Raw genomic sequence first — 126607 nt, 5'->3', positions numbered from 1 at the left:
GAATAAGGCAATAAAAGTCACAAATGGTAAACGTCTTCTTAGAAAACAACAACAAATTTGTATATAAAAAATCAAAACACATAGTCATCATTATAAAGAGCCTAATATCAATTTTGGCTCTTTGTTAGTATTCACACACTGTGTTTAAAGACTCAGTGGTGGCGATAAGATTGTAGAACCTTTTACATACTTTCTATGAAAAAATTCTCATTTATAGAATAATATATATAGTAAAATGTGACTGGTTTTGATCATTTTCCCACTTGAAACCAGATGTTTTTAATGTTTAAATGCATTTTAGATTGAGATACATTTATTTTTTTTATTTCTTCTATCTCACACGTTTATATCTGAACTTATTTGGGAAATATTAGGTCAGCAACCAGTGGTATCTAATAATCAGTGATGTTTTGACACTTAAAAGATTAAAAGCCTTCCACAATATTTTCAAATCAAAGATTCATTTGTTTGTAGCTTGTGGCTTTTTCTATTATCCGTGACTGAATGTGTCACATATAATGAGTCTTGCAGTTTCCTGGAAATCCCTTTATCTGACATGATTTCAGTGTTCTGATTAAAACAGAAGCAATTGGTATTTTGTCTCGCAACATACTGTACATATTGATACCAAGACTTTTCTGTCCAATTAGCTTCTATTTCAGCATTTCTCAACACAACAATTCACAGGATCTATCAGCGTCTGTATCTACATATACAGATGTAAACAGCGAGTGGACTCATTAAGTCATAAAATACAGTGCAAAGCTCTTCGATAAGAAATGCAGGATTATCAGAATCCTCTTTAGGAGCTGAGGAATGTTCTCCTCTTAGAGTAAACAGTGTCAAAAGTCAGAAAGCAGACATGTCAGTGCACAATATCCAAACAGATGTTGTTTTGGACTTTAGATATACAGCGGCCCCGGTGTCAACGTCTCCCGCCGGACTGCTGACGACTCATTCATTTGTGCAGTAATGAGAAATAAAAGGGAAAAACTAGCTTGTGCTTGTTTGTGGTTTTTAGCTCGATGACATGAATCTGATATTGTTTCATCCTTCCGGACTAAATTAGCTGTGTTTCAAGGAATGGAAGGACAGGAGGGAGACATAAACAAAATACTTAATATCCCCAAAATAGAAGATTAAAAGTGGCAACATAAACAAACTATATGCTTCATAACCTGGTGAAGGTTGAAAAATACGTTGATGGTTGTTATATACACACTGCGGAGTGTCGTACTGAATATTTACTTCATGTGAATGTTATTATCAATCCTTTCCCTCATATTATCTATTGTTAACTCTCATCTATCACTGTCGCAATGCAGGAATTGTCCCATTGTGGATCAAATAGACTTGATTTTGTTTGCATATTATTACACATTGAGAACTTGACTGAGTCAAGCCTGGACATTCTCACTGAGGCTGGAGGCCGAACAGCAGCACCTTAGTTGATCTCTGAGAGATCCTTCTGTTTGAAACGAGCATGAACTGGTTTTCTCTGGGTACTGGAGTTTCCTCCTCCAGTCCTAAAACATGCCTTTCTGTGTGTGAATGACCTGTAGGTGCGAATATGTGTAACTCGTTCTCTCTTTAGTTTAGATGTCATATATAGATCTGAAATATGAGCAACTTTAACTAGAAATCTGAAAAATACCTTCAATAGATTCACAGCTTCTCTATCTATATATTCTTTCACTGGTGCGTCGTATTCGTCACCCCCCTTTTTTTTGCCAACTGGTCTCGTTTCCTCCTGAGTCATTATAATAATATTTTTAATAATCAGCATAATTGTGTGTTTTTTCTGCTGATAGTGTATCTGTTTTACACAACTCTACAGGCCATCCGTTGTGAAGGTTAAAATACTAGCGATAACCCAGGCTGAAGGTTCCTGGGGTCTCTATCAGGCACCTGGTGGACTTTGCTGCCGGGTCGCCTTCCTGCTGGCAAGAGAACCGACGACTCGTCAGCTTCACATGTTGCTGCTGTCAAGAGAAGGTGACAGATTTATGAGTGGCAGCATGAATGAGCAGTAATCTAAAGCAGCAATGTCCTTCACTTGTCAGAGCCGCGGAAGTGATCTTCCAAGTGATTTTCTATATTCTTTGAATTGTAGCAAATAATTAATCAAACAGGAATTATCTATGATTCATAGAATCAAATAATTCTGATCCAAAACCGAAAAACTGATGCATTAAAGGTGGCTGGCCTCTGTTGACCTGGGCTCAGAAAGCCAGTCAGGATCTGGGGCGACGACCTTTGGCCTCCTGCAGTGCAACACATCTCCGTCACATCCAGTTGGTCAGGTTGTTGATTGTAGGCTGGGGAATGTTGGTCCACTCCTCCTTTAATGGCTGCGGAACTGCAGCACGCGGATGCCGCTTGGATGTACGGCCAAATTCTCCGAAACGCCTTTGGAGACGGCTTATGGAAGAGAAATGAACTTTCAATTGACGGACAGCAGCTCTGGTGGACATTCCTCCAGTCAGCATGCCAATTGCACGCCTCTGTGGTGTTGTGTTGTGACAGAACTACATGTTTTTGAGTGTCCTTCCTTTTATTGTGGCCAGCTTGAGGCGCACCTGCGCAATAATCCTGCTGTCTAATCAGCATCTTGATATGAAACACCTGTGAAGTGGAGGGATTATCTCGACAAAGTGCTCACTAACACAGATTTAGACGAAAGTGTGAACAATATTTGAGAGAAACAGAACTTTTATGTACATTGAACAAGCCTCAGATGCAAAAAATAAACCCCTAAATGTTGCATCTACATTTCAGTGTGTTAATATATTAGAATATTACTACTATATACTATTTTAGAAGTAATCTTTACGTCACCTTGACGCTTCTTTTAATTGTGGGACCCCGCTCAACACATCTTCAAACGACAAGGCTGAAAAACCTGTCTGCCTCATAACTAATTATTTCTCTTCACAGCGCAGCTGACGGGTGGAACTGATTTTTTTTTTTCAGCAGATTAACGTGGCCCGCAGCATCCGTCACACCCGCCCACCAAAACAGTGTGCCTCTGGATAAACTGATGGATGAATGAAACTCACCTGCTTGCTAAACAAAGACGCCCAACTACCCAAAGCCCTGCCCAACGTTTAGCTTTTCAGACTGTTTGATTTCAGCTGATCACTGTTTGTTTTGGTAGCAGGAGCTTTGTGACGTGCCTCCTGCCGTTTCTTTGAGCTTTCAAAAAGGGTTAAACGTGTTTGTTCTGTAAAGCAGTTAAATTGCTTTTATTAAAATCTTCAACACATCAGGACAGTTCAGTATGACCAATGGACAGCCAGCAAAGCGTTTTATGTTACGATACAGCAGTTTCAATGAAGATTTAAGTTAAAAAAAACAAAAAAAAAACCCTTCCACAAAATTCTGGACTGAAAAAAAAAGCTACAACCACAAAGAAATATGACATACATACACATGAACAAACTCACAAACTTGAAAAATTGTCGACCACGGCTTATTCATCATACAAAATAATATAAATATATTTATGTACATGATCTTATAAAACAGGTTTGACCTACATAGCACATGAGGCGTCGTTTTAAAATGACATATGACAAAATATGTTACAATGTTAAAATACATCTCAAGTACGCTTTTTTTTATTATCAGAGAATCGTAATTTAAGTTCACACACACATATATGGACACAAAGGTGCCTGGATTTTAGTGAAACTGTGAGGAGGAAGGTTTAAAGTTTGTTTCCGCGGGACAAATCAATGATCCAGCTTCAGTTTCAGTCTCAACAGAAACTCTCCTAGTCAAATATTACACGGAAAAAACGCCGGCGCGCGCACACACACGCACACACACTGAACAATCACATAACCAAATCCATGTAAAATGAGAGCTGTCATTGTGAGAGAAGGACACACGATGTTTTAACTGCAAGTTTCAGTGGAACACGACACCGCGCAGCCGGCGAACAGCTAATGAACAGCGAAGGAACAGCCAACGGCAGAGCGAAGCAGTCAGGTGTTTTCAGAGTCACACTCCTGGGGAGGGCAGGTACACCAGGCCAACGACATTTCAAAAAAGAATATAGTTAGAATTTACAGTCTGTTTTCACAAGACGGGAGGAGGAAGATGAACATCTTAACCCCAAAGCAAAGCAGAAAGGTTAATATTTGCACACACACGCACACGCACACACGCACACACACACGCACACGCACACACACACACACGTACTTCATCTTGGAGTCTTTTAAAGGGCTTCGCCCTGTAGTTACAGACAATTGGAAAAAAAAAAAAGAAAGAACAAAAACATCCATGTGCAACATTTTTTTTTTTTTAAATCTTAATTTTTAAATCTGTTGGCCACAAACTTCAAACATAGTCTTTCCTGTCATACCCTCCCCCGCCACTGGTGCTGCGAGGGGCAGAGTAGGCCATCCGAGGCGGCTTGTACTTCTTCTCTTTGGGCGGGCAGCTGCTGCACAGCATGGCCCCTCCGATCAGGAGCAGGGCCGCCGCGCCCCAGCCGATGTACAGGGCAGCTCCCAGCTCCCTCCTCTGGGCACTGATCACGAGCGGGTTGTAGAAATCCCGGATGATGACGCTGGCGGTCCAGGAGACGGGGATGAGAACCAAAAGGCCAGCGAGGACGAAGAAGATCCCCGATATGATCATCACCTTGGCCTTGGACGGCTCGTCCTCGATGCAGTTGGTGCACTTGGCGCCCACGATGGAGATCATGACCCCCAGCACCCCGAGGATGATGGAGATGATGGTCATGGCCCTGGAGGCCTGCAGCTCTGGAGACAAGGCCAGCATTGAGTCGTAGATCTTGCACTGCATCTGTCCTGTGCTCTGGGTGACACAGTTCATCCACAGCCCCTCCCAGATGGTCTGAGCGGTGATGATGTTGGCTCCAATGAAGGCCGACACCTTCCACATGGGCAGGGCGCAGGTCACTATTGCAATGACGAATCCGATGAATCCCAGGGCAATGCCCACGATCTCCAAACCCATCGACATGTTGGCGCTCTGTCTGGAAACAGGGCAAGGTTTAAATGGCGGGGCCGCAGATCGCCCGGCAAACGAAGCCCGTCGGAGCGCGGGATAGAGGCGCCTGCTTGAGCTGCCGGGAAAAACTGCGAGCACCTGTGCGAGGGCGTGAGGTGGCTGTGGGATGCTGTCACGGAAACAAGAGATCCTTTATACCTCAGGGGAGCGAGGAGGAGTCCCCTGGTGATGATGTCAAGGGAAGGGTGTCTCCACGCACACACCCACACACACACACACACACTAGTAAGGACTGGATGGAGGCAGGGCAAGAGAGGAGAGATGTGAAAGAGGCAGGGTGTGTCCGTGTGGTTGCAAGGGGGGGTTGGGCTTCAGCAGATTAACTGGCTTATTACCATTTAAAAATGGACTCATTGAGGCCAACCATTGACTACCACATTGCTCTGCATTTATAAAAATGTGTTGAGGCTTTGAGTTGCAAAACGCAGAAAGCAAATACTGTGCACCAATATTTCCACTGAAATAGCTTCTAGTCTTCGGCGTACACATGATTGTGCTGCGTTCAGACGGTGAACTCGACGCATTCGTCGTTCTTGTTTTGGGGAAAATAAACCCTGATTGCTTCTTGACTGCGATCCATATATGAATGTGTGCACGCCGCCACCTGAGCCCTGTGAGCAAACCACTGAATCGGCTTCAAAGCAGTTCACTACTGCCTCATTCTCCACCTGCAAAACTGTTAACAAGTTGCTCCTCCCTGGACTCTGAAGGGAGTGCGAATCTGTGATGGACTGGTGACCTGTGCAGCGCTCGTCCTGCATTTTTCATGGTTCGATCGTTTCAGCTAAAAGCCCCCAGGTTGGATAAAGAAAGACATATGGAGGATAGATGGACGGTTGGAAGACAGGAAAGCAAACCTGAACAACCTAACCAGGTGCAATTTGGACAACACAATGTGTTAAGTGCATCTGTTATGTTCCACCTCCCTGAGTAATCGTCCGACTCAGTCCTCTTTTTTTTCCTTTTCAATCTTTCACCTTTAAGATGATCCAGCATTCCACAGATGGTGAGACACTTCCTGCTTAAACACGAAGCACTGTAATACTGCAATTCTGTGATACCAACATATAAATAATTTTTATTTATTTTTGCAAAGCTATTTTACTACAGAAACACATTGAAGGATCAATAGTGACATGTCGATAGCTGCAGATGATCCCGATGAGTTACTTCTACTTCACTGTTTCACAGCAGTAAACAGTAGTTTTGTAAGCCCTGGTCTAGAATTGGGAACTGAGTGAACTTGTTCAGGTCTGAGACCATTTAGTGCTTTTTAGACAAGTAAGTAGATTTTGAAGCTGATCCTTTGACCTAGAGGATCCATTGTAGAGCTACACAAAGCATTAAGAGTTACACAGTCCAGTTTTCTAAACAAATTGCCTCTTTAACTATTTCCTGTGTCTTATTTCTTTATGCACTGGCCTCAGATTGAGATGTTGTTCGTATCTGACTTTTCATGACCCAAGATTTTCATTGACCCCTACTTGGTCTGAATTCCCAGAAGAAGATCTAAATAACTCTGATCTGACCCTGGGTACTGGTTTAAAAAAATAAAAAGCGGATTAAATGAACACACACCTTAACACAGTCACTCTGGCTCCAAGCCAACTTCTTTATCACTTTTATCACTTCCTGCTTCCAGTAGTGTGGGACTTTTATTTTTTTGAAACAGTAATGATTTGGCGTCAAGAAAACAATCGAAAAGCTTTTAGTGAAACTGGAAGAACTGCACCAAGAGCAAATATGAGCAGAGCGAAAACACAACAGGCGAGTTCTCAGACACCTTGAGCATACAGACAAGATGATCTTCTTGGTTTCGGTGTAACTCTGACCAAACACCTCCGTGAGCTGACCAGATGATGAACTGAACAGGTATAAAAGAAAAAGAAAAAAGAAAGGTAATTAATTAAAAATTCTATTAAATCTCATAGTATTTGATAAAATGTGCAATTGTATTTGGGTGAAAATGTGGGAATTTTTAGCTGAATGGATATTTGTTGAATTAAAATGTGATCCAGTTATTTCATAACTCAATACAAATAAATGCATCGTTTTGTGCATTTTATCTCAATTGTCCTCACATCAGTGCACAGGACCTGTCACTTGAAAGTAGAAACACACACAAACAAACCTGGCAGGTGATCAACAAGGAGGCTGTTTGTTGTTTCATCAGGAGGATCTCCACCATACTTTCTCTTGTGTTTACGTCATAACATTAAATAGTGCAGCTCTTCTGAGATAAAGGCCAAAAAACCTGCTGGCAGCCTTCTCCTGTGTAATCATATCAAATGTCTTCTCTGTTAAAGAATGTACTTTACAAACTGATACACTAACAATTATAAAACATGCATGAAAAGGTCATAAAATGACAACAAAGAAACTATTCCGCATCATAAAAACTGCACAAAAATGTATGTTATTATTTGTAGCTTGACTCTTGTCAAGTATGTGAAAAGCATGTTCATTGTATCTGTGACGGAGTCAATAATCTTTGCTAAAAGATTTGATTAAAGAGACTAAAACCTCAAACATGAGGGAACAGTATTGTTGAAATGAACCTTTCTTGAACCTCATAAAACTACATCATGAAAGGTTGTACAATTGGTTTTTTTTCTTAATGATAACTTAAACATTATTACCTGCCGCTGAGGGCAGGCTTGACTTTTCGGAAGAACTAATACCAGTGAAGTGACGCTGCAGCGCAGGCTGACCGCTCAATATTTGACTATTCAAAATAGGAAAAAGTTGGTATCGGTCGTCGAGACTCTGGCTCAAAGGGAATTAAACCTCCCCCTCATGATGACAATCATAAATATTTTCCACTTGCCTCACGGCAGTTAGTGAACCTGCTCGATGCAGAAATACCACAAAAAAGACAAAACGTGCATTTCTGTACAGAACTATTTTAGTTAAGCTCATGTTCTCTCCTGCTCCTTTACAAACACGTTTTCTACTGCAATGCATTAGGGTTTTTTTGTGTTTTGTTTTTCAATTTTACTTATAAAATTCAAAATAAAACAAAAAATGAAAATGAATGAAATACATGAGAAATGTTTAGGGAAACTTAGGGGGACACTGAAGGTCAGTTAGATAATTCTTTAACAAGAAATGGTGAAACATATGTACAGTATGTTTGGGTTTTACACCACTTTGTAAAATTAACTTGTTTTTACGTTATTTTTATGCTGGATTTAAAGTAACTGTACTTTATTTTAGTGGGTGCCTTATGAGGGCTCAAAATGCATACCTTTTTTTTTTTACATGCATACAAAAATGAATGAAATGAGTTATTACTCATTTTCAACGACCATATGACTTCAAGTTTCTTCCTTTTTATTCCTAAAAGCTAACAAATCAAAGCCTGGCCCTGATGTTATGCACCAATAAAAGTAAAAAAAAATTTTTATGAAAGTATGACTTGTCATTTCACATAAGTGCTGAGAGATAACTCATATCATGTTTGAAAATCATTTATTTTCATTGTAATTTCTTTTTAAATCATCAGAAGATTTGTACACAAAAAACCAACCAAACAAACAATATAATAAAAACAAATGATATTTCACAGCAATAAAGTTAAACACAAAAGTTTGAAATACAGTAGAAAATGAATGGACACACAACATTCAGTGCTATGAAATGTGAACCAGATGAAAAGGTACAAAAAGAAAAAAGAAACATGTTCAGTTGAAACAAACCGACCTTACATGACTTTCTTTAGAGCTACATGTGAGCTCGATTGTTACTTTGCCCAATATATCTGAAATATTAACTTACAAAACTCCTTCAAGCGTCTCTGTTTACTTTTGTAGGAAATTTTATATTTGCAGACTGATCACAATGATGAACGTCCACAACAGACAGCAAATAAATATATAACACAGCATTGTTTTTCTGAGTTACATCTTCTCAATCCACACACATTCTTCTAATAACCATATTTTGCCCTTTGATAATATACTCCTCCTCGCTCCTGCAAATGCAAATGATGTGTAAACAATATCACAGAGTCTCTGTGAATATCTTCCAACTCTCCCTGGAAGAGTCAAAAACATCGAAACAAATTTATGGCATTTAAAATCTACAAAAAAATCTCTCTCTCTTTTTTTTTTAGCTGAACAAAAGGTTACCACCATTTTATCTGTACAAGGAAATCAATAATGAACAAATACCCAGGATGAGCATGAAAAGTCCTCACACGTAGTCTCTTCTGTTGTAGGAGCTCTGAGCCGCCGTCGACATCGGCGCCGCGGAGTACGCAAAGCGACTCTGGGGGTGTATGCTGTACCGTGTTGGTTTCTCCTCCCTTGGAGGGCAGCTGCAGCAGAGAATGGACCCCCCAGTTATCAGCAGCGCTGCAGCGGCCCAACCTAAATACAACGCCGCCCCGATCTCCATCTTCTGCCCCGATGGGATGAGCGGACTGTAGAACTCCATCACGATGGTGTGCGCCGACCAGGAAACGGGCACCAGCTGGGCCAGGGCCGCCGCGATGAACGCCGCCCCGGACGTGATCATCACCCTGGATTTGACCCCCTCTTCCTCAATGCAGTTGGTGCACTTTGCCGCCACCATGGAGAGGAGGAGCGCCACCACCCCCACGATGATGGTGACCACGGTGAGCGCCCGCGCGGCCTGCAGGTCCTGAGGCAGAGCCAGCATGGAGTCGTAGACTTTACACTGCATCTGTCCCGTGCTCTGAACCACGCAGGTCATCCACAGACCCTCCCAGTACACCTGAGCCGTGACGATGTTGGCGCCAATGAAGGCGGAGACCCTCCACATCGGCAGGGCGCAGCTGATGATGCTGAGCAACCAGCCCACCACGGAGAGCAAGATACCGGCCAGCTCCAGCCCAAACGACGCCATCGTGACCCAAGACTCTCCTCCCCGGCCCTCTTTCCCTCCTCTTGATTCAAATTCAAGTTAAGTTTCCTTTCCTCAGTTCGTCCTTTTGGTGGGTCAGATAATGTAGTGGTTTGTCCTTTTCAGCAGCTTCACGCCCTCCTGAGGTAGTTGCGACCACTTCTGGATCCACAGCTGCCGCTTCGTCACTCCTCGATCTCTCCGCTCGGTCTACGTGTCTGTCCAAATGTTTCCTTCCGGTGATCTGGCGCTCTTATGGAGTCCATGCTCCTTATCTGTTTTTATTAACCAGAGGTCTGTCCCTCCTGGGGGATGACATCACTCGCCAGTCCGAACCAATCAGATGAGCGTTTGCTTCATTTACCACCTGGGTGTGGAGCTGAGAATGTCTGACCCTTTCTTTCTTTTTTTTTCTTTTTTCAAATGACAACAGTTTTTATGGCTTAGCCTTTTGCCCATGGTAGCTCCAGGTGTGTCTGTTTTACTGCCCCCAGTAGGTAATGAGTGACCAGAGCAGGCCTTGTTATGTGGTTGATAGGTGACCACATGAGACCGTAACAGATATACAAACATGCTTTCTACTCCACACATGTGTGGACGTGTTTTGTGCATGTGTTTGCAAGGAGCGGGTGTTTGCCGGCAGAAACACTTGACGATAGGAGAGGAAATTCAGTTAAACTGTACCTGCTGTTTCAGATAAATATTGCTGGCTCCGTTTATGTTTACTTGAAATGTGCTGTGAATGTATAGCCAGACCCGTAACATGACGTGACGGTTTTTATAGGAAAAACATGAGCCATCTTTACTGGGTCACACACTAAAATGTGAGTTAATGACAAACCGCAAGAGCTAAAAACATATTTTTATAGATGTGTGACTGATCCTATAAACTATAGTCATCTACTGCCTCTTCGTTTTCTTATATCCATGCCATAACTGGAGATGAAACAATGTCTGTGCTCATTCAAAGACGCCCAAGAGAAAAGATTAGCAAGAGGAACCAAAATACGTGCAGAAAACCAATACAGGTTTTATACAGAGAAAACATTCGAACTCAATAAAGAAAAAAGCTCAGACAGGAAATGAACAGTGGTGTTTTCAAAATGTGAGGGCAGAGTATGCTAACCACTACATCAAGTCAGTTTGTTAGTAATCCTTCTGTATGCATAACCCTCACTTATTGGAGAAGTAAAGCTATTAAAAAGCGTAACAGATATACAAAACAGATTTATTGGATCAGAAATGTGACTTTACACTATCAAGCAGAGACGATGTTTGATATCCAGAGGAGGCTGCACGATGCAGTAGATGCCGTTTCCTGTGTATCACACTTATTGACACACTTATCTTAACCGCGCGTGTGTGTGTGTGTGTGTGTGTGTGCGTGCGTGCGTGTGTGTACGTGCACCCATTATCACCCTTTATCTTTCGTCACCAATGTTTCCGTTATAGAAAGGGCACAGCGATGACAGTGAGATATGAAATCATTCCATTTATCTTGAATTCAGGAAGTACATGTTCAGTCATTTAAATCTTTGCTCTAATTACTGCGTACCGGTGACCTTAAACAGGAAATACATATTCAAGTACATATCTATCTCTTGCCAGGTTTAACAGGAAACTACACATTTCTTCTTGGTCAGACGCCTAATTCTACATAACCCTCAGAGAGACACTGCAAACAGTCACAAAAAGCAAATCAGGTAAGAAGGGTCTGCAGTTTAATCATTCAGGAAACAAGTTGCTCATTAACTGACGTCCATGTCCTGCAAACCCCAGCCTGGAGAATATTAGGAGCGACTAATTAAGATACAAATGTGTGAACTATAAGAAGAGTGCATACTGTGTGTACTACTGAGGTTACTGAAATTCACTTAATTATTTTTTTCTCTTGAAATTTGATATATTAAACATCAGTAACTTTCATGTTGTTCAGCAGAAACAACCTTTATTGAGATTGTGTGTGGGACTAAGATATTATCGCCAAATATCTCATAATACCTGAATACAGAATACCTCTAAAATACAACTGGATGTATGACCCAAGGCAATTATAGTCCAGCATTATTCTGTAAAAATATGTTTTGTATTTGTGTTGTCATGAAAACAGCTGTTTGTCAGTAATGTCAGTGATATCATTGTCTGCATGCTGCACAGATACTGGGTTCATTTCAGGTTACTCATTGAGCTCAACAGACTTAACATGCAATGTAATTAACACAGTCTAAGTTACAAATATGTTAGTTTCATACATAGAGAGATATAGATATATACAGAGGTATTTAAAAAAACAAAACAAATAATGAATAATGCTGAGTCATCTATCTCTTTTTTCGTCATGTGACCCATTTGAAACGAATGGTAAAACTACAAATCTAGGCCACAAGGCTATTAGTTTCTAGTAAAAAGAAAAGTCAAGAGTTTTTGGATTACTGAGTTTGACAAATAGTTGACTTCACTGAAACAGCACTTCTTCTAAATATGGTTGCTGACATGCTTCCATGCATCTCAACTGGCTCAGCTCGGGGAGTTTTGCCGTCCAGTTTTATCTCTTAAAAGAGTTGATAAATGAGTCTGAGTTACCAGAAAGATTGGTGTTTCCTAGTTGTTTACCTCTCTGTGTGCCAGAGGATTTGTGGGAACACACAAACAGTCGATCTTTTATCACGGGAGGCTGGAAGAGTTGAGAGCTTCTTCGGAGGGCACGGCGCGGGAACAACAGCCTTATCTATTTGGTTGTCTGCCAAAGAAAGCTCAGATAGTGACTGCATCGGCCTGTGACAACTACCAACACACGGATCACCGTAACCTAAATCCCGGAACAGTGAGAAAATATCCTTCTGAGTGGAGGTACAAAGGAGGGTCTAGTGATACTGAAATAAACACACAATGCATGCGGGTCACATGACTCAGGTGTTGTCTTTCAGTGCAGAAACGTAAACTGGCTCTGACAGGTTGACTAATTTAGAAAATTTGCACAATAGATGCAAATGAAAACAACAATGGGTAAACACCTACAGGTCTGGAAGAGAAACAGGGGTTTCATTTCAGATCTGCATGAAGTATGAAGCAGTTAAAGACCCAAACTAAAGTTTGTGTGGTTGAGTAAGGCCCCGTTTACCTGACAATGATCGACTGGAAACTTCAGAAAACATTCACGTATACATAGAAATGCCAGAAATATTGTGAACACTTGAGTTTGCATGCCACGCCACTCGCTTGTGATACAACATGCAAACAGTAAACAGTAAACGTTCTTTGTCGTAAAGTCCCACTAGTGAATGAAAGAATAAAAACCCGGATGATGGTGTAGAAAATGTACATTTTGTTGAAGAAGCACTGTTCAAGCTGTTTTCAGAGACTCACAATGCTATTGCTTTTTTTCCCCATATTCGAATAATCCCACTTATAGTCAACAAAAAATGTGCAATGTGCAAAAACGTGCCTATTTTATTCTATTTTTTGTGTATATACTTACTTATTTATGTACGTCGGCTCCAGGGTAGACGGCAAAATAAGAATTTCATTCACTGTGAAACCTGGCTTTTACTGGTGATATGACAATAAAACACCTTGAACCTATGTGTAAAGGCAACCGTCGCTGCCCTATATTGTTCTTGGCCTTCTCTGTCCACTTTATCCAGACTTGTCTTACAGAGGACTGGCGCCTGTCACAGCAAACATGGATGAGTTACGTCGTAAACAGGTTGGTAGTTCATTGCAGGGCAATCACTGCCACACAAACAATCACTCACACAGAACGTCTTATACCAACAGCCAGAACAGAGTCAATCATTAAACCCGAAATCCTGAGAAAACTCACAACAGGCTCGAAAACAAACTGCCACCCTGCTGCCCAGCTGCTCCACCATCACCGACGTATTGATGCATTTGATTGTATTGCGGAAGTTGTGCCGCCCCCAGTGTGGACGGCCCAAATATGTCCCTTTCCTCACCTTAGTCCTCAGTGTCCTGCCATGTCTCCATATCACTAGGCATGTCTTCACCTATGGTGTGTGTCTGCATGTGTGCGTGTGTGTTCACCTGCTTTTTATTCATCTATTTTATCTTTGCACTGTTTTACATTTTTGTGGAAGCACTTTGTGTTGCTTAATGTATAAAAAGTGCTATAGAAATAAAGATTGATTGATTGATTGATTGATAAAGAGTTGTTCGGACGGCAATAAATGCCTGTATGTGAGAAAAATCACACTTCCTTACATTGTACACTGAAATCACATCTGTATATGACATCAACAATGATAAAAAAAAAAAACTGCTTTCAGATTAATTAATCAGTTAAAATGAGTGTCTTATTATATTGATATAACACTGGCACACAATGAAACATCTTGTGTTTGTGTGTCTTAAGCTGAGCTCAAACTGAAGTTAAGTTAAAGTAAGTTGCTAAAGGCTCGTACTTGTCCTTTAAATTGGTGCGTCCCTAGTAAAAACATATTTCTAGGATACATTTGAGGATCGGGACACTATTTGGCGTTTTGACAGAGGAGGATGCTAACTCAAAAGTTATAAATTGACAAGCGTGAAACTTGCGCACAGATACGACCGAAACTGAAACAACCCCCGTCAATCCTATTAAAGATAGCAGAGCTCTTAAACTGCTATCAAGATGAGTGAGCGGCAGTTAAATGTTATGGAAACTGTTCACCTGACTGAGCCTCATAAATATGCTACACCCCATGTTTAAACATTGCAAACTAAATGAAAATGCACACACATGCACGCAAGCTGACACATTGCAGTGACTTGCAATAATTTCCTGTAAACTCTCCCCAATAGAATAACTACTATTTGACTTCAATAGCTTTAATCTCACTCGAAGCGTGATGTAACCTAAAAACACCCCATTGTTTCAAAGTTTGATGATTAACACTCTGAGGGCTTGAGAGCCTTATATTGTGAGTGTGTTAACAGGTTTATATGCCCACAAAGTAGGTCAAACACACACATGCCAGCACACACGCACACACACACACCCGCGCACAAATTATTTTATTGTCTCGTTTCTGACTGGCTCAAGTCTGGATTTCCTCTGGCAGCCCGTCATTTAGTCACGGCCATGAGGCCAGTGAATGGCCATTCAGTCTCTTTGTCTCTTTGAAGTGCCTTGGATGTCATGGATTCTTTGAGATTCATGGCCAAATATGAACTGTAGTCAAAAGCCATTGGTCACCAGGTCAAGCCGCACTGTTCTGTTTGAACTTTGTGAGAAAAAAAATGGTTGTTTTTATGACTTTCTGTTGAAACGTACCAGCAATTTTCAGGGATGTAACACAAAAGCATGAACACAGTAGTGCTCAGCACTCTCACCTCACAACAAGCTCATTTGAATCCAGGCTTGAGGGAGCTCTGGGCAGTTTGTTTGTTATTAAACTCAACTGTGGAAAACGACAGAAATGCTCACGCTCCAGGAGGTGCTGCCTCCCATTGGACAGAGTGGGGAACTGCCGGCAGGGGGAGGACCAAACCTCCGAGGTCAATGATTTTCTTTCATGTCTCGATTACAGTTAAAAGCAGGAAAAGCCAGACATGTCAAAGACGTTGTTCGTCGTCTCACTCACTGCTCTTTGTCTGCCTTTCGTGCTGCACCCATCAGCAGCTTCACTTCAAGTCCAACGTCTTTTACTGTGATCTTCTGCTTCTGTGAACAACAAAGTCTCGTATGTCCACACTTACAATCAGTCCTAAGTGTGATTCTCAGAACCCCCCCCCCCCCCCCCCCCCAACACCAACACACACAGTCCGAACATGACAGAGCTTTGCTTTTAGTTCACAGACTTTTTCTTTCCATTTGTTAACATGTCAGTTATTTGTGTCTCTTTCAAGAAAAATTACATACCGGTAACTTAAATTTGAAAAACAAAATTGCTACATTTCATGATGTCTTTCATAATCTTATTTAGACATTCAGGAGATTATGTTTCTGTATGTATTTGGATTTTTATCTGTATTTGTAGTAGGAAAAAGTGGCTTTATGGCCGATCTAGTTTATAATAATAATCATCATCATCATCATCATCATCATCATCATCATCATCATCATCATCATCATCATCATAATAATAATAATATTGCTGTTGTATGTGAATATTTACTTTGTTGTCAGTAAGTTGGTTTAATAGTTTGTTGGGGAAATCAATTGGTTGTTTGTTCTTTAGAGATGCTCACTTTTATATCACTTGTGAAAACGTGTGAAAGTTTCCACTAATAATGTGCAGTATCTTTACTATTATAACCACAACATCTGGTTTGGAAAAAGTAAATCTGCTTGAATCAAGTCAAGTCAATAAAAGTCACAGTAATGTTACGGTCTACATTATGGTTTTTTTTCATCAGAATTTCACTGAAACCACAATCTTCCCCTCATGTGAAGTCCTGAGTTTTTTAATCAAACGTTATTCTCAGTATATTGTTTTGCTCACAGCCTATCATCACGTTGTAAAATGACAGTTTGATTTCCCTCATAATGTTCCTTAAAAGGGAATTACTGGAAGATGGTTGAGCAATAGCATTTTCCATTTACATACGTTTACTCCTGGAGCATTTCATCCATAGTTTGAGAAGGTGTAATACAACAACGTCACCGAGGACGTGACCATATTTGGGCAGTCCAACGCTGTTGTCACAGGCGACAGAGTCACTCACAACAATACTCCACCCACCTGCAGGTGAGCTGAATCTTGTGGGAGGGGATTGAGAGAGGACAGGTGGGCAATGATATACCCTTTAACATTAAGGTTTTTTTTTTAATCTGATAAAATGTGTATTTCCATTCAGCTTGTGCAGTAAGTTTTGCTTGTGGTGAAACACGTAAAAGAGAGTGATGATTGTTTTTGTTCAACTCGACACAGGGAGGGTAAACAGGTTGTGTGCTGGTGGAGTTGTCCATGAGACTTGAAGAACAGGAGTTGTTTTCCCTCCCTGGCTCCTCCTCTTTCAGCCTTATGTATCTGCTCCGCTTCAAACCCTCGGTCATTCAGCAAAGTGATTGACAGAGAGCTCACGTCCATCACAAAAGACAGACAACCTTCAGCCGCTCGAGGGGAAGAATCGCATCACAAAGGGACTGTTTCTGGAAAGAGGAAGACGTTTCATCTGAAGAAACTCCACAATGGTGTCTGCTGGGTTCCAGATTCTGGGCACTGCTCTGGGGATCCTGGGCTGGATTGGTGCCATCATCGTGTGCGCCATTCCCATGTGGAAGGTCACCGCTTTCATTGGCAGCAACATCGTCACGTCGCAGACCTCCTGGGAAGGCATCTGGATGAACTGTGTGCACCAGAGCACTGGCCAGATGCAGTGTAAAGTCTACGACTCCATGCTGGCCCTCAGCTCTGACTTGCAGGCCGCCCGGGCCCTGATGATCATCTCCATCATTGTGGGCGTCATGGCCATCCTGCTCGCCGTCGCCGGGGGGAAATGCACCAACTGTGTCGAGAACGAATCCTCAAAAACCAAGGTGGGCATTGCATCTGGGGTCCTCTTCATCATCGCTGGGATCCTCTGCCTCATCCCTGTCTGCTGGTCCGCCCACACCATCATCCGAGACTTCTACAACCCGCTCCTGGTCAGCGCCCAGAAGAGAGAGCTGGGAGCCGCGCTGTACATCGGGTGGGGAGCAGCTGCCCTGATGCTGATCGGTGGGGGGATGCTTTGCTGCAACTGCCCCCCTAAAGATGGGGAATCCTTCACTGCGAGGTACAAAGCCGGCCGGTCCGAGGCCTCCGCACCGTCGTCCGAAAAAGGCTACGTCTGAGACGGCTCCAGTGATAAAAGACCTCCACAAAGGAGCATTTATGGGACAGAAGCGCTGTTGGTACTGTTGGTTGAAACTTCAGGATCTGACTTGATGAAAAAGCTTCTCCTCATGAGAGGAACCACACCCAAAGGAGAAAACCAGTTGTAAAGGCTTATTCTGTGTGTTTACTGTATGTGTTGTATGAATATTAGTTAGCCTTTTCTTGTTACTACTCGTACTGTCTTTTTTTTAAAGCTTATGTATGGTTATGTGGATTGTCTTTATGAACTATGTGTATAAGATTCATTATGTGAATTTTACTGTAAATAAATGTTTTTTATCGTTTGTGAGCTACTTGTCTTTGCTCGTCATTTTCTCACAGTACAACTTATCTATTGGTCTCAAAATGATCCAAATCAAACAAATTAAGTTACCGGTACTGACCGTATTTATAGTTTTAAACATCCTATTCTAACTGACTGTCTGAAGCACAGGTGTAAATGATCTGCTCTATTACCCTCAAACCGGAATCCCTACGGTAGAAAAAAAACACCCCAACGGTGTTGAGAAGCAGCTATTGTCTGACTATCCTGTTAATCAGGTTTAGGTGCAGCAAAGGGGAAAAAAGAGGACAGCAAAATGGCTGGAAACCTGTTCTTTGTTCAAACTGTGAGCCTACAGGCAAAGGTATTTGCACTTTGTGGATTCAAAAGATAGAGCTGGAAGAGGAGTAAATATTATCTCCCCTCGTCTATGAGATACAAGACTGTCCTTCCAGTTTTCATCAAGGCTTTTTGTGTTTTTGCCCACTATTTGTTTTGTATGTCATACCAAACCAAGTTAACACAGCTCTGACAAAACTGATTAAGGCTGATGGCATAATCAGCTCTTCTCCTCAGTTGCATCACAATGCAAACTGTGGTCATGCAGATCTCGCGTTTCATCATGAATCCCCTTTAAAATCTTTTAAATACCACATCCAAAGTCTAATAGCGAGGCTGCTTTGGTTTGTCTCCTGTTATTTCTTCGATTTCGAAACTATTCAAGGTCGATTAAGTCATACTAGAAAGAACACATCAGAGGCCAGTTCTGTGTTGCTGGTCTTCTTGCGCTTCCTCTTAAAAGATTTTAGCTGAACATGCTGAAAAAAAACCTCAAGTTTCGAGTGCATGTTTGCTCAAGGTTTCGAGCTGACCTGTGTGTGTGCGTGTGTGTGTGTGTGTGTGTGTGTGTGTGTGTGTGTGTGTGTGTGTGTGTGTGTGTGTGTGTGTGTGTGTGAGGGCACAGCTGGGATCTACGACTATTGTTTCCTGTCTTAGAGCCTTGGCTCGAGGTAACAAAGCCTGTATGCATGGGAACAATGAAAAGAGAGAGAACAAGGTTCATGGACAGCACTTCTCAGTTTTCCCCCTTTGTCCAGTGAGGACAGAAACTCCACCCTGAGAGTTTGAACCACAACGGTAGGCATTTATCTTCTCACAGTCGGACCTCAGTGCCTCACAGCACAGTAAACCTCCTCGGCTCGGTATGGCAGCGTTATTTACCCAACAGTGTTTAATTTATGGACAGTTTGATCATCTTTAATGTGTGTTTCTTTCTTCTAGTATCTTGTGCAGACGTTTGCGGCTGCAGGGGCATAACCATGGCTTCACAGGGCCTTCAGATCATGGGTGTGCTGCTGGCCTTTGTCGGCTGGCTGGGAACAATCATCACCTGCGCCCTGCCCATGTGGAGAGTCACCGCTTTCGTCGGGGCGAACATCGTGACCGCTCAGGTGATCTGGGAGGGCCTGTGGATGACCTGCGTGGTCCAGAGCACGGGCCAGATGCAGTGTAAGGTGTACGACTCCATGTTGGCTCTGCCCCAAGACCTGCAGGCCGCCCGGGCCATGGTGATCATCTCTGTGATCGTCGGGGTGTTCGGCGTCCTCATGGCCATCGTCGGCGGGAAGTGCACGAACTGCATGGAGGACGAAGTAGCCAAGGCCAAAGCCTGCATCGTGTCTGGAGTGATCTTCATAATAGCTGCAATGCTGATCATGATCCCAGTGTCGTGGTCGGCTCACGCCGTCATCAGGGACTTTTACAACCCTCTGGTGACTGCGGCTCAAAGGCGGGAGCTCGGAGCTGCCCTTTACATCGGTTGGGGGGCCGCGGGGCTGCTGCTGCTGGGGGGAGGCCTGCTGTGCAACAACTGCCCCCCTAAAGACAGCAGACCCTACATACCTGCCAAATTCGGCCCCGCGCGAACCGCATCGTCAAACGTCGACTATGTGTGAGTCTTTTTTTCAACTCTCTGTGTAAAAGATCCAAAAGCAGATTTGTTCCTCAAAGCTGAGGAGCTTTATCTGTAAGGTCAAGTTCTATATTTTCTGTAACTGATGTATCTTCATGAACTGTTCCTGTCTTTGGCTTTTAATGTAAATCCTTGTTTTATTTCTTATTTTCACCGATCAGTGAACAGTCTGTCAACAATCCTGACATGGAGTAAAATGATACTTCTCATCTCAATACAAACAAGCTCTTAGATTTTTTTCCCCCCTTTAACATTTATAATCTATAATGATCCACAGTGATGCTGCTGTCACACATCCATCAAAAGAGAAAGGTTTGGTATAATAATACCACTATCCTCTTAAATGGGTCAAATCATTTTTAGAAGTTTTTAAAAGTATAAATAATAACAATAGAAAAAAAATAAAGCTTTGTCCTGTGATTTGGGCCAAATAAAACAGCTTAAATCACAACATAATCTCTTCAACTAAATATTTGTTTTTTTAATCAATGATAGCCAGTACATTGGGAATTAGCCTGAACAATTCAGTGTTGATCAGAAAAGGACTTTAGTTATTAGATTTATAAGCTGTCATTTTTAAAATGTGTTCCAGTGAGTTTGTTGCATGTCTCTAATTTTCCTTGCAGGAGAAAATGAAGTTTCCTGTGGTTTGTCAGTTTGTCACAAACACCATCTTGACTGATTGCATTTAAACTGAATTTAATAATAGAAAATACATGTGAAACTCTTTGTTTGACGTACTGATGACTGCCAGACTTCCTGTTGTCCTCAAATAAAGTTTCTCTGTTCATACTCCTGCTCACTTTTTCCTTCCTTCGCCTGCAGAAATGAAATAGAAACTCACTAACTTCTCATGATGAAGCATGCAGGCATCCACAGGCGGTTTACTCCTGAGACTTTGCTGTGTCTGGGGTAGATGTCGGCCATGCTGTAATCAACAGCTCCATTATCAGGACGCTGATTTACAGTTTCTTTTTCCTGGCAAAATAGATGTCTGTGTCAGAGGCAACACTGTGCTGTGTATGCTTGGAGTCATGTTGCTAAGGTGCTGTTTTATATCTGGAGAGAATGGATATTTACACTTTGCTCAGTAAGAGTACATCTGCCAACTCCTGTCAGCACGATTTATCCAGGCCCTCTTTAATGGTTTTCCTTTTGTGCACGGATTTTCAGTTGAACCCAGAACTGACAAGAGAAACAGTGCAGCCCTGTAATTATTAACCATCGTTCAGCTGAACTGGACACAATCAGACTTTTTTTCAAAAAAGGTCCTCAACAATTACAATATGGAGAATTTATCACAAGCATCTCAAGAAGCCAGGATAAAATTGTGAATGAATTGAGTTGCACTTTCATGTAAAATAGCTTAACCTGAATCAAATCTTATGCCTATAATTAAATTAACCTGATGTGTCTATAATGCACACTCTTCCTTTGAGGCTTAATCACCAATACATGATTTTACCAGTTAATTTCATGTTTTTTGTAAATAAGTGTATTCATACTTTCTTAAAGCAGGGTAATAAATGAAGATACTTTGTTCTATTCCTCTAAATAAACCACTTTAAATCATACAAACAGAACTGATGACAAAATATATTTTATTGTCACAATTAAAAACATATTGAAAATGAAAAATATTCATTACATCACAAACAAAAGTTCTTTTTGAAGCGCTTTCTGTTGCAAAATATATCACAAAAAATGAGAAGAATTCAAATTAATACAGAAATCATTATACAAAACAATAATAATAATTAAAAAAAACATAGCCAAACTCCATCCTCGCTGTATTATTTTAACATACCTTTGAGTTTCAGGTATCTTTCAGAAACAGGAGATCACATTGTGTTAGTCAAAAGTTGTTAGTTGGAATGCAAATCTAGACGTGATAAGCAGCTGAAGTCGGGTCCTGGATGAAGTGTGATGCCTCTAATGTGATGCAGCAGTTCAGACAAATTCCTTTCCGGGTGTTGTGGATTTCGGCGGGGAATATTTGGCCCCGTTGTAGTGATCTCTCCGTGCTGGGCACTGACAGCAGAGGAGAGCGCCGCCAATCAGAAGCAGTCCCGCTGCTCCCCAGCCCAGGTACAAGCAGGCGCCCAGCTCTCTCCTCTGAGCATCGGGCACCAACGGGTTGTAGAAGTCCTTGATGATGTTGTTAGCGGGCAGAGAAACTGTTACAAGACACAGAGCTCCACTCAGGATGAAGAACACGCCGGCGGAGATGGCCACCCGCGCTTTCGCCGCCTTGTCTCCAACACAGGTGGTGCATTTCCCCCCGACAACAGAGAGGAGCAGGCCGAACAGAGAGGAGAGGATGGCGATGACCACCATGGCTCGTGCCGCCTGGAGGTCCGGAGGCAGAGCCAGGAGGGAGTCGTAGACCTTGCACTGCATCTGACCCGTGCTCTGCACCACACAGGTCATCCACAGTCCTTCCCAGATCGTCTGAGCCACCACGATGTTGTTCCCAATGAAAGCAGACACTTTCCACAGGGGCAGCATGCAGATCAGTATGTTTCCAATCCATCCGAGCACCGCCAGCCCGACACCCAGAACCTGCAGTCCTAAAGATGCCATCACCGTTTGCTGTTGTTACTCTTTTTCTCTTGCTGTGGTTCTGCTCTTCTTATGAGCGCCAACTAAAAATGTCTCTTGCTGTGGAGACGTTTTATATGACTACAAATGCCCCCCCACGCCCCCATGTCACCCCCTTCCAGCCCTTCTCTTCCGACCTCTGGGTGGGCTTGGCTCCACTGGTAAGACATAAACATCTATCAAGCAGCCTTTGAGTTCAGTGGCGTCTCTCTCCCACAAAGAGGCCCTAGCAGAGCCCCAGCAGAGCCCCAGCAGAGCCCCAGCAGAGCCCCAGCAGAGCTCAGGGAAAGAAAGGGAGCTTTAATAGTGTGGTGACATCAAAGATGTCCATAACTCAAACATAGAAACTGCATGACATGACCATTTTTTAAAATTAATTCTACACCTCTGACTGTGCCAAGCTGTTGTAAAAATGAACCTTTTTCAATGGCGAGAGAGCAAATTTCAGATGTGCAGAAAGTCTCACAAATAAGAAATTATAGTAAGACATGCAATAAGCCAGTGCATACGGGGTAGTCGCTTCAGGTGAAATTAGGTGTCAGAAGGAATGAAAAGACATCCCAGCTTCCATCCTAACTGAATTTGGGAGAAGGCAGTTTACAACCCGGCCACCAGGGAAAACACTGAGAGACAAACAACAATACAGAGTCATAATCACACATATACTGTCATCCATTAATCTCAAACAAATATATATTTACTATGAAGGGAAGCTCGGTTACTTAGAGGAAAATGTGAAAACTTTGCACGGACACTTGGAATCAAACAGGGAATGATTTCACTGAGACAAGTCGAACCACTACACCACTATGCAGCCACCTGCTGGTGCAGTGCAGGCTAAATGCTGCACCAACACAAAAGAACACATGGCTGCATAATAATATCATTTAAAGGACTAAAACCATCCCTCCTAATTGATTGGAATAAAAGCTTTGACAGGTCTCTCTTTTATGTTCTTGTTTTGTGCATGGACGTTTGACACGTCCACATGAGGACATATGACAGTGAACAGGTCTGCTGAAGCTCACAATGGAGGTGGAGTCACTCAGCTTGACGTCTAAAACATGACGAAATGTGGTGGGAAAGCCGACTTTAAGTGGCTGTTACTTGTGTTCAGTAGGAATATTGAAAATATAGATGTATTCTGATAAAATGCAAATGCGGAGACAATCAAGTTTAACTCAAGTCATCACAAGCGCATAAAAGAAAATACACTGATAAGAATATAATGTGATCAAATGCAATATCTTAAAATCTAAAAAATAAAGAAACAAATAAGGCTTTCTCTTGTGATTTGGGCCAAATAAAACAGATTAAATCACAGCATAATGTCTTCAACTAAAGATATTTTTTTCTTTTTTTTTTTTAATCAATGACGTACCATTAAGATTTAGCATAAACAAATACGTTTTGATCAGAAACGGACTTTGATTATTAGATTTAAGCTGTAATTATTTTTTTAAATTTGTCCCAGTGAGTTTGTTGCATGTCTCTAGTTGTCCTGGGAGAAGAAAAGGCAGTTTCCTATGATTTGCCAAAGTGTGTCACAACCACCATCTTAGCTGATTGCAGTAAAACTGAATTTAATAATAGGAAATACATGTGAAGCTCAAAACCCAACTGCCAGCCTTCCTGTTGTCCTCAAATAAATCTTCCTTGTTCACGCTCCTACTTACTTTTTTCCTTCCTTCGCCTGCAGCCACACTGTAATAGAACAGAAACTCACTAACTTCTCATGGTATCTTCATATCTTCATGGTATAATTCAAGTTCAAGTTGGGTAGTTTACATATCTGTAGCTGCAATCACCCAAACACATTCAGGTTATGCAGCGTTCCGCCGGAGAGACTGCGCTGATGAGACTCACTAATTGACCACAGGTGTTTCTCATCAGGGGAACTCGAAATAACCAATCGCAAACCGAACCACCATGTGGATATAAAAGCTGCTTGAGCACACTGCCTTCAGTTTGTGAAGCACACTGGACTTCTCCTGCCCGCTGACCGAGACAACATGGCGTCTGCAGGTGTCCAGATTCTTGCCGTTGCTCTGGCGTGCATTGGCTTCATGGGTGACATCATCATCTGCGCCCTGCCCATGTGGAAGGTGACTGCCTTCATCGGGAGCAACATTGTGACGGCGCAGACTTTCTGGGAGGGCCTCTGGATGAACTGCGTGAAGCAGAGCACTGGACAGATGCAGTGCAAGGTCTACGACTCCATGCTGGCTCTGCCTCAGGACCTGCAGGCGGCCCGGGCCCTGGTCGTCATCTCCATCTTGGTGGTGTTCATGGGAATCCTGCTTGCCGTGGCCGGGGGAAACTGCACCAACTGCATCGAGGACGAGCTGGCCAAGAGGAAGGTGGCGGCCATCGCGGGGGTCTTCGTCGTCATTGGTGGGATCCTGTGCCTGATCCCTGTGTGCTGGACCGCTCATGAGATCATCCGGACCTTCTACAACCCCATTATGACCGACGCGCAGAGGAGGGAGCTGGGAGCGTCGCTCTTCATCGGCTGGGGGTCTGCAGGCCTTCTGGTGTTCGGAGGAGCACTTCTGATGTCTCACCTCTGCTCTCCGGACCAGAGAGGGAAGGACCGGTACCCCTACAGTGCCCACTATGTGAGGTCCGGGCCACCAACCACCTCCGGAGCAAGTGTGAACGCTTATGTTTAAATCTGCAACTTTTCTGGCTGCACAGCTGAAGCTTTCAGACACTGGACTTTAATCTTTTATGGTGAATGCAAAATATAATTTGTTTTTTTTTAATAAAAGTTCTTTTAAACTATATTTTTTGCCTTTGTCATTTCACGGAAGTCTAATTTGACTCATTTTTAAAACAAGATGATGGATTAATTCTAACATGCAACCTTGGCTCTGCTTCATGAGTACAAAACTGTTCAAATCTGGGGAAAAAGACTGACATAAAGGGTTTTCAGTAGACTATGATTGCCACAAATAAAGCAGAAAATGCCTTGACTTCGTACTTTCCACTATGGTAAGCAAAAGTCTTTGTCAATGAGACTGTAATTGTCAAAGAAGCGATAAACTTTTGGCTTTCATCCAGTAATTCACTGTCTAGTCTCTTGACCTGTATTGCATGTCTGGAAAGCACCAACTTAAAGTAATGAGACCGTTCTTTTTTTTGGGGGGGGGGGAAAACTAATTCTGCAGCCTGCTCCAAGTCTCAATCATGGCAGGAATATTGCAGTTGGGGCTTTTAAATGGCAGACTTGATTGTTGAAACGAGGGGTAAAGACTCAACTACATTCATGCCATACGTTACCTCCTCCTGCACTCTATAATTAACTATCAAGATTTTGTAACTTATGATTTTCTTTACATCCCATGGGGAAATCTCTGCATAAACCCATTTATCTACACACACTTGGGAATGGTGGACATAATTTTGGTAAAACCAACCATAATGTAAATTTAATGGACTCATAAAAAACACAATTTAACGAAGCAATTGTTCTAACATTTAGAAAAGCTTTGCTGCTGTTTTTGGTAGTGGAAAGAAGCTGGACTACTGGCACATAATTGGGAAGTTCAACTTAAAGGCCCTGGCTTGGAATCAAATGATTTCTTTAAGCCCTTTGTTAAAATGTTCCTTGCAAAAAAGTCAAATGATTTGCTAGAAATTCAGGAGAAGGTGAAGTCTAATGTGGCTTGTTCTTGACATAACTGGACGGGTACTTTAAACCTTTTTCCTTTCGTGCTGAATCACACAAGTGTTTGTTTACATGATCCCTTTTGTTAACTTCAATCTTGTTCAGAGCGTTTGCCGTGAACAGGAATCAGGTCGAGCAGGAAATCCACAAACCAAGTCTCCTCCCTGTTGCTTCACTAACACCTGCAGTGTAAAAGAAGACTCATACTGCAAAACAAGTCGAGTGAAAGCTTGTGCTAAAATGGTGTCAACCAAGGCCGAGTGTTGATTCCGTTGCGCCGGTCACTTTCAAACACTCGGGACTCTCTTCTGGACACCATGCAGACTCAGCTCGTCGGTGTGTCTTTGGCCGTCATTGGATTTCTCGGCACCATCCTCATCTGTGGGCTGCCGATGTGGAAGGTGACGGCTTTCGTAGGTTCAAACATCGTCACCTCCCAGATCTTCTGGGAAGGTCTGTGGATGAACTGCGTCGTCCAGAGCACGGGTCAGTCTCAGTGTAAAGCCTACGACTCCATTCTGGCTCTGCCGCGGGACCTGCAGGTCGGGAGAGCTCTGATCTGCAGCTCCATCGGCGTCGGCGTGGTGGCCATCGGGCTCGTCGTGGTCGGGGCCCACTGCACCAACTTCTTCCGCTACGACCGGCGGCACAAAGCCAACATTGGCCTGTCTGGAGGCGTGGTGTTCATCATCGCAGGACTGCTCTGCATTGTGCCTGTCAGTCTGACGGCTCACAACATCATCACAGGTTTCTTCAGCCCCGAGGCTATCGAGGAGAGGCGGGGCGAGCTGGGAGCCTCCATATACGTGGGCTGGGCGTCTGGAGCCCTGCTGGTCCTTGGAGGAGGGATCCTGTGCAGCACTTTTGGATGCTGAGGTCACGTTGGAAACAACACAACCGTGACTGATATGTTGACTGTGATCATTAGCCTGTGATGGCTTTTATTCTCCTTTCGAATTGCACTATGACATTTTCTAAATATCTGTGAAAACAATTGAGAATGTAACAAATCTATTCTTGTAGGTTTCAAAATGATTTGGTAAGAGTGCACCTGATATGTAAAGAGGGTTTTTTTGTTGTTTTTTTTAGGCAAACATCTGTGTTTATTTTACACTCCACAATGTTGACAAAAGATAAAGACCAATGCTGGTTTTTTAACAAGAATCACTAATATCCATGATTGTATGCCTGTGTATAAATAACTGCTTTTGTATTTTTTACCTTGACCTACTTCTTTCAGTAGCAGCACTCAGAATGTCTGAAATTAAAATAAATGAGAAATAACAAACATAGATTTATCATCCCAGTGTGATTGACCGTCTCAGGTCTCGTTTTATTTCTTCTGTCATTTTTATACCTTATCAATACATTTTGACTTTTCACTTTCGCAACAATGTCTGTAGGATCTGCAAATCAAATATTTATTCAACATATTTTATGTCTCAAAGACACTGAGGGTCAGGCAATGTTACTGTAAAATATGCAAGGCCCAACTTCAGCTGCGTCCTTAAAGGCCAGAGAAACTTACTTATGTTTAAGCTTAGGCATGTTTGAGTACTTTCTTTATTGACTGACCCTTTTAAAGTTGCCTCTCTCCACAATGCATTTGCATTTCTTTGTTGATCTTCGTGTCATCTGACTTTTTAAGTCTTTACGGAAAACAACTGTGGAGCATAGGTTCCTCTCTCTTCCGCCTGACAAGAGAAATGTTTTGCAGAGTTTCTTTTCACAGGAACTGTGTCGGGTTTTGTATTTTTCGTGGTGACGGAGAGTAGCTTTGCTGCTTTTTTTTTGGTTTTGCTGCAGCAGAAGTGTGTATTTAATTTTTTTTTTATAAATGGGGGGTCAGGGCAGGCTGATTGGAGGTCTGGCTTTCAGTCTCTTGGGTATTCTAGGAGTGTGTTTGACGTGTGGGCTTCCAATGTGGCGTGAGACATCTTTTGTAGGAGCAAATATTGTGACCGCACAAACGGTAAGGCCATGGTTTTTACATATTGACGGTTATGTTGGCAGGCAGATGTATTACTTTCATCATTCTGCAATTTTCATTCCAATATCCATTACATTGAGTGACCGTATCGTTGGCAGGATGAGGTCTACTCAGGATTAAAACGTTGATATACAACGTGTGAGCAGTTTTCCTTTCATACAGTTTGTCACTGATCCTTCGAAGGAACCTGTGTATTTTCCTAAGCTATTCAATAATAATGAAAGATTGAATTAAATATGGGGGCATATTCAATCTGATTGGCAGCCACCTCGGCCCTCCAAACCTTCCACATCATTGTTTTGAAGTGATGAATTACCATCTGATAAAGTATAATTTAAAGGAAATGTCTTTTATTTGAACAAGGATTATAGAACTAGACATTATTGCTTCAATTTATTGTTGAGGATATTTAAATGTAAGTAAATCTTACACTGTGTGCTATTTGACGGTGCTACATTAGTGTTTATTAATTATTTTGTTCTTAAATAAACTGTATAGAAATAGCAGATGTTGATGAGACTGCTATAACTGAGCAGATTTGTCCAAATGATCCATTTCCCCAAAGAGGTATAAATGACAAAAGCAAGATAATGAAATAAATACAAAAACTAAACAATTAAAGGGTTTGTTTCCATTCCGGTCTCTAAATGTTAAAGAGAACTGTCAGTAGTGGCTTTATCTTTCATATTAGTTTTCTGTGAACTGCCCAAGTATAACTCTTGATAACCCTCGTGTGTCCCCATGACTAAATGATCGACATTCATCTCTGCTCTCCTGTGTGACATCATATATTGTGTTTTGTCCAGCTTCCAAACTGTTAATGTCGGTCCTTGTCTGTCTCTGAGGTGTGGGATGGTCTGTGGCTGCACTGCATTTTCCAATCAACAGGCCAAATGCAGTGCAAGAGACACACAACGTCCATCACGCTGACCACTGACATCCAGGCAGGACGCGCCCTCACACTCATCTCCATCCTTGCCGGGATTCTGGGGTTCATCGTCACTCTCCTCGGAGGAGGAGTAGTCAACTGTAGCGGGGATCCCCCCGACCCCCTCCAGCCTCCTTCCACTTCTTCTTCCAAAAAGAAGGTGATGATGCTGAGGACATGTGCATCAGTTGCACAGACTTATTATAGATGCTACTTGTTCTTTTGTACTGCTTGTATTTTCTTAAGTTTTCAGTTTGTACATCAATCAGGGGTTCAGCCTCCCTTTTTTGTTCTCATTTCTCTGCAAAATCCTCCAGTTAGACACCAAAACACAGTACGTGTGAACAAGCTGACTTTCTTACACACGGAGGTAACGGCTCTCATTTTCGTATTATACTGACGTGGAAGACATGCATCACACTGACAGAAAAGTCCCAACAGGATTGAAATCAGGGATATTCTCGATGTGACGAAGGAGAGCTAAGACCGCAAGCCCAGACAAGGTTTCACAGTCGATCACATTTATTAACATCATTATTGTCATTTTCTGATGGATTTCACTGTGGTCTCTTGTGTGCTTTATATTTCCAGGTAAGCTTACTGGGTGGAGTTCTGTGCTTGTTGTCTGGCGTCTTGAGCCTGATTTCAGTCAGCTGGTCAGCAGCAGCCACCCTTTCCTTCTACAACGACCCGTTGGTGCCCGCCGCCTTAAAAAGAGAGGTGGGCTCCTCCATCTACATCGGCTGGGCCTCCTCGGCGCTGCTCCTGCTCAGCGGCGCTCTCCTCTGCTTCGTCTGTGGGCGAGAGCAGAGACCTCTTCCCTCGTACTACTACTTGCCGTACAACTCCAGCACTCAGTTCACTGACAGCTCGTCCCGCATGGCTAGCATGAGGGCGGATTTTCTAAGACCGAACAACCCTACAATGGTGAACCACACAGCTCAAGTGCATCAGCAGGACTCCCTGAACTCAAAGATGGCTGGAATTTATAATCAAACTCAGGGGAGATATTAAGATCTGAGCAAGAGACTTTTGGCTGCAATATAATAAAACACATCAGTGCCACCAGATAAGAGGACAGGACAAAATTACATACGAATAGCTTTGCTTAACATGAAACTCTTTCAAATGGTCTTTTATAATGGTTAGAATGTGTGTCATTTCCCCCTCTGCTGATGTTGTAGAATGACAAAATGGAAAGTCACATTCATTGTGTTTCTTTAATTATGTTACCGGTGCAGTGCTCATTGATTAACATGAGAAAAACTCATAATCATCCCGAACAGGCTCATCTGTTCATCTTACAGGGTCATCAGTAAAAATGTAATTGTAACCTAAAACCAATATTATATGAAAGTAAAAATCCGTCTCTCCATTTGACAGCAAACCACTAAATAGCCACAAATCCATTTTTAGACTGTGTGTGAAAAGTGGAGAACCTGGAATAAATGTATGCATGCACAGGGAAATCAAGTAAATCTAAGAGCACCAAGATACCTTAATATCCCAAATTAAAATTTTCTCACCAACAATGTCATACTTTGTTTATATGCAGAACTATTGGGAGCAGATTACAAAGTAAAAAAGTTTGAATTTAAAAATAAGTGCTCAGGTTAACACAAACAAGCCATATACTGTTTTGACTGATTACACTTGCATGTTTTTTTACCTCTATATTGTTTTATTTATAACTTGGATGACTTTACACACAATAACCTGGTCATATATTTCCTGATCATGTTGCTTGTTTATTTTCCATTTTCCTTGTGTCTAGTTTTCCAAGAGAAGCTGTACTTGGTCAGAGCAGTGCTAATAAAGACAAAGGGATTTGTGGTTTTAGTGTGAGCTCTTGTAATTCTTTGAAGATATTTACTCCATTTCCACTTCGCGGTGATATTTACCCTTCCTCATATCAAAACAACACACTGTATCTAGTTAACAACAACAATAACAACAACAAAAAGACTCCCTTCACTGTCAAATATGTGACTGAATAGATTTTCTGAGCGTTTGAGAGGAACTTAAGAATAGATAAACACTCCAGTAATATTGTAAAATGCTTGCAGCTTTGCTGGAGTTAGTTTTAAAAATCACTCGGATAAGTAAAAGACAAGATCATGTTTGTTATGTCGGGGATGCCAAGTATGCGATACACATTATAAACATCACAAACAGTGGTGAAGGTGAACTCCTCTTAATGTTCCGTTTGTTGACCACAATGCAGTGACACAAACTGAATGAATCAATGAATGAATGCTGAATATAGCCATGTAATGCCAACATGTGCCATGTTTGGTCCAGATGAATGAATCAAAACCAGTGATACAATTATACAACTATTGGACACCTCATTTCAAATAATTGCAAACACCGAGGGAATTAATCTAAATAACGTAGTCAAACAAACCCTTTACATTTATCACAGAAATAACACGGAAAAAAAACGTTGCATTCAATGTGAAAAGTACAAAAAACACTAAACAAACTTGTGGTTTGCACTGAAAAATAAATCAATCCCAGATCTGTTTATATTAGACAAATATTGACATGTTTCATTTACAGCTTCAGACCACATGATGCAAACTGCAATGGATTATCTGGTTTATGTGGTGGGATACCTGACACCTTCAAACAATTACACAAATATCGACCACATATTTCCACCAATGCTGTGTTGTACAAAAATAATGGGAATTTTCCCAAATAACTAATTTAACAGGCTGGATACTCCCCCTCCAGTTCCAGGTTTTAACACCTTTGAAATGCATTAGGGTTTGTCCTCCATATAGAATTGGTCTTGGAGCCTGCACTGGCCTGTGGACGGCTCTCTGCTCCAGCACACCTGACTGAAATGAATCATCCCTGATGAAGCCCTGAAAACACCTGAAGTCTTCAGCTTAATGCCTGTTCTGTGGTTTCCTGATCTCAACGCTGCACACTGAGGGAAAACACTAAAGAGTCTGTCGGCTGCTCGCTGGATATTTAACCCTTCTTACAGCACTGAAGGTATTCAAACAAGTTACTGGTATTGTCTGATGGAATACTTTGACTTTAGTATACTGTATTTTGACTTCATTGTCGTCTCACCCTGAGATACTGTGAGGAGGTCAAACTGCTCTGGCATTGAGCGGAATCCTAAACTCTGATCTGATTAACGACGGATTATTCTGGTTGCTGTTGTCATAAACATAAACTGGGTTAATTTAAGCAATGGATGAGATGGGTTGAGGTTCTATTTGGGGCGGCAGCCTTTTTCTCAAGTCGGCTAAACCTGCAATTCAGTGACATTTCTTGAATGTTTGTCCTTGAAGTCCATTTTTGCTCAAAGCCTTTATTTTTATATTTAAGATAATGATTCAGGACAGTGTGTGCATGGCTCTAAGCTTTTTGTGTGTTGTTCTTTCTTTAGGGGTTTTGAAATGTCCCGTTTCCTGCAGCTGAAGTGACTTGGTTTGGTGAGAGTTCTTGACAAACCAGTTTCGTATGACAGAAGAAAACTCCTCCTCTGCCTCCCCCCCCTGAGCGTCATACTTTTCAGACGAGGAAACTGGTCAGTTTCGAGTGGGTGAAATTTTAAATATCTCACTGAGCTTCTTCACATATCCCTTCAGCTCTCGGTAGTAGATAACTTTTCTCGTCCCAAGAGACCAGCGCAGCTTCAGGATGGTGTCTGCTTGTAGACAGATTCTGGCTTTGTCCCTGGCCGTCATCGGGTTTTTCGGGAGCATCATCATTTGTGCGCTCCCCACCTGGAAAGTCACAGCCTTCATCGGTGCCAACATCGTCACGTCTCAGGTGATCTGGGAGGGTTTATGGATGAACTGTGTAACCCAGAGTACCGGCCAGATGCAGTGCAAGGTCTACGATTCCCTGCTGGCCTTGCCTCAGGACCTGCAGGCTGCCAGAGCGCTGGTGGTCATCGCCATCATTGTCGGCGTGTTTGGCATCCTGCTCGGTGTGATTGGAGGCAAATGCACCAACTTCGTGGAAGACGAAGCTCAAAAGTGCAAAGTGGCCATTGCTTCTGGAATCGTCTTCATCGTCGCAGGTCTGATGGTGCTCGTGCCCGTCTGCTGGACCGCCAACACCATCATTCGGGATTTCTACAACCCGATCCTGACCAACGCTCAGAGGAGGGAGCTGGGGGCTTCGCTCTACATCGGCTGGGGGTCGGCGGGGCTGCTGTTCCTGGGGGGAGGCATCCTCTGCAGCTCCTGTCCTCCCCGCGATGAGACGGACTATGACGTCAAGTACTCCAAAGCTCGCTCCGTGGACAGCAGCAAGGCCTATGTTTAGGTCGAGGATTTTGTGCCAATTATTTCCTCCAAAGCCAAATTCAGTCAGAGGAACTCAACAATGTGAATTTTCTTTTGTCTTTCAGTATGAATGTGGAACTTTTGTTTAATTTCTGTCAAACCGCCAGATCACATCAATCGATCATGCTGTGAAATTGTACTTCTGTCTACATTGTTTATACCGTTTTATAGATTGTTGTTCAAATTGCCACTTTTCTGAAATGTGATATTGGGATGATTTTAATGTCTTAATGTTTAAACATTTTCTTTACCTCCACTATTATAGTTGAAACTGGCAGAATATTGATATAAAATTTGTTGTTTTTAATAAACATTTTATTCACAATCTGTTTCTTGTCATTTATGATGTGATATTTTACTTTCTAAAAGGTAGCTATACTTACAATGACAAATCCTGGAAAGATGTAGATCTGGTTTTACAAGCACTGAAAGAATCTCTCCAAACTGGTTGTGACGTCGCCGGTCTGCCCAAGAAATGAGGCCAAACATGTCGACACGACTCTACGTCTTTAGCATCCCCAATTTCTTATCTTGTTTTAGCCAATACAAACTTAATTTTGAATGCATATGTCAGTCTTAATCCCTATTATGGTAATGAATAAATTCGACTCCAGATTCTTTAGAACTCTGCAAGGATGAGATTAGATTACAGATTTTGAGCCTGATTAGTTTACTGTGCTTGCTCCCATGTTGCAGGTGTGAGGGGCTTTCTGCTCATTTCAAACTGGTTATTCAGCATCGCGGATGCTTCCTGTGTGAAACTGGTTTGTCTCCTTCTCAAATATTGGGTTCCCTCTCCTCTGGTTACAAAGGCTTTCTGTGTGCATACAGTTCACGTGCACTGTTAAGCCTGCACAAAAGCTGTGGTCCTCACTAATTACATTCACAAATCAGAATTTGCTTCGTCAAAGAGGCTGAATGATGTGAATGTTTCAAGCACAGAGGGCTTTTGTTCTCTTTCCAAAGCCTTTTACCCCCAAAATGTCATTTTGCATAAATGGCCAGAAAAGATTGTCACTGCCATTTCTCCCTTACTCTCTCTACCTTCACTTAAGCTCCTCCCCTTTTGGATCCCAGTAGAGTAGGTGTGGTACAGGCAGGTAGAGAAATAGAGATAGGATGGAAGAACAGGTGAGCAGCTAGTGACACAAAAGGGGAGGGACAGATGGAGAATAGGCTGTAAACAAATGAGAGGCTGAACGGAGACGCACCTGGAGTTGAGTAAAAGCTCCCAGTGGTTGGACGGAGAGAAAGCGACAGTCGGACGAGGCGTGAAGAAGAAAGAACAAGAAACTTTGTAACTTCCTGGAAAATGTTTCACACCGAAATGGAGCCGCGTGAAAAAAGGAGAAAGATCCTGCCAGAGAAGAGAAGCTTGTCGTGAGATACCAAAAGAAAGTAACCACAGAGACCAGGAGGGAAAGAAAGAGGCTGCACAGACGTCTAAAAGGGCACCAGGACACGACGCTACAAGCAGCTCTCCTCTCGACATCCCCACCATGGCCTCGCTGGGGATGCAGATGCTGGCCAGCGCCCTGTGCCTCCTCGGGTGGGCCGGGGTCGTCATCAGCTGCTTTCTGCCCATGTGGAGGGTCACGGCCTTTGTGGGCAGCACCATCGTCACCTCGCAGACCATCTGGGAGGGCATCTGGATGACCTGCGTGGTCCAAAGCACGGGGCAGATGCAGTGTAAGCCCTACGATTCCCTCCTCGCGCTCAGTGCTGACCTGCAGGCTGCCAGGGCTCTCACCGTCCTCGCCATCGCGACTGGTGGCATGGGTCTCATTCTGGCGTTCGTCGGGGGAAAGTGCACCCGCTTCTTGGATGAAGAAGGAGGCGGGGTGAAGGGCAAGGTGGCCGTAGCAGCGGGGGCAGTGTTGATCGTGGCGGGGGTGCTCTGCTTGATCCCTTCCTCCTGGGTGGCCGGGGCAGTGGTCCGGAAGTTCTACAGCGCCTCCATAGACGCTCAGCGGAGGGAGATCGGAGCCTCTCTGTACATCGGCTGGGGGGCGTCCATCCTGCTTATTCTGGGAGGCGGCTTGTTCATCCAGTCATCGTGTCCCCTCAAAGCCCACGAGCAAGACAAGAGCCCCTCCGTCCGCTACCTGGTGGTCCGCTCTTCTGACGGGTCCACCCAGATGGGTTCTCACCGGAGCCAGATACCACCGGCGAGGTCGCAGCCTGTCACAATGCTCCCCAGGGCCCAGAGCCACGAGGGATCCACTTCAAAGCCCCCGCAGTACACACGGCCTCCTTTGGAGGACGGACCTGAACATTACTCGGAAAGATCATGGGCGTCTTCCTCAAAATCACAAATGAAAAAACCAGAATCGATCCAATCTGACGCCAGCGAGGCATTATCCACAAAGTCTCAGCTGAAACGAGCAGAGATGGAAGAAAATTCATCCCACAAGAGCGATAATGAAGATGTATCCTCAAATCCAGCAAGAACATACATATGATATGAGAAAGACACATGAATATAATGCATGAAGTTATGTTTACACGCACTGTTTACTGTAAGAGGTATAAGAAGGAATACTGTTTGTTTTTGTGAATATTTGCTGTTGAGTAGTAGCTCAATTATAGTTATACTTTATTATTTTTGCTTTGATTTTGAAGTACAAATCGATATTTCTAATGTTTACTGGACAGAAGTACATTTTTTTATTTGTGAAATTTGTGAATTGTTGCAGTGAATCTCTTCTTTTGTAGAGTTTGATGTGGAACGTGAACAATTAAGATGCACTAATTAATAATGAATCCGTCTATACTTAGAATATTACCTCAAACCTTTTATCTTTTTGTTTATGCTAGACTTTCAATCAACGTGAGTGATAAAGTAGCTTCATTGCATTTTAACCTTGTCAATGAAAACACTCGAGTGTCGAATGTAAAAAATCTGACATTGTTAATATAACAGAGAAGTCTGCAAACATTGTGCTTGTTATCACTGTGAATTGTCGTTTATATACTTTACAATAAATGATTTTTAATTTTAATGATGAAATCCTTATTATACATGGTAGTATTGGAAGTACAAAACAAATGTGTGATGCTGATGAAGGGCCACCCAGCATCCCCCCGGACTTCCCAGGCTATTAAAATCCACAGGACAAACTGGTTTGACAGAGACTCGCAGGCGTGCCTCTGTGTTAGAGGCGGACACGCAATGCGCGTAGTGGATTCAACATTGAGTTTCAGTGAATCATGTTTGCAGAGCGTGTTGTTTGGTTTCATCAGTTCAGACAATCTGCGGCATCATCCTCTCATCATAATTCAATGTTGTGGTGATACAAAACAAAAAAAAACCCTCTTGAATCTTTCGGAGTGGTCATATGCATGTATATGAATGTTCATGCTCATAGTAACTTTTACTGGAATACTAAGATACTATGATACTGACTCGTATCATAGTTGAATCAGAAATAATAGTAAAAAAATAATTTAATGAATTCCATTCAATACTATACTACTTTAAAAAAAAAAAAAAATCTGATTTATCTTATTATACTACTTAATTGTTCAACTTATGCACCTTCAGCTGCAACTATAAATTACACAAATAATTTGTAGACGATAGATTGTGATTGAAATGGAAAACTGCTTAATGTGATATGAAAGATCATTCTGTGATTGCAGGAATATCAGTATGTAAATCTTATAACTTTAAACTAAAGCTCGTTATCAGTGAGTATATGCAAAGATTTCAAAGATGACTGAATTTAAATCTTATAGATTACGAAAAAAAATAGAATATATGCTCCCTGGCTGTATATCGTTTTGAAAAAAATGTGTTGGAAAGATAAAGATATTGTCTAATATCAGCAGGGTTTGACATTTGAGTTGTGTATTTGCAGATGTGGTGTGATGAAGCTTTGGTTGCATTGCATGGATCTTCATATTTTCTTGTACAAATACGCCGTGCCAGATATGAAGCCAATTCCTGATGTCGCCTCCTCCCAATTTTCCACTGGAGTAACTGCTACTTTTGTCCAGAGCTTCTCTTCTTCCATCTTCTTAATTTCAGACTCCAGCTCAGCTTTCTATTGAAGGTTGTCTTGACTATTTCTGGAAGTCATGCAAACGAAGCCACCTGGTGGACACAGAAGGAAAAAAAACATTTTGACTGGCAGTGCAGGGAGATTTAACAAAAGTTCCAATCCACTATAATTTAACCCGCATTTCTCCTTACAAAGCATTAATCCAAACATTTTCCCTCAGTACTACAGTTTACAGAGACTGTGTTGGTGAAGGAGAGTGTATCAGATGGCCAGATGACCACCAGTTTTTAATGTCTCTTCTAAGGACTGAAGTAAACCAGTGAATGTGTTAAACATTTTGTCATATCTGCCTACACGGAAGAAACGTGTTATAAATTGCACATTTCTCGTAATTAAGGGGTTTAAATACTAGTAAACCAATCACAACTCAAGTAAAAAAAAAAAAAAAAAAAAATTATAAGACATAAAATGAAGACAACCACTGATCCTGATATTTGAACCCAAACATTTTAACTCATTGAGGAAAAAAATTCAGCTTGAGATAACAAGGTTCATCACTGTTCATATAATTTGCAGGCAGGTAGGTGGTTGAGCGTTATTCTCTGTTGCCTCACAGGCTTGGGGCCTTTCTGTGTGGTGTTTTGTTCTCCCTGTGCTGGACTGACTGTAAATTCATCAAACAATGTGAGTGCATGTGTGCATGGATGATATTATGCCAACCTGTCCAGGGTGTCATCTTCCTTTCTCTCAACATTGACCGGAGCCTGCCTCAGCCACATGCAACTCCAACTCAAATAAAGTCAATATCAAATATGGATAGATCCTGTAGACCAGAGGGTTTTGCCACATAAACAAACTAACAAATAACTAGGGCTGGTGTTGGGACTGCGCCATTTAAGTCAAGATTTGTGCTTTTGTACTTTACAACATCTGCCTGTTATGACTGATACTTTCTTATGACATAGGGAAAGGTTCATTCAAGAGCTAGATAAAAAAAAAAAAAAGCTGCAAGGCTTCCACCCTATAACTGAAAGCAAAGAGTTCATCTAGCATTCATTATTTACACTTAATACAGCCAAGGGACCATCAAAGTGCTGCATAAGGCCTGTGGACTGCTCTACCGCCCAGGTCTGTTTTAGGTTAAAATCTGATCCAATAGTTTGTTTTACTAATTATAACCATATAGAGTCAATTCAGAAGATAAGTGCTGTTTAGTGAACCAGACCTTTCACCTGGCTTGCAGATGACACACAGCTCTCTGATAACCGGCACAGCAACGTAAGCGACACTGAGCGCTCCAGCCATCACCACCACGTCAAAGGAGTCTGTTGAAGAAAAACAAGTTAACTGAAAAAAAGCCTGGAGCTCGTACACAAATATTAGACTATTTTGTCTATTATATAGACCAAATAGATCTATTATATAGATCAAATAACACCCTGGAGCCCATATAAGGGCTCTTTGGGAGCTCAGTGGGAAAAAAAAACCCAGAATAATTCAGGTGAATAATTCATTAACTGAATAATTATGGTGTGAATTTGTAATTCATATAATACACTTTGCATGCGGTATGGATGGTTTTGTCTCTAAGACCTTACAAACCTGCATCTTGTTGTACATTACTTAATCAGAGATCGGGTTACTTGCTCTTCTTGCTCTCCCAGTTTGTGTCCTCATCATCCTTAACTTTAACATCTTCAAAGATCAACTTTCCTGAATCTGCAGCTTCTTTCTCTGCTCTTCAAAGCGCCAGGGGATTTTGTTGAAGTTCAGACTTCTAGTTAAAGTTGAGGGTCAGTGGAGGTAAACTAAGTTACCATCATGTGAAGTCCTGTCACTATAACATGCTTGTCTTTCACTGCTGGAGGAAACCGGACTGCAAGGAAACACACACAAACACAAGAGGAAAATGCAAACCCCATGTGTAAAATTAGGCTATTTTTATTTATTCTTTATTTGTGCATGAGGGTGAATCATCACTCTTTCACTTTAATTAAGTTGCCGGCCTGCACGCAGTTCTTGTCCTCACCATTGATGTGTGGGGGCGCTAGACTTCAACTTTAAATCATACAGCTGGTCAATTTCAAACAGTGAAACCTCGTAAATTTCGGATTTCCTAACAAAAACAAGCTGGGGGGACTCTTAGGAGCAGCAACAGGAAGCTGATCCAGGTCTGTGGTACTTCTGTCTGAAGGTAATGTCGATAAACTATTATTAATATTCAATGCTGTGTTGTAAATGATGGTGCTGAGGACTGGCCTTTTTTTGTTTGTTTGTTTGTTTGGTGTCAATTATTGGATTGTTAATGCGTGTTAATGTATTTCAGAGGTTATTTTGTGCATGGTAATGTGGATTTGATTGCCGGCGGAGTCGCCCTTTTTTCCATTGAAGTTCATATGACTTTCAGACAGGAACCTCCAGGAAATTCATACACAAAACTTTAATTGTGGCTTTTGGGTCAGTGGGGAAGACAAGTGGGCTTGTGTAGTGAAAAGGCTTCCATGAATAAAAATAAACTGTATTTTTGCTCAATGTCTACCAGCTCATATGACCTACTGGCTCCAGGTCTGTTGGATCCCATAACTATATAAGCTGATGAAGGTACAGCTCTTTCTATGAACGTTTAATGGTCGTTTTTTAATAACATTCACATATTTAAAAACATAAATAAACCACTTTAGTTAAGCTCAACAACTCCCAGGTAACAGATTCCAAATCCGTGTTGGATCACTGGTTAAGATGACTTTCTAATCAGTCCATATTCAATAAACAAAACCGTTTCATTTCAAAATGTCCTTTATTTTGGTGTTCAGCATGCCAAACCACGGGCTGAAGCAGTTGCAGGTTTTTTTTTGCACTTTATCAGTAAAAGTTGTTTTAATTGCAGATGTTTTAGCTGATGTTACCATTATTACTATTATCATTTTGTTATCATCAGCACGATGAGTTCCTGAGTTCATTCCTGCCACATTCCTGACATTGTTAATGTGACCTAATGCATCTGAATATAGTCTTTAAATGGGCCTGACATTCCTGGAACATCTTTGTGGCCAATAAATCTTCCAAGAATATCAAGAATCGCCTGTATTGGTGAAGTTTGTAACTGAGTGTGTGGATTAGTTGTGATGTGTGTTGATGCGTTCTACAGCGTGACAGCATTCGCTCCCTGCAGCTTCCTCCTCTCTGATCAACTCCATGGAATTTTCCCTGAATGCTGAGCGATCTGGAGTGTGTGAACTGTTCAGCGGCTGTTGGTAGAATAACTGGGGTCTGTGTGGAGTCACATATTTTTAAACCCAGTTGCGGACCTGACTTGTTTTACGGCGCCTCCACCAGACGCACCCGAGACGGCGATTCTCATTTCCTCTGCACGGTGCGCCCTGGACGCATCTCTTGTAGCAAAATCCACAACTGAATATAACAATTTATGGGGAGTCTGGACTCAGTCCTGTAGATTCTATACAAGACCAAAATGCATGCAATACAGGATGAAGTGACTAGTAGGAGTCTTTTTAGACAAAGCAAGTGCTCCACCACCATGGTTTTAATGTAATCTACAATGATGCATGAATATGAGCTAATAAATCAAGCAGCAGTCTGGTGGATGCAGTACAGTTACATAGCAGTATTTTGAATCAGGTCATTATAAAAATAACTGGAGAACTTCAAACGGTTGCTGCACGATGTGCAGAAGCCAGTTTAACTGTACAGCAGCAGGTAAGTGATGAGGGAGGCAGGGTTTTTTTTCTAGTTTTTTGCCGTGTACCATGAGGGAAGAAAGCGCTAAGATGATGCACCTGCAACACAAAATGAAGCATGATAATATAATATTGATAATATTTTTCACAATTTAATCACATTAATGGCAAGTTATTACACTGTTGGTTTGATTACCTTCAAAATGGCCAAAATGATTACATACCTGACATTTATATTGACCATTATGACATTAGTGGTTGTTACACATCTTCTTCTTGTCCCAAAATAATTTAGTAGCTGAAAGTTTAAGTTTTTGGGGGGTATTTTGCTCACAGTCACCTCCTCCAGTCGTTGAGGTGTTCACCGGTGGCAGCTGAATCAGCACATTAAACCAGGCAGTTATCAGGTGTTGGTCAAACATTATACAGTCAATCCTTCAGGCTTTCTTGGTTGTGAAATTGACACATTTTACCCTTCAAAGTTCACCGCATATTGTTGGTCCACGTGTCAAACTCATTGACGTGTCAAAGTTCGACAACTGACTGTAGCATTTTTATTGTCACGCCATTAGACGTTTTTACGTGTCTTGATACAAAATTCAGTTTCTGGGGCCAAGTCCATGTTCAAAACACAAATATCAAAGCATGAAATAGAATAAGAATAGATTCACGGCCATAATAAACACCGTCTGTCTCTGCCCTGGGTTTTTCTCTCTTCTTGTCCAACCAGTGCAAAATGTTGCTTGAGATATTTCCAATGCCGGCTCATACTGGAGTATTGTTTTATGTTATATGACTATGTCATAAGACATCTGATGTACATTTTTTTTATTATTTCCAGCATTTTGCATGTTTAAAAAGTTCCCAAAAATTTTTGTGGAAGAGTATGTGGAAGTGAACTGCTTTTCTGTCCCGTCTTCCCCTGTCCTTTTTCCTCCTCTGTCCCCCGTCTTCCCTTGTTCTTTCCCTGACCCTGCTGTCTATTTCCTTGTTGGTGTGACCCCAGGGTTCCATTTAAATGGGAAGTTAGTTTTTTTTTTTTTTAAATGATCCCTCTATTCCTTGTCTTGTACATCATTCTGTTGTAAATTGTTCTGCGACTCGCCTTGTCTTATTGTTACATGTGAAATTTTTTACATCAGCCTGTCACGGGACAACAGTTGGAAATTAGCCCATGGCTATAATTTGTCATATTTGCATTTGTTTTATGTTCAATAATATGTACTTTCCCTATTTAAATAAATGAAAAAAAGGCGGTTACCTCTCTTTCTTGATAAGACGAGAGGATTCAGATTGTAAGCTGGGAGGATAATTACAACTAAGTAAAAAAAATAATTAAAAGTTTAAACCAAGCTTCTTTTCTCAGAATAGAACTCAATCTTTGTGTTTGCTAAGATATAGGTGAAATAAACCAGCTGAATGAGAGCAGGTCTGAGAAAAACTCTGTTCTTCCTCAGTTTAAGCAGCAACACAGTTTTCCTTCATTTATTTATTCATTCACTGCTTCTTTCCCTTGCTAATAGAATAGTCTTGTTTTTATAGCCCCACAATGCACGAATGGATCACACTTTTTTGTAGAGGTACACTGAAGCAGAAAAGAAGCCGTCCTCAGACTTCGTCGCTGCTTTCATCCACTTTTCCACCACAGAGACGTTCACACAGCTCCAGAGCCCTTCCTCTTCCATCTGCTTCTGTGTGTCTTCCAGAGCAGCCCTGTACTCCTGATGGTCTCCGTCGTGTCTGCACGTCATGCACACGTAGCCACCTGCAGGCACAGAAAAACATTCATCTAAAGTTTGCATGTTCTCCCTGTGCAGACGTTGGATTTTGTTGGCTGCCAGCTGTGATGGACTGGTGATCTCATGGATGAGATCATAGTGTATTTGGTTTAAAATAAGTTATCCAAAGTGGATGATTGCACTCAGTATTTCACCTGGTTTGCAGGCACTCCACAGCTCTTTAATCACACGCACGGGAACATGACCCACACTCAAAGATCCACAGATGACAACCACATCAAATGATCCTGCAGGATGTGAAGAACCAGCAGAAAACAGTGAGAAAAGAAATGTAATGAAAGACAAGACACTGAAAATACCACACAGGTTTAGGTTGGAAGATTAGACTGAATTACATTGAAATTCATTGTGATCATACATGGGCGATGTTCAAAACTCAAGACATGGTTATATAGGTAGTGTCTGAAGCTCCATGGCTGCTCAATGTGTACAAATGCTCATTTTTAAAAGGGGAACAGGTGAGTTAAAACAACCTTTTTCTGCAGGAAGACGCTGCTCTCCCAAAAGGCAAAGCTTGAGGTCTTGGTACAGTCCTTTCTTTTGGGCCTGTTCCAGCATCGCCTTGCTTCCATCAATACCCACAAAGTTTCCAAAGCCATACTCCTTCATCTGCAAAACACACACATCGAGTTAAAGAATGGACAGACAATGAGATAACAAGAAGAAAACAACAACAAAAGAAATTACTGATAGAAAATTACTTGGAGTTTCTTCATCTTCTATTCTAATCTTCTACAGTATCTTCATTCACCGTGAACAAACAAAGCTTTTCTCTGACTTTTTAGTGACCATACCTGCTCGGCCACCAGTCCAGTACCACAGGCTACATCCAGGACAACAGCTGCTCCACGGTCACCAGTGTAATGGGAGGAAACTGTCTTTGCTACTTGAGTTGTTGCTTGGTAGTTCACCATTGCCACATCCTAATAAAATGTCAAAAACAGTCTGCAATTTAGTTAAATAATTGAAATTTTGATCAATCAGATGCACCAAAAAACATAAAGCTCTACATAATTATAAATATGGACAGTTGATGAGTCCTGTATTTGTCATCTGATTCTCTGAGCTCAGACCCAGAGAGACACTGAAAGAAGACAACAGTGGCAGTCACCTTGTGATTAAAAGGTGACACAGACACACACAAGGTCACTTTCCTGGCCTCAGACACACGAGGTCAGATAAGTGAGGTCATTCACAGTGTGATTTCAAGGAAAAGGCGTTCAACCCTCGATACTCATTTTATAGTTAAAGTTGTGGGTCATTGGAGGCAAACTTAGTTACCACCATGTCCTGTCACTATAACATGTCTTTCACTGCTGGAGGAAACCAGACTGCAAGGAAATAATTCTCACAAACACACGAGGAAAATGCAAACCCCACACATAAACTCTTTGACGCTAAACATCTTCAGTACAGTGACTGGAGCAGTTCCATTACGTGATCGTAGGTCTCAGCCCAGATGTTGTAGAAGTCCATTTTGTCTTGAACCGAAGTGCTCTTGTGAGCTGAGTGAAGCACTTCCTTTGCATTTTCAAACGTTCTTGGTATTGTTGCATCCATCTGTTGAGATAAGAGAACTATTCTTGGTTAAGCGTTCGCCAGCCAGTCAGGGAACAAGAGCCTCCCAAATGACCGTGGTACGACAAACCGCTGGATCATACACATGTGGACCTACAAACCTCTTCTCACGCGCGCGCGCGCACACACACACACACACACACACACACACACACACACACACACACACACACACACACACACACACACACACACACACACACACACACACACACACACACACACACACACACACACACACACACACACACACACACACACACACACACACACACACACACACACACGGTAAAACTAATGAGAGATTTCACTAACTGCATGTTGCAATCCAAACTAATAAAACGCGTTTAAATTATAAGTTTACACAAATTATAAGTTCGTATAAAAAAAAGTAAAATTCACCTGGTGCTCAGAACCAGGACTGTACGGCCTCGAGCAAACCTTATGGAGTTCTAAAGAGGGCGAGTCTCTTTGTTCAACAACAGATATACCTGGAGGGCGTCTCCCTCCGCACAGACGGGCGTCACACACTGCATGTCATCACATGATGCATCTTCTTGGGTGTGTTTGAATTGTCCCTCCTATCTCCTTATACATCGACTGGAGTGAAGGTGGTGCCTTGCCAATCTGGAGCACGCTCGGTGATCCACTCTCTTCCGCATCACGTTCTGACTTCCGCTCCTATACTAAACAAAACACGATACATGTGTACTCGTCAACACACTTCAATGACAAACACATACAGTATCTTAACTCTTTCGCTTATTAACAAAGAAGAACATAATGTATATTTAAACCTAAAGTACAAACGTGCAAAATAAAGTTTCAATCACGGGTCAACGCTAATAAAGAAATACATATCTACTGCTGTAACCCTCAGTTAGTTCACAAGTTCAAGGTAGACACAATTCCCTCCTGATCTGACACAATGACTCAGTTTCACACAAGTTCTGGCCACAAACTAATGTTTCTACAAAAATCATACACATCCGCCCGTCTGTACCTACACATCTAACGTACAAGAGTTCTTAAGTATTTTAATGTGACCGCGATGACATACAGTTCCGCCATTTTGGGTTTGCAACGTGGTAACTTTTATACATTCATAACTTTCTCCTTACATTCTTAAACTCGGCAACGATTACTGTCCAAGACACTAATAATCAAATATGGCTGTTGGCTATCACTATTATATAGTTTCTAACACCAGCTTACCTGTAAATCAGAAAGACATTGGTCAAACCGGAGCACGCTGGGTCATTCACTCTCTGCCGCGTCACGTTCTGACTTCCGCTCCAGCGGTCAGCCACTGATACGCACCGAGTGCCCTCTGCTGGTGAACCCTATATTAGCTAGTATTGACTCTATTGCCACAGATTAACTCTTGACATGATATTCCTAAACATAAAATGACCTTAAGAATAAAATCAAATGGGGGGGGGGGCAACTATTTTCAATCATGAACGTTCTCATAGTGCCACACAGGTTATCTAACGTTGGTCAAACATTATACAGTCAATCCTTCAGGCTTTCTTGGTTGTGAAATTGACACATTTTATCCTTCAAAGTTTACTGCATATCGTTGGTCTGGTTGTTTTTTTTAAAATTGTCTATTGTTTGTCAAACTCATTGATGTGTCAAAGTTCAACAACTGAAGGATTAATGGCATTTTTATTGTCACGGCATTAGACGTTTTTACGTGTCTTGATACACTATTCAGATTCTGGGGCCAAGTCCATGTTCAAAACCTTCTAGATCAGATGAGAGAGGATTTGGATTGTAACCTGGGAGGAAAATAAAAACCCAGTAAACAAGAATTTGATTACGTAAACGTTTAAACCAAGCTTCTTTTCTCGGAAAAGAACTCAATCTTTCTGTTTGCTGAAACGTAGGTGAAATATTCTCTATATATTGTCACAAGTGAACATGATCAGTGTACCTGGCATATTAAAAAAAGAAAAAAGATTATTTTGTTCTGTACTGCCTGTTTACAGTTTAAACTATTAAACTGGCAAATGAAATGAATGTGAGGACTGTGATTTCTAATGTTGGTTTGTTTTCCTTGTTGCAGCTGTGACAGACAAGTCCACACAGTGAAGCCTGAAGGTGGTGCCTTCACTCACCTCACCTCACTTCCTTGTTTGCTGACAGCCACACCCAAACATTTCATATTCACACCACACTTGATTTATGCCATTTATTTATAATTGACCTTTCTACTCTTCCACTGTTTAAATGAAGTGCACACATTTTCACACTGAAAGACTATCGTTTGCCACATTTCTGTTGTATTAATTATGTTTTTCTATTTTGAGGCGGGGCAACAGACCAGAGACTGGTACCAAGCAGTTGGCCCTACCATCTCTTGCCACAGCAGAGGGGGTTTCTTTTAGGTTCGGTAGTTTCCCCATTAATAGTTTGTGTATCGTCATTTGTTTCACCCTTGTGTCTTAGTTGGTTTTACCCGGTCACTATATATATACTCCCGAGTGGCTCATTTTGGGAGGTCAGTTTGTTGTGTGAATATCTCAGTTTGTTAGATATTTTGAGTTTGTTTTGTTGACCTCATTTGTTTGTCAAAGAAAACTAAATTTGTACTTTGTATTTTCTTTGGGTAAATAAAACCTGTTTGCCTGGTTGCCTAACTGCTCGGTCGCTGACAATTGGTGAAAGGCCATCACGTCAGTGTGGCAGTCTTTTTCACGCTGCAGGTCATGTTGTTTCTTTTTTGTGTGTTTTCGCGGGTCGTGAAATTTAAATCTGTGGGGGTGTACGTACGAGCGGAGCACACACCGATGTAATTACGTCGGCTTAGTTTTTTTTAATTGACTAACTGACGAAGCACATTTGACAAAGAATATCAGCAATAGCTGTTTGTTTTGGTCTTAAGTAGATTTGTCCAGTTAAACACAATATTATGTTAACTTTTAATGAGGCCTGATACGCTTTTATTCACAAAACAAAATTGATAAATATGACTGTAGGAAGACACATTTTGGCAGGTTTTTTTGTGAAATTTACATCAAAGCTGCTCCATACAAAAAACCCACTCATGATATCTGTGACACAGTTTTCCTTCATTTATTTATTCATTCACTGCTTCTTTTCCTTCCAAATAGAATAGTCTTGTTTTATAGCCCCACAATGCACGAATGAATTTGTTTCTCGTGATCACACTTTTTTGTAGAGGTACACTGAACCAGCAATGAAGCCTTCCTCAGAATCCAACGCTGATTTTGACCACTTTTCCTCCACAAAGACGTTCACGCAGCTCCAGAGCCCTTCCTCTTCCATCTGCTTCTGTGTGTCTTCCAGAGCAGCCCTGTACTCCTGATGGTCTCCGCCATGTCTGCACGTCATGCACACGTAGCCACCTGCAGGCACAGAAAAACGTTCATCTAAAGTTTGCATATTCTCCCTGTGCAGACGTTGGATTTTGTTGGCTGCCAGCTGTGATGGACTGGTGATCTCATGGATGAGATCATAGTGTATTTTGTTTAAAAAAAAGTTATCCAAAGTGGATGATTGCACTCAGTATTTCACCTGGTTTGCAGGCACTCCACAGCTCTTTAATCACACGCACGGGAACATGACCCACACTCAAAGATCCACAGATGACAACCACATCAAATGATCCTGCAGGATGTGAAGAACCAGCAGAAAACAGTGAGAAAAGAAATGTAATGAAAGACAAGACACTGAAAATACCACACAGGTTTAGATTGGAAGATTAGACTGAATTACATTGAAATTCATTGTGATCATACGTGGGCGATGTTCAAAACTCAAGACATGGTTACATAGGTAGTGTCTGAAGCTCCATGGCTGCTCAATGTGTACAAATGCTCATTTTTAAAAGGGGAACAGGTGAGTTAAAACAACCTTTTTCTGCAGGAAGACGCTGCTCTCCCAAAAGGCAAAGCTTGAGGTCTTGGTACAGTCCTTTCTTTTGGGCCTGTTCCAGCATCGCCTTGCTTCCATCAATACCCACAAAGTTTCCAAAGCCATACTCCTTCATCTGCAAAACACACACATTGAGTTAAAGAATGGACAGACAATGAGATAACAAGAAGAAAACCACAACAAAAGAAATTACTGATAGAAAATTACTTGGAGTTTCTTCATCTTCTATTCTAATCTTCTACAGTATCTTCATTCACCGTGAACAAACAAAGCTTTTCTCTGACTTTTTAGTGACCATACCTGCTCGGCCACCAGTCCAGTACCACAGGCTACATCCAGGACAACAGCTGCTCCACGGTCACCAGTGTAATGGGAGGAAACTGTCTTTGCTGCTAGAGTTGTAGCTTGGTAGTTCACACTTGCCGAATCCTAATAAAATGTCAAAAACAGGCTGTAATTTAGTTAAATAATTAAAATTTTGATAAATCGGATGCACAAAAAAAAGCATGAAGCTCTACATAATTATAAATATGGACAGTTGATGAGTCCTATATTTGTCATCTGATTCTCTGAGCTCAGACCCAGAGAGACACTGAAAGAAGACAACAGTGGAAGGCCCATAGGATCAAGCCATGGCTTAAGATATAAAACATTGGGCAAATAATTTGGTTTGAATTTCTGAAATAAAAACATTTCTGAATAAAACTGTACCTGATCATATTTTTCAGCCCAGGAGTCATAAAAAATCATCTTCTCTTCAAGAGTGGCAGTACTGCGACAAGACGCAAACATTGCTTTCACAGTATTCATGTTTCTTCGTGGCGTCACTCCTTCCATCTCTGGACATGTAGACACAAAGGAGAATATTAAAAGACCAACAAAACAAAAGGCAACATAAACACACACTCAACACACCAGTGTGGTCAGAATGTATAATGGCTCTGCTGTCTTTCATTTGGATAGTTTGCTTTGGAAGCAGACAGTAACCTTGCTGGTGACACTATTATTACATAGAGAGACATAAACCACACTCTGTATGTTTTCTATAACACATAAAGCAGGAGCTAAAGTTTCAACAGCCTTTCTCCTGTCCTTGTGGAAGCTGCAAGTGACAATTACTGAGGGGGAAACGCCAGGGGCCTGATAGTCACTGCAGGAGCGAGGCTCAAACCTTAACGGGATCTTTACGTAGACGTTTAAATGTCAGTGGTGCTCTGACCAAGAAACCTGAAGACTGAGTGAACATACATGAGCTGTTGTATCAGCTGAATTCTCCAAGAAAGACAGGTGTCCCTCCCTAACCCAACCCACCTGGTGTTCAGAACCAGGACTGTACGGCCTCGAGCAAACCTTATGGACTTCTAAAGAGGGCAAGTCTCTTTGTTCAACAACAGATATACCTGGAGGGCGTCTCCCTCCGCACAGACGGGCGTCACACACTATATGTCATCAAATCCTTGGACGACGTAAGGACGACGTAACGGGGTTAAGGAAAGGTGTTAGAAGTCTTCCTAAAGGAGTTGGTGAAAGGCCATCACATCAGTGTGGCAGTCTTTTTCACACTGCAGGTCATGTTGTTTCTTTCTTTTAATTTTGACTGGATGACGTGTGGTTTCGCGGGTCGTGAAATTTAAATCTGTGGGGTTGTATGTACGAGCGGAGCACGCACTGATGTAACTACGTCGGATGCACTCAGGCTCCGGCTCCGACTACATTGTGGGATGAGGATTGAAAAATTGGAGCAGCACATTTGTACTTTTTTACCCACAAATTCTGCTTTATTTCACGTTGATGTGCAGCTCATGGGCCGCCGTGGGCCAGACTGGTAGATCCCACGGGCCGGTTGTGGCCTGTGGGCCACCTATTGAGGACTCCTGCTCTAATGGAAGCAATGAGCCTCCTTTGCTTTGCTGATTGAGAATTCAGGCCCGTCCTCATCATGGCCGCCACACAAAATACTTTCGGAGTAAAGGAAGGTGTGGGACTGGTGTGAATTCATAATGGTTACTGTATTATTATTATTATCTTTATTATTATTATTATTATTATTATTATTATTATTATTGTTGGGATCTCACAGGACCACAGAAAGTTTGTTCATTTCTAGGAAAAGACAATTGTCATATGTCATGATACACAGTAATGACATATGAATTCTGACCCAGGAATGTGATTGTACTTCGCACCAAGTGCAAAGAGGGCTTCTGCAGGACCTTCCTCCCCCCTTTCTGCTCACAAGACTCTTCCCCCATGCAATCAGCCAGTCACTGATTGGTTGAAGCTCTCAGGATTCGACACCTCCAAATTCACACGTGGAACAAAAGCCTGCGAAGCCAGGCTTCTCGCTGTCTTGCACGACTACACTCCGAGGAGGTGAGTTGCTGGAGAGCAGCTCATCCAGTGTTAGCACACAGCTAACACCAGAGGCCTTCACTCCTCAACTCTGCTGACCCGACCACGAGGGTCAGACCTTCCCCTGATCCAGAGACCAGCGCCCAGAGTCTGCTCTCCAGGGAAACCAACCGGTTCCTCCAGGACGGAACCAGGGAAACGACGCCTCACAGAACTTCTTTGTGTTTTTCCTGAACAAGCAGGAAAACCATCACAGACCTGAGCGACCAGCTCCTCAGTCTGAACAAAGGGACAACCAGGAGCTGTAAAGAAGGACTCCTGAAACATCAACTTCATCTTCTTCTCCTCAGCCTGCAGAACCAGCAACCACAGTTAGCAGGAGGTGCTAACTACCAGATAAGACACCAACTCCCTTCAAGGAAGTGGTAACAACTGGGCATTACTCGAGATTAGTTCAACCTGATGCTATACATAGAACTGTTTAACTTTTATGAAGATGTGTCGATTCTGTTACAGTGATTGTGTTCTTTTGATAATGATATTAGGAGCCGTTATCAACTTTTAAACCACCGTTAGCTCTGCCACAGACACAGGGTCTGCATGCTAATCTTTGCTTTACTAACTTGTTAACTCACAATCCTACTACACATATCACATCAAAGACAACATCACACCGTAACCGAACACCATCTGATGACTCCTGACGTTTTACAAGACAAATCGCATTCACATAAACTCATTCTAGAAATGGTCCTTTAGCAGAGACACACCAGAAGCAGATGCTAAGGCTACCTTCCATTGATCCATTGCGATCAGCACATGGCCGAGACTCAGGACAGACCTCCTGCTCTCTGATAACCTCCATTTGGAATGTAGTGTCTTGTGACCCGCCATCTTGTTTTGTAGCTCCATCACACGTCTCACACATACACCCTCCCTCCAACTCTCTCTCTCTTTTCTCTCCACACACACACACACGCACGCACGCACGCACGCACACACACACACACACCTACACACACCAAGCTGTACATAGGTAGTTAGAATCTGTGTTTTATTTGTTTTCATTGTTAATAAACATAATTTTTGGAATCATACTTGCTGTTTTATTAATGTGCACAAAGGTGAATGAAATGTCGACCTCTTCTGTGTCAAGAACTTACTGTTAATCCTGGTAATTGTAATTAATTTGACTATTAATTCAAATTCCTGATTAACTGTTTAGTATATCTTATGAGACTGATATAACTGAATTGGCTATCATTTCCTGTTAAGACAGGTGGTGCTCCGAGGTATCTGATACAGATCAGATTAAATTTCAAAAACATTATTAAAACTATCTTTGATAATTATTAATCATTATCGATAGCCAACCATAACATAAATAGTGATCCATATGAGGTAATAAATCCCTACATTATTATTATTATTATTATTATTATTATTATTGGTATAATTGGCTAAATAACACATGGCTAAAAGCACAAGCTGACATAGATTAACACAAACTTTAATATTTAACTGTGTCACATTAACAGAGTATGTCTGTGTCTTACTGAGTCATTATTATTCAATAAAACATAATTCAGACTGGAATTCTGTTTCAGAGGCACATTCCATCCAACGACTTCCCATTACGTTCAACAAATAAAGAAATATTTGTTTCTGCTAGAGTTGTTTTGTGTTCAGCTTCATGCTTTAGCTCAACCATGTTTCTCCCCTGTCCTGCACTGCTCATGATTCAGTGGTAAAGCAGGACCACTCACCTCCCCTCACCTGACCATGCAACCCTGCAGCAATAAAGGATTACATACCCTCATAACATGAACTACCACTCCTCACTCTCTCTCATTACTGTAATAACATTTCATAATCATCTAACAAGTTATTACATAAAAGAGTGGCATTAAAAGAAACAACCCTTTCAAACCTGTAATTACTGTGGCCAATATTGCAGCAATACAAACTACAAACAGCATTACGTTTCCTGCAAATAGATTTTTTTGCAGGTTTTGTTCAATTTAATTATCAAAAATGAGTATTGTATGTGACATAGTAGTCATTAATTCATCAACACTCTCCTATTGTCGTAGTATTTTTTTTACAATATTTTTCACTATTTAATCACCTTAATGGCAAGCTATTACACAATTGGTTTTATTACCTTCAAAATGGCCAAAATGATTAACCTGACATTTATTTTGACCATTATGACATTAGTGGTTGTAACACATGTTCTTCTTGTCCCAGAATAATTTAGTAGCTGAAAGTTTAAGTTATTTTTTGGTATCTTGCTCACACTCACCTGCTGCAGTCGTTGAGGTGTTCGCCGCCGACATCTGAATCAGTTTGTGATGATTATCTTTTCTCTACGGCACATTAAAGCAGGCGGTTATCTAACGTTGGTCAAACATTATACAGTCAATCCTTCAGGCTTCCTTGGTTGTGAAATTGACACATTTTACCCTTCAAAGTTCACTGCATACTGTTGGTCTGGCTGGTTTTTTTTTTTTACTGTCTATTGTTTGTCAAACTCATTGATGTGTCAAAGTTCAACAACTGAATGATTAATAGCATTTTTATTGTCACGGCATTAGACGTTTTTACGTGTCTTGATACACCATTCAGATTCTGGGGCCAAGTCCATGTTCAAAACCTTCCAGATCAGATGAGAGAGGATTTGGATTGTAACCTGGGAGGAAAATAAAAACCCAGTAAACGAGAATTTGATTACGTAAAAGTTTCAACCAAGCTTCTTTTCTCGGAATAGAACTCAATCTTTCTGTTTGCTGAAACGTAGGTGAAATATTCTCTATATATTGTCACAAGTGAACATGATCAGTGTACCTGGCATATTAAAAAAAGAAAAAAGATTATTTTGTTCTGTACTGCCTGTTTACAGTTTAAACTATTAAACTGGCAAATGAAATGAATGTGAGGACTGTGATTTCTAATGTTGGTTTGTTTTCCTTGTTGCAGCTGTGACAGACAAGTCCACACAGTGAAGCCTGAAGGTGGTGCCTTCACTCACCTCACCTCACTTCCTTGTTTGCTGACAGCCACACCCAAACATTTCATATTCACACCACACTTGATTTATGCCATTTATTTATAATTGATCTTTCTACTCTTCCACTGTTTAAATGAAGTGCACACATTTTCACACTGAAAGACTATCGTTTGCCACATTTCTGTTGTATTAATTATGTTTTTCTATTTTGAGGCGGGGCAACAGACCAGAGACTGGTACCAAGCAGTTGGCCCTACCATCTCTTGCCACAGCAGAGGGGGTTTCTTTTAGGTTCGGTAGTTTCCCCATTAATAGTTTGTGTATCGTCATTTGTTTCACCCTTGTGTCTTAGTTGGTTTTACCCGGTCACTATATATATACTCCCGAGTGGCTCATTTTGGGAGGTCAGTTTGTTGTGTGAATATCTCAGTTTGTTAGATATTTTGAGTTTGTTTTGTTGACCTCATTTGTTTGTCAAAGAAAACTAAATTTGTACTTTGTATTTTCTTTGGGTAAATAAAACCGTTATACAGAAAAACCTGTTTGCCTGGTTGCCTAACTGCTCGGTCGCTGACAATTGGTGAAAGGCCATCACGTCAGTGTGGCAGTCTTTTTCACGCTGCAGGTCATGTTGTTTCTTTTTTGTGTGTTTTCGCGGGTCGTGAAATTTAAATCTGTGGGGGTGTACGTATGAGCGGTGCACACACCGATGTAATTACGTCGGCTTAGTTTTTTTTAATTGACTAACTGATGAAGCACATTTGACAAAGAATATCAGCAATAGCTGTTTGTTTTGGTCTTAAGTAGATTTGTCCAGTTAAACACAATATTTTGTTGACTTTTAATGAGGCCTGATACGCTTTTATTCACAAAACAAAATTGATAAATATGACTGTAGGAAGACACATTTTGGCAGGTTTTTTTGTGAAATTTATGTCAAAGCTGCTCCATACAAAAAAACCCACTCATGATATCTGTGACACAGTTTTCCTTCATTTATTTATTCATTCACTGCTTTTTTTACTTGGAAATAGAATAGTCATGTTTTATAGCCCCACAATGCACGAATGAATTTGTTTCTCGTGATCACACTTTTTTGTAGAGGTACACTGAACCAGCAATGAAGCCTTCCTCAGAATCCAACGCTGATTTTGACCACTTTTCCTCCACAAAGACGTTCACGCAGCTCCAGAGCCCTTCCTCTTCCATCTGCTTCTGTGTGTCTTCCAGAGCAGCCCTGTACTCCTGATGGTCTCCGCCATGTCTGCACGTCATGCACACGTAGCCACCTGCAGGCACAGAAAAACGTTCATCTAAAGTTTGCATATTCTCCCTGTGCAGACGTTGGATTTTGTTGGCTGCCAGCTGTGATGGACTGGTGATCTCATGGATGAGATCATAGTGTATTTGGTTTAAAAAAAAGTTATCCAAAGTGGATGATTGCACTCAGTATTTCACCTGGTTTGCAGGCACTCCACAGCTCTTTAATCACACGCACGGGAACATGACCCACACTCAAAGATCCACAGATGACAACCACATCAAATGATCCTGCAGGATGTGAAGAACCAGCAGAAAACAGTGAGAAAAGAAATGTAATGAAAGACAAGACACTGAAAATACCACACAGGTTTAGATTGGAAGATTAGACTGAATTACATTGAAATTCATTGTGATCATACGTGGGCGATGTTCAAAACTCAAGACATGGTTACATAGGTAGTGTCTGAAGCTCCATGGCTGCTCAATGTGTACAAATGCTCATTTTTAAAAGGGGAACAGGTGAGTTAAAACAACCTTTTTCTGCAGGAAGACGCTGCTCTCCCAAAAGGCAAAGCTTGAGGTCTTGGTACAGTCCTTTCTTTTGGGCCTGTTCCAGCATCGCCTTGCTTCCATCAATACCCACAAAGTTTCCAAAGCCATACTCCTTCATCTGCAAAACACACACATCGAGTTAAAGAATGGACAGACAATGAGATAACAAGAAGAAAACAACAACAAAAGAAATTACTGATAGAAAATTACTTGGAGTTTCTTCATCTTCTATTCTAATCTTCTACAGTATCTTCATTCACCGTGAACAAACAAAGCTTTTCTCTGACTTTTTAGTGACCATACCTGCTCGGCCACCAGTCCAGTACCACAGGCTACATCCAGGACAACAGCTGCTCCACGGTCACCAGTGTAATGGGAGGAAACTGTCTTTGCTGCTAGAGTTGTAGCTTGGTAGTTCACACTTGCCGAATCCTAATAAAATGTCAAAAACAGGCTGTAATTTAGTTAAATAATTAAAATTTTGATAAATCGGATGCACAAAAAAAAGCATGAAGCTCTACATAATTATAAATATGGACAGTTGATGAGTCCTATATTTGTCATCTGATTCTCTGAGCTCAGACCCAGAGAGACACTGAAAGAAGACAACAGTGGAAGGCCCATAGGATCAAGCCATGGCTTAAGATATAAAACATTGGGCAAATAATTTGGTTTGAATTTCTGAAATAAAAACAATATTTCTGAATAAAACTGTACCTGATCATATTTTTCAGCCCAGGAGTCATAAAAAATCATCTTCTCTTCAAGAGTGGCAGTACTGCGACAAGACGCAAACATTGCTTTCACAGTATTCATGTTTCTTCGTGGCGTCACTCCTTCCATCTCTGGACATGTAGACACAAAGGAGAATATTAAAAGACCAACAAAACAAAAGGCAACATAAACACACACTCAACACACCAGTGTGGTCAGAATGTATAATGGCTCTGCCGTCTTTCATTTGGATAGTTTGCTTTGGAAGCAGACAGTAACCTTGCTGGTGACACTATTATTACATAGAGAGACATAAACCACACTCTGTATGTTTTCTATAACACATAAAGCAGGAGCTAAAGTTTCAACAGCCTTTCTCCTGTCCTTGTGGAAGCTGCAAGTGACAATTACTGAGGGGGAAACGCCAGGGGCCTGATAGTCACTGCAGGAGCGAGGCTCAAACCTTAACGGGATCTTTACGTAGACGTTTAAATGTCAGTGGTGCTCTGACCAAGAAACCTGAAGACTGAGTGAACATACATGAGCTGTTGTATCAGCTGAATTCTCCAAGAAAGACAGGTGTCCCTCCCTAACCCAACCCACCTGGTGTTCAGAACCAGGACTGTACGGCCTCGAGCAAACCTTATGGACTTCTAAAGAGGGCAAGTCTCTTTGTTCAACAACAGATATACCTGGAGGGCGTCTCCCTCCGCACAGACGGGCGTCACACACTATATGTCATCAAATCCTTGGACGACGTAAGGACGACGTAACGGGGTTAAGGAAAGGTGTTAGAAGTCTTCCTAAAGGAGTTGGTGAAAGGCCATCACATCAGTGTGGCAGTCTTTTTCACACTGCAGGTCATGTTGTTTCTTTCTTTTAATTTTGACTGGATGACGTGTGGTTTCGCGGGTCGTGAAATTTAAATCTGTGGGGTTGTATGTACGAGTGGAGCACGCACTGATGTAACTACGTCGGATGCACTCAGGCTCCGGCTCCGACTACATTGTGGGATGAGGATTGAAAAATTGGAGCAGCACATTTGTACTTTTTTACCCACAAATTCTGCTTTATTTCACGTTGATGTGCAGCTCATGGGCCGCCGTGGGCCAGACTGGTAGATCCCACGGGCCGGTTGTGGCCTGTGGGCCACCTATTGAGGACTCCTGCTCTAATGGAAGCAATGAGCCTCCTTTGCTTTGCTGATTGAGAATTCAGGCCCGTCCTCATCATGGCCGCCACACTAAATACTTTCGGAGTAATGGAAGGTGTGGGACTGGTGTGAATTCATAATGGTTACTTTATTATTATTATTATTTTTATTATTATTGTTGGGATCTCACAGGACCACAGAAAGTTTGTTCATTTCTAGGAAAAGACAATTGTCATATGTCATGATACACAGTAATGACATATGAATTCTGACCCAGGAATGTGATTGTACTTCGCACCAAGTGCAAAGGGGGCTTCTGCAGGACCTTCCTCCCCCCTTTCTGCTCACAAGACTCTTCCCCCATGCAATCAGCCAGTCACTGATTGGTTGAAGCTCTCAGGATTCGACACCTCCAAATTCACACGTGGAACAAAAGCCTGCGAAGCCAGGCTTCTCGCTCTCTTGCACGACTACACTCCGAGGAGGTGAGTTGCTGGAGAGCAGCTCATCCAGTGTTAGCACACAGCTAACACCAGAGGCCTTCACTCCTCAACTCTGCTGACCCGACCACGAGGGTCAGACCTTCCCCTGATCCAGAGACCAGCGCCCAGAGTCTGCTCTCCAGGGAAACCAACCGGTTCCTCCAGGACGGAACCAGGGAAACGACGCCTCACAGAACTTCTTTGTGTTTTTCCTGAACAAGCAGGAAAACCATCACAGACCTGAGCGACCAGCTCCTCAGTCTGAACAAAGGGACAACCAGGAGCTGTAAAGAAGGACTCCTGAAACATCAACTTCATCTTCTTCTCCTCAGCCTGCAGAACCAGCAACCACAGTTAGCAGGAGGTGCTAACTACCAGAGACGACACCAACTCCCTTCAAGGAAGTGGTAACAACTGGGCATTACTCGAGATTAGTTAAACCTGATGCTATACATAGAACTGTTTAACTTTTATGAAGATGTGTCAATTCTGTTACAGTGATTGTGTTCTTTTGATTATGATATTAGGAGCCGTTATCAACTTTTAAACCACCGTTAGCTCTGCCACAGACACAGGGTCTGCATGCTAATCTTTGCTTTACTAACTTGTTAACTCACAATCCTACACATATCACATCAAAGACAACATCACAACTTAACCGAACACCATCTGACGACTCCTGACGTTTTACAAGACAAATCGCATTCACATAAACTCATTCTAGAAATGGTCCTTTAGCAGAAACACACCAGAAGCAGATGCTAAGGCTACCTTCCATTGATCCATTGCGATCAGCACATGGCCGAGACACAGGACAGACCTCCTGCTCTCTGATAACCTCCATTTGGAATGTAGTGTCTTGTGACCCGCCATCTTGTTTTGTAGCTCCATCACACGTCTCACACATACACCCTCCCTCCAACTCTCTCTCTCTTTTCTCTCCACACACACACACACACACACACACACACACACACACACACACACACACACACACACACACACACACACACACACACACACACACACACACACACACACACACACACACACACACCAAGCTGTATATAGGTAGTTAGAATCTGTGTTTTGTTTGTTTTCATTGTTAATAAATATAATTTTTGGAATCATACTTGCTGTTTTATTAATGTGCACAAAGGTGAATGAAATGTCGACCTCTTCTGTGTCAAGAACTTACTGTTAATCCTGGTAATTGTAATTAATTTGACTATTAATTCAAATTCCTGATTAACTGTTTAGTGTATCTTATGAGACTGATATAACTGAATTGGCTATCATTTCCTGTAAAGACAGGTGGTGCTCCGAGGTATCTGTTACAGATCAGATTAAATTTCAAAAACATTATTAAAACTATCTTTGATAATTATTAATCATTATCGACAGCCAACCATAACATAAATAGTGATCCATATGAGGTAATAAATCCCTACATTATTATTATTATTATTATTATTATTATTGGTATAAATGGCTAAATAACACATGGCTAAAAGCACAAGCTGACATAGATTAACACAAACTTTAATATTTAACTGTGTCACATTAACAGAGTATGTCTGTGTCTTACTGAGTTATTATTATTCAATAAAACATAATTCAGACTGGAATTCTGTTTCAGTGACACATTCCATCCAACGACTTCCCACTACGTTCAACAAATAAAGAAATATTTGTTTCTGCTAGAGTTGTTTTGTGTTCAGCTTCATGCTTTAGCTCAACCATGTGTTTCTCCCCTGTCCTGCACTGCTCATGATTCAGTGGTAAAGCAGGACCACTCACCTCCCCTCACCTGACCATGCAACCCTGCAGCAATAAAGGATTACATACCCTCATAACATGAACTACCACTCCTCACTCTCTCTCATTACTGTAATAACATTTCATAATCATCTAACAAGTTATTACATAAAAGAGTGGCATTAAAAGAAACAACCCTTTCAAACCTGTAGTTACTGTGGCCAATATTGCAGCAATACAAACTACAAACAGCATTACGTTTCCTGCAAATAGATTTTTTTGCAGGTTTTGTTCAATTTACTTATCAAAAATGAGTATTGTATGTGACATAGTAGTCATTAATTCATCAACACTCTCCTATTGTCGTAGTATTTTTTTTTACAATATTTTTCACTATTTAATCACCTTTATGGCAAGTTATTACACTGTTGGTTTTATTACCTTTAAAATGGCCAAAATGATTAACCTGACATTTATTTTGACCATTATGACATTAGTGGTTGTAACACATCTTCTTCTTGTCCCAGAATAATTTAGTAGCTGAAAGTTTAAGTTATTTTTTGGTATCTTGCTCACACTCACCTGCTGCAGTCGTTGAGGTGTTCGCCGCCGACATCTGAATCAGTTTGTGATGATTATCTTTTCTCTACGGCACATTAAAGCAGGCGGTTATCTAACGTTGGTCAAACATTATACAGTCAATCCTTCAGGCTTTCTTGGTTGTGAAATTGACACATTTTACCCTTCAAAGTTCACTGCATACTGTTGGTCTGGCTGTTTTGTTTTTTTTACTGTCTATTGTTTGTCAAACTCATTGACGTGTCAAAGTTCAACAACTGAATGATTAATAGCATTTTTTTGCCACGGCATTAGACGTTTTTACGTGTCTTGATACACTATTCAGATTCTGGGGCCAAGTCCATGTTCAAAACCTTCCAGATCAGAGGAGAGAGGATTTGGATTGTAACCTGGGAGGAAAATAAAAACCCAGTAAACGAGAATTTGATTACGTAAAAGTTTAAACCAAGCTTCTTTTCTCGGAATAGAACTCAATCTTTCTGTTTGCTGAAACGTAGGTGAAATATTCTCTATATATTGTCACAAGTGAACATGATCAGTGTACCTGGCATATTAAAAAAAGAAAAAAGGGGACTTCCAGTCGGAGCGCAGCGAGGATGGTCGCATAGACAGAGGCTCCCAACCGAACCGGTGAAATAAATCTAATACCCCGTTGAAAACCGATGTAGTATCCGAAAGCGGAAAGAGAAGGTGCGCGGGAACCGCGTCTACCAGCACACCGAGTAGTGAATGCCAACAAGCAGCGAGGGAGAGACGGAAATCCGGACTCAACCTGCACAGGTACGGGCTAAAGCTAACGAGCTAGCGGAGAAATGGCGGATCTGGACACGATCTTACAAAAAATAAAAGGGTTTCGCCAGGAAAATAAGGAACAGTTAAAAACAATAACGGAGGAAATGTCGAAAGTAAACGCTAGATTGGAGGAAGCAGAGAGAAGGATTGAAGCGTCAGAGGAAAGGATTCAAAACACGGAAGATGTCGTGTCTCAGATGTTAAAGCTACATGCCAAGCTAGAGGACACGTTGGTGAACCTGGAGAGCCGCTCCAGACATGAGAATGTGCGGATTTACGGGGTACCGGAGGGTGCTGAGAGTGACTCGCCGTCGATGGTCACATTCGTGGAGACTTTCCTCCGGGAGGGGCTCGATTTAACTGATGAGACGACATGCCTACAGATTGAGAGAGCCCACCGCTCGGCAGGCCCAAAGCCACCGGAGAGCGCCCCACCACGCTCCATAGTTGTGAAGTTTTTGAGCTTTAAACAGAAAGAGACGATACTCCGCAAGGCGTGGCAGATGAAGAGATTAACTTGGAAGGAGAAGCAGATAAATTTGGACCACGACTATCCACCTCTTATTTTGAAGAAACGGAGAGAATATGCGGAGGTCCGCAAAGTTTTGAAAGAAAATAACATCCAATTCCAGACTCTCTTCCCGGCCAGGCTGAGATACAAGGATGGGACTAAGATCTACAACACAATAGAGGAGGAAACGGAGGACCTGTCAAGCAGAGGAAATGCGGTGACCATCGTTCGATCACCGGAGTCAATGATGGAGCAGATACAACAGCTGACATGGAGGAGGGCCAATCCACGAGCAAGAAAGGGCGCTTTCAAGGAGGGACGAGAACTGAGCTACAAGGATAAGCTGAGAGCCTACAGGAGATCCCTGCCAGCGCCTGCTGAATCCAAAGGGTCACTAACCACTGCTTTTGTTGGTAAATTTTGAGGTTCATCTCAACATGGGTATAAACTGGTAGAGTTTAACCAAATATATCAAGGTTCGTTGGGGTTCCATTGTTTTTTGTGGACCATCACCACCATAAGGGCTCCCTCCACCAGACACGGCAGGAGGGCTTCTCCCTTTGGGCCTAGTACCACTCTTTAGGCTCAATAGGGTCCGGTTAGAGGACCCCAACATAGGAAGTCATATAAACGTTCTTTTGTTCTTTTTTTGTTGTTTAACCCAGAGAGGGAGGGGCTCCCTAAGTCTAGAAACGAGGTGGAGCTAGGTGTCACCTGAATCCTAAACAGATCCGTAAAGGTTGCTTCATTCAATATAAATGGCATGCTTAACCCAGTCAAACGCTGGAAAGTTTTATCAAAGCTTAAGAAAGAAAAAATTCAAATTGCATTCCTACAGGAGACTCACCTTGACAAAAATGAACATGTAAAACTGAACAAAATGGGATTTAAGCACGTATATTTCTCTTCATATGGAGGGGGGAGGCGTAGAGGAGTGGCGATATTGATATCCAACACAGTGACATTTGAACATATAAATGAATATAAAGATAGAGAGGGGAGATTTGTGTTGGTTGTTGGTAAAGTGGATGGCGCGATGATGAGTCTCATGAATGTGTATGTTCCTCCTGGGAGTGACTGGCATTTTTATAGACAGGTATTTGATTCATTAACCACGAAAAGTCAGGGTATTGTGATATCTAGGGGGGACTATAATGTTCGACTAAATCCAAAAATGGACTGCTCTAATGGGAAACCATATGCAAAAAACATAAGTAAGAAACTTAACACGCTGATAAATGAACTGGGAATTGTAGATGTATGGAGAGAAAGAAATCCGACCAACCGGGACTATACGCACTACTTGGCTGCCCATAGAGTGTACTCTAGGATAGACTATTTGTTTGCATTTAAAAAAGATTTTCACAGATTTGGGAACTGTGAAATAGGTCCTGCCACTATCTCGGACCATAACCCAGTCTACACAACGGTATGTCTGGAAAATAAGCCCAGGACAACTCAATGGAAATTAAACAGCAGTATCCTGAATAACCCTATTATCAAAGAAAAATTAAAGATTGAAATTAAATCATACTTGGAACACAATGACAACAGGGAGGTGGCACCACTAATAGTTTGGGATGCATTGAAGGCGGTAATAAGGGGCAAAATAATATAAATCGCTTCATATGAAAAGAAACACAGACATCAGACCCTTAAAATTCTTGAAGATGAACTGAATAGACTCCAAAAAGAACATTCGACAACCCTAAAAGACGAGACCAAAGGCAAAATTATTAAAATAAGAAAAGAAATTGATGAAATAAATACGCAGGAAATACAGAAAAAAATGCTGTTTATAAAACAACAGTACTCTGAAACAGGATCAAAATCACTAAAGCTTTAATCATACAAGTTACGTAAGCAACAAGCTGAAAGAACAATATATAAAATTAGAAATCCAGAAACAAACAATATACAGTGCAGCCAAGAAGAAATCCGATCTAGTTTTGAAAATTACTATAAAAAATTATACTCCCAATCACAATTGAGTGAAGACCAGCACATTGAAGCCTTTTTATCCTCGATACACCTACAAGAGGTCACGGAAGATCAAAATAAGAAATTAATATCGGCAATAACAAAGGAAGAAATAAAAACAGCCATTGGGAGATTAAAAGCAGGGAAATCCCCAGGAACGGATGGGTTTACCCCGGAGTGGTACAAAATAATGCAAGATAATTTAATCCCAACACGACTAAAAACATTCAATTGGGTGCTGGAAAATAAAAAGATCCCCCCCTCATGGAGAGAGGCAGTAATTTCTATTATTCCAAAAGAGGGAAAAGATCAATTAGATTGTGGTAGCTATCGTCCGGTTAGTGTTTTAAATATAAACTATAAACTGTTCACCTCCATATTGTCAAGAAGACTGGAATTGATTTTGCCAAATTTAATACATAAGGACCAGACCGGCTTCGTTAGACAAAGGCAAACACAGGATAACATTAGAAAGACACTGCACATCATGAGACAAGTTACACAACAAAAATTAGAGACCCTCATAATAAGCCTGGATGCAGAGAAAGCTTTTGACTCTGTGAGATGGTCATTTTTATATAAAGTATTATCCAAATTTGGTTTCCATCAAAACATAATAGAAGTAATAGTGGCTCTGTATGATGAACCACAAGCTAAGGTTAAAATAAATGGTAACCTAACTAATTCATTCATATTGGAAAGAGGTACATGACAGGGATGCTGTTTGTCGCCGCTCCTCTTTGCTTTGTTCATAGAACCCCTGAGCCAGTGGATACGGGAGCGCTCTGACATCACGGGGGTCAAAATGCCACTGGGAGAGCAAAAACTATCCCTGTTCGCTGATGATCTGCTAATAACTATAACTCAACCCACACAGACGCTCCCAAAACTGATGGAAATGTCAAGGGAATACGGACAACTCTCAGGATATAAAATAAATATCAACAAAACCCAGGTACTACCACTAAACTATGAACCCCCAACTGAAATTAGGACGGCATATGACTGGAAGTGGGAGACAAAGTACATTAAATATTTGGGGGATGTATTACCAAAGGACTTATCTAAAATGTTTGATATTAATTATGCACCCCTAACTTCAAAGTTAAAGTCAGATATGCAGCGATGGAATGTTATTCCCTTTTTAAGTTTAGGTTCCAGGATTGAATCCATTAGAATGAATATCCTTCCTCGAATGCTTTACCTTTTCCAATGTCTGCCAATTACTATACCTTTGAAACAATTTTTAGAATGGGACAGTTTACTGTCAAGATACATATGGCAGGGGAAAAAGGCCAGGATTAAATACAAAACCCTACAACTGGGAAAAGACAAGGGGGGGTTGGGCCTTCCCTGCCTACCTGGTGGCTCAGCTGAGACCATTAGTGTGTTTATGCTCTTCATCTTATAGTGCAGGATGGAAAGATGTGGAGGGTACAGTGGTGAGGGGAATACCAGTTGGGGCCCTAATAGCTGACAGAAAACTGCAGGATGAGCTGAAAACCTCTGAAAACCCTCTACTTGAGGTTTCTCTTAAATCATGGCAGGAAATGTTCAAAATCTGTAGATTAGGAGACGTGACTAAACTAATGAGGTGGTGTGCCTACGATTCTGATTTCAAACCAAACAAAATTGACAGTAGATTTACAAATTGGGCCATAAAAGGATTGACTACATATTACTCATTCATCAACAAGGGGACATTTTCGAGCTTTGAAACACTGGAAAAGAAATTTGGAATGAAGAAAGATGACTTTTATAGATACCTGCAAGTTAGGCATTATTTTAATCAGAACCTAAAAACAGTTTTGAAAGGAGGGGAGTTGGGCCCTGTAGAAGTATTTTGGACATTATGTGAATCCACAGCATGTAATAAAATAATCTCAAAACTTTACAACAGTATCCAAACATCTAAACACGACGGTATAGATGACCTTAGGAGGAAATGGGAAAATGAAGGTCATAATTTGATTTCGGTGGAGAGTTGGGAGGCAATCTGTCAGCTACCATGTATTACGACGGGGTCCGGCATGTGGCGGGAATTTTGTTGGAAAAACCTGGTGAGATTCTTCCTCACACCTGTTCAGAATCGTCACCGGGGAGGTGACGATGCATGTTGGAGACTCTGCGGGGTAAATGGGGCAAATCACTACCATATCTTTTGGAGTTGTCAGGTAACTAGGAGCTACTGGGAAGAGTTACATATGCATATAAATAATATATTCAGATCAAACATCCCCCTTACATGTGAAACTCTGTATCTGGGTGATATCGTTTTCTGTAATTGGTCAAGAAATGATACAAAGTTACTGGCCATATTACTGGCCGCAGGTAAAGAAGCCGTTACCAGAAAATGGTTGAAAGTGGAATCACCGACCATCGAAGAATGGATCGATATTATTCATGGGATTTATATAATGGAAAAATTATCGTTTTCCCTCAGGGTGCAAAAAGACACATTTTATAAACTTTGGTCTAAATGGACAGCATATGTAAAAACAGTGAGATCGGATTTCAATTGATATCATATTAGGTGTGCCAACATTTTTAAAAAGAAATGTGTGTGGATGTTTGTCTCAGGTGACAAAAGCATAATGAGGAGATGAGCCCCCCCCCTTTTTTTTGTTTTTTTTTTGTTTGTTTTTGTTCTTGCCTTTCCTTTTTTTCTTTTTTTCAATCATCATCGAGAAAATGGAGAACTCGGGAGGACGGTGTGGACTGAGATACTTGGACTCTTCTTCGTTATGGTTTCTGTTCGTTCTCTGTTCATTTTATTTAATGAAAGACAATGAGGATAGGTCCAAGGATACTGTAAAATTGTACAAGTGAAATGGTGTCTATCCATGTGTTTTCCAAATAAAAAGTTAATTACAAAAAAAAAAAGAAAAAAGATTATTTTGTTCTGTACTGCCTGTTTACAGTTTAAACTATTAAACTGGCAAATGAAATGAATGTGAGGACTGTGATTTCTAATGTTGGTTTGTTTTCCTTGTTGCAGCTGTGACAGACAAGTCCACACAGTGAAGCCTGAAGGTGGTGCCTTCACTCACCTCACCTCACTTCCTTGTTTGCTGACAGTGTTAGAATTATAACGTTTTCTTTGACCTCCGAACTGTGACGCTTCCCGCATGGACTTATTCAAACTGTTAAAATGGCGTCGGACTGTTTTGTTATTGAGCTGTAGATGGTGGACAAATACCGAAATGCATTATGGGTAGCATAGTTTGTTCAGTCTGTGTGACGGTCCGCCAATAGGAGAGCACGTTGCTTACGCCTCCTTCTAGCGGTGGCCAATGGGAAGAGGGGATTTACCGCAGCGCGTGTTTTATCTGGCGGAAGGTCCGGCTGGCTCACTCTCTGTCTTTTCCTCCTCGTACTGAGCTCAACTGTTTCATCCTTGGCTGTTTTCCTTCGCGTTTATCGGCTAAGTATAAGACTAATCTTTGTTAGGCCAGTATTTCTGTCTTTTGTAATAAATTACTGTGTTAATCCAATCTCAAGGTTTGATGAACTATGGCTTAATGTTCGCCGCTGCTTCCCTTCATCAAGAGATCTGTCCTCTCTTTCTGTGTGGGTGAAAGACAACAGGACAACAGCCACACCCAAACATTTCATATTCACACCACTCTTGATTTATGCCATTTATTTATAATTGATCTTTCTACTCTTCCACTGTTTAAATGAAGTGCACACATTTTCACACTGAAAGACTATCGTTTGCCACATTTCTGTTGTATTAATTATGTTTTTATCCCCCGCCGTAGCCGATAGGCCCAGAAGGGGGATCTTGAAACAGTCTCCGTACGTCCGTCCGTCCGCACGTCCGTCCGTTCGAACGTTTCTACCTATATCTCGGCAACCCCTGGGCCACAGTGACCAAACTTCACATGTGGATACATCTCAGAGGGGGAAGGGATACTATGGTGACCTTGACCTAATTTGCATATTAAGTAGGTCACAGGGTCACGAAGTGCTTAAAAACACCTTTTGGGCTCTGGAGACATATTTTGACATAGCTTATGAAGAAGACCTTTCACATTCTACATAATTATCTACTAGGACCCATGGAACACCCTCTAGTGTACCAAGTGTGCTGCCTTAGAGCTGGCTTTGTGAGAAAATAAAAAGCCCTCCAGCGGGGGATTAGCCGGAGGGCTTCTTGTTAGTTTGTGTATCGTCATTTGTTTCACCCTTGTGTCTTAGTTGTTTTTACACGGTCACTATATATATACTCACGAGCGGCTCATTTTGGGAGGTCAGTTTTGTTGTGTGAATATCTCAGTTTCTTTAGATATTTTGAGTTTGTTTTGTTGACCTCATTTGTTTGTCAAAGAAAACTTAATTTGTACTTTGTATTTTCTTTTGGTAAATAAAACCGTTATACAGAAAAACCTGTTTGCCTGGTTGCCTAACTGCTCGGCCGCTGACAATTGGTGAAAGGCCATCACGTCAGTGTGGCAGTCTTTTTCACGCTGCAGGTCATGTTGTTTCTTTTTTGTGTGTTTTCGCGGGTCGTGAAATTTAAATCTGTGGGGGTGTACGTATGAGCGGAGCACGCACACATGTAATTACGTTTTACTTTGAAACACTGGGCCCCCAAACAGCGTCTTGCCTCGGGCCGCTATGATGCTACAAACAACCCTGAATGTGTTGCTTATTTTAACAACAAATTCTAATCAATTACCAAATAATTATTTCAATCTAGTCAAACATTTCCATGTGTAAGGCACTGCATTTCTTTTAAGTTGAATATGAAGGAAACGTTTGCACTTCCATTGGAATGCAGACAAACCAGCTGGATGAGAGCAGGTCTGAGAAAAACTGTTCGTTCTTCTTCAGTTTAAACAGCCTCTTGATTTACTCCTGAAGCCCTATCCTAACCGTCAGAAAAACACTGAAGCACTTTAAACAACATGTTTTCACTATTTCAAACTCAGGATTGGATTAGTTGAATCAAAATTTTAAATGTTTATTTGTGAAAATGTGATGATCTCCAAATAGATGAAATGTAACAATATGAACGCGGCTTTAAAAGCGGCTTTGACTGTAAGTAAAGCTTTAATATGTGCACTGACATCAGCAAACAAGCAGAGTTTGTGAAACAAGATGGAAGTTTTTGTTAATGGACTAACTGATGAAGCACATTTGACAAAGAATATCAGCAATAGCTGTTTGTTTTGGTCTTAAGTAGATTTATCCAGGTAAACACAATATTATGTCGACTTTTAATGAGGCCTGATACGCTTTTATTCACAAAACAAAATTGATAAATATGACTGTAGGAAGACAAATTTTGGCAGGTTTTTTTGTGAAATTTACATCAAAGCTGCTCCATACAAAAAAAACCACTCATGATATCTGTGACACAGTTTTCCTTCATTTATTTATTCATTCACTGCTTCTTTTCATTCCAAATAGAATAGTCTTGTTTTATAGCCCCACAATGCACGAATTAATTTGTTTCTCGTGATCACACTTTTTTGTAGAGGTACACTGCACCAGCAACGAAGCCTTCCTCAGAATCCAACGCTGTTTTTGACCACTTTTCCTCCACAAAGACGTTCACACAGCTCCAGAGCCCTTCCTCTTCCATCTGCTTCTGTGTGTCTTCCAGAGCAGCCCTGTACTCCTGATGGTCTCCGTCGTGTCTGCACGTCATGCACACGTAGCCACCTGCAGGCACAGAAAAACGTTCATCTAAAGTTTGCATGTTCTCCCTGTGCAGACGTTGGATTTTGTTGGGTGCCAGCTGTGATGGACTGGTGATCCCATGGATGAGATCATAGTGTATTTGGTTTAAAAAAAGTTATCCAAAGTGGATGATTGCACTCAGTATTTCACCTGGTTTGCAGACACTCCACAGCTCTTTAATCACACGCACGGGAACATGACCCACACTCAAAGATCCACAGATGACAACCACATCAAATGATCCTGCAGGATGTGAAGAACCAGCAGAAAACAGTGAAAAAAGAAATGTAATGAAAGACAAGACACTGAAAATACCACACAGGTTTAGGTTGGAAGATTAGACTGAATTACATTGAAATTCATTGTGATCATACGTGGGCGATGTTCAAAACTCAAGACATTGTTATATAGGTAGTGTCTGAAGCTCCATGACTGCTCAATGTGTACAAATGCTCATTTTTAAAAGGGGAACAGGTGAGTTAAAACAACCTTTTTCTGCAGGAAGACGCTGCTCTCCCAAAAGGCAAAGCTTGAGGTCTTGGTACAGTCCTTTCTTTTGGGCCTGTTCCAGCATCGCCTTGCTTCCATCAATACCCACAAAGTTTCCAAAGCCATACTCCTTCATCTGCAAAACACACACATTGAGTTAAAGAATGGACAGACAATGAAATAACAAGAAGAAAACAACAACAAAAGAAATTACTGATAGAAAATTACTTGGAGTTTCTTCATCTTCTATTCTAATCTTCTACAGTATCTTCATTCACCGTGAACAAACAAAGCTTTTCTCTGACTTTTTAGTGACCATACCTGCTCGGCCACCAGTCCAGTACCACAGGCTACATCCAGGACAACAGCTGCTCCACGGTCACCAGTGTAGTGGGAGGAAACTGTCTTTGCTGCTAGAGTTGCTGCTTGGTAGTTCACACTTGCCGAATCCTAATAAAATGTCAAAAACAGGCTGTAATTTAGTTAAATAATTGAAATTTTGATAAATCGGATGCACCAAAAAAAGCATGAAGCTCTACATAATTATAAATATGGACAGTTGATGAGTCCTATATTTGTCATCTGATTCTCTGAGCTCAGACCCAGAGAGACACTGAAAGAAGACAACAGTGGAAGGCCCATAGGATCAAGCCATGACTTAAGATATAAAACATTGGGCAAATAATTTGGTTTGAATTTCTGAAATAAAAACAATATTTCTGAATAAAACTGTACCTGATCATATTTTTCAGCCCAGGAGTCATAAAAAATCATCTTCTCTTCAAGAGTGGCAGTACTGCGACAAGACGCAAACATTTCTTTCACAGTATTCATGTTTCTTCGTGGCGTCACTCCTTCCATCTCTGGACATGTAGACACAAAGGAGAATATTAAAAGACCAACAAAACAAAAGGCAACATAAACACACACTCAACACACCAGTGTGGTCAGAATGTATAATGGCTCTGCCGTCTTTCATTTGGATAGTTTGCTTTGGAAGCAGACAGTAACCTTGCTGGTGACACTATTATTACATAGAGAGACATAAACCACACTCTGTATGTTTTCTATAACACATAAAGCAGGAGCTAAAGTTTCAACAGCCTTTCTCCTGTCCTTGTGGAAGCTGCAAGTGACAATTACTGAGGGGGAAACGCCAGGTGCCGTATAGTCACTGCAGGAGCGAGGCTCAAACCTTAACGGGATCTTTACGTAGACGTTTAAATGTCAGTGGTGCTCTGACCAAGAAACCTGAAGACAGAGTGAACATACATGAGCTGTTGTATCAGCTGAATTCTCCAAGAAAGACAGGTGTCCCTCCCTAACCCAACCCACCTGGTGTTCAGAACCAGGACTGTACGGCCTCGAGCAAACCTTATGGACTTCTAAAGAGGGCAAGTCTCTTTGTTCAACAACAGATATACCTGGAGGGCGTCTCCCTCCGCACAGACGGGCGTCACACACTATATGTCATCAAATCCTTGGACGACGTAAGGACGACGTTACGGGGTTAAGGAAAGGTGTTAGAAGGCTTCCTAAAGGAGTTGGTGAAAGGCCATCACGTCAGTGTGGCAGTCTTTTTCACACTGCAGGTCATGTTGTTTCTTTCTTTTAATTTTGACTGGATGACGTGTGGTTTCGCGGGTCGTGAAATTTAAATCTGTGGGGTTGTATGTACGAGCGGACCACGCACTGATGTAACTACGTCGGATGCACTCAGGCTCCGGCTCCGACTACATTGTGGGATGAGGATTGAAAAATTGGAGCAGCACATTTGTACTTTTTTACCCACAAATTCTGCTTTATTTCACGTTGATGTGCAGCTCATGGGCCGCCGTGGGCCAGACTGGTAGATCCCACGGGCCAGTTGTGGCCTGTGGGCCACCTATTGAGGACTCCTGCTCTAATGGAAGCAATGAGCCTCCTTTGCTTTGCTGATTGAGAATTCAGGCCCGTCCTCATCATGGCCGCCACACTAAATACTTTCGGAGTAATGGAAGGTGTGGGACTGGTGTGAATTCATAATGGTTACTGTATTATTATTATTATTTTTATTATTATTGTTGGGATCTCACAGGACCACAGAAAGTTTGTTCATTTCTAGGAAAAGACAATTGTCATATGTCATGATACACAGTAATGACATATGAATTCTGACCCAGGAATGTGATTGTACTTCGCACCAAGTGCAAAGGGGGCTTCTGCAGGACCTTCCTCCCCCCTTTCTGCTCACAAGACTCTTCCCCCATGCAATCAGCCAGTCACTGATTGGTTGAAGCTCTCAGGATTCGACACCTCCAAATTCACACGTGGAACAAAAGCCGGCGAAGCCAGGCTTCTCGCTCTCTTGCACGACTACACGCCGAGGAGGTGAGTTGCTGGAGAGCAGCTCATCCAGTGTTAGCACACAGCTAACACCAGAGGCCTTCACTCCTCAACTCTGCTGACCCGACCACGAGGGTCAGACCTTCCCCTGATCCAGAGACCAGCGCCCAGAGTCTGCTCTCCAGGGAAACCAACCAGTTCCTCCAGGACGGAACCAGGGAAACGACGCCTCACAGAACTTCTTTGTGTTTTTCCTGAACAACCAGGAAAACCATCACAGACCTGAGCGACCAGCTCCTCAGTCTGAACAAAGGGACAACCAGGAGCTGTAAAGAAGGACTCCTGAAACATCAACTTCATCTTCTTCTCCTCAGCCTGCAGAACCAGCAACCACAGTTAGCAGGAGGTGCTAACTACCAGAGAAGACACCAACTCCCTTCAAGGAAGTGGTAACAACTGGGCATTACTCGAGATTAGTTAAACCTGATGCTATACATAGAACTGTTTAACTTTTATGAAGATGTGTCGATTCTGTTACAGTGATTGTGTTCTTTTGATAATGATATTAGGAGCCGTTATCAACTTTTAAACCACCGTTAGCTCTGCCACAGACACAGGGTCTGCATGCTAATCTTTGCTTTACTAACTTGTTAACTCACAATCCTACACATATCACATCAAAGACAACATCACAACTTAACCGAACACCATCTGACGACTCCTGACGTTTTACAAGACAAATCGCATTCACATAAACTCATTCTAGAAATGGTCCTTTAGCAGAAACACACCAGAAGCAGATGCTAAGGCTACCTTCCATTGATCCATTGCGATCAGCACATGGCCGAGACTCAGGACAGACCTCTTGCTCTCTGATAACCTCCATTTGGAATGGAGGTTATCAGAGTGTGTGTCTTGTGACCCGCCATCTTGTTTTGTAGCTCCATCACACGTCTCACACATACACCCTCCCTCCAACTCTCTCTCTCTTTTCTCTCCACACACACACACACACACACATACACACACACACACACACACACACACACACACACACACCAAGCTGTATATAGGTAGTTAGAATCTGTGTTTTATTTGTTTTCATTGTTAATAAATATAATTTTTGGAATCATACTTGCTGTTTTATTAATGTGCACAAAGGTGAATGAAATGTCGACCTCTTCTGTGTCAAGAACTTACTGTTAATCCTGGTAATTGTAATTAATTTGACTATTAATTCAAATTCCTGATTAACTGTTTAGTGTATCTTATGAGACTGATATAACTGAATTGGCTATCATTTCCTGTAAAGACAGGTGGTGCTCCGAGGTATCTGATACAGATCAGATTAAATTTCAATAACATTATTAAAACTATCTTTGATAATTATTAATCATTATCGACAGCCAACCATAACATAAATAGTGATCCATATGAGGTAATAAATCCCTACATTATTATTATTATTATTATTATTATTATTATTATTATTGGTATAAATGGCTAAATAACACATGGCTAAAAGCACAAGCTGACATAGATTAACACAAACTTTAATATTTAACTGTGTCACATTAACAGAGTATGTCTGTGTCTTACTGAGTTATTATTATTCAATAAAACATAATTCAGACTGGAATTCTGTTTCAGTGACACATTCCATCCAACGACTTCCCACTACGTTCAACAAATAAAGAAATATTTGTTTCTGCTAGAGTTGTTTTGTGTTCAGCTTCATGCTTTAGCTCAACCATGTGTTTCTCCCCTGTCCTGCACTGCTCATGATTCAGTGGTAAAGCAGGACCACTCACCTCCCCTCACCTGACCATGCAACCCTGCAGCAATAAAGGATTACATACCCTCATAACATGAACTACCACTCCTCACTCTCTCTCATTATTGTAATAACATTTTCTAATCATCTAACAAGTTATTACATAAAAGAGTGGCATTAAAAGAAACAACCCTTTCAAACCTGTAGTTACTGTGGCCAATATTGCAGCAATACAAACTACAAACAGCATTACGTTTCCTGCAAATAGATTTTTTTGCAGGTTTTGTTCAATTTACTTATCAAAAATGAGTATTGTATGTGACATAGTAGTCATTAATTCATCAACACTCTCCTATTGTCGTAGTATTTTTTTTTACAATATTTTTCACTATTTAATCACCTTAATGGCAAGTTATTACACTGTTGGTTTTATTACCTTTAAAATGGCCAAAATGATTAACCTGACATTTATTTTGACCATTATGACATTAGTGGTTGTAACACATCTTCTTCTTGTCCCAGAATAATTTAGTAGCTGAAAGTTTAAGTTATTTTTTGGTATCTTGCTCACACGCACCTGCTGCAGTCGTTGAGGTGTTCGCCGCCGACATCTGAATCAGTTTGTGATGATTATCTTTTCTCTACGGCACATTAAAGCAGGCGGTTATCTAACGTTGGTCAAACATTATACAGTCAATCCTTCAGGCTTTCTTGGTTGTGAAATTGACACATTTTACCCTTCAAAGTTCACTGCATACTGTTGGTCTGGCTGTTTTGTTTTTTTTACTGTCTATTGTTTGTCAAACTCATTGACGTGTCAAAGTTCAACAACTGAATGATTAATAGCATTTTTTTTGTCACGGCATTAGACGTTTTTACGTGTCTTGATACACTATTCAGATTCTGGGGCCAAGTCCATGTTCAAAACCTTCCAGATCAGAGGAGAGAGGATTTGGATTGTAACCTGGGAGGAAAATAAAAACCCAGTAAACGAGAATTTGATTACGTAAAAGTTTAAACCAAGCTTCTTTTCTCGGAATAGAACTCAATCTTTCTGTTTGCTGAAACGTAGGTGAAATATTCTCTATATATTGTCACAAGTGAACATGATCAGTGTACCTGGCATATTAAAAAAAGAAAAAAGGGGACTTCCAGTCGGAGCGCAGCGAGGATGGTCGCATAGACAGAGGCTCCCAACCGAACCGGTGAAATAAATCTAATACCCCGTTGAAAACCGATGTAGTATCCGAAAGCGGAAAGAGAAGGTGCGGGGGAACCGCGTCTACCAGCACACCGAGTAGTGAATGCCAACAAGCAGCGAGGGAGAGACGGAAATCCGGACTCAACCTGCACAGGTACGGGCTAAAGCTAACGAGCTAGCGGCGAAATGGCGGATCTGGACACGATCTTACAAAAAATAAAAGGGTTTCGCCAGGAAAATAAGGAACAGTTAAAAACAATAACGGAGGAAATGTCGAAAGTAAACGCTAGATTGGAGGAAGCAGAGAGAAGGCTTGAAGCGTCAGAGGAAAGGATTCAAAACACGGAAGATGTCGTGTCTCAGATGTTAAAGCTACATGCCAAGCTAGAGGACACGTTGGTGAACCTGGAGAGCCGCTCCAGACATGAGAATGTGCGGATTTACGGGGTACCGGAGGGTGCTGAGAGTGACTCGCCGTCGATGGTCACATTCGTGGAGACTTTCCTCCGGGAGGGGCTCGATTTAACTGATGAGACGACATGCCTACAGATTGAGAGAGCCCACCGCTCGGCAGGCCCAAAGCCACCGGAGAGCGCCCCATTACGCTCCATAGTTGTGAAGTTTTTGAGCTTTAAACAGAAAGAGACGATACTCCGCAAGGCGTGGCAGATGAAGAGATTAACTTGGAAGGAGAAGCAGATAAATTTGGACCACGACTATCCACCTCTTATTTTGAAGAAACGGAGAGAATATGCGGAGGTCCGCAAAGTTTTGAAAGAAAATAACATCCAATTCCAGACTCTCTTCCCGGCCAGGCTGAGATACAAGGATGGGACTAAGATCTACAACACAATAGAGGAGGAAACGGAGGACCTGTCAAGCAGAGGAAATGCGGTGACCATCGTTCGATCACCGGAGTCAATGATGGAGCAGATACAACAGCTGACATGGAGGAGGGCCAATCCACGAGCAAGAAAGGGCGCTTTCAAGGAGGGACGAGAACTGAGCTACAAGGATAAGCTGAGAGCCTACAGGAGATCCCTGCCAGCGCCTGCTGAATCCAAAGGGTCACTAACCACTGCTTTTGTTGGTAAATTTTGAGGTTCATCTCAACATGGGTATAAACTGGTAGAGTTTAACCAAATATATCAAGGTTCGTTGGGGTTCCATTGTTTTTTGTGGACCATCACCACCATAAGGGCTCCCTCCACCAGACACGGCAGGAGGGCTTCTCCCTTTGGGCCTAGTACCACTCTTTAGGCTCAATAGGGTCCGGTTAGAGGACCCCAACATAGGAAGTCATATAAACGTTCTTTTGTTCTTTTTTTGTTGTTTAACCCAGAGAGGGAGGGGCTCCCTAAGTCTAGAAACGAGGTGGAGCTAGGTGTCACCTGAATCCTAAACAGATCCGTAAAGGTTGCTTCATTCAATATAAATGGCATGCTTAACCCAGTCAAACGCTGGAAAGTTTTATCAAAGCTTAAGAAAGAAAAAATTCAAATTGCATTCCTACAGGAGACTCACCTTGACAAAAATGAACATGTAAAACTGAACAAAATGGGATTTAAGCACGTATATTTCTCTTCATATGGAGGGGGGAGGCGTAGAGGAGTGGCGATATTGATATCCAACACAGTGACATTTGAACATATAAATGAATATAAAGATAGAGAGGGGAGATTTGTGTTGGTTGTTGGTAAAGTGGATGGCGCGATGATGAGTCTCATGAATGTGTATGTTCCTCCTGGGAGTGACTGGCATTTTTATAGACAGGTATTTGATTCATTAACCACGAAAAGTCAGGGTATTGTGATATCTAGGGGGGACTATAATGTTCGACTAAATCCAAAAATGGACTGCTCTAATGGGAAACCATATGCAAAAAACATAAGTAAGAAACTTAACACGCTGATAAATGAACTGGGAATTGTAGATGTATGGAGAGAAAGAAATCCGACCAACCGGGACTATACGCACTACTTGGCTGCCCATAGAGTGTACTCTAGGATAGACTATTTGTTTGCATTTAAAAAAGATTTTCACAGATTTGGGAACTGTGAAATAGGTCCTGCCACTATCTCGGACCATAACCCAGTCTACACAACGGTATGTCTGGAAAATAAGCCCAGGACAACTCAATGGAAATTAAACAGCAGTATCCTGAATAACCCTATTATCAAAGAAAAATTAAAGATTGAAATTAAATCATACTTGGAACACAATGACAACAGGGAGGTGGCACCACTAATAGTTTGGGATGCATTGAAGGCGGTAATAAGGGGCAAAATAATATAAATCGCTTCATATGAAAAGAAACACAGACATCAGACCCTTAAAATTCTTGAAGATGAACTGAATAGACTCCAAAAAGAACATTCGACAACCCTAAAAGACGAGACCAAAGGCAAAATTATTAAAATAAGAAAAGAAATTGATGAAATAAATACGCAGGAAATACAGAAAAAAATGCTGTTTATAAAACAACAGTACTCTGAAACAGGATCAAAATCACTAAAGCTTTAATCATACAAGTTACGTAAGCAACAAGCTGAAAGAACAATATATAAAATTAGAAATCCAGAAACAAACAATATACAGTGCAGCCAAGAAGAAATCCGATCTAGTTTTGAAAATTACTATAAAAAATTATACTCCCAATCACAATTGAGTGAAGACCAGCACATTGAAGCCTTTTTATCCTCGATACACCTACAAGAGGTCACGGAAGATCAAAATAAGAAATTAATATCGGCAATAACAAAGGAAGAAATAAAAACAGCCATTGGGAGATTAAAAGCAGGGAAATCCCCAGGAACGGATGGGTTTACCCCGGAGTGGTACAAAATAATGCAAGATAATTTAATCCCAACACGACTAAAAACATTCAATTGGGTGCTGGAAAATAAAAAGATCCCCCCCTCATGGAGAGAGGCAGTAATTTCTATTATTCCAAAAGAGGGAAAAGATCAATTAGATTGTGGTAGCTATCGTCCGGTTAGTGTTTTAAATATAAACTATAAACTGTTCACCTCCATATTGTCAAGAAGACTGGAATTGATTTTGCCAAATTTAATACATAAGGACCAGACCGGCTTCGTTAGACAAAGGCAAACACAGGATAACATTAGAAAGACACTGCACATCATGAGACAAGTTACACAACAAAAATTAGAGACCCTCATAATAAGCCTGGATGCAGAGAAAGCTTTTGACTCTGTGAGATGGTCATTTTTATATAAAGTATTATCCAAATTTGGTTTCCATCAAAACATAATAGAAGTAATAGTGGCTCTGTATGATGAACCACAAGCTAAGGTTAAAATAAATGGTAACCTAACTAATTCATTCATATTGGAAAGAGGTACATGACAGGGATGCTGTTTGTCGCCGCTCCTCTTTGCTTTGTTCATAGAACCCCTGAGCCAGTGGATACGGGAGCGCTCTGACATCACGGGGGTCAAAATGCCACTGGGAGAGCAAAAACTATCCCTGTTCGCTGATGATCTGCTAATAACTATAACTCAACCCACACAGACGCTCCCAAAACTGATGGAAATGTCAAGGGAATACGGACAACTCTCAGGATATAAAATAAATATCAACAAAACTCAGGTACTACCACTAAACTATGAACCCCCAACTGAAATTAGGACGGCATATGACTGGAAGTGGGAGACAAAGTACATTAAATATTTGGGGGATGTATTACCAAAGGACTTATCTAATATGTTTGATATTAATTATGCACCCCTAACTTCAAAGTTAAAGTCAGATATGCAGCGATGGAATGTTATTCCCTTTTTAAGTTTAGGTTCCAGGATTGAATCCATTAGAATGAATATCCTTCCTCGAATGCTTTACCTTTTCCAATGTCTGCCAATTACTATACCTTTGAAACAATTTTTAGAATGGGACAGTTTACTGTCAAGATACATATGGCAGGGGAAAAAGGCCAGGATTAAATACAAAACCCTACAACTGGGAAAAGACAAGGGGGGGTTGGGCCTTCCCTGCCTACCTGGTGGCTCAGCTGAGACCATTAGTGTGTTTATGCTCTTCATCTTATAGTGCAGGATGGAAAGATGTGGAGGGTACAGTGGTGAGGGGAATACCAGTTGGGGCCCTAATAGCTGACAGAAAACTGCAGGATGAGCTGAAAACCTCTGAAAACCCTCTACTTGAGGTTTCTCTTAAATCATGGCAGGAAATGTTCAAAATCTGTAGATTAGGAGACGTGACTAAACTAATGAGGTGGTGTGCCTACGATTCTGATTTCAAACCAAACAAAATTGACAGTAGATTTACAAATTGGGCCATAAAAGGATTGACTACATATTACTCATTCATCAACAAGGGGACATTTTCGAGCTTTGAAACACTGGAAAAGAAATTTGGAATGAAGAAAGATTACTTTTATAGATACCTGCAAGTTAGGCATTATTTTAATCAGAACCTAAAAACAGTTTTGAAAGGAGGGGAGTTGGGCCCTGTAGAAGTATTTTGGACATTATGTGAATCCACAGCATGTAATAAAATAATCTCAAAACTTTACAACAGTATCCAAACATCTAAACACGACGGTATAGATGACCTTAGGAGGAAATGGGAAAATGAAGGTCATAATTTGATTTCAGTGGAGAGTTGGGAGGCAATCTGTCAGCTACCATGTATTACGACGGGGTCCGGCATGTGGCGGGAATTTTGTTGGAAAAACCTGGTGAGATTCTTCCTCACACCTGTTCAGAATCGTCACCGGGGAGGTGGCGATGCATGTTGGAGACTCTGCGGGGTAAATGGGGCAAATCACTACCATATCTTTTGGAGTTGTCAGGTAACTAGGAGCTACTGGGAAGAGTTACATATGCATATAAATAATATATTCAGATCAAACATCCCCCTTACATGTGAAACTCTGTATCTGGGTGATATCGTTTTCTGTAATTGGTCAAGAAATGATACAAAGTTACTGGTGTCCTTTTGTCTTTCACCCGCACAGAAGAGAGGACAGATCTCTTGATGAAAGGAAGCCGCGGTGAACTTTAAATATAGTTCAACAAACCTTGAGATTGGATTAACAGTAATTTATTACAAAAGACAGAAATACTGGCCTAACAAAGATTAGTCTTATACTTAGCCGATAAACGCGAAGGAAAACAGCCAAGGATGAAACAGGTCAGCACAGCACAAGGAGGAAATGGACAGAGAGACTCAGGCAGCTGGAGCGTCCCTATATAAAACACGCGCTGCTGTAAATCCCCTCTTCCCATTGGCTACCGCTGGAAGGAGGCGTAAGCAACGTGCTCTCCTATTGGCGGACCTTCACACAGACAGAACAAACTACGGTACCCATGATGCAATTCGGTATTTGTCCATCATCTACAGCTCAATAACAAAACAGTCCGCCGCCATTTTAACAGTTTGAATAAGTCCATGCGGGAAGCGTCACAGTTCGGAGGTCAAAGAAAACGTCATAATTCTAACAATAGCTCTCTTGATGTGATTCTATCACATCACAAATAAACATTAAAAGAGAACAGATTAGTTTCATCTTCTGGATCAAAATGACCTGGTTCAGCTGTGGAAGTTAACAATGCCATATTTACTACTTCCCGTTTGTCAGGGGAGATGGCAGTGTTAATCAAACGAGTAAGAAGCTCTCTATTACATGGAATGCAACAACAAATAGAAATCAACACAGACATTACCAAAGCTTTGTAATTACCAAACATGTCAGCCAAACCGTCCCACATGAATGTATCAACTCCTAAATTATGATGAATAATAATTTTTTTTTTTATATTGAGTGTACGCAAACCTTCTAGAGTCCTAGTTAAGGTGCCATCTGCTGTTGTGTTATTAGGGATGAAAATACACTTATCACCAAACATAGCACATACTCCTCCTTCAGCCAGGAGCATATCAACGGCTATGCGGGTCGGATAAGCCATAGTTGAGGTTTCTTGAAGCTGTTCGTGGACGGCTGCAAAACCCATTTCTGTCCAATTGCCTAAACGTTGAACATTATAATGAATATAATTAATCCTATCTACATTTTTAATAAGGTGTGGCCAGGAAAACGCTGAGATATTTGGTAGGTTTTCAAAACTTGCTGCTATTTGATCAACTAATTTATATTCATCAGGCACTCCTATCGCATCTATATAAGTTGGATCTAATTGTCTTCTCCAATCTCTTTTGCGACGTTTAAAATGACTTTTTGGTGCACCTCAGTGCGTTGTATTAGAGTAGAAATTTGATCTATGTTTAAAAGCAGGACTTTTACTGGAATTATTAAAGTTACAAATGCACATAAACCTCTAGCCTGTCTTGGGAGTCCATCATAAATTTTATTTGATCCACACCACCACCATATATCTGACCTAGTTAATAGCGTGAAATCAATGGGAACTTGAAGTGTTTTTTCGCACAAAGTTGAATCAAGAGTTCCTAATTTGTGTTCAACTTTGTCCGCATTTACTTTAATACAGGTGAAGTTTTGTTTAGCCACTGTGCTATGAAATAGGGTTTTTAAGTTTAGATATTGTAGTTATGGGAAAAGTTTCTTACAGGTGTTACTAGGTATAGTTTGATTCATTAAGTTGACTATACAATTTGAGTTTACTGGAGTCGGCACTACCTTAAGTAGAGGTCAAGAATGCATACACAAACATGAACCTTTAATTGTGTCCTGGGAGATTTTAGGAGCCTGCTCTGCCATTAGCAACTTATTATTTACATCACCTAAAATTCCTATTGTTATTTTGAAATAATCATTTACTTCTTTAACTTGAGTAATGGTCCTAATTCCTACATTTTTTGCTGCTGGAGAGATCCAAGCTTTAGCTCCTATTTTGTTTTGTCAGAGGTAATCACACAATTTTATTGGGAAAGCTATATCTCCCTTATCTCTCAATTCCCATAGAAGGAAATCCCAACACACTCCAAAATTACCTTTAGGGAAAACAGGGGGAAAAGTAGTATGGTTGTTAGTTAGATCTACCTTAATTTCTATTGATTCATTATTTGAAGTTGGTGATTTTAGCGTGTGGCTGATGTAAGTGTGTTTACTTGATTTACATTCGTTAAAGAACTAATACCTTTACCTGCGGGATGGGCAGTGACATGTACAAAAACCAGGATGATAAGACAATTAGTAATGTAAGTATCAATCTACATAAACATTTCCATGATTCACACATACAGGACCTCTGGCTTTGACCAGAACCTTCAAACAGTTTTTTCAGCCACTTCATCCTCTGTTCTTCTGTGAAGATGAATTCTTGATTATTTCTTTCCGTCTTTCTATATCAGTGCTGCTCCTTGGATCCTTCGTGTTGTACAATGTTTTGCGATCTTCTGACCGGCTTGAACCTAACAATGTTTTCTCTTTAATCGTCAGGGGTTGCTGCAGTGCACCCCGGGGATCTTTCGTCGTCTGTGTCGTCGCGATGATTTCCTCCTGGTGTCGATTCTGCGTAGGATGCTCCCTCGTTGTCATTTGGCCCCTCCTGGTCGTTGAATTCCCAGTCGTTGTCAGGAACGATGATCTCTCTGTCGGATGAATCTGCCTTGGTGCAGTAATGAAGATGGCACCACGCTCGATGTCCTCCGAACTTCACGACGTGTGATGTCTTCTCCGTCACTCAGAATGGACTCCATCACCTTGGATTCCTGTAAACATTACAAAAAATTCTCCAGAGATGGGGGAAGACTCGAGTGTCTTTCCTCACCTGCTGTGAGCAGGAAACTTCACCATTCACTTGCTCTCTCTTTTGTCTTGTAGATAGCTGGTGTTGTTTACAATCTCACCCAGCTTTTATTACCCCTTTTTGATGTGGTTAGCGGGCCGTCTGCTGAGGAGTTATCTCTATTTCAAAGGGATTGCATACACCGTGTGTGTGTGTGTGTGTGTGTGTGTGTGTGTGTGTGTGTGTGTGTGTGTGTGTGTGTGTGTGTGTGTGTGTGTGTGTGTGTGTGTGTGTGTGTGTGTGTGTGTGTGGAGACAAGAGAATTGAAAGGAGCATTTGTGTGAGTTGTGTCATGGAAGTACAAAACAAGATGGTGGATCACAAAATACTACATTTCAAATGGCGGTTCTCAGAGAGCAGGAGAACTGTCCTTGGTCTCCACCATGTGTTGATGACAATGGAACAATAGAAGCTTAGCCGTTGCATCTGCTTCCTATGTGTCTTTGCTAAAGGACCATTTCTAGAATAAGTTTATGTGAATGCGATTTATCTTGTAAAACGTCATAAGTCATCAGCTGGTGTTCAGTCGCAGTGTGATGTCGTCTTTGATATATGTGTAAGATTGTGAATTAACCAGTTAGTAAAACAGATAAGCATGCAGACCCTGTGTCTGTGGCAGAGTCAACGTTGGTTTACACATTATTATCTGCTCCTAATATCATTATCAAAAGAATGTGATCACTGTAACAGAATTAACACATTTTCATGAAAGTTAAACAGTTCTATGCATAATCATCAAGTTTAACTAATCTCAATTAAACCCCAATTGTTACCACTGCTTTAAAGCAGTTCAGTTGTCGTCTTGCTGGAGGGAAGCTGGTGTCTTCTCCTTTAGTTAGCAGCTCCTGCTAACTGTGGCTGCTGGTTCTGCAGGCTGAGGAGAAGAAAATGAAGTTGGTGTTTCAGGAGCTGTCCTTTACAGCTCCGAGTTGGTCCCCTCCAGACTGAAGACCTGGTGGCTCCAAGCTATGACGGTTTTCCTGCTTGTTTGAGGAAAACACAAAGAAGTTATGTGAGATGTCTTTTCTTGGTCCCGTCTTGGAAGAACCGGTCGGTTCCCTGGAAAGCAGACTCTGGATCGCTGGTCTCTGGATGTGGAAGGTCTGACCCTCATGGTAGGGTCAGCTGAGTTGAGGAGTGGAGGTCGCTGGTTTAAAAGTTGTTAGTTGGTTAAAAGTATTAGTTGTTAACGCTGGGTGAGTTGAACTGCTGTAACTCACCTCCTCTGAGCGAGGCTCCCAGGACCCCCTGTGACACGAGTGCATCCAGAGGTGTGAAAAGTCTGCTAGCTGAAGCAGTCTTAATTACACGTTGTAAACAGAAAAAAGAGGAAGGGGGAAGGAGATCCTGCAAAGCCTCTCCAACCCCCTACTAGGTGCGATAGACAATTACATTCCTTAGTCTTTTTTCATGCCATGGCTGCGTCTCATGACAAATGGAGATTTTTTCTGCTAAAGATTAACAATCCAAATTAACAATCCTTCTGTGATCCTGTGTAATCCCAACATTCCCCCTGTGGCCTCAGAAGCAGTGTCGACAAATGATTCTGAGGGCACACATGTTCAGTCTACAGATAAGAAAGTTCATATATTAATTCATTCATGTGGTATCATCTGGACACCTGGTAAACAATTAGGCCTTGTCGGTACAATCTATCTCTGCTATACAATAGTACTACAAAACAATCCTTCAGGTTATGAAACACAATTCAGAAAAACCACAATAACACTGGCATGATGTTAAATAACTACTTTTGTCCCAGTTAATGTTAGTGAGACACAGGGTTGGTAATTAAAATAAGTTGAAGGGGGGTCACCTCAATGAGCACTGTATGTGAATGTATATATATGACTATGTGTAAGTCATACAGAATCCTTACTAGTGTTTCAACGTACCTATGTGTCTGACAAAATTGTGCACAAAATTTAATACAAGTGTACTTGTTAAGTGGACAGCGATGTTTTAAGTCCATCTGAGGTTAATAGCAGGGTGTCTTGCTATTACTTGTTTAGGAATCGACTTCCTGCTCTTGCAGCTCAAGTCTGCCGGTCTGCAGAGAACAAAGAGCTCATTACAATAGCAACTGTACCAATGTTGCTGCGGGGGTTGTCTGTGGACAAGCCCTGGTTCTTGGAGACAGAGAGACAGTTAGAGGCATTCAAATTCATCACATGCCGCTAAAATGTCCCTCAAATTCATTTCAAATTCTTCACTTTTTTCCTTCATTCTCATACTAACTATTCCATCTTTCCACAATACCAATACTCTTTACTCTCATTTGCTGGGCTAACTTTTTCTACCTGCCTTGTTCCTTTCTTTCCATAATAGCCAACAAAATAACATACTTTTCCTTCAAAACACACTTCCTCTTCTCCTTCAATATAAATCACATTTCTATTTCTCGTCCTTTGACTTTAAACCACTTTCTACATGAAGAGGGGGTTTCTGCTTTACGTCTTCCCTTATCCTGTGTCTTTATCCCTTTTTCTCCTACTCAAGCACATGGAGATAACAAAGCACACAGCATCCATTTTTTTTTCTTTCTTATTTTATACTTTAAAATGCCACTTTTTCAGTTTCAAAGCTGAGAAATGTCTCACTTCAAACTGCCTAAAGATCTCCAATAAAAGGCTGTCTTTACTCCACTAGAATAACCGCACCGTAAGGTTTATCAGTCATCTAGTGTTTCAATTCGGACACTTTTCATTCACACAGTCATTCACAGTGTTATTCTCGGATTGAAAACTACTTTTTCCACTTATGATAAAACAACAACACAACTATATCAACTCACAGCATCACCCACACAATTGTGTATTTTACCAGAACATGAGCCTGATGCAAACGCACAATACATACAAACCACTCACACAATCTCTTCATGCTTACAAAATATTAAAAAAATGACTGCAGTTTCCCTTAAATAGCGCTTCCTAATGTAACGCGTCCCGGACGCGGGGCAAAGTTTGCAAGTGGTAAAACTCCAAACTTTGCGGGCCTTTCACCCTTATAGTTTTTTCTTTAAACTTTGACTACAGCGACCTTCAGGTCCTTATTTATAGTTCAAGGAACTGAAATTATTTCACGAGACTTTAAAATCTCTGTTTAAGGTTCCCCGAACCGGTTATATGTTTAGGATTTGATAGATCCAAAGGCCCCAGGCCTTCCTCAGCGTGTCTTTGACACCTGGTATACATAAAAAACTGCGTATTCCACTCTCAAGTTTTTGAACTTTAATATATTTACCGTTAATTCTATAAAATTTAGCAATATCAAACGGCGTTCAACTTCACGTACCACAGAGCCAATTTATCGTGTCCAATGTACAGTTATTCGGTAAAACAGGAAACTGCCCACCTTTCAATTTAACCCGGGCGGCTCAGTATTACGTTCAGAAAAAAATCGTTTTTCACTCACCGGACCAATTCGTCCAAACTTCCCTTCCGTTAAAAATCGTGTTCGTGGCGCCATTTTGTCCTTTTGTCTTTCACCCGCACAGAAGAGAGGACAGATCTCTTGGTTAAGGGAAGCAGCGGTGAACTTTAAATATAGTTCAACAAACCTTGAGATTGGATTAACACAGTAATTTATTATAAAAGACAGAAATACTGGCCTAACAAAGATTAGTCTTATACTTAGCCGATAAACGCGAAGGAAAACAGCCAAGGATGAAACAGGTCAGCACAGCACAAGGAGGAAATGGACAGAGAGACTCAGGCAGCTGGAGCGTCCCTATATAAAACACGCGCTGCTGTAAATCCCCTCTTCCCATTGGCCACCGCTGGAAGGAGGCGTAAGCAACGTGCTCTCCTATTGGCGGACCTTCACACAGACAGAACAAACTACGGTACCCATGATGCAATTCGGTATTTGTCCATCATCTACAGCTCAATAACAAAACAGTCCGCCGCCATTTTAACAGTTTGAATAAGTCCATGCGGGAAGCGTCACAGTTCGGAGGTCAAAGAAAACGTCATAATTCTAACACTGGCCATATTACTGGCCGCAGGTAAAGAAGCCGTTACCAGAAAATGGTTGAAAGTGGAATCACCGACCATCGAAGAATGGATCGATATTATTCATGGGATTTATATAATGGAAAAATTATCGTTTTCCCTCAGGGTGCAAAAAGACACATTTTACAAACTTTGGTCTAAATGGACAGCATATGTAAAAACAGTGAGATCGGATTTCAATTGATATCATATTAGGTGTGCCAACATTTTTAAAAAGAAATGTGTGTGGATGTTTGTCTCAGGTGACAAAAGCATAATGAGGAGATGAGCCCCCCCCCTTTTTTTGTTTTTTTTTGTTTGTTTTTGTTCTTGCCTTTCCTTTTTTTCTTTTTTTCAATCATCATCGAGAAAATGGAGAACTCGGGAGGACGGTGTGGACTGAGATACTTGGACTCTTCTTCGTTATGGTTTCTGTTCGTTCTCTGTTCATTTTATTTAATGAAAGACAATGAGGATAGGTCCAAGGATACTGTAAAATTGTACAAGTGAAATGGTGTCTATCCATGTGTTTTCCAAATAAAAAGTTAATTACAAAAAAAAAAAGAAAAAAGATTATTTTGTTCTGTACTGCCTGTTTACAGTTTAAACTATTAAACTGGCAAATGAAATGAATGTGAGGACTGTGATTTCTAATGTTGGTTTGTTTTCCTTGTTGCAGCTGTGACAGACAAGTCCACACAGTGAAGCCTGAAGGTGGTGCCTTCACTCACCTCACCTCACTTCCTTGTTTGCTGACAGTGTTAGAATTATAACGTTTTCTTTGACCTCCGAACTGTGACGCTTCCCGCATGGACTTATTCAAACTGTTAAAATGGCGTCGGACTGTTTTGTTATTGAGCTGTAGATGGTGGACAAATACCGAAATGCATTATGGGTAGCATAGTTTGTTCAGTCTGTGTGACGGTCCGCCAATAGGAGAGCACGTTGCTTACGCCTCCTTCTAGCGGTGGCCAATGGGAAGAGGGGATTTACCGCAGCGCGTGTTTTATCTGGCGGAAGGTCCGGCTGGCTCACTCTCTGTCTTTTTCCTCCTCGTACTGAGCTCAACTGTTTCATCCTTGGCTGTTTTCCTTCGCGTTTATCGGCTAAGTATAAGACTAATCTTTGTTAGGCCAGTATTTCTGTCTTTTGTAATAAATTACTGTGTTAATCCAATCTCAAGGTTTGATGAACTATGGCTTAATGTTCGCCGCTGCTTCCCTTCATCAAGAGATCTGTCCTCTCTTTCTGTGTGGGTGAAAGACAACAGGACAACAGCCACACCCAAACATTTCATATTCACACCACTCTTGATTTATGCCATTTATTTATAATTGATCTTTCTACTCTTCCACTGTTTAAATGAAGTGCACACATTTTCACACTGAAAGACTATCGTTTGCCACATTTCTGTTGTATTAATTATGTTTTTCTATTTTGAGGCGGGGCAACAGACCAGAGACTGGTACCAAGCAGTTGGCCCTACCATCTCTTGCCACAGCAGAGGGGGTTTCTTTTAGGTTCGGTAGTTTCCCCATTAATAGTTTGTGTATCGTCATTTGTTTCACCCTTGTGTCTTAGTTGGTTTTACCCGGTCACTATATATATACTCCCGAGTGGCTCATTTTGGGAGGTCAGTTTGTTGTGTGAATATCTCAGTTTGTTAGATATTTTGAGTTTGTTTTGTTGACCTCATTTGTTTGTCAAAGAAAACTAAATTTGTACTTTGTATTTTCTTTTGGTAAATAAAACCGTTATACAGAAAAACCTGTTTGCCTGGTTGCCTAACTGCTCGGTCGCTGACAATTGGTGAAAGGCCATCACGTCAGTGTGGCAGTCTTTTTCACGCTGCAGGTCATGTTGTTTCTTTTTTGTGTGTTTTCGCGTGTCGTGAAATTTAAATCTGTGGGGGTGTACGTACGAGTGGAGCACACACCGATGTAATTACGTCGGCTTAGTTTTTTTTAAATGACTAACTGATGAAGCACATTTGACAAAGAATATCAGCAATAGCTGTTTGTTTTGGTCTTAAGTAGATTTGTCCAGTTAAACACAATATTATGTTAACTTTTAATGAGGCCTGATACGCTTTCATTCACAAAACAAAATTGATAAATATGACTGTAGGAAGACAAATTTTGGCAGGTTTTTTTGTGAAATTTACGTCAAAGCTGCTCCATACAAAAAAACCCACTCATGATATCTGTGACACAGTTTTCCTTCATTTATTTATTCATTCGCTGCTTCTTTTCCTTGCAAATAGAATAGTCTTGTTTTATAGCCCCACAATGCACGAATGAATTTGTTTCTCGTGATCACACTTTTTTGTAGAGGTACACTGAACCAGCAATGAAGCCTTCCTCAGAATCCAATTCTATTTTTAACCACTTTTCCTCCACAAAGACGTTCACACAGCTCCAGAGCCCTTCCTCTTCCATCTGCTTCTGTGTGTCTTCCAGAGCAGCCCTGTACTCCTGATGGTCTCCGTCGTGTCTGCACGTCATGCACACGTAGCCACCTGCAGGCACAGAAAAACATTCATCTAAAGTTTGCATGTTCTCCCTGTGCAGACGTTGGATTTTGTTGGCTGCCAGCTGTGATGGACTGGTGATCTCATGGATGAGATCATAGTGTATTTGGTTTAAAATAAGTTATCCAAAGTGGATGATTGCACTCAGTATTTCACCTGGTTTGCAGGCACTCCACAGCTCTTTAATCACACGCACGGGAACATGACCCACACTCAAAGATCCACAGATGACAACCACATCAAATGATCCTGCAGGATGTGAAGAACCAGCAGAAAACAGTGAGAAAAGAAATGTAATGAAAGACAAGACACTGAAAATACCACACAGGTTTAGGTTGGAAGATTAGACTGAATTACATTGAAATTCATTGTGATCATACATGGGCGATGTTCAAAACTCAAGACATGGTTATATAGGTAGTGTCTGAAGCTCCATGGCTGCTCAATGTGTACAAATGCTCATTTTTAAAAGGGGAACAGGTGAGTTAAAACAACCTTTTTCTGCAGGAAGACGCTGCTCTCCCAAAAGGCAAAGCTTGAGGTCTTGGTACAGTCCTTTCTTTTGGGCCTGTTCCAGCATCGCCTTGCTTCCATCAATACCCACAAAGTTTCCAAAGCCATACTCCTTCATCTGCAAAACACACACATCGAGTTAAAGAATGGACAGACAATGAGATAACAAGAAGAAGAAAACAACAACAAAAGAAATTACTGATAGAAAATTACTTGGAGTTTCTTCATCTTCTATTCTAATCTTCTACAGTATCTTCATTCACCGTGAACAAACAAAGCTTTTCTCTGACTTTTTAGTGACCATACCTGCTCGACCACCAGTCCAGTACCACAGGCTACATCCAGGACAACAGCTGCTCCACGGTCACCAGTGTAATGGGAGGAAACTGTCTTTGCTGCTAGAGTTGTTGCTTGGTAGTTCACCATTGCCGAATCCTAATAAATGTCAAAAACATGTGTAATTTGGTTAAATAACTTTATTTCTGATAAATCAGATGCACCAAAAAAAGCATGAAGCTCTACATAATTATAAATATGGACAGTTGATGAGTCCTATATTTGTCATCTGATTCTCTGAGCTCAGACCCAGAGAGACACTGAAAGAAGACAACAGTGGAAGGCCCATAGGATCAAGCCATGACTTAAAGGTATAGTAGAGGATTTTCTTCTTCCGGGTGGATCATCAAAATAACTGGTCCTCCCAATTGTCAATCATTCTGGTGATATATGACGTAAGCCCGTCGTACGTGCTCGTTCCTGCGCGCAGCTCACTCCACACGGTCCTCATCATGCCGGTGGCCGACCCGACGCCTTATTCTCGGACATTTTTACACAGTTTCACCCCCTCTGGTGCAAATCTTCTTGTAAAGTGAGCTTATGTGAGCGATGCCGACTTGTGACTTGTAAACAGAGCGTGCACGAGGAGAACTGGGCTCGTGCAGGTCTCTCGCACGCGTTTTAGTAGGCGTTCCGTCTCGGGAGCAGGTACAGCGTTGCGCATGCGCATTTTTTTCAAACGGTGGAGAGGGCGGTTCTTTCCTAAAATTCCTGAAAATCCTCCTGTATACCTTTAAGATATAAAACATTGGGCAAATAATTTGGTTTGAATTTCTGAAATAAAAACAATATTTCTGAATAAAACTGTACCTGATCATATTTTTCAGCCCAGGAGTCATAAAAAATCATCTTCTCTTCAAGAGTGGCAGTACTGCGACAAGACGCAAAAATTTCTTTCACAGTATTCATGTTTCTTCGTGGCGTCACTCCTTCCATCTCTGGACATGTAGACACAAAGGAGAATATTAAAAGACCAACAAAACAAAAGGCAACATAAACACACACTCAACACACCAGTGTGGTCAGAATGTATAATGGCTCTGCCGTCTTTCATTTGGATAGTTTGCTTTGGAAGCAGACAGTAACCTTGCTGATGACACTATTATTACATAGAGAGACATAAACCACACTCTGTATGTTTTCTATAACACATAAAGCAGGAGCTAAAGTTTCAACAGCCTTTCTCCTGTCCTTGTGGAAGCTGCAAGTGACAATTACTGAGGGGGAAACGCCAGGTGCCGTATAGTCACTGCAGGAGCGAGGCTCAAACCTTAACGGGATCTTTACGTAGACGTTTAAATGTCAGTGGTGCTCTGACCAAGAAACCTGAAGACAGAGTGAACATACATGAGCTGTTGTATCAGCTGAATTCTCCAAGAAAGACAGGTGTCCCTCCCTAACCCAACCCACCTGGTGTTCAGAACCAGGACTGTACGGCCTCGAGCAAACCTTATGGACTTCTAAAGAGGGCAAGTCTCTTTGTTCAACAACAGATATACCTGGAGGGCATCTCCCTCCGCACAGACGGGCGTCACACACTATATGTCATCAAATCCTTGGACGACGTAAGGACGACGTTACGGGGTTAAGGAAAGGTGTTAGAAGGCTTCCTAAAGGAGTTGGTGAAAGGCCATCACATCAGTGTAGCAGTCTTTTTCACACTGCAGGTCATGTTGTTTCTTTCTTTTAATTTTGACTGGATGACGTGTGGTTTCGCGGGTCGTGAAATTTAAATCTGTGGGGTTGTATGTACGAGCGGAGCACGCACTGATGTAACTACGTCGGATGCACTAAGGTCCGGCTCCGACTACATTGTGGGATGAGGATTGAAAAATTGGAGCAGCACATTTGTACTTTTTTACCCACAAATTCTGCTTTATTTCACGTTGATGTGCAGCTCATGGGCCGCCGTGGGCCAGACTGGTAGATCCCACGGGCCGGTTGTGGCCTGTGGGCCACCTATTGAGGACTCCTGCTCTAATGGAAGCAATGAGCCTCCTTTGCTTTGCTGATTGAGAATTCAGGCCCGTCCTCATCATGGCCGCCACACTAAATACTTTCGGAGTAAAGGAAGGTGTGGGACTGGTGTGAATTAATAATGGTTACTGTATTATTATTATTATTTTTATTATTATTATGATTATTGTTTGGATTTTACAGGACCACAGAAAGTTTGTTCATTTCTAGGAAAAGACAATTGTCATATGTCATGATACACAGTCATGACATATGAATTCTGACCCAGGAATGTGATTGTACTTCGCACCAAGTGCAAAGGGGGCTTCTGCAGGACCTTCCTCCCCCTTTCTGCTCACAAGACTCTTCCCCCATGCAATCAGCCAGTCACTGATTGGTTGAAGCTCTCAGGATTCGACACCTCCAAATTCACACGTGGAACAAAAGCCTGCGCTCTCTTGCACGACTACACTCCGAGGAGGTGAGTTGCTGGAGAGCAGCTCATCCAGTGTTAGCACACAGCTAACACCAGAGGCCTTCACTCCTCAACTCTGCTGACCCGACCACGAGGGTCAGACCTTCCCCTGATCCAGAGACCAGCGCCCAGAGTCTGCTCTCCAGGGAAACCAACCGGTTCCTCCAGGACGGAACCAGGGAAACGACGCCTCACAGAACTTCTTTGTGTTTTTTCTGAACAAGCAGGAAAACCATCACAGACCTGAGCGACCAGCTCCTCAGTCTGAACAAAGGGACAACCAGGAGCTGTAAAGAAGGACTCCTGAAACATCAACTTCATCTTCTTCTCCTCAGCCTGCAGAACCAGCAACCACAGTTAGCAGGAGGTGCTAACTACCAGAGAAGACACCAACTCCCTTCAAGGAAGTGGTAACAACTGGGCATTACTCGAGATTAGTTAAACTTGATGCTATGCATAGAACTGTTTAACTTTCATGAAGATGTGTCGATTCTGTTACAGTGATTGTGTTCTTTTGATAATGATATTAGGAGCCGTTATCAACTTTTAAACCACCGTTAGCTCTGCCACAGACACAGGGTCTGCATGCTAATCTTTGCTTTACTAACTTGTTAACTCACAATCCTACACATATCACATCAAAGACAACATCACACCGTAGCCGAACACCATCTGATGACTCCTGACGTTTTACAAGACAAATCGCATTCACATAAACTCATTCTAGAAATGGTCCTTTAGCAGAGACACACAGGAAGCAGATGCTAAGGCTAGCTTCCATTGATCCATTGCGATCAGCACATGGCCGAGACTCAGGACAGACCTCTTGCTCTCTGATAACCTCCATTTGGAATGTAGTGTCTTGTGACCCGCCATCTTGTTTTGTAGTTCCATCACAGGTCTCACACATACACCCTCCCTCCAACTCTCTCTCTCTTTTCTCTCCACACACACACGCACGCACGCACGCACGCACGCACGCACGCACGCACGCACGCACGCACACACACACACACACACACACACACACACACACACACACACACACACACACACACACACACCAAGCTGTATATAGGTAGTTAGAATCTGTGTTTTATTTGTTTTCATTGTTAATAAACATAATTTTTGGAATCATACTTGCTGTTTTATTAATGTGCACAAAGGTGAACGAAATGTCGACCTCTTCTGTGTCAAGAACTTATTGTTAATCCTGGTAGTTGTAATTAATTTGACTATTAATTCAAATTCCTGATTAACTGTTTAGTATATCTTATGAGACTGATATAACTGAATTGGCTATCATTTCCTGTTAAGACAGGTGGTGCTCCGAGGTATCTGATACAGATCAGATTAAATTTCAATAACATTATTAAAACTATCTTTGATAATTATTAATCATTATCGATAGCCAACCATAACATAAATAGTGATCCATATGAGGTAATAAATCCCTACATTATTATTATTATTATTATTATTATTATTATTATTATTGGTATAATTGGCTAAATAACACATGGCTAAAAGCACAAGCTGACATAGATTAACACAAACTTTAATATTTAACTGTGTCACATTAACAGAGTATGTCTGTGTCTTACTGAGTCATTATTATTCAATAAAACATAATTCAGACTGGAATTCTGTTTCAGTGACACATTCCATCCAACGACTTCCCACTACGTTCAACAAATAAAGAAATATTTGTTTCTGCTAGAGTTGTTTTGTGTTCAGCTTCATGCTTTGGCTCAACCATGTGTTTCTCCCCTGTCCTGCACTGCTCATGATTCAGTGGTAAAGCAGGACCACTCACCTCCCCTCACCTGACCATGCAACCCTGCAGCAATAAAAGATTACATACCCTCATAACATGAACTACCACTCCTTACTCTCTCTCATTATTGTAATAACATTTTCTAATCATCTAGCAAGTTATTACATAAAAGAGTGGCATTAAAAGAAACAACCCTTTCAAACCTGTAATTACTGTGGCCAATATTGCAGCAATACAAACTACAAACAGCATTACGTTTCCTGCAAATAGATTTTTTTGCAGGTTTTGTTCAATTTACTTATCAAAAATGAGTATTGTATGTGACATAGTAGTCATTAATTCATCAACACTCTCCTATTGTCGTAGTATTTTTTTTAACAATATTTTTCACTATTTAATCACCTTAATGGCAAGCTATTACACTGTTGGTTTTATTACCTTTAAAATGGCCAAAATGATTAACCTGACATTTATTTTGACCATTATGACATTAGTGGTTGTAACACATCTTCTTCTTGTCCCAGAATAATTTAGTAGCTGAAAGTTTAAGTTATTTTTTGGTATCTTGCTCACACTCACCTGCTGCAGTCGTTGAGGTGTTCGCCGCCGACATCTGAATCAGTTTGTGATGATTATCTTTTCTCCACGGCACATTAAACCAGGCGGTTATCTAACGTTGGTCAAACATTATACAGTCAATCCTTCAGGCTTTCTTGGTTGTGAAATTGACACATTTTACCCTTCAAAGTTCACTGCATACTGTTGGTCTGGTTGTTTTTTTTTTTTTTTTTATTGTCTATTGTTTGTCAAACTCATTGATGTGTCAAAGTTCAACAACTGAATGATTAATGGCATTTTTTTGTCACGGCATTAGACGTTTTTATGTGTCTTGATACACCATTCAGATTCTGGGGCCAAGTCCATGTTCAAAACCTTCCAGATCAGATGAGAGAGGATTTGGATTGTAACCTGGGAGGAAAATAAAAACCCAGTAAACGAGAATTTGATTACATAAAAGTTTAAACCAAGCTTCTTTTCTCGGAATAGAACTCAATCTTTCTGTTTGCTGAAACGTAGGTGAAATATTCTCTATATATTGTCACAAGTGAACATGATCAGTGTACCTGGCATATTAAAAAAAGAAAAAAGGTTATATGTTCTGTACTGCCTGTTTACAGTTTAAACTATTAAACTGGCAAATGAAATGAATTTGAGGACTGTGATTTCTAATGTTGGTTTGTTTTCCTTGTTGCAGCTGTGACAGACAAGTCCACACAGTGAAGTCTGAAGGTGGTGCCTTCACTCACCTCACCTCACTTCCTTGTTTGCTGACAGCCACACCCAAACATTTCATATTCACACCACACTTGATTTATGCCATTTATTTATAATTGATCTTTCTACTCTTCCACTGTTTAAATGAAGTGCACACATTTTCACACTGAAAGACTATCGTTTGCCACATTTCTGTTGTATTAATTATGTTTTTATCCCCCGCCGTAGCCGATAGGCCCAGAAGGGGGATCTTGAAACAGTCTCCGTACGTCCGTCCGTCCGCACGTCCGTCCGTTCGAACGTTTCTACCTATATCTCGGCAACCCCTGGGCCACAGTGACCAAACTTCACATGTGGATACATCTCAGAGGGGGAAGGGATACTATGGTGACCTTGACCTAATTTGCATATTAAGTAGGTCACAGGGTCACGAAGTGCTTAAAAACACCTTTTGGGCTCTGGAGACATATTTTGACATAGCTTATGAAGAAGACCTTTCACATTCTACATAATTATCTACTAGGACCCATGGAACACCCTCTAGTGTACCAAGTGTGCTGCCTTAGAGCTGGCTTTGTGAGAAAATAAAAAGCCCTCCAGCGGGGATTAGCCGGAGGGCTTCTTGTTAGTTTGTGTATCGTCATTTGTTTCACCCTTGTGTCTTAGTTGTTTTTACACGGTCACTATATATATACTCACGAGCGGCTCATTTTGGGAGGTCAGTTTGTTGTATGAATATCTCAGTTTCTTTAGATGTTTTGAGTTTGTTTTGTTGACCTCATTTGTTTGTCAAAGAAAACTAAATTTGTACTTTGTATTTTCTTTGGGTAAATAAAACCGTTATACAGAAAAACCTGTTTGCCTGGTTGCCTAACTGCTCGGCCGCTGACAATTGGTGAAAGGCCATCACGTCAGTGTGGCAGTCTTTTTCACGCTGCAGGTCATGTTGTTTCTTTTTTGTGTGTTTTCGCGGGTCGTGAAATTTAAATCTGTGGGGGTGTACGTACGAGCGGAGCACGCACCCTTTTACAGAAAAACCTGTTGGCCTTGTTGCCTAACTGCTTGGTCCCTGACACAGTTCAAATTACAGGTCCTGTGTTTTTTTTTTATTATTTAATGTAAAAATGTTTTTATTTGTATTGAGAACTGTTGTTTTCCTCATATTATAAAATATAAAGGATTAGGAATCACTACGTTTTCCTTTGACACACTGGGCCCCCAGACAGCGTCTTGCCTCGGGCCGCGGGCCTCGGCCCTGAAAGTGTTGCTTATTTTAACAACAAATTCTAATCAATTACCAAATAATTATTTCAATCTAGTCAAACATTTCCATGGGTAAGGCACTGCATTTCTTTTAAGTTGAATATGAAGGAAACGTTTGCACTTCCATTGGAATGCAGACAAACCAGCTGGATGAGAGCAGGTCTGAGAAAAACTGTTTGTTCTTCTTCAGTTTAAACAGCCTCTTGATTTACTCCTAAAGCCCTATCCTAACCGTCAGAAAAACACTGAAGCACTTTAAACAACATGTTTTCACTATTTCAAACTCAGGATTGGATTAGTTGAATCAAAATTTTAAATGTTTATTTGTGAAAATGTGATGATCTCCAAATAGATGAAATGTAACAATATGAACGCGGCTTTAAAAGCTGCTTTGACTGTAAGTAAAGCTTTAATATGTGCACCGACATCAGCAAACAAGCAGAGTTTGTGAAACAAGATGGAAGTTTTTGTTAATTGACTAACTGATTAAGTACGTTTGACAAAGAATATCAGCAATAGCTGTTTGTTTTGGTCTTAAGTAGATTTGTCCAGGTAAACACAATATTATGTCGACTTTTTATGAGGCCTGATCCACTTTTATTCACACAACAAAATTAATAAACATGTTGGTAGTGGGCAGGGCCCATACATACATAAAGGTGGTGGGAATAAAGTGGCGGTTTGATGGGACACGGGATAAGAAACGTTGCAATATATTATGAAGTTGTTAGAATTAAAACGTTTTCTTTGACCTCCGAACTGTGACGGTTTCCTGCATGGACTTACTCAAACTGTCAAAATGGCGGCGGACTGTTTTGTTCTTGAGCTGTAGATGGTGAAGAAATACTGAAATGCATCATGGGAAGCGTAGTTTTTTCTGTCTGTGTGAAGGCCTGCCAATAGGAGATTACGTTGCTTACACCTCCTTCTAGCGGTGGCCAATGGGAAGAGGGGATTTAGCGGAGCGCGTGTTTTATCTAGCGGGAGCTCCGGCTGGCTCGCTCTCTTGTTTTCCTCTCTGCGACTGACCTGACGCGCGTTCATCTTCAGCTGCTTTACTCCGCGTTTAACGGCTAAGTATAAGGCGATTCTCTGGAAGGCCAGTATTTCTGTCTTTTGTAATAAATTACTGTGTTAATCCAATCTCAAGGTTTGTAGAACTATGACTCATTGTTTGCCGCCTCTTCCCAAAGAGATCTGTCCTCTCTTCTGTGCGGGGCAGACACGAACGGACAAAGTGAAAAGCGTCTTCAATACAACTAACCTTGCAGACTTTCAGACACAGACTTAATTGACTGTAGGATGACAAATTTTTGCAGGTTTTTCTGTGAAATTTATGTCAAAGCTGCCCCATACAAAAACAAGCCCAGTCATGATATCTGTAACAGTTTTTCTTAATTTATTGATTCATTCACTGCTTCTTTTCCTTGCAAATAGAATAGTCTTGTTTTTATAGCTCCACAATACACGAATTAATTTTTTTCTCACTATCACACTTTTTTGTAGAGGTACACTGAACCAGAAATGAAGCCGTCCTTCGACTCTGTCGCTGTTTTTGACCACTTTTCCACCACAGAGACGTTCACACAGCTCCAGAGCCCTTCCTCTTCCATCTGCTTCTGTGTGTCTTCCAGAGCAGCCCTGTACTCCTGATTGTCTCCGCCGTGTCTGCACGTCATGCACACGTAGCCACCTGCAGGCACAGAAAAACTCATTTTTATCCGACCGTAAATCTGAGGTTTGCATTTGGAGGTCAGCTGTGATGGACTGGTGAACTTATCCAAAGTCTCTCCAGAGGAGACGTCTGCAACCTTTCTGATCAAAAGACACAGTTTTGTCACTTTCCAGCAAATGAAATTCTTCTGGAGTCACAAAGCACATCTAACCATAAAAGATAGTAGTGATGAGAAACCCGACTCCTTGAACGGACTCACAGGTTTTTGAGTCGTTCATCTAAGTGAATCGGTTGTCTGAGTCATTTGAGTCATTTGATTCAGTTGCGCATGCGCACTATTTCCACCCGCTCCAGGACCTGGAGGCTCAGCTGAACTGTCACAAGAACCACGGGGGAATCATGTATTCATAGTAAAATGCTGAAACACTTCTGAGGAAAATAAACAATAAGTACACATTAGTTTTTAGTGATCCTGGTCTCCTTATTCTAGATTATGTGTGTTGTTTCTGAGGTTTAGTTGAATCAGAAAATAAATTACATACATGATTAAACTGAACCTGGCATCCAGAATGGCAGATGTACAGTATATGTTAATGTATACATATGATTTTATAGTTTATTTTTTCCTCCAACATTCTGATTTTCTTTTTCGCTAGTATCAATAAATAATATGATGTTCATAAGGCAGAACTAATTATAAGGGACAATATTGAATGTAACACAATACACGCTACCCTCGTATTTTAACATTATTTATTGTGTATTTATTCATGTATTTATTCATATATTTATCTCTACAAGCTTTTTTCCGCCGTCACTCTGAAACTTTCTGAGGGGAGTGAAGCTGTAGACTTTCAGGTGAGGAAATTCGATCATCACGAAAAGATAGTGATCATACAGCTTATGAAGACATTTACATAGTTATGCTATATGTATATATAGTATATTTCAAGACTATGGTTGAGAATAAATTTGTTTTTTCCAGCTTTTGAAAGTTTTTTTTTGCCATTTTCAATTTTTTTTCTATCCTACTTTAACTAGTGGAGCTTGTTTAGTTAATTTAGTCATTTTGACATTCAGCCATTTTTCTTTCCATTCCCAGTGGTTTAATCTATTCTAGTCATGTTAGTCATTTTAAGAAATAAGATTTCTTTTTGATCCATTCTTGACCATTTCAAACACTTTGGGTGTTTTTCTTTTCCTGCCTACACAGCTGTTTTTTTTTTCTTTACATTTTTAAGCTGTTTTAGTTATTTCGTTTAGTTATTATTCCAGCAGATTTAGCCAGTGAAGTCTTATTGTAAAGTCATGTAGACATATATAAATAAGTCATATATGCAAATTAAAACAAAAATAAAAATATAATAACCACATAATAAAATTATTGAAACTGATTGACAGTACATACAGTATAATTATCAGAAAGCTTCAGAGAGACAATACAGAGGAGATAAGGAGCCACAGGCTGCAGGATCCTGCAGCCTATGACAAGTTGGGGCAACATAATGTTCTGGTTAGTATTTCTGCCTCGGAGCAAAAACACTGGGGTTTGAAAACTTCTGTGTTGACTGTGTGTTGGACCGGAGACCTGTCTGGGATGTAGCACAGCTTTTTTCTTATTGTGATGTACTAAGTTATATCAAGTAGGCACAATTGATGCAAAGCTGTTCTGCAGGCAGTCAGAGATAGTCAACATACTTAATTTTATTGTGGAAATATAGTTCATGGATGAGATCATAGTGTATTTGGTTTAAAAAAAGTTATCCAAAGTGGATGATTGCACTCAGTATTTCACCTGGTTTGCAGGCACTCCACAGCTCTTTAATCACACGCACGGGAACATGACCCACACTCAAAGATCCACAGATGACAACCACATCAAATGATCCTGCAGGATGTGAAGAACCAGCAGAAAACAGTGAGAAAAGAAATGTAATGAAAGACAAGACACTGAAAAAACCACACAGGTTTAGGTTGGAAGATTAGACTGAATTACATTGAAATTCATTGTGATCATACGTGGGCGATGTTCAAAACTCAGACTGAATGTCCTTAAAGATGTTACCGTAATTACAAAATGTTGTTACAACTGCTTGCTTTTTTTCTTTTTCTTTTTTTTTTTTCAAGTGGCAGCTCAGTTTGTTGCTGTACATTTATTTGATTTCACTGTGTTACTTTTCCAAATAAAAAATAATTAACATACGAAAGCAATAAGGGAGCATTCTAGCTTATTACTGTGCAGAATTCAAATCAATCGATGGTTCAGCTGCTGACAGTAGTTGACACGGTCGTACAGCAGAACGACTGACAAACAAGTTCTTCTTGTTGGCATAACATAGTTATATAGGTAGTGTCTGAAGCTCCATGACTGCTCAATGTGTACAAATGCTCATTTTTAAAAGGGGAACAGGTGAGTTAAAACAACCTTTTTCTGCAGGAAGACGCTGCTCTCCCAAAAGGCAAAGCTTGAGGTCTTGGTACAGTCCTTTCTTTTGGGCCTGTTCCAGCATCGCCTTGCTTCCATCAATACCCACAAAGTTTCCAAAGCCATACTCCTTCATCTGCAAAACACACACATCGAGTTAAAGAATGGACAGACAATGAGATAACAAGAAGAAAAAAACAACAACAAAAGAAATTACTGATAGAAAGAAGCTTTTCTCTGACTTTTTAATGACCATACCTGCTCGACCACCAGTCCAGTACCACAGGCTACATCCAGGACAACAGCTGCTCCATGGTCACCAGTGTAATGGGAGGAAACTGTCTTTGCTACTCGAGTTGCTGCTTGGTAGTTCACCATTGCCACATCCTAATAAAATGTCAAAAACAGTCTGCAATTTGGTTAAATAACTTTATTTCTGATAAATCAGATGCACCAAAAAAAGCATGAAGCTCTACATAATTAGAGCTTCATAATTACATAATTATAAATATGGACAGTTGATGAGTCCTATATTTGTCATCTGATTCTCTGAGCTCAGACCCAGAGAGACACTGAAAGAAGACAACAGTGGAAGGCCCATTGGATCAAGCCATGGCTTAAGATATAAAACATTGGGCAAATCATTTGGTTGGAATTTCTAAAATAAAAACAATATTTCTTAATTAAACTGTACCTGATCATATTTTTCAGCCCAGGAGTCATAAAAAGCCATCTTCTCTTCAACAGTGGCAGTACTGCGAGCAGATGCAATCGTTTCTTTCGCAGCATTGCTGTTTCTTTCTGGCGTCACTCCTTCCATCTCTGGACATGTAGACACAAAGGAGAATATTAAAAGACCAACAAAACAAAAGGCAACATAAACACACACTCAACACACCAGTGTGGTCAGAATGTATAATGGCTCTGCTGTCTTTCATTTGGATAGTTTGCTTTGGAAACAGACAGTAACCTTGCTGGTGACACTATTATTACATAGAGAGACATAAATCTCACTCTATATGTTTTCTATAACACATAAAACAGGAGCTAAAGTGCCAACAGTTCTTGCCTTTTCTGAGTCTTTCTCCTGTCCTTGTGGAAGCTGCAAGTGACAATTACTGAGTAGGAAACGCCAGGGGCCTGATAGTCACTGCAGGAGCGAGGCCCAAACCTTAACGGGATCTTTACGTAGACGTTTAAATGTCAGTGGTGCTCTGACCAAGAAACCTGAAGACAGAGTGAACATACATGAGCTGTTATATCAGCTGAATTCTCCAAGAAAGACAGGTGTTCCTCCCCTAACCCAACCCACCTCAACATTGACTCCGCCCACATCCAGGCTCGTTGAGCTTTTTACCAGTGCAGTGAGGGGCTTCTCTGAATTCACATTCCAAAGGAGAAGGCTGTTTCACGTAGGCACACCGTTTTTGACCTATCATCCACACGAGGCGGCATTTTAAGAGCCTGGAAATGGTTTTTCTTTTTTTCTTTTTCTTTTTCTTTTTCTTTTTCTTTTTAAATTAAAAGAAAGACATTTTTAAATACATTACAGTCATTCCAATTTGCTTTTATAGAGAAAATAGAAAAGCCCAACATATCCACATGAGCAAGCAGGTGTGTTTGCGACTGTGGAAAGGAAAAACTCCCCCAACAGGGAGAAACTTTGCAGAAACCAGACTCAGAGGTGGCGGCATTCTGCGGACCGGTTGGGGTAAAAGGAGAGAGGAGAGGAGAGGAAAGACAGAGAAAGACTTGGTGGGAAAAATAAATAAAAAATCCATACAATACCCTTGTTAGTGCTACATACATTTTTTTTTAATAATACATTAACCACAGTGATCTAAATATTTTCCAACTGCCATGAGATTAAGACCAGCCTGTGCAACAACAGAGCAAAAAAACAAAATAATCACAACAATTATAACAAAAGCAAAAACAAAAGGACATAAAACAAAACAAAAACAAAAACAAACAAACACAACAACAACAAAAGCAAACAACAACTTGATTTTGATGATTAACAGAACAGCCTCGTGAATCGCACCCAGCGACCCACCGGATCCAGGGAGGCCCCGACAAACCCCCCCAGAGAGCCACGCCCGAACCCGGAAGGCACCAGACGGAGCGCGCAGAGAGGACCCCCCCCAGGCCAGAGGAGCCCACAGGAGAAGGATAAAGGGCGCAGAGCCCCGGGCCCTGAGCCGAGCCGCCAAGCCGGGACCGGCCAGTGCAGCACTCCCAGGCCACGCGGGCAGGTAGCCCCCCCAGCCCCGACAGCGGAGCCCGCCGCACCCCCGGGGGCCATCCCCCCACCACCCCCCCAGCCCCGGCGGGACAGAGAAGGCCCCAGCCGCCGAGCCCCAGACCAGCCCCCCCCCCCCCCCAGACCAGGAAGAGTGAAGGCCCAGCCAGCCCCCCCCCATCCCCATCACCTAATCCCAGCGCACCCACACACCCATACCCAAGCATACGCATACGCATACACACACCCAGACACACATACACACCCACACAGACACACACACCAAGCATACACATACACACACAGACATACATATCTACATATATACAGACATACGTACATACATTTATGTGGTTGGGAGGGCCCGAAGCCCAGCACCCTCACCCCACCCCAGCAGAACCCCCCCACCCCCCGGCACCCCCCAGGCCAGGCCGCCACTCCCCAGGATAGATGCCAGCACCCCCCCAGATCACAGGGCCGCCAACCACCCAAGCCACAACGCCCCAGCCACAGATGGCCCCAAGAGCCCCAAGGCGGAACTTCCACCCCCCCCCCCCCCCACAGGGCTACATGGTGTATTTAATTATTGGGGACCATGTCAACTCAAATTGAGCCGACTGATTTTTCCTACAAGCAGAAATTCTCTCTAATGTGATGTGGTCTAGGAGTAAGTTTTTAAATAACTTTATATTAAGATTATGTTTTGATTTCCAGTTCATGAGGATTGCCTTCTTTGCGACGCTGAGGGAGACCAGGAGTGTGAAGGATTCATTTTTCTCTCTTTTAATTTCTGTGAGATCACCCAACAGGCAAAGTGCAGGTGAAACTGGAATGGGGAAGTCCAGGCATAATGATAAATCTTCACAGATCTTTTGCCAGAATGTTTGGACTGGTGTACACTGCCAGAGTGCATGTAGGTAGGTATCAGGGAGATTAGCTGTGCAGTTTGAACATATGTTAGTGGGAGTGAGACCCATCTTGAACATCCTTTGTCCTGTGTAATGAACTCTGTGTAGGACCTTGTATTGTATAAGCTGTATATTGGTGTTTTTGCTCATTTTGAATGTATTTCTACAGATTTGTGACCAAAGCGTTGGGTCTATGTTAATGTTTAGATCTTCTTCCCATTTGGAGGTGGGAAGGGATATTGTGGTATTGGAACATGACAGGACTGAAACGATTTTAGAAAGTGGTTTTGGTGCTGAGATCTTCAGGAGGTTAGACACTGTCTGAGGTAAGTTTAGGTTCATCTCTTCTAGTTTGAACTTTGTTTGTATTATTGACTTAAGCTGGAGATATTCCAGATAGTTATTTTGACTGATACCATACGTTTCTATTAGACCTTTAAATGGAATAAAAGAGTTATTGAAGAGAAGGTGTTCCAAGTTTCTTATTCCCTTGTTTTGCCATTTTGTGAAGTTTATTGGTTTCTTTTTTTGCAGGATGTCAGGATTGTTCCAGATGGGTGTGAGTTTGCAGGGAATGAGTGACGATCCATTCAGTTTAAGAAATTCCCACCAAGCTGTGAGCGATGTGTTTATATTGATGCTTTTAAAGCAGTTATGTTTTTTGATGATAGGACTGAAGAAAGGAAGGTCTCTGATATGGAGATCTTCACAGAAGGTTTTTTCAATGTCCAGCCAGCCTTCATCTAAGGGTTTCTGATTAATCCATTTTATAACGTAAAGTAATTTATTGGCAAGATAATAATTATAGAAGTTTGGAAGTTCTAAGCCACCTTGGTCCTTGGTGTTCTGCAGTGTTTTTAAACTTATACGCGATGGTTTATTTTTCCATAAGAATTTTGAGATATGGGAGTCCAATTTATTAAACCATGTTTTTGGTGGTTTTGTTGGGATCATTGAAAAGATGTAGTTAATTTTAGGCAGGACCATCATTTTAATTGTTGCTACTCTCCCCATAAGTGATATAGGAAGTGTCCTCCACCGAGTGAGGTCCTCTTCTATTGTTTTAATAAGGGGGGTGTAGTTTAAGTGCACCAAGTCTGACAGTTTGGCTGAGATATTAATGCCGAGGTATTTGATGTTCCCTGGTTTTAGTGGAGTATTTGATGTGTGCTGAAAAATAGAGTTAATAGGCAAGACAACTGATTTTTTTTCCAATTTATAGAATATTCTGAAATTGCAGAGAATCTGCCTATTAACTCTATTGTTTCTGGAAGAGAGTTCTGTGCGTTTTGTAAGAAAAGTAATACATCATCTGCATAAAGGCATATTTTATGGGTTACATTTGCTGTTTGTATTCCTTTTATGTTATTGTTCTGTCTAATGGCTGCTGCTAATGGTTCAATAAAAATTGCAAAGAGAGATGGTGAGAGTGGACACCCCTGCCTAGTACCTCTCTCGAGATTGAACCTTGAGGAAATTTGATCTTTTGTTTTAACACAGGCACTGGGTGAAGTGTACAATGTTTTAATCCAGGCGAGGTAATTTTGTTCAAATCCAAATTTCCGTAGTGTAGCGAGTAGAAATGTCCAAATTACCCTATCAAAAGCTTTTTCTGCATCGAAGGAGGTGATAATGGCCTTTTGTTTATTCTAGTGGCAGTGGTTTATAAGATTAATTAATTAATTAATTAGTTTTTCTTTTTTTCACATGGGTCCCGTAGTGGGGAAATTCGAAAAACCAGGGCCGGCTTTGAGGTGTGGACAGCATAGACAATCATCTGGGGAAAGATGTGGCGTCTCCTTCTAAGATTCAATGACTTCTGTGTCTTCTTCTACATTTTTGATAAGTCACAGTGCCCATACATGCCTGGCATTTGTACTACATGCCTTTCGGCCTCGTATTGAGCCGTGTTCATATTGAGGTGTGGACAGAATTGTTTTGAGAACACCAGGGTGAAGAAAGATGGTTTCAGCATGTATGGATAGAGCCTCAGACTACACTGAGAAGCTGCTCTCTTTACACTTTTATATCATCAATCAGAGAGCAAAATGCCCAGATCCCTGAGCCAGAGGTGAAGGTCGAGGAGCCACAGAGATTACTGCTGGTGAACTGTAAACGTTCGCCTCGGGGTGTCGGTAAGGACACCCAGCGAGGACACAAACGACGCTGTGGATTCTGATTCCAAATTCTTCTTTTTTCATTATAGGGAATGCCAGGGGGTTACAGGCAGGCAGTCGTGGGTATATGTAGTTGTGTGCGTGGTCCTACTACAACAACAACAAAGTAATAATCACGAGACTAATGGAGCACAGAATTATAACAACAAAGTGCCATTAGAACATCTGAAGCCAAAACAGCATACAAAGTAAACACTAACTGAATTTACCAGAACAAATGAAAAAGTACTAACTGATAAATATATCTCTAGTCAACAGTGACACCTACCGGACCTGAAAAGTACAAACCCACAAATCCCCCAGATGAGTATCAATTAACAGGTATTTTCAGAAACGACAGTAATTTACACCATTGGAACAATAACACATCTTAAGAGACTGGCACACTATATTCTTGACAGAGAATCCTCGATATATAGGAGGAAAATGTCCTAACTATGTTGTAATATCACTCATTACAAGCTGGTGGTCACATCGCTTTTAGCATACAAACAACTTCCAACACTCTGTAAACAACACATGGAACACAAAGTAAATATACTAAAAAATGCTTACAATTACAAAAGAGCGCACATGAGCTTCACTCTGTTCCATACCCACCTGGCAACCCAGTACTAGAAAACAGGTGGTCCACTAACAAACACCAGCTCAACTCAAACATAATCCATAATCATCAGTATTGAAACAAACATGCCAAACTTCAGTCCCAACACACTCTGTCCAAGCCTTCTAAACAAGGGGAAAAAAACAAAAACCACCCATGCAAAAAAAAAAGGAAAAAAAATGTTTTCCACAAAATCGGAATTTTGAATAATCTGTTACTCTAAAATGTCAGCGTGTGCAATTTTCTGTTTGCCCAGTGGTGGACTGGAAAATGGAAAAAAGAACAAAAGATGAATGTATGCATGAATAGTTAATACATTTTTTCACGACATTGTTTGTAAAACTTTAATAAAGACCCCAAAATACTATACAGAACCATTTTTGACGTGTCCATCTTGATCTTTTGACTGGTAAACTGCTTTTACTTTCATATCTCACAGGTTTACAGATATAGATTTGGATTCAAGGAGAGTTGCATGGTGATACTATTCATTAACCAAGTAGACGATGTCCAGACACAAGCTGCAGATATTACAAGGGTGTAGTTATTCAGGAGGGAAAACTTTACGCCATATCTATATAATAATAATAATGCATGGAGGTATTCTATGAGAGCAATGTGCTTCTGGATCTAATATGAATATTGTAATATATAGACTATAAAGAGATTATGTCACAGATTGTTGGGTGTGAACACATTCAAGCATCAAAATGTGCAGATAAATGTTTTATTGTGTTCCGTCTACAGTTTCTTATAGAGGTACACAACACCAGGTATGTATCCATCCTCGTGCTCTGACACGGCCCTCTCCCACTCCTCCACCTCCGTGACCTCCACTCGCGTCCAGAGCCCCTCTTCCTCCATCTGCTTCAGCAGACCCTCCAGGCTGGCTTTGTATTGCAGATTGTTTCTGTTGCTTCTCGTCGTCATGCAAATGTAGCCACCTAGTGGAGAGAGACGGCAGTGCAGGGATGTTTTTTTTTTTCTTTTCAGTTTACAATGAGGGAATTACTGGATTAAAAATCCATCATCAGAACTGATATGAACACACACTCACCAGGCTTAGCGGACTTGCAGAGATCTCTGACCACTTCAACGGGAACCTGGCCGTCACTCAGAGCTCCAATGATCACCACCACATCAAACAGACTGACTGGAAGAAGTGAAGAAGGAAAGGTTTCAACATCCATTGACCAGGGGATTGGGATGATCGAGGAACTAATACTATTGACAGATTGAATTACCCCATGTGTCAGGAAATGGCTCATCTCCCAGTATGCACTGCTTCAAGTCCTCATATAACCCACTTTCTCTGGCCATCTCCAACATGGCTTCACTTCCATCGACACCCACAAAATGTTCAAATCCCTTTTTCTTCATCTGTGTAACAGAAACATTTCCTTTTGCATTACTGATGCTGACAGTGATAGGGTGATATTCACATTAAACAGCAGCAACGAGAACATATTGTATCCCGATGAAAGAAAATCATTCATTATAATGACTTTAAAACAGTGATTAAGTATAAGATAAGATAAGATAAGCCTTTATTGATCTCACAGCGGAGAAATTTACTCGTAACATTCAGCTCTTAAGGACACTCATGAGGAAAGGAAAGGCAAGGAATGTGCAAACGGTAAGAATAGAGGTATCTTATATACAATGACTACCAAATAGGACTAAAAAATAAGATAAAAAAACAAAAAAACAAACTATAATAAAGTATAATAAGTTCTAAAGCAAAATATACAATAGGATGAGATACAAGGAAAATAAACTATGATGGGGGGGCGGCAAAGTGTAGGATAAGTACAATAAGCATACTATAGTAAAAATAATAACAATAATAATAATAATAATAATAATAATAATAATAATAATAATAATAATAATAATACCAGTGTTGGCAGTGCAGTGGCGTAGATAAAGTGGCACAGATAAAGTGTCCTAGATGCAGGGGTTGTTGCACATACTGTTGCTGTTACTACACAGTCCTGTTGTACAGTCTAACAGCAGTGGGGATGAAGGACTTGCGGTAGCGCTCCGTCTTGCACTGAGGGTGTCTCAGTCTGCCACTGAGAGAGCTCCTCAGCTCCTCTACAGTCCCGTGCAGTGGGTGGGTGGTGTTGTCCATGATGGAGGTGGCCTTAACTACCACCCTCCTGTCGCTTACCTCCTTCACAGAGACCAGTAACTCGATGTTTACCTGTTTGGCCATAAGTCCTGTACCACAGGCCACATCCAAGACAACAGCTGCCTCTGAGGCACCACTGAAATGGGATGAGATTCTGTTTGTGGCCAGACTCGGTGCCCGGTATTCCAGCACAGCCAAGTCCTATTCAAAAGAGACGCTTTAATAATATAAGGATATAAAGCATTGCCTCATTAGTTGTCACAACGTCTTCATAAATTGATTATTTGGAGGGGAAAAAAAACGTTTAAGGAGTTGTCTCACCGGCTCATAGTTCTTTGCCCAGGAGTTGTAAAAACCAATCTTGTCTCTTGCTGTAGAATTTTTATGAGCTGATAATACAAGAGCTTTCACATTTTCAAACGTGTTTGTGACAGAAGACATGATGTTATCCTGTGGAAAACCATATAAAAAAGACAAGAGAGAAACATTTACCATACAACAACAAATGTGACCAATTAGAGTGAAATCAAAAAAACTATATTCATATAGTTACCTCCTCTCATATATATATATATATATATATATATATATATATATATATATATATATATATATATATATATATATATATATATATATATATATATATATATATATATATATAGTGAAATGTTACATACTCATTATGCAACTCTCTTGATAGTTGAACCTTACTCACTGCTTCTTTATTTTCTTTTTAACATCCCTTCCTGATTTTTTGCTGTTTTCTTTCCGTTGTTTAAAATACCTTGTAACAATTGTTTTGATTTATTTTTTATTATATCATCAAAATCTATCCTGCCATGTTGAACACAATATAAAATGGTCTATTAATCCCAGAGGAACTTTTACAGCGTTGCTCCACATAGAATCGAATCCAATAAATAGATTAGAATGTTAAAAAGTCAAATGAGTTACAATAGAAATACATCTTAAATATTTAACGTCTGCAAGGCTTAAATGTCCCCAATAGTTACAGAGAAATTGGCAAATCAGCTATTTATTACATTATTAGAGGAGATTAAAGCAGCAAGCGTGAACTTTTATCTAGAGAAAATGCAGACATTTAATCGATTATCGATGTACTGTTTTTCAATTTTTAAATCCATTGTAGACTCAAACTTTTACAATAATGCCAATTTAAAACGTCGACTCGTGAAAATGTTGTAAACGAGACATTAAACAAAACGTACCTACGTTAGGTAACTCTGGAGTCCTGCTGGTGAGTAAAACATGCAGAAGTAGACGGTCGGTTACCGCAGAAATGTCTCCTCCCTGGTGTTTTTGATCCGATTCATTAATTTATATCCATAATATTCACCAGGAAGCAAAGAACAGCGTGCAGGGACGTTTTTGTTTCACCAGTGTGTACCCTTAGTTTTGACTGACAGGAAAAGGTGCGTTCACGAACATTCGATTTTTCCATTCCCCTAAACTCTGGACCAACATCTTGTATTCCAACGCTATGTTGCTGTGGGAAAGATTTTAAATGCCTTTCCTTCAAATTAGTGGTATTGTTCTGATTTGAACATATAGTTTTCTCCCACAAATGCAATTAAATAAAAATGACAAAAACCTTGATTTGATAATGTTCCTTCATGTAATGTGCTATACAAGCTACAAGCCGTAATGAACGTTCTGAAATGAAAGAACGTTGTGATAGCAAATTATCTGATTGTGCAACTTTGGCCAAAACTATATATGCAATATTGTTTATCATAGTGGTATTTTATTGTAACTTTTCTATTGTAACATTTCCAATTGTGAAAATACCTAATGTGAAAATATGTTCAAATGTTTTCATATCCACCCAGCTTCTGTAGTTGTTTTACTTTCTTCAGGCTGCACAAAACTCTTTAATCTATTAAAACAATGTCCTCCTATTGCGAACACAAATTACATCAGATAGATAGATAGATAGATAGATAGATAGATAGATAGATAGATAGATAGATAGATAGATAGATAGATAGAGCCAAAGATTAGTTGTTTCTTCATGCAAATCCATTGTGCTTGTTTGTATTTTATGTATCGTTGTCCTCACAACAATCCATTCAGTTGACTGGTCATGGCTCCTGACGGCACTGAAGGCTCTTTTTCCGACGCCTCTGAAGGCGTCCTTGTGCCTTAAATTCTTGCGCATGCGCAGTGTTTCTGCTGTGGAGCGTCTCGGAGTCAAAACAAAAAAAAAATAAAAATCAGGTTTAGGCTAAACCACGTAGCAACACGCTACCCGTTAGCACTGTTTTACTAGGTGTTTTTGTTTTTAAATAGTTACAAATAGTTTGGGAAGCTACGTTGGACCATGGAGGTGCTTAAAAAGCTTCTCTGCCTCCACAGTTTGTTCCGGACAGTTTCCGTGGCTTCGTTGGAAAGTTGTTGAGGAGCAGAAACAGTTAGCTTAGCATCCCAAACACAAAACCTTGTCTTGTCAGCCTCGGATGACCGTACAAGTTTTACTTTCTGGTAAACTCCCTCGTCTACTTTTAATGTTTTATATACCACGTATAATGTTTTGTATTGGCGTAACTGCTTGAAATAAATATTTATTTAAATCTTAAAAGAGTAGCACATCTGACCAGTACTCAAATTGTTGTGCTACACTTAAGTGTTGTTGAATCACTTCAGCATGTGATTTCTCGTTTTAAAAGTTTTTTTTAACAGGTTTCTCGTGAAAATAGCTTCAAAATGTCCATCCTGGGGTTAAAGAAGAAGCAGCCCAAGACTTTTAAAGTTAAAGTCATTACTATGGATGCAGAGATGGAGTTCAGCTGTGAGGTATGGATTACTTTAAATAATGTTGTTTTTTTCTTATCTGAGCTTTATTAAGTGTTTCAGACTGTAGTTATATACTGTGTGCAGCATATATGTTAACCTATATGATAATATGCCCATGCCTATGTGATCAGTCACCTCATATGTATTTAATGAGGTCTAAAAAGGCCTTTCTTGATTAGACTGTTTACTCTCATTTATATAAATTGATTCAGACAGATTTCAGGGACCTCATGTCATTTATAGTGTCTGTGTGCAAATCCCTCAAAGAGGCATACAAAAATGGCACTCATCCTGATTAGAGAATCACATCTATATTAAATCATCAGCTACATAGATGTTAAAAAGCAATATTGTCAACCTGACGTAACTGTTTTCTCAGTGATGATAACTTCATTTTATATTGTGTGGTGTTTGTGTATACATGTTACCTGTATAAATCATATTAAAGATGTGCCTCATCAGAATTTTCTCAATGTTATTATTGTTGTTATCATGTAATCACCATCTCACAAGTGGTATAGAACACCAGATATAAGAAAGTACAATAACGTTTTGCATCCACAGTCTTTTTATTCTTATTCTTTGTTTCTTTCAGGTAAAGTGGAAAGGTAAAGATCTCTTTGACCTGGTGTGTCGCACTGTTGGATTGAGGGAAACCTGGTTTTTTGGACTGAGATACATAGTAAAAGACACGTACGCCTGGCTGAAACCAGAGAAACGGGTAAGTTTGGAGGTCAGCTGAATGGTGGGGACGATAAATTAAATTTAAAAAAAAGTGACATTTGTGGTCTGGAAATAAGTCCCTATCTTTGATTTTAGCTTTTTTATAAACTGTTTAGATCATTTTTTTTTAACAGTTCTGTGAGTATTCCACTCCACAGACACGGATAATGACATGGTTAGGTGTAATATTGTCGTCATTGCGGACTTTTTCATTTCTCTGCCTAATTTCAAAAATATTTCCACCAAGGTTTTGGACCAGGAGGTTCCTAAAGACTCTCCAATCACATTTCATTTCCTGGCGAAATTCTTCCCAGAAAAAGTCGAAGAGGAACTAGTTCAAGAAATTACTCAACACCTCTTCTTCTTACAGGTAATTCACATTTACATGTTTCAAAAAGGCTTCATGAGAAACTGCTGCATTTTTGACAAAGACTGAGAAGTGCCTTATGTTCTCTACAATCTTAACCGCTTCATTCAGCACTTTACTCTATTTACTGGGCTTGTTTTTGTGTTTACTATGAGCTGTCTTTGTGTACTCTTACTGTCGCTGTCCGTCATCTATTGTGCCAAATTTCTGCCCCGCTGCTTTTATGAGCGTGCCAATCAAATATTGTCACCACAATGAAGCGCGCTTATGTCATCTTGTGTGTTTCTTTAGGTAAAAAAACAGATATTAGATGAAGAGATATTCTGTTCCCCTGAAGCCTCCGTTCTGTTGGCATCTTATGCCGTTCAAGCCAAGGTAAGGAAGCCACGATAGACTCAAATCAATGTTTTATGTGTCGTCTCGAATCGTGTCCTGCTTTTGAGGTTCAACGGCTTCTTCCTGCGGGAACAAAATGTTTTGAGGAGAAACGTTTGGAGAAAAGGTTTCATTGTGTGCATCAAATTAACAAACCGAAAATAACTCCTGCAGGATTCAGAGGAAGATGTAGAACCTATTTACAGCCCAGATGTTTATGATGGCATGAAACTACTTTTTAACTGTGCAACATTCCATTTTTTTTTTGGTTTTGTTCTTTTCCACCCCCTCAATCTCAACCACAGTACGGAGACTATGATCCAAACTTTCACAAGCCGGGCTTCCTGGCGCAAGACGAGCTGTTGCCTAAAAGAGTGAGTCTATAACGTCGTGTGCATTTTTTTAAAGAATTGTGTTATTTTCCTTTCATGAGAGGCTTCTTTTCATAGTCGTCGGTGTTTGTGAGCGTTTGCGTGTCAGTGAGGATAATGTCTGTCTGTGATCTTGTGTCTTTGTCTCAGGTCCTGATGCAGTACCAGATGACAGCTGACATGTGGGAGGAGAAGATCACTGCCTGGTACGCTGAGCACAGAGGCATCGCCAGGTAAGACAGCACCCCCCCCCCTGGGGGGGGGGCGCTGGGATCATGCAAGTGAAAATAAACACTTAATGTTTCTGAAATTTGATTTGTGGGTCGGGGTTTATGCCCCCTTGTTGCTAAATTTCCACCCGGGTTTGTGCAGGGATGAAGCTGAGATGGAATACCTGAAGATCGCGCAAGACCTGGAGATGTACGGCGTCAGCTACTTTTCCATTACCGTGAGTAGAATTGTCTGCTTCACATTACCGTCAAGCCCTTTATCTCAGAGCTCCTCAACACTTCATAATTAATTCCCAGAATGATTCACCGTCACGTTTTGTGTTTATTTCAATCAGAGGTGTAATCAGACCTATTTGACATGCTGAAATGTGTGTAATTAGGACTTAATGCGTTGTTGTGTTTTCTATTTCACATTACCAGCAAAATAAAAGGGATACAGAGCTGCTACTTGGAGTGGATGCTCAGGGGCTCCACATCTACAGCCCCAATAGCAAACTCAACCCCAACAAGTCCTTCCCCTGGAGCGGCATCCGCAATATCTCCTACAGTGAAAAAGAGGTAGGAATAGAGAAGTAGCTGTGATATATTACTTATATTCGTCTATAGTTGCAATACAAATGACAGTAAACATCTGTTTTCCTTCCTGTTCCATCACTTTCTGCTGCTTGAACTGAATTCAGTGCATTAAAAGTTTTCATGACACGCATTTCATCGATTGCTGAAGTTTGCAAGGTTCGACATGGACGTTTGAAAAGTGTCTTTTCTTCTATTCTGGGCTGACATTATTAAAAAAACAAAATCCCTGAAAGCAGTGAGTTTAAATTCAGTAAAAGTCTTCCATGTTTTCATTTACCTTTTTTTTTTTTCCAGTTCACAATCAAACCTCTGGACAAGAAAAAAGACGTTTTCAAGTTCTACTCGTCTCAGCTGCGAGTGAACAAGCTGGTTGGTTTTCATCTTTGTCCGTGTCAATGATCATCTGTCATCAAGCCGTATGTTTGACTTGTTGCGTGCGGCCCGGCCTCTGTAGATCCTGCAGTTGTGCATTGGGAACCACGATCTCTTCATGAGGAGGAGGAAGGTTGACTCCATCGAGGTGCAGCAGATGAAGGCTCAAGCCAAGGAGGAGAAAGCTCGCAAGAAGGTTGGACGTCCTGCCAGCGGTCGGCTGTGCCGTCGTGGTCGATTTTCCCCGTGATGATGAAAAGGTCTCTTGTGTTTTAGATGGAACGACAAATCTTGGCACGAGAAAAACAGATGCGGGAGGAAGCTGAACGAGCGAAAGAGGAGATGGAGCGACGACTCTTCCAGCTGCAGGACGAGGCGCGGCTGGCCAACGAGGCGTTGGTGAGAACTCCCTGCTTTGGCCTGAAGGATTTTCTTGAGCACAATCTGAAATAGCTCTTTTTTTTTTTTTTTTTTTTTTTAATGATTGATTTCGTCGTCCAGATTCGGTCCGAAGAGACGGCAGACCTGCTGGCGGAGAAGGCCCAGATCGCCGAGGAGGAGGCCAAGCTGCTGGCCCACAAGGCTGCGGAGGCCGAGCAGGATAGGCAGAGGTTAGAGGTCACCGCCATGAAGACCAAGGAGGAGAAGAGGCTCATGGAGCAGAAGATGCGGGAGGCGGAGCAGCTGGCCGTGAAGCTGGTGGAGCAGTCGGAGCGGAGGTCTGAAAAACATCATTCGTGGAATTCAGTCGTCGCTTTACATTTTAAGACCGATGTGAGAAACTTTGATGGGAGCGTTGTCGGAGCCATCATCTGTTTGTATCATCGCGCGTCTCCCTTGACGGCTGCTGCCGACATCGTCAGCACAACTCGACACTTGGAAGCGGTTCTTTCGCAACAGATTTCAGATGTAAATTGTGCTCAGGTGCAAAACGTTTGCTTCACTTATCCTAATTCCAATTTGATTAGGGTGCAGCTGGAGTAAACCAAATGTGACCGATATAGTTTAGAACTGCACAGCTGCGTGAGGACCCACAAGCTCACTGCTTTGCTTCATTCTTTGATCCTAAAATTTTATTAAAGAAAGAAAAAGAAAAAAAATGTAACTCGCTCATTTGGTTCCTCGTGCTGGTGCTCAGAGTTAAGCATTGACCTTCAGTGTAGTAGAAGGGCATCCAGTGTAAAGACTCGCTGTTTGTGCAGCTCTTGTGAAAAGGGAGCATTTAAATACGACCGTTCCGTTGTCATGGTGACCTGTGCTCTCAGGTTGAAGGAAGCCGACCACCTGAAACAGGACCTGACGGAAGCAAAGGACGCGGAGCGGAGAGCCAAGCAGAAGCTCCTGGAGATCACAAAGACCACATACCCTGTAAAGAGAGTCACGTTTTTATTCTTTAATGAAGGATGTTGCAGTTGTTACGTTCCACTTCGTTATCACCGACATAGTGCAGTGCAGCCACTTTAATAACTGAGACAACTGATTAACTGCTCTGCTATGAAACTAATTATTAGGTCAGAGATTGAATCGGGAATATGTTTGCATTCCAGATGTTTCTTTCTGAGAGGAGTTGTCTTTGTGCTCATTTATTGCTCAACGTTACCGATTCATTATCCGTGATGGAATTAAACGGCCACAGAAAACATGGAGGTTTATTCTCTGTGGTTTTATGAGTATTGACACTTGATGACAAACAAGAAAGGGTTCTTCCTGATGTTTTTGTCCCCACAACAAGCACAGAAAATCCTCGTCTGGCAGTTAAACCCCAGAATGTGAGAAGACGTCGTCTGTGCTGATCCTTTGCATTAGATGAGCTTAAACCAGCCACAGTGCATGATGCTTCATCTTGAATGTATGTGTGCACTTTACCGACAGCAGTTTACTTGTCTTGCAGCTCATAGCAGCGTACTCTCCCCCCCCTGCTCCTGCTGAAGCCGCCGACTTTGGCTATGAACCCTCCCGCCTCGACTTCAAGGACTCCGACATGAAAAGGCTGTCTATGGAAATCGAGAGAGAGCGGTGAGTCGAAGTCGAACGCCCCGCCGCGACACTTTAGAGAGAGAGAGACGGCGTTGGCTCCCGAGTGTTAACGCCACCCTCGTTGTGCATTAACGCAGGCTGGAATACATGGAGAAGAGCAAACACCTGCAGGACCAGCTGAAAGAGCTGAAGTCTGAGATCGAGTCCCTCAAGCTGGAGGAGCAGCAGCAGCAGGCCAGCCTGTACAGCCTCCAGAGCGAGGCCCGGGGATACATCCAGGAGCCCGTCTACATACCTCACAGCAACGTACGTACGGCCGACACGTCGGCCGGATCCCGCTTTATTGATTCCAGAGGTTGTCGAGTTTGACGGCCACAGGAAGGAAGGATCCCCTCGTGGCTCCGTCGTGGAGTTTGGCAGGAATCTGTTGCTCAAGGTGCCCCCTGCCGTTCAGCAGGACCACCTCATTCAGAATGGATCCCTCTGATAACACCTGTACACAGTCCATGTTCTTTCAGCTTCCTGTTTGTGCTCGACATTACAACTGAGACTCCATCTTACCGACCGTAACAGGATTAAGTTTCTTTCCTCTGTTTATCGTAAAACATTCTGGGTAGATTTGAAAACCACAGCTGAATCTGGAGCTGCAGTGTTTATTCTTATCATCACGATTATTCAAATCACTTTAGCTGCCAACATGTGGGATATAAAGTAGGCAGTAAAGAGTTAATCTGCACATGCTCAGTAGATGGACAATAACAATGTTTCCTCCAGACTGTTAGTGTTCACACTGTAGTTTTAGAGTTGAATTACCCGGACCAACAATCCAACTTTCATTTCTTTTGTTTCCGCAGAAACTGACATTTTCAGATTTTTGCTAAGCAAACACAAAACCTTTTTTTATTAATGTGCCGAGTACATTATGAAGTACACGCTCCAGCTAATTCCCCCAACTTGCTGCAGGTAACTCCAGATAACGTTCTTGGCTTGCCGTGTTTCACAAACTGCTCCCGAACTTGTCTTGCAGCGAAACTCCGCCTACATGTCTCAGATGACCTTCTTTGAAGAAGTGTAAACGACGTTTCCTGCACGACGGGGAAGGAGACGCCTCCCGCTACTGTGACTCAGTGCTTTTATTCCCGCCAAAACGTAACTCCAGGCCGGCCCGACGTGAGCACACACCGCGAGCGTGTGCGCGGCGCCACAGACCCAGACCCCATCCCGCTCGGTTGTACCACCTGCTCCACTGCAGCACCTTTGACGTGTACAGAACCCAGGAATGTGCGACACACAGGACATGCAACACTACTTCAGGATGTTGTGTTGAAGATGGATGAATGAGTTTTTTTTGTTTTTTTTTTTTTTTTTATTATTATTATTCGTTGATGTTTTTTGTGTGGTTTTTAAGGGATGCTCAGAAATATGCCTGCCTTAACGATGACTCCAATGCCTTAAAACCCTTTGGAACATGGAAGCTCAGAAACCAGCTTCAGATACCGTTCCTGCATCAGGTGTATTATTTTTTTTTTCTTTTCTTCTGGGCTGAATTCTGTAAATATGGACGCCTCAGTCTCTCTGTTTCAAAAAAACAAAAAGGTGGCATCAGAGGGTCTCAGCAAGTGCATGAAATAAACCCCCAGCAGCCTGAATTAGAGATTAACTGAGCTGCTGCTGGAAGCAGCTCCGAGCACCAAACTGTTGTGAAATTGGAGGCGAACAATAAGAGTATGTTACGATCCATGAGAATGTTTGCTGATAGTTGTGAACCCTCCGTCTGGGCAGGGACGATACCAGACACTTGGCGATGTTACACTCAGTATTTGATCTTTGCTTTTGGTCCTTTTATTTGCGCACGGCCTTCACTGATAGCGACACACACTTTATCACCAGTGCCGGTGGAATCACAGTTGTAGTTCCGTACAAAGCTACAAGCTTGTGCGCTGCCATTTCAAGTTTTTATACTTCTACTGCTGATGTGCCTCTAACTTTATTTGTTTTTCCCCCATATATCTGGAGGTTTTATTTGTGCATCATCATGCTCCCGTGCCTTAGAATAATTTTAACTTTGGGGGTTGACGTGTTCCCCAAATGAGCTGACGAAATAGCAGATCGATGGCTTTCCTGTCAGATCAGAGCACTTCTCAGGGTTTGTGTCGGTGACAATCGCTGCAGGTAGTTTTTTTTTTTTTTTTGTTTTCCCATGAGGTGTTCGGCGTCGGTTATTTCATCTTTGATGGGTCTAATAGTGATTCATTAAGGAAAAAAGGGAGGGAGCGGCAGGCTGTCAGACACACTGACAGAAACTCAGCCTGTGGGACTGGTTCAATCATGAACACTTAGAAATGATAGATCATCATCCAGTAACACTAACCTTAGTGGAAAGTTCCTATCTGCTTCACTTTGCTCATTTAACCTTATTTATTTGTGCTTAAAAAAAAAAAACCCATCTAACATCACCATCGTATTTTCCAGAGGTCTGCGACTGTGGCAGGAAACTGATTATGTCATTTAGAGCTTGTTTGTTCGTTCTGTTACGGGACTTTCCTGACAAATTCAATTGCAGTGTTAAAAAAAAAAAAAAAAGTCTCGCATCTGAAAACAGTGGGAGGTTGTGTTTGAAGAGACTAAAATGTTACAATTCCACAGGAGGCCTTCGGCAACGACTTTGTAACCTCATGTTATCATGTGTATATCATTTCAATACAAAAGTGACGATACAACAGTGTGTCTGTGTGTGTGTGTGTGTGTTCACTCGTGAATTATTGTGGTTTCAGTAATAGGAGCCTTGTTGCAGCTCGTGCAGTGGGCAGAGCACTGAGGTCAGATACACAGTGTGGCGAGGGGTTACAATTTGGTCTGTCAATGTATTTTGACATTCTGAAACCAAGATTATATAGTTAAAAAAAAAGCACAAATAATTATAGGAAACTTTTAATCTTTTTTTTCTCTATATAATTGATGAATAATCCCTAAATTATTTGTCGGTCTCAAGAGAAATGAACATTTCTCATCTCATTGCCACGCAGTTTCGGGACTAAAACATGAGTGAAGGTGAGCATTTTCTCCCTTTTTCACACAAATATGAGCGTGTGTCACTGTTGTTTAGCCTTTTCCTGCATCCAGCTAGTTATGAGCTTCAGCGCCTCGTGACCCTGAATTGGAAAAAGCAAAAGCGGTGGTGTAGTGAATGAATATACCGGGTTAGGATTTGTAGAATCGATCTGCTTGCATCTTGTCATTAAATGACATGCAGATGTGCATTGGCCCTGCATTCTTTAATTACATAATGATAATAATGGCTTTGAAAGGGACGTCAAACTAATTTTAGTTCAGGAGACACAAACAGCCCGATTTCATCTGGGGTATGCTGGACCAGTGAAACAGTGCCATAATAACCTTTGAATGGAAACTTTAAAGTTTTCCTCTCTTGTGATAAGTTTTAAAAAAGCCTAGTTTTGTAAAATGTTCCCCAATTAGTACTGAAATTTACGACAATCTCAACAGAAAGCCAGTTTGAGTGATACTGTTGCGGGACGGTTTTGGCCCACAGGCCTTGAGGTTACAAGGACAAGGTTTAGAAGAGCTCCGTGTTCTGAAGAGAAATTACTTTTTGTTGCCTCAAGTACTGAGAAATTAACAGCAAAGCTCAACTATCACAGATCCCAGACTGAAGACGCATTTTATATTGAACATTTTAAAGTGAAGTAGAGAGTGCAGCAAAGGCAAAGGGACTTAAATAAATCAGATATCCCTCGGTCACTGTAAAAGGCCATAACATGCATGTAAGTGGATTTCTGTGCATAATGTGTGTGTTATCAAAACACCACATGCCCTCAGCTGAAAGTGCAGCAGCATGTGAAACCCTTTGAAAGTATTACAGCAGCGTTAACAGCTTGTATTTTCATGTGCTTTATGTATAATCCTTCAAGGAAGACAATTCTTTGTACATATCAGCACGTACACAAATTAAAGATTTGTTTTCAGATCTGACTTCAATCTGTACAGTTTTTTTGATTATTTAAATGTAGTGGGTTTATTTAGAGAAACATGAACTGAGCTAATATTCACACTGAAACCTTCTCAATAAAGTCAAACCCTGAAGTTTGAATGACACTCAACTGGCTGACATGACTTAGTTCACGTATGACCCGGAGCAGGGGTCTGTAACCTTTTTTCTTATTTTATTAACACACCAGAGTCATTTTCAATATGACTTTCATCTTTTGGATAATAATGCTCAAAAAACAGCTCAGTAATTAAAATGGGGGTTCTAAAATGACTAGAGTTTGTAAAATGGTGGGGAAAATATCTTTTAAATGAAAATAAAAAGCTTAGAAAAGAGAAGCAAATGGTTCAAATGAAATGTCCTTCATTCCTCACTTCATCCCTTCTGTGCTTTTCTCACTGCCTTGTATATATCAATATTTAAAATAACTTAGTTAATTTTTTATCTTGTCTTATTTGATATTAATTTCTTTCTATTTATTCTGGAGCAATGCTTCAAGGAATTTCCTTCTGGGATCAATAAAGCATTTCTCTTCTATTTTTTTCTAAAATGTCAACAACAACAGCTGAAAATGTAATGAAACTTTAACCATCCTAATTTCTAATTGAAATTTCATGAATGCAACATGAGATACAGTTTCTGTACATGTTTCACGACGACTGTATACAGGAAACATTATAAACTGTCGGCTTCACTTTAAAGATTCAATGTGTTTTAGTGACTCAGATGAAATGTTTTTGGTGGGAAATCCTAAAAATGGCTCTTTTGGTCTTTTCAAGCATTTTCAAGATGGTTTGGCTGTATTCTAGCATGAGCTCACATATCACAATGAGTGGCTTAAATACGACATTTGGTTTAAAATCCAACAAATATGATATAACGTGCATGAAACTGATGAATGCTCTGCGATCAGGCCAGGTCGGTGTGTTGGTGAGAAAAAACTGACTCAAGATGAAATCACATTTTTTATCATGGCAAGCAATAGCCCAGTTAATTTTGCGTAACATTTAAACGTTTCAGTCATAACACAGAAATTGCTGCAGAATAACTTTATTTATTCATATTCAAAAAATCTCTCCTGCCCATATATGTTTTTCTGATTAGTTTTTCTTCATAACTTCTGTTCTGGGACATTAAAATGAACCCGGTGACACCATCACTCACATACACGTGAAAAGAAATTGCTTTTTTTTGTGACATTTCCATATGTATGATAACTCAGAATGTATTTGTGTTTGGATCATGTGATAAAAGGCTTTAATATGAATTAATCCTGAATTGTCTTTCTGAATCCTTCTGTTTTCCCCAATAGTGAACGGGATGCTGCCATCTGCTTTGTGTAGACAATCTTTTAAAGCTGGAGAAGAAGCAGGAAAGTGTGCAGTCATCCCCTGAATCAATACTTTTGTTAATCATGGAATCATCCTCTCGCTTAAAGTGACAAAGGTCCGTCCAGATTTTCAGAAAGTAGGGGAGTTAATGTTTAAATTAAGTTGTGAGTTCCTTTATTTCTCTGAATATTTCTCCTCAGTTCAGTCTGTTCTGTTCCAGTGTCCTTCATGTTTTATGACTTCTTGTTTCCTCTCAAGGTTTTCGGTCCAGGGTCTTTTCATTTTTCATTGCTTTGTGTTTGCAGCCCTGTGCTACTTTGAAATGTGGATTAGTTCTGTCCCCGACTGATTCATGCCTGTGGAGTCATTTTTCTTCATGCTGGTTTGTTTGTTCTCGAATTTAGACGTTCGATTCACGTTGTCAAATTTTCATGTATAAGTGACTTCATGGTTGGAAATGAGAAACTCGTCATCATTTTTATTTTGTATTCAAAGAAAAATATGCAAACTTCAATGTCCTCCTGTGACGCAAACGACAACACTATGCAGCAACCACACACACACACACACACACACACACACACACACACACACACACAAAAGCATTATAATTTATCAGCATCAGTGAAATGGACTGATATTTATATAATTTCCAATACATATAATTTAATATAGATGTTATAGCCAATATAGCTACGGTATATAAAGTAAATGACTTCCAAAACTATACATTTTGTTTAGCTCAGGGTTGCAAAATTGCAAAAAGTTAGCTACTTGCCATAGCATTAAAAGAGAATTTATGTGAATTAATGTGAATAAACCAGGCATTTAGTAAATTGAAGTCTGTCTCTTAACAGGGAGTTTAAATCTAGTTGAGGAAAATATCATTTAGCATAATCCAGACTAGAACAACCAGGTTTCATGGAAGTATAGTTGAATATGCCATTCCTCAAACACATGCACGTGGTACACACTTTCCTGCAGGGCTGTTGAGACCACGCCCCCTACATGCACCGTGCATTGCTCCCTCACGTGCACAAATAAGGTGATTTCTACACTCTTGCAATCCTGGAGCACGATTTGGAGCCCAGAGCACAAGAACTTACACAAGGTGAAGTAAGTGTTGATGATATGTTGTGGTCATATATTTAGCACATTTAGTGCTAATGTTCAATGTAGAAATATCACGTGAATGTTAAGGGTGTTTAATGTTATTGTTTCCACACTGAATTGCGACGCGGACATGAACAATTCTGCATAAATGCAGCAACAAAACAATTGATTATATGGAATATTTCAGAGATTCCCCAGCTTAACTTCCCATGGAAATTTATGGGAAACTTCCCTGGAATTTTCTGGAAAATGTCCCCCCCTCTTCAAACCCTAGTTAGCATTAAAGGTATACAGGAGGATTTTCCCGAATTTTAGGAAAGATTTTGAAAAAAACCTTTTGAAAACCTTTTGAAAAAAATGCGCATGCGCAACGCTGTACCTGCTCCCGAGACGGAACGCCTACTAAAACGCGTGCGAGAGACATGCACGAGCCCAGTTCTCCTCGTGCACGCTCTGTTTACAAGTCACAAGTCGGCATCGCTCACATAAGCTCACTTTACAAGAAGATTTGCACCAGAGGGGGTGAAACTGTGTAAAAATGTCCGAGAATAATGCGTCGGGTCGGCCACCGGCATGATGAGGACCATGTGGAGTGAGCTGCGCGCAGGGACGAGCACGTACGACGGGCTTACGTCATATATCACCAGAATGATTGACAATTGGGAGAACCAGTTATTTTGATGATCCACCCGGAAGAAGAAAATCCTCTACTATACCTTTAAGACAAAACACTTACAAACCCTTTTTTTGTGGGAGGCACCAGACACAGTGAACTGTAACTAGTAGACACCTCTTGCTGCTGTACAGGAATCTGCTGCAGGAGGAGAAAATAGTCCCTTATAACTGTTTACATTTGTACATTACTCAGTTTTCCCAAGGTTGCATCTCTTGCAATATTGTTACCTGTAGATGAGTTGTAAGCTCTGTCAACGTTGGCGAAGACCTCGCTTTACGTCAGAGTGACACCGACGTTGTAGGATCAAATATGTCCTGCGTTACTCAGAGCAGCATCGAAGGCCACGTTCAGTTTGTCTGGTAACAAACAAGTGATCATGTCAAGTGAACTGACCGTTCAGAATATGTAAATGTGTGAATGTGAGAAGAGTAAACTGATGTTGTTTCTCCAACTGACTAATCCTGGTGTTGAAATGAAGAAGCTGACTCTCAGTCTGTTCTGCAAGCCGGCGTTTCACACAGTGGCAGTGTATCACATTATTCACAGTCTGCTGGACTGACCGCAAATCACATGGGGCAGACTAATGTATGCAGCAATGTTCATTCAAACGTCTTTATTGTGGAGATGACTTCTTTACCTCTCCGCTGCCTGATTGACTGTGTTTATTTTTCTGATTTCACTAATCAACTTCACCGGCACTCGCTTTATCCAACACATGAGTGGCTGGGTAAGGCCCCTCAAGTAAACTCTAAGGAATTATTTCCTACTTTTACGTAGCAGGATGTTGAGAATGTATGCATTCACTGTTGGGATTGCTCTTACACCTGTTGTGTGGCTAGTTTATTGAAGTAACTTGAATTAAAAACTTGTGAAATCATCACCTGCACTCTGACTTCACTTCTGTAAATCGAGACAAAAAAGAGATCATTTTTGTGTCGATTGCTCAATTGTTTTTTATTGTTTTTTTTTTATTACTGAAATAGTTTTGTCTACATCAAACAGCTGTGAAATTTCCAAGCATGCTTATTTACCTGCCACATTCTCTTCTCTGCACAACTCAATGGCATTTCTCTGGATGTGGAGCAATCTGGAGTGTGTGAACTGCTCAGCAGCTGATGGTGGAATGACTGGGGTGTGTGTGGAGCCTCATATACAGTACATACCCAGTCGTGGACCTGGATAGTTTTACACCCTGTGCGAACACCCACATCTCCACAAGATGCATCTGAGACGGGCGATTCTCTTTTCCTCTCGTGTGCAATGTGCAATATGAATCATATAATTCAGGTCAAACTCCTGATCCGTGGTCATTCCTGATTTATCGTCGTTATGTGTAAAGGCACCTTTAAACTGACTGCAGAACAATTGGGGAAATGCAACAACTGCTGGAGTTTGACAGATGTTTCAAGGTCAAATGACTATTTTCGGTGAGAAAGCTGAACTCGTGTTCAATGCACATAGTGCTGGAAAACATACATGCACCAAAACACACTTATTCCACTGCCACGGTCCTTAAGAGTGACGAAAGTAGGATTGCATTGATTTCTCCAATCAACAGTCTCCATCCATCCAGAGACCTTTTTCTTAAGTAACTCTTGTCTGTCTTGATGACGTTTACATTGCTGTAATATTGTGTTGTTACCGTGTCATATTAGCGGGGCTGTCAGTCTTGTGTGCGTCAGCCTAATAACTTTGCTTGATTTAATCCCCCCCCCCCAAAAAAAAATGGACTTGCAATATCAGTTGACATTTATTTCAGGCCACTAATGCATTTCAGGTAATGTGGATACAAGTTTAATTCCGATGTAACATCTTTCATCTCACACATCACCTTCAGTAAACACAGATTGAGTGAAATAGTAACAGTCCAGATCACAGCTTGGGTTCTCATCCACAGTGCAGCGTGTTGAGTTCACTAAAGCTTCCGTACCTGTTATTAACTTTATAATAATGAGCTGATAAATGTTTTTGTGTAACGGTCATTTAAGCCTACGTTATTATGACCTACCTTTGGCATGCTTACGGAACCGTACTCTGTTAATAGACTGTATAAATCCACTCAAAGTGGGTTTTTTTCCAGTTTCATATTAGCATAGACAAAGCAGACAGTCAGGAGTCAGAATCTCTATCTATCCATCCTAAATAATACTTTATCCACTCCAGGGTCATGGGAGGCTGCAGGCAACCCCGAGATGACACTGTGCCGGGTACAAGGTGCAGCCTGAATATGCTGATTAACCCAACAAAACATTCATACCTACGGGCAATTTGCAGTTATTAATTAACCTGAAATGCTTGTTTAGAAACTGAAAGGAAAACAGGCAAACAGCACGAACAAAGCCCGACTCCCGGAACCGCCCTCGTGCAGCCTCTTCAAACACTTTAAACTCAGCAGTTACTGAAACCCTGAATAGTTTGTCTTCCTTCTTCTCATCATTGTCGAGCAAATGCAATGGCCAATTATTCTTTCTCCAATATTGCATCCAACACACCTGATCGTAATATTTTCTGTGTCAGTAAAGTTACAACAGGGACAACTGGCTTGTGGCGTTCATAGAGAC

At 41.2% G+C, this 126607-nt stretch overlaps 13 protein-coding genes and 1 pseudogene across 18 annotated transcripts; 7 read left to right on the top strand and 7 right to left on the bottom strand.

The window, feature by feature from the left end:
* Nucleotides 1-3328: 3328 nt before the first annotated feature.
* LOC308139090 (claudin-3-like) lies at nt 3329-4998 on the bottom strand (the record flags this gene model as incomplete). Its single annotated transcript, XM_080508419.1, has 1 exon — nt 3329-4998. The coding sequence occupies one exon, from the start codon at nt 4996-4998 to the stop codon at nt 4348-4350; it is 651 nt and encodes a 216-aa protein (XP_080364545.1). The 3' UTR covers nt 3329-4347.
* A 4242-nt stretch (nt 4999-9240) lies between these two features.
* Nucleotides 9241-9915, bottom strand: LOC308139089 (claudin-4-like; the record flags this gene model as incomplete). The annotated part of the gene is made up of 1 exon (XM_080508418.1): nt 9241-9915. One exon carries the CDS (start codon nt 9913-9915, stop codon nt 9241-9243), a length of 675 nt encoding a protein of 224 aa, XP_080364544.1.
* A 6938-nt stretch (nt 9916-16853) lies between these two features.
* On the top strand, nt 16854-18021 carry LOC308139091 (claudin-4-like). Its single transcript, XM_080508420.1, has one exon. It carries the CDS (start codon nt 17045-17047, stop codon nt 17687-17689), a length of 645 nt encoding a protein of 214 aa, XP_080364546.1. The 5' UTR covers nt 16854-17044; the 3' UTR covers nt 17690-18021.
* Nucleotides 18022-19313: 1292 nt separating this feature from the next.
* On the top strand, nt 19314-19949 carry LOC308139092 (claudin-4-like; the record flags this gene model as incomplete). The annotated part of the gene is made up of 1 exon (XM_080508421.1): nt 19314-19949. One exon carries the CDS (start codon nt 19314-19316, stop codon nt 19947-19949), a length of 636 nt encoding a protein of 211 aa, XP_080364547.1.
* Nucleotides 19950-21916: 1967 nt separating this feature from the next.
* LOC308139095 (claudin-4-like) lies at nt 21917-108862 on the bottom strand (the record flags this gene model as incomplete). 2 transcript variants are annotated; one of them, XM_080508425.1, is made up of 2 exons in its annotated part: nt 21917-22552; nt 108821-108862. In XM_080508425.1, the coding sequence occupies one exon, from the start codon at nt 22547-22549 to the stop codon at nt 21917-21919; it is 633 nt and encodes a 210-aa protein (XP_080364551.1). The 2 variants fall into 2 exon arrangements, with proteins under 2 accessions (XP_080364551.1, XP_080364550.1); XM_080508424.1 differs by lacking the exon at nt 108821-108862 and having other exon boundaries at nt 21917-22549.
* On the top strand, nt 24580-27112 carry LOC308139193 (claudin-6-like; the record flags this gene model as incomplete). The annotated part of the gene is made up of 2 exons (XM_080508539.1): nt 24580-25219; nt 26493-27112. 2 exons carry the CDS (start codon nt 24580-24582, stop codon nt 27110-27112), a joined length of 1260 nt encoding a protein of 419 aa, XP_080364665.1.
* LOC308139192 (claudin-4-like) lies at nt 28075-30169 on the top strand (the record flags this gene model as incomplete). The annotated part of the gene is made up of 3 exons (XM_080508538.1): nt 28075-28209; nt 29073-29315; nt 29747-30169. 3 exons carry the CDS (start codon nt 28075-28077, stop codon nt 30167-30169), a joined length of 801 nt encoding a protein of 266 aa, XP_080364664.1.
* LOC308139094 (claudin-4-like) lies at nt 32819-33663 on the top strand (the record flags this gene model as incomplete). Its single annotated transcript, XM_080508423.1, has 1 exon — nt 32819-33663. The coding sequence occupies one exon, from the start codon at nt 32819-32821 to the stop codon at nt 33449-33451; it is 633 nt and encodes a 210-aa protein (XP_080364549.1). The 3' UTR covers nt 33452-33663.
* Nucleotides 34704-36423, top strand: LOC308139087 (claudin-4-like). Its single transcript, XM_080508415.1, has one exon. It carries the CDS (start codon nt 34971-34973, stop codon nt 35931-35933), a length of 963 nt encoding a protein of 320 aa, XP_080364541.1. The 5' UTR covers nt 34704-34970; the 3' UTR covers nt 35934-36423.
* On the bottom strand, nt 37371-45817 carry LOC308139191 (methyltransferase-like protein 27; annotated as a pseudogene). Its single transcript, XR_013937237.1, has 9 exons — nt 45766-45817; nt 45042-45231; nt 44410-44532; nt 43767-43895; nt 43446-43581; nt 43107-43199; nt 42742-42938; nt 38708-38822; nt 37371-37567 (listed from the first exon to the last, which is right to left on the bottom strand). The product of XR_013937237.1 is annotated as a methyltransferase-like protein 27 (transcript).
* On the bottom strand, nt 47722-56446 carry LOC308139190 (uncharacterized protein; the record flags this gene model as incomplete). Its single annotated transcript, XM_080508537.1, has 9 exons — nt 47722-47924; nt 48094-48186; nt 48433-48568; nt 48754-48882; nt 54908-55104; nt 55274-55366; nt 55613-55748; nt 55934-56062; nt 56348-56446. 9 exons carry the CDS (start codon nt 56444-56446, stop codon nt 47722-47724), a joined length of 1215 nt encoding a protein of 404 aa, XP_080364663.1.
* LOC308139189 (methyltransferase-like protein 27) lies at nt 89138-90291 on the bottom strand (the record flags this gene model as incomplete). The annotated part of the gene is made up of 4 exons (XM_080508536.1): nt 89138-89340; nt 89509-89601; nt 89848-89983; nt 90172-90291. The coding sequence occupies 4 exons, from the start codon at nt 90289-90291 to the stop codon at nt 89138-89140; spliced, it is 552 nt and encodes a 183-aa protein (XP_080364662.1).
* On the bottom strand, nt 107692-110438 carry LOC308139088 (methyltransferase-like protein 27). 2 transcript variants are annotated; one of them, XM_080508416.1, is made up of 6 exons: nt 110345-110438; nt 109434-109562; nt 109185-109313; nt 108223-108358; nt 108036-108131; nt 107692-107922 (listed from the first exon to the last, which is right to left on the bottom strand). In XM_080508416.1, exons 2-6 carry the CDS (start codon nt 109551-109553, stop codon nt 107720-107722), a joined length of 684 nt encoding a protein of 227 aa, XP_080364542.1. In that variant the 5' UTR covers nt 109554-109562; nt 110345-110438; the 3' UTR covers nt 107692-107719. The 2 variants fall into 2 exon arrangements, with proteins under 2 accessions (XP_080364542.1, XP_080364543.1); XM_080508417.1 differs by having other exon boundaries at nt 110349-110430.
* Nucleotides 110439-111356: 918 nt separating this feature from the next.
* nf2b (NF2, moesin-ezrin-radixin like (MERLIN) tumor suppressor b) lies at nt 111357-119912 on the top strand. Of its 3 annotated transcripts, XM_080508613.1 has the most exons (17): nt 111357-111617; nt 111803-111929; nt 112525-112650; nt 112900-113022; nt 113311-113394; nt 113700-113768; nt 113916-113998; nt 114138-114213; nt 114416-114553; nt 114866-114940; nt 115026-115139; nt 115220-115342; nt 115445-115662; nt 116209-116311; nt 116835-116959; nt 117058-117226; nt 117948-119912. In XM_080508613.1, exons 2-17 carry the CDS (start codon nt 111840-111842, stop codon nt 117993-117995), a joined length of 1764 nt encoding a protein of 587 aa, XP_080364739.1. In that variant the 5' UTR covers nt 111357-111617; nt 111803-111839; the 3' UTR covers nt 117996-119912. The 3 variants fall into 3 exon arrangements, with proteins under 3 accessions (XP_080364739.1, XP_080364738.1, XP_080364737.1); XM_080508612.1 differs by having other exon boundaries at nt 111816-111929; nt 117058-119912; XM_080508611.1 differs by having other exon boundaries at nt 117058-119912.
* Nucleotides 119913-126607: the final 6695 nt, after the last annotated feature.

This window comes from Blennius ocellaris (genome assembly GCF_963422515.1).
Source record: "Blennius ocellaris genome assembly, chromosome: 14".
Classification (NCBI taxonomy): Eukaryota; Metazoa; Chordata; class Actinopteri; order Blenniiformes; family Blenniidae; genus Blennius; species Blennius ocellaris.
The sequence above is the reverse complement of the archived record's forward strand: the minus strand, read 5'-3'. Positions and strand labels throughout refer to the sequence as shown.

Excerpts from the sequence above, each read along its gene's own strand:
- LOC308139091 (XM_080508420.1), top strand. The coding sequence starts at position 17,045 with ATGGTGTCTGCTGGGTTCCAGATTCTGGGCACTGCTCTGGGGATCCTG.
- LOC308139087 (XM_080508415.1), top strand. The coding sequence starts at position 34,971 with ATGGCCTCGCTGGGGATGCAGATGCTGGCCAGCGCCCTGTGCCTCCTC.
- LOC308139088 (XM_080508416.1), bottom strand. The coding sequence starts at position 109,553 with ATGTCTTCTGTCACAAACACGTTTGAAAATGTGAAAGCTCTTGTATTA. Across the intron at positions 109,314-109,433 it reads GGGCAAAGAACTATGAGCCG|GACTTGGCTGTGCTGGAATA; the intron begins GTGAGACAACTC and ends TCTTTTGAATAG. Across the intron at positions 108,132-108,222 it reads GCCATTTCCTGACACATGGG|TCAGTCTGTTTGATGTGGTG; the intron begins GTAATTCAATCT and ends CACTTCTTCCAG.
- nf2b (XM_080508612.1), top strand. The coding sequence starts at position 111,840 with ATGTCCATCCTGGGGTTAAAGAAGAAGCAGCCCAAGACTTTTAAAGTT. Across the intron at positions 114,941-115,025 it reads AGCTGCGAGTGAACAAGCTG|ATCCTGCAGTTGTGCATTGG; the intron begins GTTGGTTTTCAT and ends CGGCCTCTGTAG. Across the intron at positions 115,140-115,219 it reads AGGAGAAAGCTCGCAAGAAG|ATGGAACGACAAATCTTGGC; the intron begins GTTGGACGTCCT and ends CTTGTGTTTTAG.